Source organism: Cornus florida, unplaced genomic scaffold, assembly GCF_030987335.1.
Source record: "Cornus florida cultivar Cherokee Brave unplaced genomic scaffold, ASM3098733v1 CherokeeBrave_3.0.0_Hap2_Chr04, whole genome shotgun sequence".
NCBI classification, from domain to species: domain Eukaryota; kingdom Viridiplantae; phylum Streptophyta; class Magnoliopsida; order Cornales; family Cornaceae; genus Cornus; species Cornus florida.
In genome coordinates this window covers 99,249,765-99,374,862 of record NW_026775574.1, presented here as the reverse complement: position 1 = coordinate 99,374,862, position 125,098 = coordinate 99,249,765, and the positions used below count along the sequence as shown (strand labels likewise).

The following is a 125,098-nucleotide window of genomic DNA, read 5'->3' as shown; positions in this document are numbered from 1 at the left end:
GGGCACAAACCACTGTGACAAAGAAATTACATCTTTCAAAACCATATTCCCCCAGAGTTTCTTTTAAAAATCCATTTAACTTTGTGGCTTTATTAATGGGGGTAGTGCTCTATGTGCTTTATTCTCCTATACATACATATATATGTATATATATATATATATCTCAACTCAGACACCACATTTCTTGGTGAATATCTATCTTTCTAGACCATTTTCCTTGAGACAAGGCTGTCAATGCTTTCAATTTCTATATATATATATATATATATATATATATATATATATCTCTTTCTCTCTCTCTCTCTCAACTCAGACACCACATTCTTGGTGAATATCTATCTTTCTAGATCATTTTCCTTGAGACAAGGCTGTCAATGCTTTCAATTTCTATGGCTGTACACATCTCAGATTTTTGGTCTTACATATCTTATTTCAACATCAACTTTTCAGGGTGACTTTTTTATCACTATCAAAATCATTATCATAGCCAGTGCCCTCAACCTCTTGAACCTAGTCATGATTTTTTTGTAGCTGAGTTATATTCATTATAAACTAACATATTGACCAACTAATTTTTTTTTTCAAAAAAAAAAAAAAAAACTATATATGTGTGTGTGTGTCGTAGACAATGGTGGTGTCGGAAGATTTCTTAGAAAACCCCCATAATTCATGACCGAGTACATGCAGTCTCTCAATCCCACAAGCGGGAATTCAAAAAATTGGGGATGTGAGGTTGCTGGCCATTAGGCTATTCTCTCAGGGTTAATCCATAAACTATGTAAAATAATGGAATAGAGTGAAGATAATTATTGTGGAAGATGTTGTAGTTGAAAGTAAATCCCAATTTCAATTTACTTCTACCATGAAATAACCTGGAAAATTGGGAATCTTTCTCTTGGTTTATCCCAAAAAAAGAAAAAAAGAAAAAAAAAAAAGAATGACTGAAAAGATGAACTTTAGCTTTTGGGACAAGATACCTCTGCAATCTTCAAGACTCAGAGTTTCTTCAATTATTTAAAATCCTCCATGATAATATTAACTCCAAGAAAACAATTCTTGCTCTACTAAAGAGGAAGCAAATTCAAATGCATGAATTGACCAATTTCTAGGACTCTTGATTTTTCACATGCTTTCCATAATCTGCAGCCTTTCTTGATTGAGATTTGAGATCAATATTGATTAGTTTAAGCAAAACCACACAAACACTAACCATTATTATGTTGGTGATAAAGACTAGATTAACACTAATAAACAATATAATCACATGGCAATAGTGATATATATCCAAGCCCACTTAATGGATCAATATATATGTGTGTGCGTGTGTGATATGACTAGCTATTAATTAATAAAACTATGCTTAAGAAGCAAGCATAATCTTTTGTACAGATTGGTAACTAATAATTTTTGGCTTTTTGAAAAAGTCCTTCCATGTGTATGTGCAGTGAAGGAATCATGGATTCTCAGTGATTTTACACTAATCAAGATAGGTGAATAGATGCCATTCCAATGGCAGTGGTTAATGGATCAATATATATATATATATATATATATATATATATATATATATATATATTGCTATCATCAAGTTTTCAAAGGGTGGTCATGGTTGTTAGTCAAGTACTATGTGATCACATGTTTTCACACACCAATTCAATTTCAAGATCCAAATGAGCAGCATGGTTGGTTTAGTTCACACCTCATTTAAGCTCTCAATGAGAGAAATCAATGAAGAACATATCTCTTTTTTTTTTCAAACTACAATGAAAAATTGTGATGATATATATGTCAGTTGGTCAACAAATTTATTGAATTTTTCTTTGATATACTTGTCACCATGTAATTTACAAGTTATTGTATGAGCTGCTGAAATTGGTTAGTTGGTTGATTCCTTCCTTGATTAAGCCATTGATTTAGGGTTTTGCTTGTAAGTACCTCAAGTCAAATGATCAATTGAGATTTTTTTGAAGAAACCCAAAGTTTATTATTTTTTTAAATTTAATATAGTGATACTCATACCGAACACTTATAGTGAATTGCCTAATCGAATAATTTTTAATTGGTTATTTATACTAAATACAATTAAATGGAGGACTCCACTTCCTTATTTATTACATAATTGACCAATTAAAGAAGTAAGTCTAACAATTCACTACAACTATTTGGAATCATTTTCCTAATTTTATTAGTGTAATTTTGGCATACTTGAGTTGTAACAATCCTAATGTCTTAGCTTGGTGTCTATACTCCATGATTATTATGAAGTAAATACCATGAACTGTAAATCTTATATAAAGGAAAAAGGAATTGAAGGAGACTTGTATGTAAATTGCATAAAACCCCCCTCTACTTTTGACACGAAACCCCCAAAAATAAATAAATAAATAACATAAAACTCCCCAAACCATTCAATCTATTGCAAAGTGATTTTATAATGACAGAAATGCCTCTTAATAAAAAAAAATTAAAAATATTTTCATTTTAGGTTATTTTTTCCTTTTTATTAATTTTTTAAAAAATAGAACTCTAAGAAGATTTTGAAAATTACATACCATAAATGATGTTATAAGGACAAACATGCCCTTAAATATATATTTAAGAAAAGTTAGATTTTCTTTAAAATGATTTTCATTTTAGGTTTTCTTTTGCTTTTAATTTTTTTAAAATAGAAATTTAAGAAAAAAATGAAAATTGTTCCAAGATATTTTTAATGGTGCCCCTCATTGAATTTTTTTTTGGAAAATTTATAACAACTCTTTGTTGAATGAGGGGCACTAGTTTCTTAAATTTATATTTACAACAAATTGGAAAGTTAAGGGGGTTTTATATCAAAAAAATTCTTTTGCAAGGGGGGTTTCGTGCCAAAAATGGAAAGTAGAGGGAGTTTTATGCAATTTGCCCTAATATCTATATAATTGTGCCACACAGTGAGTTAGACTTCATATGACCAACTGTGGAACCAAACTCAACTTGTTTAGTCTTGATGGCTAATTAAGCAAACTTCTAAATCTGGTTCTATTATATAATAATGCCAAAGAAATGAAAATTTTGGGTTAGTTAAGCAACCTGAGGACAATAATATTCAGTATTAGTACATCACATGGTCCCATCACCCATGGTGGGGCTAAAAACTCTCAACAGCTTCATTAAAATGTTCTAATTAAGAGTGTTTTATAATTAATATTTCAAAAAACACTATCTGATTAATGCTTCACCGACAAGGCGAAAATAAGATTAATCTTGTGTGATTAGGTCAAGAAAAGCAGGTAAAAACTTGTGCACTACGTGTTACGTTTTTATTAGAGATTTTTGAGGGATAATCCAAACATTAGATTCTATAATCTAATTAAGATTTTTGTAAAAGGTTAACCTACTGATCAAAGTAGTGCATGGGTTTAAACTATTGGGCATATAGATAATAATAATAATTTTGGTTGATGTAGTAGTCCATTATCTTCATATCAAACATTCTAAAATGGGTACTGAATGATATATTTATTTTAATTATAATAGAAACAAACGGTACATAGTACTGGTAGAGATATACACGTGAACAACTTTTGCATGGAGTTCAAAGTTCAAGTTGTGGATCTGCTTGACGAACTTGGTTTGTCTGCATATGAAAAAATATATTTTATTAGGTAAACAGCAGAGAAAATTTGAAATCTCATGTTTTTTATATAGTAAAATCTTTTGCTAATGATGTAAATTTTACGTTGAACTATGTAATTCGTATGGCATGTGTTTACTTTTCTAATTCGTTCAGAAATGCTATAATGTGTTATTGATTTATTTAGAGCAATAATGGGTATTTACAGAATTTTATTGTAAATTCAATTGACCTTATCACACCATATAAATTTTATAGATTGAAAGAATTAATGGTCCTGTCAAGTTTGATTTGATATATGATAAGCTAAAGTCTGGTAGAGGTATTAAATTTTTTTTGTAGTATACGTGCATCATGAAAAATGGAAATTGCTTTTGAAATCCTAAGGAAGTTCAAACATGGCAAGTTGGCAACGCATTCATTTAATCAACCTATAGTTAATACGGTTTGAAATGAACAATGAGTTCAACCTATGAATATTCATAGAGAGTTTTTGCATTCGACTCTCTGTGAAGCAGTAAAATCGGACTTAACAAATAAGTGTGGCTTGCGGATGATTATAAATACTGAAAAGTTTACTTGAACAGTTACAAGTCTAAAAAATTGGTGATTGAGAAGGTTCCACGTGGGGCGGGTTTGAATTTGAAAAGGGGAAATGTGCCAAGGAATTAAGTGTGAGATGAGAAGAGCATGAATTGAATTATAGGCACGATGAAAGAGAGGGTCAAGATGGAAGACTGAAGGAGGCAACAAAGGGAACGTGGAGGCAAAGGAAAGGAAACATTACAATCAACAACACCCATTTGCTTGATTTTAGGGTGTGGGGTGGGGTAGGGTGGGGTGGGGTGGGTTATACTATGGGAAGACTTCAATTGGTAGCCCATTTATCTCCTCAATAATAATGTTGGTTGAGGAGATATGTGAATGTTGAAGAAGGTGCTGAATTGACCAAACCCACCCATGCCTTAAATCACCTCATCTGCACCAATCTTCCAAGGCCCAAAAAGAATGAGGCAATAAGAAATATATATATATATATATATATATATATATATATATATATATTAGATTTACATGGACACTTTAATTTTAAGGCAAAATATGGAAAACTTCTCTCAACTATCATGTTTATTTAGAAAATCCCCTTGAACTATTGTTTAAGCAGAAAATCCCCTTCATCTTTACTGAAACCTTGCAAATCACCACCCACCATTAATAAACGCTAAAAACAAGAACGGAAAACCGATTTTTTTTGTTTTGATAAAGCATTAATTTATCCTTTTATGTTGATCAAAATACCTTTGGAGCATTTCTGGACCCATTTTAACAGGTATAAAATCATATTATTAATTTCAAGGTCGAACGTCTGTAAATTCTGCAAGGAATTTTCGAATTAGAGGTTGACTCTTATACATAAATATTTTTAATCTTACAAGGGTATAAATGTCATTGTATATGGCCATTAGATAACTTTTTAATAGTTTAAGGAGTTAAATTACTTCAACTGGGGATTTAATTGTAAATTTTAGATAGTTGAGCGGTTTTTTTTCTGCATTTTGCCTTAGTTAATTCATGCCTCAATGAATCATCTATTTTGAGTTTTACTACTCTCTAGTGTAAGATAAAAAGTCATTTTTTCCCAAAAAAAAAAAAGAAAAAAAAAACAAAGAAGAAGATAAAAAGTCAAAAAATGTGGGTAAATTACACTTATCTCCCCTTTAGTTACTGTTTATTACAATTACTTCCCCATATTTTGGATAATTACTATTACTTTTCTTCTAGTTACACATGTAATAAATCAACTATGCCGTCGGTTTCAATGCGGCCAGAGTTCGTCAACGTTGATATGGCAAGTTTTTTTAACTTTATAACCAATAAGTCCTTCAAATTATTGTGAAAACACCTTTGTCCAATACTATTGTGCAAAAAGACAAATATGCCCTTAACTAAAGAAAATTATATTGCCGAAAATGCAGTGAATTGGGGTAAAATTGTTTTTTTGCACAAAAGTATTGAGCAAAAGTGTCTTCACATCAATTTGAAGGGTTTATTTGTCATATAAAGTTAAAAAAACTTGTCACATCAGCATAACCATCTCTAATTGTTAATGAAAATAACCGTAAGCGTGACCATCTCTAATTGTTAATGAAAATAACCGTAAAAGTTAAATAATTACACACATATAATTAGAAAGGAACGGTAACTCTGATATCCAAAATATACAAGGGATAAGTGTCATAAATCCTAATTAGAGGAGAGGTAAATTACCCTAAAATTTAATCTACCATGTCATGTAAAAAAAAAAAAGGTGTTCGTATTTGATTCCCCTTCTCTCTCTCAAACATCTTCAATCCATATATTGAGAATAAGGTTTGCTATCTTAATCATATATTCTTTCTTTTACTTGAAGGTTCTGCACTCTTAAGAGTGTAATTAGAGAGAAGTAGAGGCATCTTTCTTTTCCATGAAAACTACATCTATTAATACCCTTGTTAGCTAGCTGGCTAGAATCTCCTTCTGTATATAATTTACATAGATAAGTCTCTCTCTCTCTCTCTCTCTCTCTAGATCTTTTGGTTGGTCTTTAGCACTAGCTCACCTTTTTCATCTTCACATGCAGATTAATTATCTAAAAGAAAATTTCTCTGACCTGTGACCTTCAAACTTTTTTTATGGGTAGGATTAGACTTCTCTTTCCTGCTGACACTTTCAATAAAATTTTGAGTCTTGCCCGCCGGCCCATTCCTATAATTTTTGTTGACCATGATCGATTAGTCAATATATATACATTGGTGATCGATCACCATGAAAAAGAAATGGTTGATGATGATGATGAGCACTATATATATATATATATATATAAAGCTTAATTTCAAATCCTTTTCTCAAACAATTATATGGTGACTGGGTCAATCTTCTTTTCACTTGAATGACACATGGAGTGGAAGAAGAAATAATGAAAATATTAGGGTTTTGAACATAAAGGGAGGTTCCACATGACACATGAGTTTTCTCTATTTTTAGGTATTCGAGGTGGGGGGGATATATATATATATATATATATATATGTTTAATTATAATTAATCTCATCACATCTAACTTGAAAACAAGACAAAAAACAAGATTGGTTTTCCTAGAAAATGACTTGAACCAAACATGATCACAATCCTAGCCCATATGGAGTAGTGATCTAATTATATAAGCATTATCCTTAATATAATATATATTCCCTTCTTATAATCTAGCCAAAATTAAACTCACAAGGAAAAAAGACATGCATATAAAAAAGCACCTCATTTAAACAAGAATCAATCAAGATAAAAACAAAAGTGAAGGAAATGAGGATATGGTCGGTCTCATGCATCCACCCCAACAACTCAAGAAAGTTAATTGTGTGTGTGTGTGTGTGAGAGAGAGAGAGAGAGTCAGAGAGAGAGTTGTTTGTTGTTTTCTCTTCTTTTTTATCTACTTTCTCATCACATGTATGCCTTCCAATGGAAAAAGGTGATATGCCTTAGATTTTCTTTTTACCAAGTTTGTTAGTGATTATTGTTTGTATCTAAAAGCTTTTGTTGGATTCTAAACGATGAAAGCTACGAGAAACATCACTTGTGAAAAGAGGTTCTCTCTGCGCTCTTTGTTTGCATGTGTATGTCTGACGCTTACATGATACTAGTATGTCTCGATGGACTCCCTACAAAACTATTTTAATTTTGAGCCAAAAAAACTCATTCATCCTTCCAAAATCAACTTATATATATATATATATATATATATATATATATATTTACAAGGCAAGAACTAATGATAAAAGTTAAATTAATAGATGCATAGAGTCAAAATCTGACACTTCAAAGTTTATCGAATACACTAACCCACTTGACTATCAGGGCATCTTATATATATTGAAAATTCAAAAAAAGTACATACAAATACTCGTAAATCTATAAAATGGTCCCTAGTAGTGATTAAACACTCATCCGCCTCTTTTTTTTTTTTTTTTTTTTTTTTTTTTTTTTTTTTTTAAGGAGGAAAGAGTATATCATCTAGCCTAATGTCCATTGATATTTTTAAAAAATAAATCATATAAGAGTTTTCTTAAATTTGCATGTAAATTACTAATTTGACATTTATTTTAATTTTATTAGGTGTTTTATCAGGAACATTATAATAATTTCATGTTAATTACATTAACAAGGATCGTATTTTGCACAACACTACTGTCATTATGGGTTTGGAGATGACCTTTAGATTGGAATAGAGCAATCTTACCGTTACGCCAAGTTTAGCTCTCTCGTCCATGTGTATGTATGTGTGTGTGTGTATATATATATAATAATTAATGAATGAAAAATTATTATTAAATGTGAACAAGGCTCTCTTTTAAAAGGGTGGTGCCTAGTGCAGGCACTCTCCGGTGGTCAGAACATAAAGGTTGTTACAGGCATGAGCTCATGTATGGTTGGCTATCAGAGTCATTATAGCTCATCACCTCATCGATTATGTTAGCTAAAGACCAAAAACCTTTGTTTATAGGTGTCTCTGCAATTCTTTTTTCACAAGTATGAATATGTATACATATATGTATGTATCTAATGTGGAAGAGCATTACAATTATTTATTTCAATTACATATTAGCATATACTAATTAATTTGAGGAAAAGGACATGCTGTGAGCCTGTGGACCGACGATCAATCTGAAATAGTTCATGATAATTGCCGGTGTTCTGTTAAGAGTAAATTAATTCATTTGTACCAAAAATTAATTAAGATCTTTGTAGTCTCTATCAATATTATATATGAGATTGAAATACACATAACTAATATATGTATTTAAATATAAGTTTAAGTGAGAAAAACACTACTAATATTTATATTTGCAAATAATACTTCTATTCTTTATGTTGTGTATGTAGATTCGTTAAATTTGAAAAAATGAGTAAAGAATAGCTTATGTTATGTATATAAGTCCGTTAAGTTTGCAAAATGAGAAAAAAAAAAGGGCTTGAACTCACTATGATATAAAATTTCAAAAACACTCTTATCTCTTCCATTAATGCTGTTATACACACACACACACACACACACTGAACCGACGTTGATAAATCACTATGCTCGCTGGTAAGAACATCGTCGCTGAACATATCAAGTCATCGCCGTTGTTCCATTGTTGGTAGTTTAGATCTGTGACAGTGATGATGAAGAAGAAACCCAAAAAGAGAAAAGAACATATGGACAGTTTAGTTATTTAACATTTAATTAAATTTTTACCTATTTTTTAATTCCATTATGGAGAGACATTTTAGTCTTTTTAGCATTCAGATCTTTATTTGCTACAAAATTAAATGTTAGAGACTTTTTAAAATGTATAGGGATACACGCTATATGCATACCATAAAGGTATTTTTCACTAGCCACCCTTATATGTATGATTCAAAGAGTATAAAGAGACCTTCCAAGCCTAACATGGAAAGGGTTAAAAGCAATGGAGACTTGGGTCTCCTTGCAAAAATTTATTTGATTAATTCTGAAAATTGTTTTTTGAATACTTAAGTGAAAAAAAGATTTGTTTTAAACAAAGTGTCTTTTATAGTTTTATTTTTTGAGTTTTGAGAGTTATTTTCATAAAATTGAACTAAGTAAAATTTTTCACTTTTGTGTTTTACTTAATTTTAACAAAACTACATACAATTTTAATTTTTTTTTAATTGACAGATATTAGCCATATACCATCCATTTCAATAAAATAAAAAAAAAATAAAAAGTATTGCTACACTTGCCGTTCGATTTTTTTCGCAATCCAATCATTTATATTCAATAAAAACTCTTAATTAATGATAGATAAGGATATAATTTTCAAAGTATTAATAAATAAATGACACATCAGTCAAACGTATCATATTTCAAAACAAAATTAACCCCCAAAATGATGTTGCACTTGGATTCTTAATGGCGTTACTGCCAAAAATGAAAAGAAAAAGAAGGTAGGTGATATTTTGATGTTTTAATTCGCAGTACTAAATTTGTAGCTCAAAAGGGCCAATCACAATCATTCTGGGGACTAGTACAGGTCAGACCTTCCCTCAATTTGGCCTCAGAATGCACCCCAAAACAAACAGAACTGACCCACTTAACACACAACAGAGGGAGGGCCTCCATTGCATGTGTAGTTCAGTCACCAATGTGTATCAGTGTATTTAGTATTTAGAAATTGGTGACATTTATTATATATATATATGCAAAGTTCATAACTAGATATTTTTATGTGCCGATCATGTGATGGGTGTTACATTATGATCAATTTATTACTACTGTGATACTTGTGCCATAATTTGTTTTGATTAGGGACCACTGATTTTCAATGCTTTTGGTTTTTTTATTAACCACAGTGGCTTCTCATTTATTTGTGACAAGTCTTTCAATTAATACCATGTACTATTTTTGGCTGTTATTGAACGGATTAGATCACAATTCACAACCATATTGTACCCTATATTTAGAATTGGCATGGTTGGCACTATTTGAAAACATAATTGTTAAATTTATATTATGTTTTATTATATATATATATATTTATTTATTTATAAAGTGTTAGTTGTTATACCAAAAAAATGGGCACTTCAACTATTACCCTTTACAATTAAATATGTTTCACAACACAATGTTATTCAGATCTAAAAATGAATCACAGAGCACCCCAGAAACTCACAGCTTTAAGTAGACTAGTGTGAATGTGTGATGCACTCGACATCAAAATAACTTGCTAAATGACCTAAATACCCTCGGTATACTCACTTTACCCTAGTCCATCTTAGAGCGGGGGTTACATTAAAAGGTCACATTTCCATTGATCATGTATGTATAGAACTTTTTCTCTCTCTCTCTCTCTCTCTCTTTCTCTCTCTCTCTCTCTCTCTATATATATATATATATATAAACACAGAGCTAGTTGGTCTGGCTTTTGGGTAAAGAAAATTATATATAGATTCACATTGTAGGATGATTAACAATTATAAAAGCAGAAGCATAGATGGGCCCAATGGATGGGTGAAGAGGTGTGACCACAAAGAATTTAAGGGTGAGCCTGGAGATTGCAGCAAAATACAAAGACCCACCCCCACCAAGACCATCCATCACCCACACTCTGATGTTGCTTCTCTGTGTTAGCTGCCTCTTGTGACTGCCATTATCATGGTCAGAATAGGTGCCAAAGTACTTGCATATATATATATATATGGCTCGATCTTAATTATTAACCCCACCCACTTTCCTCTTTTAATACTATTCTCTTCAGATATATATATATGTGTGTGTGTGTCTGTAATCAAGACGAAGCCAGGATATAAGGTAAGGAGTGCAAAAATAAGTTTTGGGGGCCAAAAGTAATATTTTATGGGTATATTACTGAAAATGAATAAATTATAAGGGTCTATAAATAAAAATAAATAAATTCAGGGGACCAATTGCCCTCACTGGCTTGTATGTAGTTCCACCCCTGTATGTAATGGACATTAGTCGAGATTGTATCATCTTTCATCTCCAACAAAAAAGTTCAGTGTTTGTGACCGTCTGAAATAATATTGTATGTGTGCCTGTTTGCTTGAATTTATGCCTCTTAATAATTTACACCACCCACCTTCCTCCTCAGCATTGATATTACACTAGTTTTCTTTTCATGTCATATATATATCTATATATATATATATATATTTAATGGACATTAGTTCAGATGATATGACCTCTCGTTTTCAAAGAAAAAGATGAAGTTTTTTAGACTTGTTAAGATAATATTGTACATCTGCACGTTGCTTTAATATTTGAAAGGAAAAATCTAATATATATATATATATAATAATTAAAAAAAAAAAATTGAATACAGTTTTCATTTGTTTCGAGATAGTTTACATAAAAAGATTTTCAAAGGGAACATGATGAATAATGTGACCAGGAAAAAAAAAAAGGTAAGAAAACTTAAAGTGAAGTGTAGAGTGTGATGTGCCGCAAATGACTGCACTAATTTAATTACAATATTTGCTATCTATGGTGGTGAGAGTGAGATTCACAAAACCACATAATTTGAGTGTAAAAATTAATCTACACTCAAATTTCGAACCCTTGGTTGGATTCTCACTCTATTAATTTCTAAGTCTCATAATCTCCAAGATTCTAACCTTTTTTGGTTTTTCATCCAAAATTATGATATTTATTTTGTACTTTTTTTGTGATTTTAATTATTATTATTATTATTATTATTGTAGGGTTATTTATTTTATTTTTGTTGAGTGGTTTTACGACAAATTAAACCGTCTTAGTGGTTATAGAAATATCTACGTTATATATTATTGAACACATTAATTTCAATGTTAGATATACAACTTGTTTATAGAAACTTCAAAAGATTCTTAAAAACCAAAAAATAAAATAAAATAAAATAAAGAGAAAATGGAAAAGGTGGTGGAAATTAATGATAAATATTTATTTAAAAAGTATCAGTGGTGATAATGGCAAAAGAATCCCACCATTCTAGTTCTAAAATCTAAAATTTACCACTAAATATTAATTTTTTAATCCGTATCTTTTATTGAAAAGTGTAATCATAATGTATTTTGATCACTCAATTCACAACACACACCTCCTCCATATCTTTCAAAATAATAATATTAAATAAATAGTAATAAAAAATGGATAGATGTGATTATCCAACTGCTACATGGCACACCTATAAAGCAAAAGCCTAAATAGCCGGGGTGTTTTAGGTTATTGTTCGCAGAGCTGTTCATTTAACAAATGTAGCCCCAACATTCGTACTCCATTATCTCTCTCATTTGTTAGCTCAACTTATTGCCATGAGAGCGACGATATGATTGTATTATATATTATATATATAGATATTCTGCCGTGATCATAATAATTGCGATAAGATAAAGGGTAGTTGTACAATTTGCCACTATGGTTTTTTGTTTTTGTTTTTGTTTTGTTTTTATGTAGTCTTTTTAATATAATAACAAAATTGATAAAATAAATGTAAAATCAACTCAAATGAATCGATTAAGAATTGTTGGCAATTTGTATTAAAAAATATCTAATTATGACAAAGCCTAAGTTATGAAAAGAAACATTGAACAATTTTGAATTCACTTTGTTGGGTTGTTCTCCGTTGTTTTTAGGAACTTGGCTTCGAACTTTGGCACCTTTTAATTGAACATTCTTATGTTGACAAAAAAAAAAAAATAAATAAACCTTTGAATTCACAAAGTTTAAAAAAGAAAAAAATTATCTATAATTTGTAAATAATTTGAGTTTGTTTTTTCCTCTTGAAAAACTTTTTTAAAAAATAAAATATACACTGAAAACTAACCGAAAAGAAAACATAATCAGTGAGTATTGATTATTGGACCGATTCTAATAGGAGATGAGTCTTCGCAACTCGAAACGAATTTTGTTGAAACTGCATAAAAAAATTGTGCTAGATCTGGCATTTAGACGGTCCAAATTAGAGACGGATTCAGAAAATTGTGAGCCATAAAAATTAGTTAAAAATAACCCATAAAAAGGCAAAAATTCAAGTGCTTATTGTTTGTGATTAGGGTTGTTGAAAGTGTTTTTGGTGTGAGGGGAGGCACAGGTAGTGGATAGACTTTAGAAGGATGGTAGAGAAGGAACGATAATGGTGCCATGTTAGTGAAACAAAACGAAGTCCAAGAGAATTGACTACTAGGAAAAGAAAATTGATGAGAAGGAAAGTGAAGGAAAATCCAAGAAAATGAAAAAGGAGTTTTGGGAGTGTGTGAGTCAAGAAAATGGGTGGGGGACGGTTTGGATTAGGATTAAAGAAAGGATAAGTTTGAGATGCTCCTCATTTCATGAAATGTCTTGGAACGGATGGCTCGTTTTAGGTATCAGTTCAATCCCATAAAAAGCTAGTGAAAAGAAAATAAGAAAGCATCTCTTTAACTAATTTACTAGATTGAGGCCAGCTTGATGATAACGAAGATAACCTAAAATTACTTTATTTCTCAAAAATCGAACACTCTAGTTCTCATCTTAAATCTCGAGCACTCTACTTCATATGTTTGATCCCGTAAAATTAAAACTATTTTGATCTTGTCTAACTTATATTCCCTCTTTGGCTGGTTAATTTTTTTTTCGCTTACAAATTTTCAAATCAGAGGCTGGACGTTGACGTATACTCTGTTCGATAGGAGAGAGAATAATTTAAATGGAAGGGAGAAAAGAACAGATGGATATATGAGACATCTTTGTGAAAGAGATTTTATATTTTCTTCTTTTTGTTGGGTCAGATAGAAGAGAATAAGCTCATAATTTACTATGTTAGTAAGGAGAGAAAAGAAAAAGTTTTAATTATTTTTACCGTTATATTCAATAATATTATAATATTGTAATTTATAAAAGATAATATTGTAATTTAAAACTTATATAATTTATGATAATATTTAATTTAAAACTTCTATAACAGTTAACTTGTCTTTCTTCCTTTCTTTAGTATATTTTTGGACAGATAAAAGTGTGTAAAGGAGGAAGGATGGGTTATCCTTCCTATTCTCGTTTCTCTAGTTGTATCAACTCTACCGAATAAATGATTACTTCATTCTTATTTTTTCTCCACACCTTTTCATTCCTTTATACCAAATATAGCATTAACTATATAGTTGATCCAGTTCACCTGTAGGTGAGTTTGAAATCGAAAATGACTTTAATTTTCAAACGAAGGTAATATTGTATATATATTTAATCATCACGATCGACAATCACAAATTCTTCAATCAAACAAAAATATAACTTAATATTATTGAATTTTGATTTTTTTTTTTTGACATAAGTTAACCAAATTTCATATCTTAATTAGCTCCATGCCTACCCAAAGCCCTAAGCACAACTTTACTAGCTTCTAGGAGACAAAGGCTAAAGAGTATTCCAAGGGCACAATGTTTTTTATTTTTATTTTTTTGGGTAATTATAGTACTTCAATGTTCTAAAACTTGTTAGACACAAAAAGTTGACTTGGCCAGTTGTGCATGAACTCCATATGTACATCATTGTTTGCATCAATCTTTTACAGATTCGATGGTCCATTAATAATGAAATGAATCTTTCTGTTTCTGAAGTGCTTCAAGAAACAATATTGTCCCATTACTTCAAATATTGATCAAGCATGGAAAAAATCAAAACACCTCTCATAATCACATGAATAGACATATGCACATGCATCATGTGTATATATGAAGTTTTAGGTCATATCATCATTTGGGTTATTTGGAGTAATTCAGATTTTTACCTATATAGGTCAATATTTTTGTGACATTGTGTACAAAAAATCAACAATTTTAATATCTAACCATGGGTTTATAGTCGCGGTATTGATCGTTGTAACAGATTCGGTAGAATATCGGTGTAAATTGATCGGTTCATAAAGATGTGTAACGGTATCGGACCGTTGAAAAATGATCACGAACCAGCCGATACGAGGAACCACGTATACAATTCAATTAATTCATTTTGGTATTAGCAAACCACTTTTAAAGTTTTTTTCTTTTTTATTAACGAAGCTAGAATCAACCCAATTGTTATGAATTGGCCAATCGTGGTATTGATTGCGATATTAGATGCGGTCGCAGTGTAACAAATTCGGAAGAATATCAGTGTAAATTGGCCGGTTCATAGAGATATATAACAGTATCAGACCGTTGAAAAAAGGGTCACAGTTGATATGACAATTCATGTATCCAACTCAACTAATTCATTTTAGTATTAGCAAACCACTTTTAAGGGTTGGTTTTTTTTTATTTTTTTTATTTTTTATTTTATTTTATTTTTTATTTTATTTTATTTTTTTAACAAAGCTAGAATCAACCCAATTATTAACTCTGGATATGCGTAAATACCCGTAAATTATAAACATCTTTTAAGTCATGTATTTTTTATTCTTATGAGAATCGGATTCAATACGTCCAAGTGTAAAAAGAAGACTACAACTTTTAAGATTTTGGTACCGGAAGTTTTTGCATATAATAATACAAAGTAGTTGAGAGAAGGTCATTCATGCATGTAGAAACCAAGTAAAACCGGACATGTTGATTCTCTTAATATTAGCCATCTAACCACAAACATTATAATAAAATTAAGCATAACAAAAACCAAAACAATGAAAGAAACGAGTGAAAAGGAAGGCTGTTTTGACTTTTGAGAGGGAGAAGAAAACAATGAGTTAGGGAGTTGGATGGGAGAATAGGTACGTTTTTTGACATATATGTACGTATATATAAATATATATAGAGAGAGAAAGAGAGACATGTTGCCGTGCACAATTGAATTAGGAAGAACTACAAAGAAGAGAAGAGAGAGATGATTAATAGGAGGTAAGAGCCGACCCTCGTGGGTCCTAAGCAAAAGACAGAATGCGTGATGCCATTCCAAGCACTCTCTTTCACATTTCCTACTCCTTTTTTTTCTCTTTTTTGGTGGCTTCTCTCTTTCTTTGTCACCTCCACTAATTTAAAGCAAGTAACTATCCTTCTTGGTTTTGCAGTAGATTATCAATTCCAGCTCAACTTTTCCTGATTTTACTTCATTTTATTTTCTACTCTTCTATGTACACCCATGACCTACACTGATTAGTTGAGCCGAATGAATCAAAATTCTCTCCGTCACGATTTTTGCAGTTGGTGAATTTCACCACGGTTAGTAACGAATTCAGCGAAGAAAGTCACCGGCTGCAAGAAAGAACGAAAAATCATCACTTGAGAGGATTCGAATTGATAACAACCACTCCATGCAATGAGTTGGGAGTCGGACATGTAGTCAGCCACAAGCCTATTTGGGAGTTCTTAGGGGCAAAACCCTAAATTACATAAAAATCCTAATATTGCTCTTACAACAAATTTTTATCTTCTTCTTGTCATAGGCCAACCTCCTCACATAATTTTTCAGGTCCCTTCCTGATCGTTGGATGTCACGGGAGGCACCTATGCACTCACACATACACGCCTTTTCAACACTTCATTTGATAAAGGGAGGGATAAAGGCTTGCCATAAGTTTTTTTCTTTGATTGATTTGAGGAAAATGTTGTGTGAACGAAATTCCACTAGCTATGTCATCAAGACATCAACCTAATAACTTTATGTATTATAATGTGAAGTTTACTTGAAAAGAGGGTTTGACTAGTTCAATATTGGAGCCGTGGAGGGTAGTTTTAAATCTTGACCCCATTACTTTATTGTAAATTTCTAGTTAATTTCATTTTATAGGTATGGTCCAAAGCATGATTGAAAAAGGCAATTTGAATTAAGATGGCATGTTTTACGAATGAAAAAGCTTGCTAAATGGACGTTTGTGTTGAAACAAAGCACACATAATTGTCAAGATGGAGATTAATATAGGACATTTTTTTTACATTGTTCACACTTCATTATTCTTTCTTAATCAATCATCATCATGGAATTATGGATTAATTCACTCTAATAGGACAAAAAATAGAAAATAAAATAAAATGAAAGGAACAATAATTATTGGAAAAAATGTACAAAAATGAAATTAAAACATTGAGTACGATTTCGTCCTTGTCATCAACCATTTCTATATTTTGTACAAAAATGCGCAATGCATGGAGTGATTATGGGTTCAATTTGCTACATGACTTTCAAAGAAAGGTTCATATATGAATTTGAAACCCCCCTTGATTTAATGTGTTTGGTGTGATAGAGTGCCGCTCTCAAAATTCACATATGTAAGGTAAATATATTTTTTATAATGTAAAACTCATTAATCAATATATGTCAGTAAAATTAAAAATTAAGTATTGAAAATTTTACGAGGTGATTTTTTTTAAAAAACGAACAACATTCATTGATTAGAAGAAGTGTCCTTATCACTCAAAATGATTATTTTTTATTTATTTTTTTATTTTTTTACTAATATAAATTCTATGACTAAGGGCATTTAAGTCATTCAAAGAAATACGGTTGCAACTAAAACGCTTCAAATTTTGAAAATTTCATGTTGCCTAAATAATGGGTAAAGGGGTTACATCAATCATTTGACATGGTCATAGAAATTTTTTTCATCAGAAACACTGACTTTGTGAGAAGGAAAAGAACCAACGACCATGTAATTAGGTCGAATGTATTCTTAGTCTCTTGTTTATTTTCTAAGATAAGAAATGAGAACTCATGAAAGCATGGCTATTCAAGAGTTTGAATCCCCAAAATCAAGTAAAAGATCAATATTTTTTTCAAAAGTGTTATTTTTATTTATTAATCATATTAAGAAATTCAAACGTTCAATTGTGATTATAGACTTAAATTCTTGACCCTTTTTTTTTTTTCTGTCCCAAAATAAGTGTCATATTCTTATTTTTTGTATGTCTCAAAATAATAGTTCACTTTCTTTTTTCAAAAAATATATTTCACATCCTTCTATATATGTCCTTTGAGTTTAAAATTTCAAACTTCAATATTTAAAACTTAAAAGGACTAAGTTACTAACTCTTCAGGGAGACAATGTATGTCCCATATGTCCTTTTAAAAATTACTACTATCTATAAGAGCTACACTTAAATTGGGAAAGAGGGAATATAACTTTTGATGATTAATATTAGTTTGAAAAGCGTTGGATCACCAACAGGCCAATAATCTAACAATATCAAGTTCTTATTTTTTAGAAAGAGGTCAAGGGTTTGAGTTCACTAAAGGTGTGTGTGTGAGTTAGTACTAACTAGGAAAAAAAATAAAAAACTAAAAAAAAGTGAGAGATAAAAATTATGTGACTTAACCTCCAATTTTGCATAACTTAGCTTGAGTGGGCATCTTCAATAGGTCCTCTCTTTGTTGACGCAAGTAGGGCAGCATTGTCTTTTAAATTATGGAAAGTGCTCTATTTATAAAATTTGTATAGTGCCCCAAAAAAAAAAAAAAAAAAAATTTGTAGAGAGAGAGAGAGAGAGAGAGAGAGAGAGAGAGGCAGGCAAATCTGGCTAAAGACGCATGGGCCATATACAACCGTCCGAGCCGCAGAGACCTTTTGCACGCCAAACAAACCACCCAACCCCAACCCCTCTTCTACCTTATTGATTCTCTCTCTCTATATATATATATAATTTATTTAAATATATAAGTATATAACCATTAACCACTAAAATATATAGTAGTAATTAAATGGCTTATATTCAGCCGAAGTTAGTTCCAAAAGAAAACTACTAGAAAAGGCATTTCCATTCCCTCGCGAGGAGTAAGAGAGAGAGAGAAGAGAATAAGGTGTCTCTTGGATTGTCTCTCTCTTCAGTATAGCATCGTCTCTTTGCTTTCTCTTTCCAAACGTACGCATAAGCTTAGGCTGGCAAACAAAAGAAAAGTAGTAGTAGTAGGTGGAATTGAGCAAAGTGAGAAGACAAAGATGGTGGTGTAAGTCGATCGTGGTGGCCTCTCTCTCATCAAATATATTTCTTTCTTTTGCTTTCCATTCTCTCAGAACTCCACCCCCCCCCCCCCCCCCCCTCTCTCTCTAGAATTAACTCTCTCTCTCTAACCGTCTCATTTTTTTCCCCCTCATTGAAGAGTCCGCCTTGGGACATGTTCTCTTTCATGCATTTTATGTGTTGAGCATTAATTTTCTTTATCCTCATCAGCTCATTTTCAACTCCCATTTCTTTCTTTTTATAACCCCATTCATCTCTCTCCTCTCTCTCTTTATATATATATATATATATATATATATATATATATATAATCATATCATCTACACAACAACAATATGGCCGTTCAAGCTCAATACCCATCAAATGTTCTTTATTCAATTGGAAACGACTATTCATTACAACCACAACCAGGTGGAGGAGGAGGAGGAGGAGGAGGATTTAATGATCAATCCACAATTTTATTCAACAATGGAGGTGAGTTTATATATATATATATATCATATTTTTGCGATTACACTCATATTCATGAATATTAATTCTTGAATTGGGTCGTCTTCTTTATCATGAGTAGGGACTAATTATCGGAAGAGAGGAAGAGAAATTGTGGCTATGAATCCATTCTCTATGCAATTACCAGAGTCGTCTACACAACAGCTCATAGAACTCAATCAGCTTCACACGAACCAACCCAATGTAGTCTCTACTGGTCTCAACCTCCGATTAGCTTTCGGAGATCAACATCAACAACAACAACAATTGCAGCATCAACACCGTCAACAAACTCTCTCTCCTCAATCATCATCAGTCGTATCATCACTCCTCTCACAAGATATGGAAACCCAAATCAGAAATCAGCGGAACGAAATCGAACATTTCATTCAAACCCAGGTACTGATTTTTCTCTCTGGTAAATGGGTTCCTTGAATTTTTCATTTTCAATGTGTGTGTATGAATCTATATGTGTGTGTGTTTATTGTATCAGGGAGAGCAGATGAGGCGCACTTTAGCGGAGAAGAGGCAGAGGCACTACGGTGCGCTGCTGAGCGCGGCGGAGGAATCGTTGGCTCGGAGGCTGAGGGAGAAGGAGGCGGAGGTGGGGAGAGCGGCGCGGCGGAACGCGGAGCTGGAGGCGCGGGTGGCGCAGCTGAGCGCGGACGCGAGGGTGTGGGAGGCGAAGGCGAGGGCGGAGGCGGCGGCTGCGGCGGCACTGGAGGCCCAGCTGCAGCAGGCGATGATAATGAGCGGCGGCGGCTGCGGGGGGCAGGAGGGGATAGGTTGCTCCGGGGGCGTAGAGGGGCAGGGGGCGGAGGATGCCGAGTCGGGGTACGTTGACCCGGACCGAGTGGTAGAGTGGGCTGGGCCGAGTTGCAAGGCGTGTCGGAAGCGAGTCGCCTCGGTGGTGGTTTTGCCGTGTCGGCATCTTTGCCTCTGTACGGAATGTGACGCCGTGATTCAAACTTGCCCACGTTGTCTCTCCTTTAGAAACTCTAGTGTTCAAGTCTTTCTTTCCTAATGGACCCGGGCCCATGTTCTCAGTCCAGTTTCTGCCAAAACCATGAGGTGTTGGCCCACTGGCCCATGTAGAGCATAACAAAGTTTGAAAGAAAAAAAAAAAAAACAAATTGTGAAAACAAAATAAGTATAGAAGAAAATTAAACAAATTTGAATATAATAAAATCATGTCACATTTTTTTTTTCCCCCTCCTCCTTTAAGGTTTCTTTCTAAGACTTAAATTTTGTGTCCTAATGGTATTTTTTCTTTTTTCATCCCATTTTTATGAGGTATTGTACATGGGTAATTGCATTGATTTTTGTTTTTGTTTTGCTATTTAAAAAAAAAAATTTCATTTCATGTATAAATTCTTTTATTTTATCAGTAATTACTTTACCTTTCTATATTTTTATTCTGTTTAGTATGCTAATATTATAATAATTAATGGTTGTAAGGTCTACACGGATTTCATTAATTTATGTGACTGCAGTTCAGTCAAATGAGTTGTCATTTCAGGCTAAGAAAAGAACCAAAAAAAACCCAATTCTATTTTTACTTTATTTGATTTTTGAGAACCATCACATTGATAGGTTGTCAGTTTTAAATATATATACACACACCTATATACAGTATATTTTTTACATTTTTTGACCTAGACCTGTTAGACTACACAAACAAACAGAGTCAAGCCAAGACAAGAGTTGCTCCACCAAGAATAGATTGAATGAGAAGCATGTGTGGATACATTGTATTATACAAGCATCAAACTGCTTTACCTTGCAGATAAGCTGGAATCTACCGGTGATCACATGCTCATAACACCACACTGTCCAAAGAAGCCACAACATCATGCCTTGTTTGTTTGGCCAATGGAGAAACCAAATCATACACATCTAGGGTTTAATTATACATCCCAAAATTCAATTATACGTCCCAAAATCCAATAACTTTTTCCATAATTGTTTTCAATTTTAATTTTAAATATTTAAAAAAAATAAAAAAAAAAAACCTATAGTGTCTTTACAATACAACACTGCACTGTACTATATTAAACAGTTTACAACACACGGGTATGATTCCGCAGTCACATATATATTGTAAACAGTCTGATGCAGTACACAACTCATGTTGTACAACACCGCGAGTATTTAGGGGGGGCATGTAAGTAGTTGTACAATAGAACCATGTGGCCCATGGAACTGAAGTGAAGTAAAAGCAGAAAGAACTGTCAAGAAGACTAAGATCATTGCATTTTAGGCAGGATCATAATTGGTTGAGGCCTCTCTGTCATCCAAACAGCCCCTTAATTTTCTTCTTAAATAATGCCTAATGATTCCTTCTCTGTTTTGGATTTAAATCATATATATAATCATTTTCATACAGATCTGTAAGATTACTACATGAATGAATGGCACAAATATAACCAATTAAATACTTGCTAAGTTGCAGAAAAAAGAGAAAAAATATATACATTTTTAATACTTGCTTAGTTTGACCAAATCAATGAAACAAACAGTAACATAAATATACATTTTATACATATAACAACCAGTTTACTAGTAATCCAAGTTTTAAATTCTAGCTCACATGGTCTGCACAATTGTTATACAAATGAGCATCTAGTAATATTCTGATACATGACCTTTGAGGTACTGTCACTGTTTTTTTCCTTTCTTCTTTCCCATTAAATCTTGGCAACCAAACACTGCTAAGACGTAATAAAACCAATAATGGCATTAACTTTATGAGAGGGGCATTTGATATGATGTGCAGTAGATGGCAATTTGACAAAACAGAGTCATGAAATGTCAATCTCAAAATGTATTTCTATAACTGATTATTGCCAACAATTTTTTTTTTCTGGCTAGTCTAGTCATTGACACATTGTTTACATGCATGTTCTTTGGTACATATTTTTGGCCTTTTTCTCGTCATGCCTATCAAATTTGTTAGGTAAGAAGCAAATTTTTAATTATTATTATTCTTGTCAGCCAAAATTATATTTATGAGTGTGAATATATATTACGTACGTGTATAAGAATGTGAAAAAGAGGAGCTATATGTTCCAAAAGGTGGATGCACAATCCTCCTTCTGAGTTGTAACATGTGTGATATGTGCATGAATCTAAACCATGAACATAATCTTTTGGGAAATGGATTTATCAAACTCCTGTGACAAAGGTGGATACACAATCCTCCTCCTGAGTTGTAACATGTGTGATATGTGCATGAATCTAAATCATGAACATGATCTTTTGGGAAATGAAATTATCAAACTCCCCTAAAAAAGATTTTACGAATTACTTCATCCGTCTCATAATAGATGCCCATCTTTAGAAATTGAAGTTTTTAAGGGAACATGCAATTAATGCATTGTCTCTTTTTAAAATCATCAAATTGTCCTTTTCAATTTTATATGTATAGTTACAAAGTTTGAAATTTTTTAAAAAGATAAAATACAATGATAAAAATATAAAGAAAAGATACTTTGACTTTTCAAAGAGGACAACTAATTTGGGACATTTAAAAAGGAAAAATGGACTACTATTATGGGACGGAGGGAGTAATACTTGTCCCATCTATAAGTCATCACATTTGACAAGAAAGAGAAAAAGAAAAAGTAAATTATATATATATATATATAGAGAGAGAGAGAGAGAGAGAGAGAGAGAGAGTCACAAGCATTTAATAATTAATACTACCTCCGGCCCATTTTAAATGTTGACTTCGGGTTGTGAGTAGTACGCATATAGCTCTTATAACTTCGTATAGGTTATGATGACCCCTAACGTTTAATTTAGGGGTGAATAAGGACCTCCTCATTCGACCAATAATGAAGTATAAAAATACTAAAATGTCTTTTCTACAATTTAAAAAAAAATAGTAAAAAATTTAGTTAATGTAAAATGACTATTATGGCCTTTATTAAACAAATTGAGTTAAAGAAGGGCATTTTTGGTATTTAAATAGTCAAAAATAGTAAACAAAATTAAGTTAATGTAAAATTTTAGTTAAAAAATAGCAAAAAATTCAGTCAAGGAAGGGTATTTTTGGTATTTAATATAATTAATTAGTCATGTGCGAGACACAAGATTTAGGAATAGTATTGCATGATGCATTAGTGCAGCGGTTGTGTGGTTATGTTTTATGAGTTCTGAAGAACTGTTTTTTAAATTTTATCTTTTTGTTGCGTTTGAGGATACAAATTGGTATCTCGAAATTGAAATTAAAATTTAAAAAAAAAATTAATTTAAACTTTAAACTAAATTTCTTGAGAACAAATTTCAATGCAATCTTTTGAAAAAAAAAAAACAAATTTCAATGCAACAATCAGTACATCCAAACATAATTTTATCATTAATAATAATTATTTGTACTTTTGGCATCTTCATCCCAATAGGTCAAGGCATTTTGTGATACTTTTGAGAGGAGGTGCTAGTGCGAATAAAAATAAAATTTAACCATGAATGTTCTGTGGCTTTATCTTTATCTTGGGCTTCACTCAATGCAGTGTAGTTAGGGCAATTTGGGAGTGAGTTGCAAATCTACACATTCTTTTAGTCCAAGGGTGTCTCCCCCTTCTGGTGGACATGGTCCCTTCTGCCACATGCCAAAGCCCAAAAAATGCCAACCACTTTCCATTACAATAATTCTTTGAGCTCTCTTTGGTTAAACAGAAATAGCAGAAAATTTTTATTTTTATTTTTTTAATTATCATTTATTTTTTTTAGTTAGTAATCACACACACATGCCTTCATGAAAGTTTGAAGCCTTGAACCCTTGATCTCCATTTGAAAAGTAAGAGCCTAATACCGTTAGACCACTGACCTGTTAGTAATTATCATTTAAATAGTTCAAATAGAAGAAAAATGAGTATTTTGAGAAAAATTTACTTTCCACAACCACTTAAAATTTTCATAATTTTTTTTATCTTCAAATATATATATATATTTACTTTCTTTACAAAATTAAGTGAACTTACAATTACACCAATTTAATTTTTCTAGAATAAAATGTGTTTATTCACAATTTTTTTTTATAAGAATGGTATGATGGTCCATATATTTCGTGTTATGTGCCACAAAATTATGTATCTATGGCTTTTATTTTTTGCAAAAGACAATAATTATTCGATACAAATTTATGTAGACCTGATTATCATGTTTAATAAAAATAATGACAAGTTAGGTAATTCACAATATTTTCTTACAACTTTCATGCTATTCCAAGTTTCCAACTACTAAATGGCTCTCTCCCTCATTTTTAAAATTTTTTATTATAACTAATGCTGGCTAGAAAATTGACTTTTATTTTATTCACGTCACTTTCTTTCATTTTCACTTTCTACTTTCTACGTTAGTTTCTTTTAGTCTCTAGTAAGAAATACATGACATGTTCTTCTCAAGTTTGATATTTGACTAACCTATTCTATCTCCTTAAAATTACAAATCTACAAACGTCTATCATGGAGAAATTATTAGATGGTTCTTCTGCTACTTGGTGATCAAGTCCAATCAAAATTAACGTTCATATTTCTTTGTAATATAATACACTCTACTTTTTTAAAATTAGACAATTTGAATTGAATTGGACCATCAAATGTTAGTGGTCTTGGACCATCTAACAAATTCTTTGAAAGAATGGAAACTAAAATAGCCTAGTTTTGGATGGGCCATTAACAGAGAATATAGGACACCATCTTAACTTTTAACAAGCAATGGCCTGATTATAATTTGCACCATAAATCTTTTTGGTTGCTAGAATAGATAATGTGTGATTATTTTAGCAGGCCCAATTCTGAAGAGTAAATCTTGTATTTTGAAACAACCAGGCCCATCTTAATATCAAGGCCTAAGGCCCTTTATAACAGCCCAGAATCTTCAATGGGAATAAGGGCTATTCACGGGTGCATAGGATCGGATTGGACCTATTTTGGAGTAAGTTGGAACCAAATTGTTCTTAATAGTTTTATAAAAATTAAAACTAAATCGAATTGTAGGTCTAATGAAACCGAACCAAACCGAACTATTTGGAGATATTTTGAAACCAAATCATTCTTAACAGCTAATTTCTCAGAATTACTCTCTGATCTCAGTGACAGTACTGCCAGAAAAGAGTGGGATGGGAAATTTAAAAACCAATCTCATTAAATTCTTCAATATAGCCCATTAATAGACTAAACCAGCTGGATGGTAGGACAACAGAGTTATGGGTTTCTCTGTTTCTTTCATGGGACAAACATCTTCAACACTCTCTATTATTGTCATCACCGACCATTTGTGAATGCCTTCAACTTCAAGCAAAGCATTGAATTCAAAATGAGAAATGAAATTCAAGAAGAAATGTGACACTGGGTTGATTTTTGGGTAAATTTTGAAAAGTGGCATTGATATATAGGCCATTTTTCTAAGTCAGACCAACCTAATGTAGGTTGTTTTGGGCTCATTTAGCCGGGTAAAAGATTTCAAATTATGTCTAAGAAGTACTGTATGGGTACAGGATATGAATATAATATAATACTGATACGGCAATAACGACAAATCGACAAATCGACAAATCTCAAAAAAAAATAGAATAAGTATGAATATGAAGCGACAACAATATATATATATTAAAATTTTAATTGTTGGCCATTTTTTAAAAATATTATATTAACGGGTGCCCTAGCGGTATCAGACCCTTACTTTCTAAAGGAATGTCAAGGGTTCAAGCCTCCATGAAAATATGCGTGTGAGTATCAATTATGAATATATATATATATATATATTATGAATCTAAATATAATTACTAATATAAGATAGGAGTTCGTTTTACAAAACATAAAACAAGTATCCCTAAATAAGATAGTCATTACTTGATATATTTTGAATTTTTTTTTTTAATTATGTTATTATATTATTGTTGGAGAAGTTACATTTTAAGGTTTAAAGAATCAAAACTTGTTTAAAATATGTTTTGAAGTATCTAAAAAGTATCATATACGTAATTAAAGTATCTAAAAAGTATTAGATATATGTTAGAAATTAAAAAATAAAATTTAAAGTGATACATACATTTAAAAAGTATATGGAACACATATTCAGAAGTATTCAAAGTATGACCCACTGATTGCACTGAAGTATGGAACTATTTACTCTTTTTTAGTTAAAATTGAAATCGACTCAAACCATTACTTAAAAAATCATTCTCCATTTGAAAGTAATAATGAGATTTTTGTAAAGTTTTACATTGCTAATGACATCTTTGACAATTTGGGAGTGACAAGTTTGTCAACAAAAATGTATCTTAGGGGATTAATTTGATTATAATGTCAAAAAGGTTTTAGCAAAATTTCTTGTTAACTACTAACTAATACTAGTATTAAATAATTACTACCTACAAAATAGCTTTGGTAAATTGAGTGACATTTACCGAAGATAAAAATAAATAAGTGGACGGTAAAAACCAACCAAAAAAATAGCCCAAAGAACTTCCATAGTGGGTGTGGGACCCATTTTTACTTTCTAGAATGTGCATATAATGCCATGCTTAGGTTTTCCAAAAACAAAACAAATGTCCACAAGATTCTTAGATTTCATCAAATGCTAATTTATTTTAGTTTAATCCGTCATCGAATGCTAATTGGCACACGTGACACTATGTTTTATTAGGTAAAACTGAATATAGACACGTGTGCCATTCTGGTCCACACGCGTGTCAGCCTGCTGACGATCAGAATCTAGAAACTTCAAGACAGAATCAAATAATTAAAGTAAGTTAATAATTTAATATAATTAATTGATGCTTTTAGCAGATTAGTGAAGACAAAAGCAAGTTGCTCTAGATACCACCTAAAATGGCTACAAGGCTGCAAAGAAAGAAAAGAATCTTATTTAATAAATAAAAGTAAAGCTGAAGCGAGAAAAAGCATGGGAATGAAGGAGGAGGTTTCAAGTTCCAAAACATGCTGAGTGATTGGGGAACACACTTGTGCCGATGACATTGTTGAAGTACTTGTATGATATATATATATATATATATATGCATTGGTATTATAGAAATGGAATGCCAATTGCCAAAGGTTCTTTTTATTTTTTAAAATAATCTAATGTCTTAGCCCTTTAACTTTTAATTGTTTTTTTTTTTTTCAATTTTTTTTTTTTTTTTATACAATTGTTAAACAACAACATTATTTTTATTTTAACTAATAACAAGGTTTAAACTTTTGTCATAACAATCAATGTATAAATTAGTGGAGAAGAATTTCACTCTTTTAAGTTAGATTGTAATTAAAAGTAATATGTTATCACAAGTTAAGTTGTTATAAAATTGATATGTGGCTTTGTTTTTTTTTTTTTTTTTCCAAGATTTGTGACTTACACTTCACAACTTGTGCTCTCAATTGATTATTATAATTTTTTTTATTAATTAATATATCAATGACATAAGCATCTAATATCTATTCAATAAACACATATAAAATTCACTTGATCATGATACAAATACTACTTTAGCATTTAATTATGCAAATTAAAATTCTCATCTATTATTACTTAGAAGATGATGATCCAAATATTACTTTGGCAGGTAAGCGGTGTAAAATAATATTTTATATTTCGAATTTACTTTTTCTCTTTTGAGATATTAAATTCCACCATCTTTTGATAGTGAATGTAATGATGAAATTAATCACTCTTTTTAAAAAGAAATAGTGGATGCAATTATGTAATGAAATTAACCTCTCTTTTTAAAGGTTAAAACTGTTGATTAAATATAGTTTATTTGATTTTTTATATATATAAAAAAAATACTAAAAAAACAAATACTAAATAAATAAGTGATGAAAAGAGTGGCATTATGTACCATCGTGGCAAAGTGTGTATGGAGAGGATTTTTAAATAGTTGGTTGCTCTGCGTGACGTTATTGAAGGCGTCCCCATTAGGTGTCACGTGGCATCAAACCCATAGAACTAGGTGTTGCGGTGGACGAAGGAAAAGTTTACACGTGTACGGTAGCACAGAGATAGTCTGGTAGCGGGGCCTGCATGGGCAGACAGGGATCCACGGTCAGAGGTAGTGGGTGGGGAAACAAAAACCTCGGAACGCGAGCGCATATAAAATGACAAAAGCACCCCCACATATATATATATATAATATATATATATTTCTGTAGATGTAAATATCACGGTTTGAATGAAGATGAAGGGGCATGAAGTACGTAGGGTCCACTTTTCGTTTTTTTTGGGGGTGGACCTGGCCGGTCTACATAAAGTCGAAGTTTTTTTTTGTGTAGTGGCGAAGTAAACGACACAAGTATCCCGCTGAGAGGTGGGCCCCGACCCGAGTGACGTTAGCGGATTGTTTCTGAGAGTGGGGGAGGCGTTAGTTAGCGGGGACGAGAAACGGTGGGTCGTTGGGGTTACCGGTGGTTTCCTTCTTAGGTGCATTTAGTGCCGTGAAATTAACGCGCGAGAAATAAAATGACTGCTGGTCTACCGGATGGTCCCATGGGTGGTCCTTGCAATTGGAAATCCCTCTACCGCGACATGGACAGACTAGACGCATTAGTTAAAATTTGATGGGACCAAATTGATCAATTTTTGTTTGATTTTTTCTCTACTTTGATTCTATTTTTGTTTTTAAAATAGAGTAATGCTACAAAAAAAAAAAATTCGATTTTTGTATTTATTCGTAATAAATAGAGCTCAATTAAGATTTTTATTAGTTTTTAAAAGTAATAAAATTTTATTTTTAAGTATTTATTTCTATCACTAATTTTTTTATTAGCTCGGTTATATAGTCAATAATATAGAGTAGATAAGTATATCATTTTCTATAAAAATATGATAAAGTTATTTATAATCTTTTTGATTATCATTTAGTTACCAATATAACTATTATTTAAATATATACTCCCTTTGTTGCATAATAGATATTATTTTTTGAGATATAACTTTTTAAATAGACATATTATTAATGCATTATTTTAATTTAAAATTATAATATATAAAATCAAGTTTGAATTTTTTTTAAACTTCAAGGTATGTACAGAATGATATGAAATATTTTATTTGAATTTTATAAGTGACCAAGTATTTCAAGACATTTCAAAAAATAAAAATAGGCAACTAAATTGGGAGAAAGGGAAGAAAGTTATATTATATAAAATATAAGTTAATAGTTTGCTCCAACCCTTTCAAATTAAGAATGAGACTTTCAAATTAATATATATTATGCATAAATATTATTCAGTGACTTAATTGATAAAACACTTAACTCATCAAGTAAATGTGTTCATGTTCGAATTAGTATTTTATTTTATTATTATTTTTCACTCGAGTTAGTATATATTGTATAGGTTCATTGGGCTTAATTATTGAACATAAGTTAGTTATTCAAGTAAGTCAAGACCTCTCACGGTTTGACCTAATTCAATTTCATTTCTCATTGAGATTTTGTTTGCCCTTTGACACATTTGCAATAGGCAAGCGCAGAATTGTAAATACTAATAATCCAAAATGCTAATAGGCATGGATAATTCAAAATAATTTTATTATATATATATTTTTTTCGTTTCAAAATAATTGGCTACAAATTTTAAATTAAAGTCTCACCCTCTTGTTCTATCCTTTTCAAATCCATCAATCTATTCAAGCGTTATAAAAGATCTGCTTGATATTTATGCAGCTTAAATTGCTTAATTGATGCAAAATATGAGCATTAAGTAAATCAAATAATTGAATAATTATTAAAAAATATATTTTTCAAACCAACACTCATTGGAGTTGAAAAAGATCACCAATAATAGTGAACTATAGACTAGACCAAAGCGTAGTAGAGTGGTCCCTATGACGGTGACATTGTCACATATACGCGCTTTCAAGGAGCGTGTGGAATTTATAGTTTCTTCCGGTACAATGTTTACGTTACCATCCCACGAATTCCTTCGATTTGGTTAATTACCAAAACACCCCATACTCACATCACAAATAAACATAGTGGCCCTATCCTTGATTGGTATTATCGTAAAAAAATCAAACATCAGTGGTAACTACATTAAAATTTGTATCTACACTGGTACTACAACTAAAGAGAGCACCGCCTGTGGTTTCTCTCTACCAAACCCTCTTTATAACCCACCACTTACCTCCTTCCTTCCTTCACACCAATCTCAGACTTTGTCTCTCTATAATCTCTCTCTCTAAGGAACCCACATCAGTGAGCAAGCACTCATGGACAATACAGTCGCAAGAAGGCCTTGTTTCATTGAAGAAGACGGTGGTTTGGCCTCTCTTACAGATTCAGAAGCTGGTTTCTCGGGAAACAATCACCACCACCATTTCTTCTCTAGGCCTCTGTTTTACAGTGCTTCACAGTTGCAGCGAAGTGGTAGTATTAGGAGTCTCTCTGGTTTTTCATCTGTCTCTTCTCCGAGACCTGGGAGGCTATGTGATGGCAGATTATATGAAGAACACCAACCCCATTTCTTAGAAGCCTGTTCTCTCTGCAACAAACCTCTTGGTGGTAACAGAGACATCTTCATGTACAGGTTAGTTTTTGTTTTTGTTTTTGATTTTTCTCATGTTCTTCATCGTCTTATAACTGAACTAAAAAACCCATTTTTTTTTTTTTTCCAACGAGCGCAATTTTGATTTGCTTTGCTTTGTTTGATATTGATGGGAATGACGAATATTCCGGGAAAGTACTGTTATTTTCTGGGAACTTTGTCTGATTTGAGGAAGCGGAATTCCTATTTCCTTCTTTATTTATGTAGCTTTGCTAAAAAGGGCATGGACTATTTTTCAATATCTAATAAAATAGAGTAACTGGCCGAAAGTACATAAGATTTGCATTTCAGTTTTGATTTTTACTCTGTTTGGTTGACGAGATTGCTGAGGAAAAGAAAATGATCAAATTTGGAAGTTTAAAGAGAGAAGACTCATCAAAGTTCCTTCTTTTTTGGGCTGGTCATTTAAATTAAAATGTTATTATCGAGAAAGAGTTGTCATTTGAGGATCTAAATCATGAAAATAATAAAAGATCCTAAATATTTTCCCAACTTTTCCGAGCAACCAAACGTTCATTTTTTCTTTCTTTCGGCCAATGATATTGAAACTTATTGTTCTATGGTCATTGAAACAAAACTATTTTGTAGATATTGTGATATGCGATTTGGGTATTGATTTATATGGTTTATGATTTTGCAGAGGAGACACTCCATTCTGTAGTGAAGAGTGCAGACAAGAGCAGATAGAGATAGATGAAGCCAAAGAGAAGAATTGGAACCTATCTGCTTCCAAGAAATTATTGAGAAAAGACCAGAAAAAATCCAATCCTCCCCAAACAACTACAGAGTACCCCTTCCATACAGGCACAGTGGTAGCTGGTTAATCAGATCAACCCTCCAAAGAAAAAGAAATATATATTTTCTAACCAAAAAAAAAAAAAAGGGAGGTAAATCTGTGATATTGTCCAAGGAGGAGGAGGAGAAGGTGAAAATCCAATTTAGGTTTATATATATACATATAAGGTTTGAGTTTGTTGGGTGTGCTTTACAATTACTCCGTTTTGGTGGTTGGTGGTGAAGATCTTCCTTCCCTTTTATTGTTTTCTGTTGGTGTTTTTACATCATACTGATGACTAATGAGAAAGCTCCTAAAGAGTAATACAACTTCTGTGAATCTAGGGCTTGTTTCTCTTCAATTTTTTTAATCTTCTGTTTTGATTGGTTGTGGTGGTCATTTTGGTCTTCAATTGGTGTATGTTTCTCCTTTTGCAGAAAGGTAGAAACTGAGAGGAATATAGAGTTTCCTTCCAAGTTGTGGAAATCCAATTTCTACTAGAGAGGGAAAACATGAAAGGCATATTTCCACCACAATTCCCCTGAAAAATATAGAGGAAAAGAAATCTATAAAGCTTGTCCATGAATTACATATTTACGGTTTCAATGGCCACTTCCAAGACATCAATGGGTCAATACCCCAGGAGGGGGGACCTGGCTCGGCAAAGAGGGCGGAAGATAACTCCTTTTAAGGATTTTATTGTTTTTTTAGTAAATATGTAAAGATTTCATATGGGTTGAAGGGTTTTTAATTACTGTTGTTAGACCTAATTATGTAAAATCTTAAAACGAATGGATTTGAGAGAGTTAATATACTTCTGTTCAAATAATAAAGTGTATGGATGTATTGAGATATTTGAAATTCACGTTTGTTAAGAATTTTTTTTTTTTGGGGTCATGGGTGTGGTGTGCCTTGGCGTAACGGAAATCCTATTCTTTGGTGATATGGAAGTTCAAAATAAAAAATAGGGGTTTTTTTTTTTTTTTTTTTTTTTTTTTTTTTTTTTTTTAAGCGTATTTAAATGCTCTGATACTTTTTAAGTTGGCCTTTATTGCCTAAACCTAGTTATAGTTGACCGTCAATCATGTTAAAAGTTAATTATTTTGAAAATTATTGTCTTCAATCAGAAAAAATTAAATCAAGCATGCTTCAGTGACTTCTGCTAATTAAAATTAGTTTCTTATACACATAATATATATTGACTACTCTATAATCTGTATCATGGTTTGTCATATCCATTAATACGAGACCTGTTTTTTAAGTTTGATATGTGATTGATTTTGTTTGAATCTATTATAATGCGATTGTAACCACAATTACGAACCATGCTTTGTATTAAGTATACTTCTTTATCAAACTGTGTATATCTAGATCACCATCCGTCCACAACCAACATCGCAACTTCCATTCCTTCACCACCCTGGACACTGCACAGTGCATGTAACCAGGTTTTCCAGTCCACCCCAGTCCACCACGTTCCTTCACCTCTAAATCTAGAAACACATTTAACTTTAGGCCTTCCTCTCTCGTAGCAACCAAGGTGGTCGCCTAGGGCCTCTAATTTGGAAGAGTCTCAAATTTAAGTACCATAATGTAATATATGGTACTACCTCTAATTCAAAAAGGATGTTACGGTTCTCAAACGCGACATCTTTTTTTGGGATAGATGGAGTAATATATGTATGAATATCACTACTTCTCGTAATTGAACGTAACTAGCCTTTTAATTAATTAAAAGACATCCATTTTAGGTCATAATTTTCATAATTAAAAGATAATACACAATCATCTATAATGTAAATTTATGGCAATAAATAACTTTCAATAAATTTTTTTTGACAATAAACATGTACTTATAATATTAATTTATATATATAATACAATAATTTCTATGGTAAAAATAATTTGTTTTTATCCCTTTCCTTCAAAAGAAAAAATGACTTTTTTATATTTAAATAAGAAATTAATTTGTTTTGTTATTATATTAGTTTTGTGCCCACGTGCATGCATGATAGTTGAGCCCAGTTCAAATAACCAAAATTTTAACTTATGAATGCAATCTTCTGTCATATTTTTAACTCAGTCCAGTTCATATAACAAAATTATGATAGTGATTAGGGTACTTAATTTATAATTTTGTATCTCAAAATGTAAGACGATTACATTTACTTTGATATGAAGTTAAATTTGATTTTTGTGACTAAGTTGTGTTGAATATATTAAATTTTTGTAATGTAAATTGAATTGTGCTCTTTATAATGCACAAAAACCGATTTTTGCTTTGTGTTTTTTCAACCTTAATATATTTTATGTGCTTATCGTCTTATTTTAATGTAAATTTTGCACTCATATAAATTTTTTACTCATGTGAAAATGAAATCTTATGTATAAAGGGTCTCGCATTTGAAAATTTGTCTAAGACCTCTCGAAATTCTATTTTCTTTCTTTGACTGTGAATACACATGGTCCACCATTAACATTGCATTTTTTTGGTCATTTAAAGGCTCAAAGGCCTAAAGCTAAAATGACAATACACAGACATAAAGCCAAGCCAGAAAAATCATACAAATCTTGAAGTAAAGTAAATAAATGAAGAACAATGGCAGTACAGAGGTATAAAGCCAAGCTAGAAAAGACATACAAATCTTAAAGCAAAGCAAATAAATGACGAAAAGGCTCCAGATTTGTGGAGGAAACTGAGCCCAACACTCTGCAAACGGAACCACCATGGAAAAAAGCAGCAAACTGGAGAGACCGAAAGGTCTGACCATCAGCACGGCTAGGGGTGAGCAAATAATCCATCAATCCAGTCCGAACCAATCCGATCCGTGTGGTTCGGTTCGGTTTTTAGATCTCATGGTTCGGTGATGGTTTAGAAAATTTGTAATCTAGTATTCATGGTTTGGTTAACGGATTGGACCTTGAAAAAACCGATCCGAACCGTTAACCAATCCGTTATCAATCCAAACCGTTAATCAATCCGAACCGAACCGTTAAATAAATAATATATATATATATATATATATATATATATACACAACATTGAATATGCCGTATTTTTTTTTATTCATTATTCTTGTAACCTAACCCTAGCTCCCAAATACATCTCTCATCTCTTATCTCATTTCAGTCGTGCCTCCCCACTCCCTCAGCCCTCTTCTCTTCAGTCTTCACCCCCTTCTCTAGTTCTCTTGGCCTCTGTCTTCCTCCTCTCGCCTTCCAATCTCTCGCCTCACAATAGCCTCTCAATCCAACATCTCTCAATCCATTGTTCACCAAATTTGAAACAACGGCGACCTCTGTTTCTACCTCTTTTCCGGTGATGGAGTAAAAAACACCAACAATTGAGTTTGTGAAGGTAAACTATCTTATCAGATGCGTCTTTTTCGTCCAATTTTCTGCTTTCTATTTTCTTTTCAATTGCTCAATTTTGATACAAAGATTAACACTTAAATAATTTCAATTTCTTAAAAAAAAAAACTAAAAAAACGGCCCAGCCTCTTTTAGTTGTTTGTTAATCTCAGAGTTAATTTTTGACTAATTCGAATCCATTTCTCTGATTCCAACAATCTATTCACGTGATTGAATCTACAGGCCTTCGTCATAGCAGTGTATATATATACGCACACAAACGCGATCTGATTTGGTAGGCTGAATCAACGGTTTTGATGGCGTCAACAATGATGATCTCGCATGCTGTAGTGCGAGTTTATGAAGAAGAAAAAAAAATGGAAGAAGAGCCAAACCACCAGAGATCAAGCTCAAAACCCTAACAACAATCCGTAGAAACCGATCCGATCCGATCCGTTACTTCACGGATTGGTTTAGTTCGGATTGAAGGCCTCCACGAATCGGTTCGGTTTCAGTTTACACCAATCCGTAGAGACCGGTTTGGCTTGATCTTTAGCCCCAAACCGAACCGATCCGAACCGTGATTAGGCCTAAGCACGGCAACCGCTCCAAAGCTACAACCACAAGGCGCTCCGATACACAAAACCCTGCACAAGATCCAATCAAGGAGAAAATGATCAAATCTAAGCAGCAAAAAACCCAAAACCGGCCTAGATCAGAGATCTAACCCGAAAAAAATAACAAATTTGCCCAAATGAGCCGAAAACAAAACAAATAAGAGCAGATTTAGCCGAATAAAAACAAAAACGGCATAAAAAAAACCCACGGAGCGCAGTTATTCGAACACGCCGAGTTTATTGCAATCGTAAGAGGCAGCTAGCAGCTCCCCACTCCCACCTCTCTCTAACTTTTTCTCTCTACACCAGCCGGCCTCTTCTTCCTTCTGCGCTCCCTACTCCCTTCCATTGATGCATTTGATGGTTTTCACTTTTCAAGCAATCCTCCATTGATGCAACCCCAATGGATTCTTGAATGGATAGACTCTTAATTCTTGGATCGTGGAACTCAAAAAAGGGGCAAATAAAATTTTATTTTAAAAGTTATTAAATAATTTTGTTTCAGTATAAAATGTCAGTTTTTCATTGGGTCAAGTCAGTTTTTATGTATACCATCAACTATGTTTTAGGAATGGGTTAAATAAAGAAAGGGTATAATAGTAAAAGTATATTTTCTGTTAACTTTGACAGGGAGTGTAAGCGCCATTTTTGCAAAAGTTTAATCTACTCGCAGTACAAGAAAATCAGAGGGGATTGCACAGCATTTCACCCCTGTTTTTGAAAGCTTGTATATTTCCTATTCTATTGTGATATGGAGGTATTTATTTATTTATTTTTTACCACATGATATGGAGGTTACAAGTTTCAAAATAAAAAAGTCTTTGTTTGTTTGTTTTTTTTTTTTTTTTTTCACGAGTTCGAAATCAAAAATAATATTTTTATACGTAAGGATGACCACGTACAACAGATACTCCTTAGATGGAATCCTTGTGCACTATGTTAGTTTTTATAATGTCACTATAAATTTTAAACTCAAAAACTCAAATTTTAAAAGAATGTCACTAAGATTTTACCTTAGTGTTATTTCATTTACCTCCTAAAAGAAAAGGTATTGAGATATCAGATCTATTCATTAATTTAAATGTGCCTTGGAGATTTGAATTTGATGAATATGCTAGCTAAAGAACAGCTCCTTTTGGTGGTGTGTTGTACCTTTTCTTCTCTTGTTCCCCTTGTTGTGTCACCATTATATTGAATAATGAGAAAGTTCCTAGAAGAGAAGAAAATTCCTTTCCATGATTCTAGAACTTCTTTTTCTTCAATTCTTTTATGATTGTTTGGTAGTGTCCATTGCTCTTTGCTTTGAAATTCAATTGGTATCTGTGCTTCCTTTTACTGAATGGGGAAGGAAGTTCAGAAGACAGAGGGAAGGGAATTTCCTCACAAGATGGAGGCAAAGTGGCCAACTAGTAGGGAAATTATCAAGTTAGTAAAGTACCCTACTTTCTAGGAGAAAGTTTGCTCTCTCCTTCCTCTGAAAGTTCATGGACTTGATTTGATATTTGATGGGTGTGAAATGCATTATGGTCAATGAAACCAAATTATTGTGGACCTTTTGATTGTGACTCTAACAAATCAGAATGGTTGATGTATCTTTCATTGCCCATCCACCCATCTAAAGATGTTATTTGACTCTTTTGGACAATGGTGCAAGGGATGCCTTTATTTTTTCTTTGTTTGGAAGGTCATGGAATTCATTTTCTTGGCATGTCACTGTATATGTGTGTCATGGTCATGAGCTGTACTATTCTCAGCGAACTCATTTTCTTGGCATGTCACTGTAATAGTGCCATAATCACGACTCCTAGTGTTAGAGGGATGGTGTAATTTTCCAGATAAATGGTTGGCCAAATCGAGAGCCGAACTGGTATTCGAATGCACCAACACCATTGGATGCATTCAGTTGGGATTCATTTGGAAGCATCAACTCTCTCGGAGGTTAACTCAAATTTTCTAGCTCTAGTTATATTCCATAATAATTTCATCTAAAAAATCGTCTAATAAAATTGAACAAAAGAAAATATCTAGTGATCTTAAATTGATTTTCTTTTTATGCGCATGGAAGGTTTGCAACATAAAAAAATCATTTCTTAAACAGTTTATTTTAAAGAGAGAGAGGAAAAAAAAAAAAATGAAAAGAAAAAAAAAGGAGAAGGGTAAGTTTTCCCGCAAAACTTTCTTTTACTATTATCCAAACTCTTAAACTGTTTAAAAAAAAAAAAAAATTATTTATTTTCCTTTTATGCTATTACCACTAACCAAATCAAGTCATAGGTTATTATAAATGTCAGTTAATTTGGGTCAATGAGTAAAATTTGAGCAAAATTAAGGATGTTCTCACCGAGTCTGAGTGGGTGGGTGGGTTAGGCTGAAGGCAACAAGGATTTGCATTCACTAACAAGAGGACCATTCCATTAATATAGTACCACCAAGGCTTACTGTCTATCCTCTCCTTTAGGTCTAAAAGGTCAAAGACTTTGCATTGTGATTTATACAGGTTATAAAGGTTTGGTTGATTATTTATATATTATTATTATTATTATTATTATTATTATTTTTGGCTTCGTTGTTTATTTATTTTTATATAATATAAATTTAGCAATCAACTTCCTAAATGAACAGCTGGCATTGTAACTACTTATTACATGGTTTCGGGATTAGTGGTGTCGGTCATTAGTTTGGAATCTTTCTAGTTCAACTTTACGCACGAGTATAAGCTTTGTTTGTTTGGACGTGAAATATTTTTCTAAACAAAATATATATATATATATATATATTTTTTTATGTAAAATGTTCTTATTATTTTTTATTTTTTGTTGTTTGACAATGATAAGTAAAATATTTTTTTGATCAACTTTTATGCATAATTAACTCTCTTTCTTTAGTATTTGTCACTAACAAGAATAATACGCATAATTAACTCTCTTTTTTTCTTTAGTGTTCCTCACCAACAGAAAATAATACCTCCTAAACCATCACAATCTCTCTCTCTCTCTCTCTCTACTTTTTTTTTTTCTCTCTCTACGCTAAATCATCTGTCTCTTTCTCGTTACTTTTTCTCTCCACTCTGTCTGTGCCACAATGCTCTCGACCTAAATCCATTACTCGATCAACCCAAATTTATGTCCCTCTTTCTCTCTCCTTTCTTCCTCGATTCTATCACTCTCTCTATATATGAGAGAGAAAAGATTGAAAATTAAAATTTTAGATTGGAAGGACTGAAAAAAATTAGTTATTAGAGTGACATAGGGTTCAATAAGAATAAGAATGGTTAGATGACCCAAGTGGCATGTGGAAAATGACTTACGAAAACTTTTTTGATAAGTCATTTTCAATCATTTAGGGTAAAATGATTTACATGAAAAATAATTTTTTATTGCAAATACCGAAAAATAAAAAAATAAAATTAGAAAAACATTTTACGGTGAAACAATCATAAATATTTTTTATTATCTATGTTATTCCGATTATAAATATGCTCACTTCCTAGGTTATATGGGATTTAATGTTTGCATGGATTTTACAGTTTGACGCAAGCTCCAACAAGACTCCATTCTCGATGATAAGCTGAAAAATGTGCATTTAAATGGAAGCAAAGTGGTGAAGAAAGCCTTCTCTGATCGATCGAGCCAAGCTAGATCGATCACACTGTGATCGTTCCAACCCTGCCATGATGGATGAACCCTTTGTTCTTATCCTCAAGAAAATTTCCTATTCGATCGATCGACCCTTTTTGATCTTATCCCCATCTATCACTTTTTTCCTTTTTCCAAAAATATCTCAGCTTTGTCCTTATCCAAAAAGTGCGCCACCATGGTTCGATCGATCCGAGCAACCATGTGATCAATCGAACTGCCTCAAATTGCATGAAAAGTTGATTTCAAGCCCAATTAAATGTGTGCTTGTGGTGCAATCATTTGGAGGTCCTTGGCACGAGGTCTAACCATTGGATGTGACATTTGAACTACCTATATAAGGATTTTAGCTATTTTTAGAGAAAAGAAATGGGAGTTAGAGAGAGAGACTTGGCTAGAGATTAGAGAGAAAACATACAATTTGGGCAAGTTCTTCCATTTATCTAGGGTTTTACTAAGAACACAAGCAGAAGATGATGAATTCTACCATGGAGAGAGCCCTTGAGGGTTGGATGATAACATCAATGAGTGGCTAAACCATTCTCTTGGGGCTAGAGATAGTGTCTCATAGACTTTGATATTTTGTAAATAATGGTGATTTGTATTGTAATTCTTGTCTTGACATCTTATATATATATAAATTTTGTTTCTACATGATTTGTATAGTTTAATACTTCCAATTTATCATTTAATTCTATCCATATATCTATATATGCTAGAATGGATGTTCATGTGTTTATCTCTAGATTTTATGACATTGATGCATGTCTATGTGTGTTGATATTATGAATCTAGTGGTGGTCAAGGCATGGGGCTTGAATGGATTACTCCTGTGGTTTATTTGATGGTTCATACTTATTTCTTGATGGATTGTGCCACCTCTTTAGTTTAATTTGTTTAACTTTCATGTCACTAGCTTAGTTGCAGTGTAATTGTCTTACTTTCTTAGATAGGTAGACAATTCATTCTTTTTGTTTGATATTCCATGTTTATGGATGTAAGTGGTATATTTCTCTAATTTGTTGAGTGTGGATTAATTGTGGACTTATGGAAGGATTAATGGCTTGATATGTTATGTTATTTACTAGATTGATTAGACAATGTATGCTTACTTGGCCATCCATGTTAATATTTCAATTAATGGCACACATTTTCATTTATAACACACAATTTCCCTAATCCATCAAATATTGAATGTCTAGGAAGGTAATGCTTAGTGGTGAACTCTATGACCTAAGACTCCTCTCTCATATTTTCTATACCTTATTTGTTTTAGTTGTTTTACATTACATTTATTTTGTTTAAATTGTAATATAATTCAACCAACAAACTCTCTTTTGATCATTCGACCTACTAATCCAACAATTGATTCCAAAACACGATTCTTTTCCCTTAGGACGATCCTTACTCTAACTATATTAATAGTTAATAGTGATAGTAACATTCTATAAATTCAAACTTGGCCACACTGCACACTTTTGTACAACTCGGTACTCGAACACACCACTCGAAATCTTTTTTGAATCTCATCCAAATTGTCATTATGAAGATCTTTTAATATTTTTTTAATCTATTCTGTAACCGCCTAAGTCTTGCAAAATAATGGGCAATGGTATTTACCTTAACCTAACTCACTCTTAGAGGGTGGAGCTCACTAATGACATTCTCACCTATTTATAAGCATTCTCCTCCTTAATGGAGGACTTGGATGTTTCACCCATGGTTAAGATAGTCTTTAAAATTCTCCACTCAAATTTCCACCAATCTACAAAACTCTCTAAGCTCCTAAAATGTTAAATGACTTACAAGCTCTCCACTATTCCATATCAACGCTCTGTAATCTCGAACACACATGTAAATATCTAAGCATCTACAAAACTCTCCACTTTTCTAAAATCTTTTACAATTTACAAAATTCTCTACTCTTCTCAAAATACAACCTACAAATCTTCAAAGCATATATACATATGGGAATATATCTCCAACACATATGTGAATATATCTACACATCTACAAAACTACACATCTACAAAACTATCTACTCTTCTGAAATCTTTTACACCCTACAAATCTCTATAAGCTCTATGAGATTTTAGATCAAACATTACACAATCTACAACATGATGTGAAAGACTCTAAAACTCAACTTTATTCATACTATGCAGAGCTCTAGTCAATGCTTGCGTACATTAAATTTTATAAGGAAAATTAGATTTTGGTGATCAAAGTTAAAAAAATACTTTACAATGACCTTAAACTAAAAAATAGATAAATAGTAACCAAATTGAAAAAATTATTGCCATCATTTTTAGAGTTTAATGTCTTAAATACTTTTTTTTTTTTTTTCTTTGTAAATATTGTTTTAGATTTTAGGCAATAGGGGGTTCGTGGATCAGCGTGTTGGATACTCTTTAGACTCGACCGTTCAAAGTTGAAGTGCAAATACCTCTCAGGCTCTCACCGTTAATCTCGTTGAGAACATCATGTAGACAAGGTATATATTTTTCGGAAGGTAAACTCAATGGCCCAAACCAGCCGAACAATTATAATATGCTTTGCCTTTAGCCTAGCCCAGCCACTCTAATGTATATACTTTCTAATTTATAAGAAGAAGAAATTATATCACACCAAAACAAACATCAAACAATATAACAAAATAGAACCGGGTCATGACCATGATTCGTCATATCATTCGATACACGGTATATTGGTCGATACGCGATTCGTATCGGCCAATTTATGCTGACTTTATCTGAATCTTTTATACCATATACCGTAATTGCGACTAATATTGCGACCAATACTGTAAACAATACTCCAAATTATGGTTATGACCCAAATAGAATTATAGAAGCAAGTGTTAAACAAAACCAAAAAGTAACCATACACAAAAAAATGAGGGAGAGAAGCCCAAATAAAAAAACTGACTTCAAATAGTGGCAGCAACAAGCAAATTCAAACTTTTACACAACTCTAATCTAAATTGATTTTATTAATTTTTTTATTTATTTATTTTTTTACTGAAAGCAACAAGAAAAATAAAAATTGTGCGAGCAATAGTGGAGTGTTTAAAATTTTACAATCATGTAGTATAACAAAAAAATAATAATAACAATAATGCCGGTTATTCCATATTAGGTCAGTGCCCAACAACATGGCTCCATTGGATGGGCCTTCTCAACTAAAAAACCTGATTAACCTCGTAGGGTTTGTTTACTGATGAGAACTCGGGCCCTAATACTTCATGAAATATCAAATTTCAGGTTTGAGCATTTAGGTAAATAATTTTCGTGAAGATATACAGGTTAGATTGTAATTAGACCGAACCCTTAAACTTACCAGCTGTAAGGTGTGGGGATATCTTTTCCATGAAAAAAAAAAAATTTCTTGAGAGTTTGAATCTCTTTGCATTTATTGTTGGAAATGAAGTATATAATAAAAATTTTGGATGAAAAATTAGAGAAGGTATGTTAAAAAAGTTTTATAAAACTTTTCTCTTCACAAATAGATGAACGTAATACCATATATTTACTTTTTTAAATTTATTTTCGAGCTGAATGAGAAATTAGGATAATTTGATTAGTTTATAAAAAAAAGTAGTGATCCGATCATACCAATCAAACCCCAATAATAATAATGATTGTATTATCAATTTAAATACCAGACACGAGTCCGTAGGGACCCACAGATCCTTATCCTTAGCTACAACCACTTTGATCGTATATTTGGATTCAGAAAAAAAAAAAACCAATAGTTATATACTGTCGTGCTATAACAAAAGGTGACCACCCACTCGTCGACAGATGTCTCATCCTAACATGTCGGCAAAAGCATGAAAACCCACACCAACTAACATTTACACACTGCCGTTACCCGCCATCAACAATAACTTTATTCAACGGATATCATAATTGTCATATAGTCAGCGATTTGGATTGGATCACCCCACATCTCTCTCTCTTTCAACAATCGGATACTATCACTGCAATGGATGGTCTGATCAAGGGCTTGCTCAATGTAGCGCTGGGTCACGACGACAGAGACGCAGAGACCGACTCTCAGTCCCGTGATGAACGGTCCAGATCCACTTGGGCGGAGGTTAGCATCCCATTTTGGGATACCCCTTACTTGATCTCATTTTTTTGGACTCAGTAGTGATGGATGATATAATGCGCAGGTCGTGTCCGGAGAACAGGACGACGAATCGAGCAATGACCGTACACATGGATATAAACACAATCAGTGGAATAGAGAGGTTGGTATTAGGTGTTGGTAGTGAAAATGGAATTGAAATTCTAGTGGAATTATGTGATGAAATGTGGATGTGATTGTGCAGGAACAGAACTATGGCAGGAAGGAGGAGTCGGAAACAGGTGGATCATGGACTCAAATGCGACCCCAGAAGGTTAATCTTTTTCTTTCTCTGATTTCTTCAATTTTGTGGCTTATAGTAGTTGGGTTTGTGACCAATTTGGTTTTGTGTTAGATTAAATATATTTGAATCCCCATCAGTAAAAGTGTGGGTAAATGTGGGGATTAGATCACTGAATTTTGTGGCTTATAGTAGTTGGGTTTGTGACTAATCTGGGCTTGTGTTGATTAAATGAGGATAATTTAGTTTTATGTTAAATTAAATAGGGGATATATAGCTTTACTTTTTGAAGTGTTGTTTCAAATTGAAAAACCTCATTTGTAAAAATCTGGGGATTTGATCACTTCATGGCTTGTAATAGTCGGATTAGTGACTAATCTGGGCTTGTGTTGATTAAATGAGGGATAATTTAGGCTTGTGTTGATTAAATAGGGAATGCATATCTTTTCTTTATGAAGTGTTGTTTCAAATTGGAAATCCCCATTTGTTAAATTGTGGGGATTTGATCACTTCATTTTGTGGCTTATAGTAGTCAGGTTTGTGACTACTCTGGGCTTGTGCTTCTTAAATGAGGGATAAAGGGAATTACTGTATGAATTATTGTCTAGTATTTGAATCTCCATTTGTTAGAATGTATGTAGGTTTTTGAAAGTATTATTAGTAAAGCAATTGGTAATTTTAATAGTTGGAAGAGGAAGAGTGTAAACCGAGTAAGTTGTTTCCGACTGTGATGGAAAGAATTGAGGATGACATGAAATATCAACAGATAAACATATTGGTGGGTTTTTGTGATGAGCTTATGTTGGTTGTGACGTTGGCAACCTATCATAAAAGGCTTGTTTAGTTTAGGTCCCTTATTGCTTCAAAACTAAAAATTTGAACTAGAAGGAAAGTCTTGAAGAATTGCCAAAACGTGGAAAGATACCCAGTTCTATGACACTCAGGTAAAGAAGACAGGTGTGAGTTTTTCTTGATAAAGCTGTGACTTGTGTGTGTGCATTTTGAATTACATGCTAGGTGGGTGATTCAGTATGTGCTAAACTCAAAACTAAGAAATAAACGGCAATACCTTTAATTGCTAAAACTCAAAAATGAATATTTACTATTTTTTCACAGCTAGTGTATACCGATCTTCCATGCCAGGGTTTTTGTGTGAGTTAGCGAATCAATAATTTGAAGTACATCTTTTGTCTTTATGTTTTACAATTACAGCAAAGTTAAAACATTGCAATTCCACTATTTTATGAGATATTTGGCACCAGCGTGAACAGGTGTTACTTGTAGCAGACCAGTATTTTTAATAATATTACTTTGCTAATTTCATTTATTATTATCATTAATATTATTACGATTAGTATTATTTAGGTTGCACATTGCACTTGTATGTCACTGGTATGCGTAACTAGTTCACGATTAAACACTAAGACAATGTTCTTGTAATTGCCTTGAAATTTGGAAAAATGAATCATGTTAAGAAAGGAGTATTCACCATTTGAAGTTTGATGGTGAAAAACATTAGAGGGTTATAAAGGTGGTCATTATATGATCATTCACAAAAAGGACTGAAGGATTTCATATAGGTTTACACAAAAGGTCATGATCCTTATGTGATCATGTTTGTTTTTTACTCATGAAGAAGCGGTAGTGAAAGAATTATTCCTCTTTGTTATTGAAAAGATTACAACCATTCGCATAATACAAATATATTATGTATTGTTCGGAATAGTTTATTCGGTGATATGGTTATCATTCTATAATCGGCTTTATTAACCTTGTACTTTTTAGATACATTTCTAAATCTGTTAATGGTGCAAGTTAAGCAATATATTATGTATTGTTCCGAATAATTTATTCGGTGATATGGTTATCATTGTATAATTGGCTATATTAACCTTGTGCTATTTGGATACATTTTTGAAATCTGTTAATGGTGCAAGTTCTAAGCAATGTATCAAATGCAGGCTGTGCATGAGGGGTATGGAAGGGGTGAAGATGGTGGGACACAAAATTATAACCAAAGCCATTGGAACCAAAAGGTTGATTTTGTTTTGATTCTCTAATTTCTCATGTTAAAGTACGAAGGGGGCCAGCCACGTGAATTTTTTTTTTTTCCATTCGATTTTATTAAAATTCGTGTCTCCTTTTATATTTTATTTCTAAAAAAATCATTATTAATTACTTCATCCCAAGTTAGTAAGTTAGTTCTGGTCGGCCTTGTTGTCTTTTACCTTCTTTGTAAACTAATCTTCTTTTTTTCACAGGTGCATCTAGGGTCTACGTTGCATGTGTTCATACCACCTAAGCCCACTTTTGCATATTTTATTACCAATAAACACTACTAGTCTCTCTCTCACACTTTGATTTTTAATTCTATATCTTCTAGTCATTTATATCTTTCATCTACATGAGTGCGTTTTTCTTATTACCTTTCTAATTCTCAACACTCTGCCTTATATAAGATAGTTGGCCTTACCACCATCATATAAATTTTTTCTTTTTAATTTACGTGGGTTATTTTTATTTTTTATTTTTCCCCCACATAGAATATCAGTATCAGGTCTTCATTTTGTCCATCCTCATCTTACCCTACAATTGACATCATCTTCTATCTCCCCATCACGTGTATTATTAATCCCAAATATCAAAAATTATTATTTTGTGTAATCCTTTGGTCTTTAATTGTTATTGTTATATTATTAGTTTCCAATATTTTATTAAATTTACATTCAATACCATTTTAGTTTTATTAGTTCTTAGTCCATTCGCTTCTATTGTATTCCTCCATATCTCTAATATTGTTCCGAAAACTTCTTTAGAAGTATCCAATAACACTATGTCATCAGCAAACAATATGCACCTTGGAATGCCTTTTGTGTCTTTCGTTATATCATTTAAGACTGTTGTATATGAATACGGACTATCCTTGGTGTAATCCATGTGTTACAAAACTTTGTGTTATTATACATATCCTAGGTATTTTTATAAGATTTAAAGGATTTTATTATTATTATTTTTTTAGCCTGTCAAATCACATCTCTTGGTGAAACATTTTAGTTCGTGTCATTTGTAAAATTTGATTTGGTGGAATATGTACAGGAGGGACAGGAGAATAATGATGGTTGGGAGACTGTCGGCAAAAAGCCTCAACAGCGACCACAAAAGGTATATTCTAATTGAACTCATGGAAGGCACACTAAAATTCATTTGGTTGCTTGATTCGTTTTGTGACATGGATGACAACATTGTTTTTGTAGCCATTTGATTGAGGTTCCAGGATGTGGAATTCCACTGGTTTGTTAAGTTGCACAGACAAAGTTGTGAATGTTTGACTGTTAGAGAGAGAGAGACTATAGAAAAAGATAAAAAGATGTTCTGAAAAAAAAGAAGAAGAAACGAAGAAGATTTTGTTATGAGAATTCAATGTTTTTTAGCTCCAGCTATTGGTGGTGCCTTGATTGATGCTTAGCCAGATAATTGGTCAAATTAGACTAGTGAGACTTCTTAATGCTTATAGGGCGTACTTAATGTGGATCTAAGCACTTTGTAAGTTAGAAAGTACAGTTATTTAACATTTTTTGCCCGACTACTGAATGTAGCGTGTGATTATTTCTTTCTTTATTTTTAAGCACTTCCTTTAACAATATAATTTACCAAGATTTGCAGTTTCTATTACAGTATTTTGTCAAAGAAGGTTATAATATTGCAGGCTTGCAGTAGTTTTATGATTTATTATTTGTATTGTGAGATGGAACAATTTGGTGGGCAGAGAATTTTGGAATTTAAATATAGTTATTGGAGCTTTCTGGTCATGCAAAAGTTAGATGAAGTCATGAAGTATTGATAGCACTACCTTTTGTTAATGATGGGTTAAAAAATTATGGCATAGATGTCTAAAGAAGATATTCAAGTTACACTGAAGATTTGAGCCCAAATTTGTTGAAAATCTCCAGTTGGCTTTAACCGATGATGATAAACGTCTAATCTTATAGTTCATAAAACTTTTTACTGGCTTAAGATTACTATCCTGTTATAACCCCTTGGGGTTAGCTTAACTTTATAATTTGTAGTTGTGTGTGTGTGTAACTGATGGGAGGCTTGGATAAGGCAGTGGCCAACCACTTGACTGAGTAAACACTTGAGCTAAAGGCAGAATTATTATAAAAATTTCAAGTCTATGATTATTCTCCAAGAAATGTAATTGTGTAGTGTTAATTAACCTGTGTAACTTCTTCTTTTTTTGGTAAGATGTGCACCCACTATTGCCCCTTATGAGAACTTAAACCTTCAACCTTCCATTTGGAAAGGGGAGGAGATATCACTAGAAACTAAGCTGTTGGAAAGTTGACACTGCTTGTCTGAAATCCATGTTTCTAGCAGATGTCTACACCTCCTCAGCATTTGCCTGACAGCTGATGGTTGAATGCACAGTAATGATATTTTAAACTATGAATTTCCCTTATTAAATTCTTTGACCATAAAATTCAAGAATTCGAAGAAATTTGTCAACAGTAGCAGTTTAATTCTCATGCTATACTTTGGCAACACACATTTACAGGTACAGATGGATAATTGGAACAATTACAAACGCCCCGCTAGTGAGCAAGAATATACTAGTGAGGTTGAATATGGTGTTGACATAGAACCCTCAGAAAATGAGCTTGCGGACCTGTCAAAAGCTTGTAGCAAGCTCTGGGAACTTGACTTAAACCGTTTAATACCTGGCAGAGACTATGAGATTGATTGTGGAGAAGGGAAGAAGGTTTACCAAAAGGAAGATATGGCACAAGGAAGCCTATTTTCCTGGTTGAGCAAAGACATATTCAGGAGGGCTACTTATTCTCGTTTCTGTTCTCTTCTAGATAATTACAACCCACATGAAGGGCATAAAGAAGTTGTCACCTCTCAGGAGAGGCAAGAGCAAGCCGCATTCATAGAAGAGATCAGCAGAACTGCACCAATAAAATATCTCCACAAGTATCTTTCTTCCAAGGGCATTGTATCTGGTGATTCTCAAGATTTTAAAAGATTTATGACAGGTCTTTGGTTTGATCTGTATGGTCGAGGTGGTACATATGGTTGTTCTTCTGCTTTTGAACATGTTTTTGTTGGAGAAATCAAGCAACGTGGGGAGCAAGAAGTGTCAGGCTTCCATAACTGGCTTCAGGTGTGTATCATGTTACATTTATTTCTTTTTATATTAATAGTATCCAGTTGTGTTAGAAGGAGTAGATATTGGGTGCGGTGGGCATATCACGCCATTGGTATGCCCACCCTATGAAATGCAGCACCCAATGAAATTTGTCCCACATACTTGTAAAAAATGCTGACAACAAACTGATATGGTGCATTTTCATTGGGTGTGCTCAATGATGTGGTATACCCGGTGCACCCAATATCTTCTCTGTTAAAAGAACCTCATGTTAGTTATTGATCATAATCAATTGGAATTCAAAAACTTTTATGACTGCAATTGCTTACGTTTTCTTTATTTAGTGGATTCAAATTGCACAGTGGATTAGGTTAGTGTCGAAACAGTACATGTATATGGATAGATCAATTTTACTACATGATGAGAAAAAAGAAGGTAGTGTTAGGTGATGTGCCTGGAGGTGATGAGAGAGAGAGAGAACACACAATCAGTGGATTGTATTTAGATACGTTACTATTTGAATGTTCAAATTTATGATAATTGTGACAGTTCCCTCTTGCTATGTATGTGCTTGTTTAGTTTATATATATATTTTATTTAATTAGTCTTTTTGTAGTAATTTATTTTTCCCATCAACAACTAATTTTAATATATTATGCATCTTTTCTTTTGCAGTTCTACTTGGAAGAAGCCAAAGGGAGAGTTGACTATCAAGGTTATATTTTCCCTAGAAGACGTGGGGAGACGGTAAGTAATTTCATACTTGCTTATGCTCAATTTGGTTTCTGAGAAGGTTAAGGTAATTAAGAGTGAATTTGGAATCTTACAAGTTACAACCACCATTCTGACCCCAATTCGTAAAATTTTAAAATTTTCTTTTATTTTCCTTGTAGTCTCTACAGCCAAATGGGCTTTTTATAGTATATCTCTACACAATTCACTTAGTTTCTTTTGAAGTGATTGAAACATGATTGCCCTATCACAATGGGAATTCACTTCATTCTTGGGCTGCATGAGCTCGCCTTTTGTCATTTTACTTTGGTTCCATAGGATTAAGTGTTTTTCATGCAATTATGTATTCACACATACTAGATATAACAGCTATGAAAATCTTATAATTATTTTGCTATTAGTATAAAAAGGAAAAGATCTAAGGGCGCTCCTTACTTAAGTAGAACTCTCACGACCAGGGCAACAAATGAAAACTGAAGAGATCAATAATAGCAGTGTAGCATAAGAGTTGGACCAGTGTCATATTTGTGCTGTTATGCTTTATTTTTGCCACAAAAAGCGTAGCATTTAACAAATTTTGTGGCTTGATTGTGTGAAAGGGATCCCAGCCAGTTGGGTTTAATTTGCTACCCCAAGTGTAGTCATTGCAAAAGAGCTATTTTGAATTGGATCAAGAAGTAAATACATGAAGAACATCTAAGCGTGTAGATTATCTTAGTATGAAAAGTGCTAATAATTCATTTTTTTTTTTTTTTTGTGAAGAATTTGCAACATTAATAGGTTACTGCTGTTTAAAATATTAAAAATGAGATCATAAGCATTCAATGAAAAAGTTGCCTGTATTTGGGACTTGGGAGTTACTTAAATTTTGTCCTTAGTCAAAGTTTACTAATTTATTGCAGATTATTTGCAAAATATTTTTTGAGGTCAATAGTTTGAATTGGTGGGGACTACCAAGACTTTTATGTAGAACTTTCATCTCCTTATAGTATGTTAATAATTTTTATAAACAAATGGTTCAAATGAATTTAAGGCTCCATTTGTTTCAATGGATGAACAGGAAAGGTGTATCTAAATGCTGATAAATTAGTCCTGGACTTGGGTTATGTGCAATTGTTATTGAAAGGATGCATAACATGAGATGAGATGAATGTAGCTTACAAGTTGACCTATTTCAGTTTGATATTTTCAGAGAAAATTAAAGGAAGCAATTCCCTCCATGTGGGAGATCAATAGAATTTTCTTGGGATGTATTTCCCGTTTAGTGCTCCTCTATCTCTGGGATTAATTATACCCACAATATTAGTCGTGTCACTCAGAAAAAGTGCGTTGCTATTCCTCCACCTAGGAGATATTCGGGTCTCGCATTGGCAACCCCACTCCCGAACACACACACACAAAAACATATATCTTGGAGAGGGTCCTTGAAGTGGTGCTGATCTCTAGTCCCATCCAAAAAAAAAAACTCTAAATATGTCTGATGTTCTAGAAGAATACCCACTTGTCACTTAGGTAGGAGCATTCCATTGGGGTACATTTTTTAATTAGAATCAGCAGAATTTAAGGAACCTACATGGTTTTTACTATTGAACTGGGATTAGGTGTTGATTTCTCTTATATATCTCATGTAGATCTCAGGATTGTTTATCGTATACTAAAATTGTAATCTGTCCTTGCTGTAATTTTTTCTTTTTTCGCTTGTGTCAATTTGCAGCCTGACTCAGAGACTCAGTTGCTTACAATTCAGTTCGAATGGAATGGTGTTCTGAAATCTGTCTCGAGTACTTTGGTTGGTGTTAGCCCAGAGTTTGAAGTAGCTTTGTATACGCTTTGTTTCTTCATGGGTGGGGAGGACAACCACGTTCAGCTTGGTCCGTACCTTGTTAATATCAAGTGCTACCGCCTTGGAGACAATATTGGATCTGCATTTCCGATGTCAGAGTGTTGAAGCTTGAAATTCAAGGAACTAAATCGAACCATATTATTTCCTTGTAACTGCAGTTTTTATATATGATATAAATCATATCCGGAAGCTGTAGAAACAGTAGTAGCACATATTATGTTTGGACTATGACATGTTTCTGGTGCAAGTCACTAGTTTTAGCGATGTTCATAGCTCGCAAAAACTTATTCTGATGTACAATGATTTGTCATTCTATGCAACTCAATTCAAGAAAGTCTTTTCCAATTATTTGGGATCGGATACATGGATCATGTTTTGCCGTTTTGATCTGTCTAGGGCGTTCTTTTGTCGCTTCTATATCATGTTTTGATTGTATCTCGTTACTTCCACCAAATATCAACTTCATGAATTTGAACACTGAATATTTAGTGAGGATCTATCCTGACATGCCTTAGCTTCCATATCTTACATGTTCATTAAAGGGCGTTTGGGTTGATATTATGAGAAAGCAGCACTTTGGGTTACATTTCCCGTCCTTCTTGGTAAAAGATTTTCTGAGTTAGTCCTTAAAATAATATATATATATATATATATATATATATATTAAAGGGCGTTTGGGTTGATATTATGAGAAAGCAGCACTTTGGGTTACATTTCCCGTCCTTCCTGGTAAAAGATTTTCTGAGTTAGTCCTTAAAATAATATATATATATATATATATATATATATATTAAAGGGCGTTTGGGTTGATATTATGAGAAAGCAGCACTTTGGGTTACATTTCCCGTCCTTCTTGGTAAAAGATTTTCTGAGTTAGTCCTTAAAATAATATATATATATATATATATATATATATATATCGAGTTAGCCAGCAGCCTTTTGTAAACCATAAAAAGCAGGGACTTTTGTGCTTCACACATATGGTTCTTGAAATTTATATATATTTTCTCATTAAATTTCCCGTCAATATCTTCAAAATATCATTGAAAGAATATCCATTCAAATGAAATATCTAGGGAAAGCTTAAAAGATACTTTCGACATACAAAGTGATTTTGGAAAATATCTAGTGAAACTTGGGATGATATTTTCCACAGAGAATATTTTTGGCAAAGTAAATGATTGTGTACTGCCACGGACCCCCTGGATTTTAAATATTTTTATTTTATGCCCTAATTTTTTAAAAATTTATAAAAATGCCCCATTAGATTCTTTTTTTTTTTTTTGAAATTTTGTACTTCAAATTTTGATAATTTATCAAGATTTCCCCACTAGAATTATAATTTGCCTCACTGATTTATTTTTTTTTTTTTCATTTTATACGTTAAATTTTTTAAAATTTATGAAATTTTTTTTTTTATTAAAATTACAAAAATGAACCCATTATATAATTTTATATCTATAAATTAAAACGCCCCCTCACAAAATTTTCTGAGTCCATCAATCACAAAATTTTCTAGTCCATCAACGATTGTGTATTGATGATATTTGTTTTTTTGTTTTTGTTTTTGGTTCAACACGCTTCGCTTTCATTTTGAGCAATAATGATTGCTTTGAATTTAACATTATGGATTTTTTAAGTTAGCTCCTCCTGTGCAGAGATTATTGACCAGCTGTACCTTTCCATTAACATTTTTGGAAAGTGTATATATACGTGCACAAAACAAATACGTATATGTGTATATTATTAAAAACTTCCACAATATCTTATCACTGAGTGCTTTGTTGTTTATCTTTTAATAAATTGTGTTTTAGTAGATCATTTATATGGTGATATTTTATATAAATACAACATCCTTTTTGGCTTTTATAGCATACAATATGGGGTCTTTTACATTTGAATTTTAGGCAAATACCTTGATAGTTCAGTGAATTAGTACCTTCGATGGACTTTGAAGTGTCAGACTTCGAATCTCTGCATATACTAATATAACTTCTAACCTTTCTTATCTTGTAAAAAAAAAAAAAAAATTTCTCCCTTTTCATATAGAGAGACCATGATTCTTACATATTTGAATTCACTCTCTAGATTTTTGTACTTATGTTAGAGTTACACATTTAAACCTCGACTTTTTACTTTAAAAGACGAGAAAGTACTACTACTAGACTAACATTTTAAATGATTTAATATGACATTAATTTCAGTATTGAGAGTTACATAGGGCAAACTCAGTAGTCAGTGCACTTGAGTCTAGGAAGGATTAGATGGACGTACTCAGTGACGGACCCAGAAAATTTGGTGAGGGGAGGCGAATTTTTAATTTGTGGTACAAAATTATATGATGGGTTCATTTTTGTAATTTTAATAGGGTTTTTTCATAAATTTTAAAAAAAAATTTAAGTATAAAATGAAAAAAAAAAAAATCAGTGGGGCAAATTATAATTATAGTGGGGGCATCTTCATAAATTATCAAAATTTGAAGTATAAAATGCTAAAAAAAAGAATCCAGTGGGGGCAAATTGTAATTTTAGGGGGGACATTTTCATAAATTTTAAAAACATTAGGGTATAAAATAAAAATATTAAAAATTCAGGGGGGGCATCTGCCCCCCCTAGTCCCCTGCTGGGTCCGTCCCTGGACGTACTCTTATCTCTCCGTGTAGAGACCTTTTATTTATTTATTATTATTATATTTGAACAGATGACTTTAAAGTCACAATAAAACATTTTTATCGTTCTATCAAGACTCATCTCTTTATATTCATTCAGAGTTGGAGGACATAGGAGACCATTTAAATTTATTGATATATATATATATATATATAATATTTCATTTTGTTAAAAAAAAAAAAAAATTCTAAACATATAAATATAAATGTTAGGCTGGAGGGCATAATGAACTTTTCATTGTTTTCAGTGTTTAACAGTGAAATTTCTCTTATAACTATAATTAATTTTTATATAAAAAAATAATTAAATTTGAATAAAATCTCAGATTATAAATATTTCATAACCAATTTACTGAAAATAAATTCTTCCACCCATATAGTTCTTATCCTCTCCACACAATCATTCTAGTCAATTTTATTAAAAGATTATATCAGAGGGGTTATATCAAAATATGTTTGGTTCAGAGTTTTCAGTCTTTTAGCTGGATAAAGTATACATATGTATATATATATATATACATAAATGTGTATTTCCAAGTCTCTCACATCGTCATACTAACACTATGCTTAGATTGCTTGGATGCTAAGGAGAGGTAGGGTCAGTGGCAGCCTGGGAGGTATGTGGCTATTGAATTGATTACGTTTCTGCTTGGAGAGCCACGATTTGAGAAAGAGAGGGTTTTACTGGGGGACCATTAACCATGGATAAGTTAGAAATGACAGCCTGTAGTTGCAAGTGTGAACATGGTAATTTAGATTGGGACTTCCTCAAGCTTGTCCCTAATTCATTCTTTGCCGTTGAAAAACACATCAAAAAGTCGTCTAGTTGCTTTCCTAATGGTGCAACCAGATTCGCATCATGGTTCACACGCAGATGCAATTATCAAACACGCACACAACGCGGTGTAACTAATTCAAGTTTGTATCAATCAATATGGATACAAGTGTAACGAAATCAAATCAGTATTCACGTAAACTTTGCAAGGTCTTAGAAAGGTTAGGACTGGTTTGACATACGCTTTGTTTCAGTCATTTTGTTTTTGGTTAAAACAAAAACAATATTTTTATTATAAGAGTGTTTTAGAAAAAAATCGAAAGCACATTTGGGAACGAAATTTTACTGTGAAAATGTCGGAAATAGAAACATGTAAAATATAGTTTTAATTTTTTAGTGTTTTAGTTTTGGACAACTGTTCACGATAGCACGTTGTAAAATAAAATAAGGTCGCACCAAATATGTTTTTATTGTCAAAATCGACACTGTATAAACAAAAACAACAAAAAATAAACGCATATTAAACGGAACCTTGAACTATTGTTTTTATTTGTTTTGAACCGGTAAACTTTCGGCTTATAAAAGGACAACAAGATAAGCCGGATTTAACCGCTCTCCAAGGAGAAGGCAACAAACACCATCTACTTTAGGGTAGGGTAAGCACCGAGAAGCTGTGATTCAAAAACACCCAGCAAGTGCCAAACCACTGGGTTCCATAACAAGGTGGTCCTCGATGATTGCATTTCCTTCGCAGACAAACACCATGTGGGCCCCGCAAATATTGAGCCCGACATACCATTTTGTTAAGCGTCTCATAATTCACTTTGTTGAAGAAATTGCACACAAACTAATGATAAACACACACACACACACAATACTAGGCCAACAGCTGTGCTCAATAGAAAACTCTATCTTGAATAAAAACCGAACTAGCATCGACAAGAGACTTGAGTGCTATGCTTTGAGCAAATGATGACTGCCGACTGCGATATGCTGTCTCTGTCAATGTCATTTACGTAGTAATTAGTATCACAATTCCTTTAATCCCACTAAATATATGATGCATAAAAATAGTAAGAAAAGTGAAGGTGCGTGTTCAACCATCGTGCTTGGACATTGTCAATCAATGACATTTAACAGAAGACATCATTCAACCATGAAATTAGCCAAATATTAACATAGGTACTCTACTATTCTACTTCCTTATTGAATAAACTGAAAGTAAAGTACATCCTAAGTACAAAGTAGAATAACAAAAGGTTACTTAGGTCAGCTTAGTTTGCAATTTTGACAATAATTTTTTATTTTTAAAAAACTGCAAATAGAAAATTATATAAATTTTTTTTTGCTTAGTTCAATTTTTTGAAAATTGCTTTATGAAAACTCAATTATAAAAATGTCTATTTTCAGAGAACTGTCTTTTATTATTATCAAAAAACAGTTTTCTGTTCTCTGAATTTTTAAAAATTATTTTCAGAATTACAAACCAAACAAGCCCTTAGTATCCTAAATATCTCATTTTATTTAGAGATGAATATAACAGGTATATATATATACCAAATCTTAAAGCGCATATACATATTCAAAGAATGGAATAAGCAAACTTTCATACTTGTAAAACATTTTGGTACTAGAGTCATTTTGGACCAGCCAATTGCATCTGTTGATATTGAATACACACAAATAATGACCCTTTTTTTGTCCTCCATCTATTCACAAATATACATGGCAAATATAATTACTACTAAGAAAAGAAACAGAGAAGAAAGTCATCACAAATGTAAAAACATAATTTATTCTATTGTAAAAGGGTCAATCCACCACTACAATACAATGTCATCCCCTAAACCTTACGCAATCTTTCTATGCCATACATTACATTAATCTTGATTGACGGGCGACGATCTATTTGTGAAAGGGAGAGATGAAGCCAAAATTAGCAGCCTTTCATGAACAAAAATGCAACTGATAATAAAATAATCTAGGATGGAAATCAATAGGGCTGTGGCCTAGTAGGCTCCTACTTTTCAAAAAAAGGTTAGAAGCTCGAATCTCAGTAGAAACATGTGCGTATAAGTACCAACTGAGAAAAAAAAATCTATAATAAGAAGAGAAAGCTCAAAACACTGCAATAGTGCCAGCTTCCCCGACTTTTCTAAAGGTTCTCACCATGTGAATTATATTCGTGAGATTTTCGTACTCAACTCATATAAAATTCATTTAGCAGTTCTATTCCGTATTCACCTAGCTGCTTCACTTCTAAGAATGTGTACAAACTGATTTTTTGCCAATTTCTCCAACACACCAACGCTCAATTAAATGCCTTTATCTACAAAATACAACACTCATGATTCTTTTTATTTATTTTTTTATTTTTTTATTTGTCATTCAAAGGCTTAAAGGCCTAAAGTCCTGATAGCAATACAGAGGCATAAAGTCAAGTCAGAAAAGACATACAAATCTTGAAGCAAAGCAAATAAATGAAGAATAGTCTCTAGATTTGTGAAGGAAACAGAGTCCAACACTCAGCAAACTGGAGAGACTGAAAGATCTAGCCATCAGCACGACAATCGTTCTAAAGCTACAACCACGAGACGCTCCGACACACAAAACCCCGCACAAGATCCAATTAAGGAGAAAATGATCAAATCTAAGCGGGAAAAAACCCAAAACCAACCTAGATCAGAGATCTAGCCGGAGAAAAACAACAGATCTGTCCAGGTAAGCCGAAAACAAAACAAACAAGAGCAGATAACAGTTCAAAAGGCTTAGGACCACATCAAAAAATTTCGATCCTTGGTTCAGCACTAGCAGAGTTATATTCCAAAACTATAAATATCTCAATTAAAAGAACACAATTTTATTGAATGTGAAAGTGTATAAAAAGCATGGAATATGTGTTGGGAGATGCTTAGACAGAGACATCCATGATCCACCACTTGTACAGGTCAAATTACTTCAAGGCTAAGCCTTGAGGCCTTCTCATCAACATGGATTACACTGTATGTTTGTTGAGTGGAGTAGTTAAAGTTATGGATATGTTTACAGAAAAAAAATATCCAACAAACAAAAAAATATAGAATTTGTTACCACCACACACTTTTCCTTGGAAAAACCCTCCAATCATCTTATCCTAAACCAACCAAAATTCAAACAACACTGAGAATTTAAAATGTTTTTCATCCACATATATGTCGACCAAAGGGAACTTAGCTAAGTTTGTGTGGTTTGCAGGTTGTGGCGAAAGCTAAACTGTCCATTGTTATATTACACCAAGAGATATGGCCGATTATTTGGAGGAAACTGACCACCGAATTTCCTTTCTCCTGTAGCTAGATGTGCAAATTCCCACTTTATTTTTTAAATCAAAATTGAAGGAACAAAAGTTATTGAGGTATGAGAAATTGTTTATGAGGCATGTGTGTGTACGAGAGTACCAACTAAGAAAAAATAATAATTACCAAAGTCATTGTAAGGTCAGTGTAGCACGTTAATAGAAGTGTTACCATAGTATTTTGAAGAAGTGGAGGTGGAGCTAGACGTTCAAATAGAAGTATAAAAGATACTATTTATGGTAAACAAAATGATCTCAAACAAATTGGCAAACTTAAATTTGAGTAAGAATATTTTGAAAATAAAGGGAATAGGAAAAAACAGGAAAAAAATAACACCTTTGGTCGGCACATTAATACAATCCAGAACATCTATATCTTTTATCTAATCTGAGGCATGCAGATAAACCTATAATGGCACATTAATACAATCTAGAATATCTACGTCTTTTATCTAATCTGAGGCAAGCAGATAAACCAATAATGGCACATTAATACAATCTAAAATATCTACATCTTTTATCTAATCTGAGGCACGCAGATAAACCTATATAATGGCCAATTGACCAACTTAAACTAAATGACCATAAAGCACTGCAAATTTAATCTAAACTAGGACAGGTGTAGCTAATATAACAAGAAGCCCAAAATATCTTCAAGGGGCTGTATCATCTCAAGATATTATAGACAAGTCGGTAATTAAATAATCAATGTGCAAGTCCTAGAGCTAATACTTTACAATCTCATGAGATTAAAGAAACCTTTACTGTCCTAAAAGTCATATGTGGGGTACAAGAACTACTTTGTGCAAATTAAAAACTCTATGATTACTAATTAACTCTTCATAGAATATACCACATCAGAGACATATAGCTGATAGTGACCACTGAAACTTAAAACCCATAAAAAATCATCCCTTTTCAGTCCCTGCATTTAACTTGCACATGAAGAAGTATGATTTTGAAATGGTAATTGCACATTAAGAAATATGACTCTGAAAAGGTGAGCAGACAATGATTTTTGCACTTTTTCCCCTTTAAACTAGAGCCCACCAACATTGTCTCCTCCAAAACTAAATATACTTTTTCTTCTATAAATATACCCTCAATGCCTTCATCAATTCTTACATATCCCTCCCTTATCTCTTCAAAACACCAAGAAAAAAGAGAATGGCTTTGACATGTCCTTCATCTTCTTTCATCAATTTAAAAGATACCAAAACTTTCAAAACTCCCGATGACTTCTCCGGCATGGTTTGTTTTGAACAAACCAAGCCATCATGCCGTCTTCGAGCAAAGATTTCGATCCAAGCAGCTCAATCGACATGTGAAAGAACCTCGCCTTTGGAAGGGAGGACAAACGAGCAGACGGAGAATCTTCACCGCCTATCAGGTGCTCCTAGTAAAAATGAATCGAGGGTGCCGGTGTTCGTGATGCTGCCTCTCGACACCATATCCCTCGGGGGAAGCTTAAACAGACCGCGAGCAATGAACGCCAGCTTGATGGCCTTGAAAAGTGCGGGAGTTGAAGGAGTAATGGTAGATGCTTGGTGGGGGTTGGTAGAGAAAAATGGGCCCTTGAAATATAATTGGGAAGGGTATGCTGATCTTGTGAAGATGGTGCAAAAGCACGGCTTGAAGCTCCAGGCTGTTATGTCTTTTCATCAGTGTGGAGGGAATGTTGGAGACTCTTGCAGGTATGTAAGAGTGTTATTACAATTTCTTTTCAATATATTTTCACAATTTTGTCTTTTCCATATTTTTTCACCTTGTTGAGGGGAAGAGATGATTTATAAGTCATTTACTTCATCACCAAGTACATAAGCTCAGATGTATGTTCTAAAATAAGTGTTACTTTCTCATTGTTTTGTGTTATTTTTGCAGAAAGCATATTTTACATGTAGAACACTTGTTTTTTCTTTTTGTTGCATGATGATTTTGAACTACTTAAACCTTACCAATCTACAATTTAGCAATAGAGAGAGACCTAGTTGCAAAATGTCCAACAATGACATATTTTCTCTTGAATTACACTAGAGATAGTAGCCTTTTTATAACTTGAAATTACATTTTTGCTCTCTTTTGTTTCCTTATACTGGTGAAGGTGGTGTTGAATTTTCACTAAAATGTTACCATATCCCCCACTTGCGGGGAGAGAACTTAGTTGAGAAGAACTACTTTACTCAGAATTCTTCTCTCTTTAAGTTTTAGCATTCTTCTAGCTTTAGAAAGAGTCCAAGTTGAAAGTGGTAGTAAACTTCTAGGTATTAAGTTATACTGTCTGGTATGTCTATTTCACCTTTATTTTTTTTCTCCCAAAGTTTTTAGCATTTTTCATCTCCAGAGTGTGACCTAAAAATCATTGAATTTTCAGCATTCCTCTACCCCCATGGGCGCTCGAAGAAATCAGCAAGAATCCTGATCTTGTCTATACAGACAAATCGGGCCGCAGGAATCCCGAGTACATCTCCTTGGGTTGTGATTCATTACCAGTGCTCGGAGGAAGAACACCCATTCAGGTTTACTCAGATTACATGAGGAGCTTCCGTGAAAGATTCAAGGATTATTTGGGAGAGGTTATTGTGGTAAGGATCTAACTTCTGTAACAAATTTCTTAACTTCAATTCATAAGTAACCTCTTTTAAGCTTTAAATACTCAAATTCTATTCCTAATGCAGGAAATTCAAGTGGGGATGGGCCCTTGTGGAGAGCTGAGATATCCATCCTATCCAGAAAGCGATGGAACTTGGAAGTTTCCTGGAATAGGAGAATTCCAATGCTATGACAAGGTAATTTTTGGAACTAGAAGTATAATCTTTCAATTATGACAACCCAAAAAATTCTAAGGTGGATCGATTGATGCATCAAACAGAACATGCTAATCAATGAATCATGCGCCACGCATTCATTATAGATAACACACTGTAGAAACATCAAACAACATATGTCACCAAATGATATCCTTGCGTATATTCCCTATCTTTTATTTTTCTTCCTCTAAACAATTTTCTATGTCAAAACAGTACATGAGAGCTTCCCTGGAAGCAACAGCTGAGGCAATCGGAAAGAAAGATTGGGGAATAAGTGGGCCTCATGATTCAGGCCACTACAAACAATTCCCTGAAGAGACTGGATTCTTCCAAAGAGACGGGACGTGGAACAACGAGTACGGACAGTTCTTCCTAGGATGGTACTCCGGAATGCTACTAGATCATGGCGACAGGATCCTAGCAGCTGCAGAAGGAATCTTCGAAGGGACTGGAGCTAAACTGTCTGGAAAAGTAGCTGGCATTCATTGGCACTATGGAACAAGATCCCATGCAGCCGAATCAACCGCTGGATACTACAATACCAGGCATAGAGATGGTTACCTACCAATAGCTCGAATGTTGGCTAAACATGGAGTCATACTCAATTTCACGTGCATGGAAATGAGAGACAGGGAACAGCCAGAGAATGCAAAATGCTCACCTGAAGGGTTAGTTCGGCAAATAAAGAAGGCAACTAAAACTGCTGGAACAGAACTCGCTGGGGAGAATGCATTGGAGCGGTATGATGCAGGTGCATTTGCTCAAGTTATGGCAACAAGCAGATCAGATTCTGGAAATGGGTTGAGTGCGTTTACATATCTACGGATGAATAAGCGGCTATTTGAAGGGTCGAATTGGGGGCACTTTGTCGAATTTGTAAACAGCATGTCAGAAGGTGGACGGAAGACAAGACTCCCAGAGTGTGACTCAAGCAAGACAGATCTTTACGTTGGATTTATCACAAAGAATAATGTGAAGAAGATTGAAGAGGCTGTGCTCGTGTAAAAATAATGTGTATATTCATGTATAATAATGTTTAATGGTTCGGTCCATACTAGGGTAGTGAAGAAGAGAAAAATGGAGCAAAAAAAGAATAAAAAATTATACACCATACATTTCGCACAACCGCACAATTCACTGAGCTCTGAAGGTTGTTAAAAACAAGAAAATAATAAAGATCGTATATCTACCTCCACATCATGAATGGAGAAAAAATATTCACCATTGCTCTTAGAATCCTGCTTTTTGGTAGTCCTGGAAAACCTGTAGAGATTGGATCAATACATTGTGCTTTATTTAAGATTAAAATGAGTATATTGTACCTTTTGTAGCATGTAATATATACGTTTTTTCTGTTCTTCGTGTTTGTTCAAAATCAAATAAAGATTATTTTGAAATTCCTATTTCTATTTAATTTTTGACAATGTGAAAGTCTCCACATTACATTGCCAACTTGGATGGCCAAATGCTATGCAAAACATAATTATGTAACTGTTCCATAAAAAATTATAATAAAAAATACAGCCACGCTATAACAGCATCTACCGGACCCAACCATCCCAACTTCCAACACATGAATTTTGTAAAGATGTTGCCTTAGGCAAGTCATCTAAACTCTGAAGTACTGGAAGATACCTATTTTCATATTTAACCACCATCTGTGAAAATCCTATCCACCGTATCTATAATTCGAATTCAGCAGTCTTGTGTCATCTATTTCAGCAGTCTTAAAGTATCATTTCAAATTCGTTAAAAATATAAATAATGACAACTTTGTACTACGCCTGAGTGACACCAGGTAAAACCATTTGGGAGCTCCAAACAAACCAAACCCTTTTCCCCTGTAGGTTTGTATGGACATGAATCAAATTGGTTGCCCCAATAATTTCCTCCAAAGAATGGGTCATACAACCAGCACGATAAAAGGCTGGCAAAGAAATTTAGAGTATCTAACAACATAGGTGAAAAGAAATGTAAATCTTAGAGATAAACACCAAAAAACAGTATAAATTAATGCATTTGTAGCACAATTATATTTTCGTTCTGGAACACATTCACCTTCAAACTACTTTTCTTCTCAAGAAAGCACATTTAGGAATCTGTATAGTTGAGTACCTAGAGTCAATATGCCAAGATTTAAAAATGATCATCTGCTAATAGCATGTCTATCTCTTCATTGTCCAAGTACCTTCAGCGATAAGATCCCATGGCCTGACTCAGTTCCAAGAAAAAAGTTGAGAATCCATTTTTCACAGCAAACTTTATGCTGGAATCCTTAATCCAAGAACCTGCATATGCAACAATCCAGATTAATAGGTCGTACTATAACTTTAAACATGCATGAGTGATGAATCAAGATTAAAGGATGAGTGAGATAAAATTACATATGTTCTCACCACGAATAAATCAATCCACATACTTCTGCACATATACTAAATTGATAGGCATGGAAAATGGTGAAAATGATATCATTGAAAAAAAAGGTGAAAGAACAACAAAGAGGATGAAAATTAAATAACTTATACAAGTTAACCAGTTAGAAAGCATTGTAAATAAGTAGTTTATCCATTTGAATCATTTAATATCCCATATATAAAACAAGAGAACAATAATTAATTTGTCAATGATTAGAACAATGGCAATTATTGATATAGAATTAATACATTCAAATCTGTCCCCTAACACGAGGAGACAAGATTTTTTCACTCCGCCTGTAACTTAATGGAGTTTCTTGCTGAGTGTACTTATTCTCATCGACTATAATTAGGGCTAAATAACTTGGATACGGGTGCTTCCAGTTTCAATTGGAGCAAGGCATAAAGGATTTTCTTGCAGACAGAAAATAATAATAATAATAAAAATCAGGAATTACGGATTTCATAGGTTATTTGACAGACAGAAGGAAATGACAACTAATCTAAAGAACATCTCATATATTTTTTCCCAAAAATAATCCAACAACCAACAAGATCCGAAATAATGGAGATCAATATTTATTTTCCCACCTCTGATATGTTCCAACTCAACAAAAGGTAACTGGCATCCCACACAATCAAGAGAGTCCGATTGTAGTAGCACCTAACGATCATCACAACCTAGGACTCTAATGAAATTCTTCAGGAGTTGCCATACTACGTCTCCGTTGTTGCTCGGGCTGCAACTCAATCAAGTATATTACAACCCTAATACTGAAAGGCATAATTTACTTCTTAATTAGTGCATATTAGTAGATAAAGGTGGACTTATGAGCAGAACGTTTTACTTTCAAAGCTGAGCTCAATTACACCTTTACCAGAACCCAACTCACCCAACTAGCTGCATAATTCTCACCACCATCCTACAAACCCAAATTGACCACATGATAAACCCAAGTGACAAGATCTCACCACAGACTTTGCAGTAATGGTACACTAATAAAGAGATCCAAAGAGTCTTACGTACCCCTTGTGTAAAGCTATATTTTTCTGTGCTTCTCTTGCACCGGGTACCTTCATAACATATATAAACTTAATCATAAAAGCAACCTATAAGAAAATAGGTACATAAGCATAACTATTTCTACAAATTATAGCATTTAGAGTCCCAACCTAAATGATAGGTAAAGCATCAAATCCATAAACATGGGAAAGCCAGGCACGTGCAATATCTCTTTATGTTTTCCTTCATTTCAAATGATGCCCCGTCATATATTAGAGCATTATATCTCTATGTATTACAACTTCTGAAACAAATCAAGACAAATTAATTAAGCTGATTATGGTATTTCATCTCAACTTCGTCAATGATTCTATATTTCTTTTTTGAATTCTTGTTATAAATTATTTTCTCTCCCCTTAAGCTAATCATGTTAATTTTAAGGAGATTTTCTTATTCACAAAACTTTGTTTTTCCTCCCTCCCTTGTCCCTATGATTCAAGTAACTGCCAAATCTAATCTCTCTAGTTCAAAGTGTACATTTTTAATAAAATTATCAGGCTATCCAGTCCTACATAGTCAATCTCAATACTCATAGAGACCTGATTGCATCAGAAATAGTACTTCAAAGAGAGTGTGAAATAACTTAAATAACAGCTATTTTTCCACAATTTGACCTTCACAGTAGTATCAACTTTCATTTCTTGAAAGCCAAAATTGGTTTATTGGGTTTGCTCTCAAAAGCAAGAAACTTATTCTCCTAAATGCTAAGCAAAAATGAACAAGTAACAATGCAACATTGATGTCAACATTAATGCAATCAATCACCATAATTTCCAGCATGGTACATGATATGCATATGCGCATACATATACCAATATACGTGTATATATATAGAGAAAGAAAGAGAGAGTTACCCAATTACGAATGTGGAGAACCAGAGTCGGAATTGCCACGGCGGAGATTTTCAATCAAATCGCCTAGCTCCTTGCGAGCAGATTATCTGCCGAACATGAAGCCGTACCTGGGAAGAACAAGTAATTGTCCGATTTCAATCGAATACCCAGAATATAAGAACAATTGATCGTCCGATTTCAATGCAATACTCAGAAATTTGACAGAAGAGTGTGATCTGAAGTAGTAAATAAGCAAACCCAATTCTTCGAAGGAAAATGATTGTGAAAAAAAGAGAATGAATTACCAGAAGGAAACAGCAGAAAAGACGCCTCCAGTGGCAATTATTTGAATTAGAGTGAACGATTTTTCCATTTATATATATATATATATATATTGCAGAGAGAGAGAGAAAGAGTGTTGCAGGCTTCGAGGTTTAAGGTGGACTGGGGGCTTGGAAATGTTTTAGTTTGATAAATTTTATATATTCAAGGCAAAAGAATGAAGAAAAAAAAATTAGTTTCATAAAATTTCTTTTAATAATTACTGTATTTTTTTTCATAAATAAAAAAAATTATTGAATGTGATTCAAATATTTTTTTACTCCCTTCTCTCTCTGAAGGAAACACCTTGCATACCTTTCCTAACAAATGGAATATCTATAAATGTATTCTTCAATTTCAATTCCCATGAAAAAATCTCAAAAAAAGGGTAGAAAAAATAAAAATTTGGTGTGCAAGTTAGCCACAGAAAGCAAGAGAATTCACCTTGCAATTCACTTCAAGAACAAAGTTTCAATTCTATGATTTACAGTCATGGTAAAAAAGCTCTCTCTTTAGGGCATGGAGGGTTTCAACCATTCAATGCATCAGTTCGTGTTTATTACTCCTCTTTCTGCCCTCTTCCATATATAAAATTAGACTTGTTAAAGGAAACAAAAACTAAAATAATCATCAAACACGTCTGGTTCAGAGCAAATGTATTTCCTTGGAATGCATGGATGTGAGAGGCAAACCTCAAAATTCATATAAAGCCCACACTATATATTAGTGTGATATTCAAGCATTTAGACCTGTCAAGGATCACAAGGAAATTTTATTAGATATAAAATAGGTCATCTTTAAAATTCTTCTTCTAACAATAATCCCAATGGAACTATCTCCTCTCTTTTGGCTGAGCTAAGTTGGCCACCCTTCTTGCAGAATCAGAAACTCTCGTCTGATGCAAATGCTGATTTGAGGCATTCAGACTAATTCCGGATGACTCCGGATTCATTTTCTTGGAACTTCCCTGATCCGATTCCTCTATTGCTTGCTTCAGGCTCTCCACCACCTGGCTTATTGTTGGCCGATCTTTTGCATTCTTGTTTAGGCATCTATCTGCCAACTTGGCAATCTTCCGAGCTGCATTCTGAGAATATTGGTTTCTGAGTCGTGGGTCAATTATCACGGTAAACCTCTTGCTGTCAGCCGGGTAGAGTTTCACCCATTCCAGAAGCTTCTGCTCTGTTGTTGGACTGCTTCTTTCCACTGTCCGCCTGCCTGTGAGGATCTCATAAAGCACCACACCGAAACTCCAAATGTCACTCCTGATGGAGAGATGGCCGGTGTCAACATATTCGGGAGCAGCATATCCATATGTCCCAACCACCTGCCAACAAAAACAGAAATGACTAAAAAACAAAACAAAAAAATGAATTCTCATAAAATCACTTGCAATGTATAAATCATGTTCTGAAAAGTTATTAAACACTCCCACACATTCCACTAATGAACTTTGAAGAAACCATCTGATTAAGCCTTTGGAAGGGGTTTCACTTGGTCCCCGAAAACATAAGTTTGTTCCAAACATATTTAGAGAGATTTTTTAGTTTCTGGACAGTCCTTCACGAAAATTGTGATGGTCACTGAAATTCTGATCCAAGAGGCTTTTACTGAATGGCGGAAGAAAAGAGTGGATAGTTTTCCCTAATAGTTGATAGGGGAACAGTGATTCCTTCTGGACTTTTAGTTGGTTATTTATCTGTTTCTCTGCTATATTGGACCTAGTTATACAAGCGTTAGGTATTGAGTATAGAAACCGGACTAGAGTTTGTGGGATTGGGCGCATTATATAATTACTTCATATTTCTCCAGTCTTTGACTGTAGATATAGGCTTTAAACCAATCAATGCAAGTCATTGTGAGCACTTTCTCTTACAGTTGATTTCACATATTTAATCTGCGTACTTCAGACATCAATTTTAGATCCACAGAAACAAAAGTCATTGCCTTGATTTAATCATGGCTTATACAAGGTAAAATAGACTACAAAGCACAAAAACAGATGGCCAAGCCTCCATTACAGGGATGCATTACCAAAGAGTTTGTATATAAGATGTGTTATGGAGTTATATAGTTAGCAACTTATGCAGATAACAAAAATGCTATGCAGCTGTACTAGAAATTATCCACTTACTGCTGTAGATACATGAGAATGATCACCCGTTGGCCCTTCCCTGGCAAGTCCAAAGTCTGAAAGTTTTGGCTTAAAGTTCTTATCCAAGAGCACATTTGAAGATTTGAAGTCCCGATATATCACCTTCACAATTAACACAAGAACTAGTTCAACAATCTATTCATTGTTTTTAACTAAAACATTAAAGCACCCCAATAAGGAGAGATTCAGGCATAGGAATGATAATTTCTGAAAGGAATATGCTGTCAACAGGTCCCTCTCATGACAAGAGCTCTCTTTATTAATTAGCCGTCGGATTGAGAAATTTGTAACAAGATTGCTTTGACTTTTTTATTTCTATTTTTTATTCATTGATCTCAAAACATTTTTCAATCCAATTGTCAATAAAGAGAAGTAATGACTATTGTCAGGAAAGAGACCTCTTGATAGCCATACTCTTTCCCAAAAACGACGACTTGATTGGAATTTTCTTCAGTGGGATAATTTTCTTTCAGTGTCTGTTTGTCGGAATGCTACAGTTATCCAAGCCAGATTAGAGCATTTGAAATAAAATTTTCAGTGCCAAGATTATTTAGTTAGCACAAGGTTCCAAAACATTTTATATATATTTAAAATTGAAACTTAAAAATGCTGTTATAAGCTTACTCTTTTTGGTCAACTACTTTCAACTGAAATGAGTATTTTGTACCTGGACTTCCAATCCCTCGTGCAAATAAGTTAATCCTTGAGCAGCTCCGAGAATAATTTGTAATCTTGTTTTCCAAGGAAGAGTAGGCAAAGCCCTGTTGAAAAGATGATCTTCTAAGCTCTTATTTGGCATGTACTCATATACCAACAACCGATGAATCCCTCTTTTTCCATCTACAGAACAGTATCCTAAAAGTTTTACAAGGTTGGGGTGCTCAAGAACGCCAAGAAACTGAACTTCTGCAAGCCATTGTTTATGACCCTATATGAGAAAAGAAAAGAATTATAAAAAAACATTATCAAATAACAAAATTGGCAACCAAAAAGAAGATGATATAATTAAGACGACAACAGGAAGGTGTGGCAACATAGGTTTCTCAGTGGTTATTTAACTGGTTTGGGAACATGTAAAACTGACTAGCCAACTAAAAATAAATTGAAAATTAATGGAAAGAGTTTTAAGCAGTGATTACAAATTTCAATCCATGAAAAAGATAAAATAAAGGCAGGCTCGGGAAGAAAAAAATAGCACTAATGATATGTCTGTATGGCCCTTGCAAATGACATAATCCTTTGCTCATGACAAAATACTCATTTCAAATGCTACGAACAAAAGAATTAACTTGTTTCGAAAACTATGTAAATCTGTGGTGAGTACTCACTTTCCTAGAACAACTCCACTCTAATGGCTGGCTTTCTGGCTTCAAATGCCATGTCAACAAAATAAATAATCCGAACACCGTCAGTCATTCAAAGTCTAAAGCATACATCAGAAGTATTCCCTTTCTTTTCTTGACAGACTACTTTAGCATCAGCTTCCTTGTGTTATGGTAGCAACTATAGTACTCAATGAAATACTGTAATACTCTCAACTAATGACACATATGCTGAAAAAGAAATAATCTGGAAATGAAACATATAAAATTGTCTTTCTTAGTGGAAATCATTTTCCAACACCAAAGTAGAGTTTCAATTGTCCACGTGGCGAACATTTTTGGTACTTAAATGGAAAAAACACCATTCTTTCGGTTACTACTGTTACTCCTGGCCAAAACATTATATCGGTAGGGAAAGGAAAAATATATTTACCCTTGGTTTAACGAAATAGATATCCTTTATTTGTGTGCGCAAAAATATATCTTTTTTCAAACTTTTAGAGCTCACAATAAGATCCTTTGAAAAAAAAAGTTGAATTCTAAAACACTACTTGAAAAATAAAAAATTATCTTGGTACGAATAAGTCAACTCGATACACTTCAAATACCAATGACAAAATAAACCTTTGCTTGAAAATGAACAAGGTTCACTCTTCAATAAACTCCCATTATGTGGAAATCAAGTTATTTAGGACCAAAAAAAAAAAAAAAATCAAGTTCTAGGATTCCATCTAGTTCGTCATTCCCATGGCCAGGTTTGGGCACTACAGGAAACTGAAAGTGGATCAGTTCCTTGCAGTTTACTTAGCATATGAAGTAAAACTGAAATATATCCTTTGAATTAAGCATAAAAATAGAAAACAAATGGAGTCATCACCAAACAAGTGACAGTCAATAAAGACCGTATAATTATCAATTTATGACTACACTAAAAATATCTAAGCTGAATAATCATAGTGTTGTCAAATGCAATGAAATAGACACAATCTAATTTAATAATATCAATATTAAACTCTACTTAACATTTCTCCCCTCTTATTTTGATTTATTTATTTTATGTTGGTAGGTTATACTCAACTCAATAAATAATTTTTCCAATAATAATAATAATATTGTTATTATTACTATTAATAACATGATGCTTTATATTGTTTGCTTTCATTCACTATCTCAACTTAATATCACATTGATCATCAAAGAGAGAGTATTTCCACAAGAAAGCACATGCCCCTTTTTTTGTTCATGATTATATCTAGGTAGCAATTCTTCATTCTCTTTAACTGAAGATCTCTTCCTTAATATCATTCTAATAATCTTTCCAATATTGTTGCCGAATTGTGACATTTTATCTAAATTTCTGTGTTACTATATATTTGCCATGCCAATTAGATCCCAAATCAAAATATACAATGTTTTAGCACAAGTTCATCCAAAATACAGCAGGGAACATTTCTCACTCAAGTAAAGAACAAAGTGCATGTTGATACGTAAAACATCATGCAACATTTCATCACAAATTTCAAATCATCAGTCAACGAAGGTCCTATCGCCAAAAAAAAAATAATAATAAATCAGAGAAGTACATCAAATAAAGTCAGCCTTTTACCTAAACATGCACTAATCAGTCCAAAAGGCAACTTTCTGACTTTTTATGACATGCTATCTGAGGTTCTGAGTTTCAATATAATCCAAAATCACAAAATTTTAGTATAAGATCATCAAAGATATAGCAAGCCAACATTGTTTCACTTGAGTAAAGAAGAAAGGCCACATTTGATATATCTAACACTATTTCACATTTCATCACAAATTAAATTCAAATCATCATGTCAACAAAAGGTTCTATTGTTCAATTTTTCAAAAAAACTATATAAAAAAAAAAAAAAAAAAAAAAAAAAGAGTGCATCAAATAAACAATGAATCTTTACCTAACCATGCACTAACCAATCCAAAAGCCAATATTTGAAGCAAAATTCTCTAGAAATGATAGAACCAAATGAAACCAAGACCAAGTACCTGCAAGCCATTCTTGTTAAGCCTTTTAATGGCAACCACAATAGAATCACCCTGATCATCTGCAGGCCTAATTGTGCCTTTATATACCCTCCCGAAACCGCCTTCGCCAATCTTCAGCAATTTATTGAAATCATTAGTTGCATTTCTTAGCTCCGAAAGAGAGAACACCCTCAACTTGTGCTCATTCTCCTTGTACATCTCCGTTATGCTCCGCGGCGTAGATGGCAGTGAACCTGCTGACTCTGGAGCCTTGACAGACGGCGAATTATTCGATTCACTTCGGTCTTTCAATTCAGGTGCTGGTTTTGGCTTCTTAGGGTCGGACTTATCCTTGAAGATGCAGAAACAATTCATTTTTGAAGCTATTAATACACTCCAGAGAGTCTAGGACTCAATAGAACTTTAAAACTTCAATCAAAACAATTGTGCCTATATTTCTGTCAATTCATCAATTCGTGGAAAAGAAACCCAGGTGCCAATAATTTCCCAGGAAAAAGCAAAAAACCAGATGACAAACAAGGGATCAAGAAGAAAACATAACAGAATATGAGAAAATAATGAATTCCAGAAGCCTAAAAACAGCCAAACAGAACAGAAAAAGTAAACCCAGATAGAAATGAAAGAAATTTGGTGGGTTGTATATAACAAACAGCAAATTTGAAGAAAATGCTAAGAGAAGGTATTATATAAATATATATATATGAGTTGAACTAAAAAGAAAAACAGAATATGGTGTGAAGGAAAAGAAAATTCAATAGCAATCTAGATAAGCTTAAACAAGAAAAACCCAGACTAGAAATAGAAGTAAAATGGACCAAATGTTGGAAAATTCACAGAATTTAGAGAGAGAAAGTAGAGAGAAACAAACAGTCAACAAGACCCAGAATGAAAACAAGACCCTTTTCACACGCAGGTTCATTTCATAGTAGTCTCCGCGTTCCGGCTGTCGATTTGAGGTGAGACCAGAGGCTTTGGACCCGTGTTGGACACTTTCGAAGACCACTCGGTTTGGAAGGCGACAGTGAACGCTAACAATCATATAATTCTATTTATTTGTTTGTTTGTTTTCAGAGAATTTTACCATTTCATTAAATAATGAAGTGAGATTTGAGGATAAAAGGAAAGGATATGGTTAAAAATAATAATAATAAAAAATTAAAATTAAAATTTGAATTTGGAATGTTGGGGTGGTTTTAAAATATAATTGGATTTGATATATTAAAATCTGTATTGAAATACTTTCTAAAGAGGTTGGATTTGACAGGAGTCTAATTAGAGTCAAAGAAGATTTTATACTTTATAATAATAATTACCATTATTTTTTTTACCATTTTATATTTTATAATTCACTAAAGTTGGGCTCAGTGGTATTCAACATTAGCATTATTATATCGTTTCATTCCTACTACTTTTAAAAAATATTTTCATTCCTACCATTAGTACTTTTATTGTAACTTTTTTAAAGTTGTTACAAAATTATTTAAAAAGTAGTGGGAATGAAATAATAATGCTAATGTTCACGAAGGTGATGGTCCTCTGTTCTCATTCAATTAGAATTCAATTTAATTTTTTTAGCTTGAATTCTGTCTTCTAATTTTTTATTTTTGATACAATTCAATCTCATAAGAAGTAACGGACGTATACTAAATCACATAGAGCAAAAGTAGGAGGATATCGAATTTAAGAATAATAGTTTAAAAGCATTAAAATTTAAATTACATATAACAGAAACACAAGTGAAAATGCACGTTCGAGAGAAGATGTGTTTAACGTATGAAAGTAAAAAAAATGCCATGACTTATACAATATTTTGCTCAAACCTTCTAAAATCATACCATCTAAAAGCTAATTTGCATCGACGACATGTAAATCATGAAAAACGGAAAGAAAAAAAAAAATTAAAGGAGGTCGGTTTCTTGATTTCCTAACACAAAATCAAACGAAAACAACCCACCCACCCAAAACAAAAGTGATCGAGAATCTAATGATTATACACTATACTGGACCTTATCACAAGTTGGTTTGATTTGAAAACCTTTCTCATTAAAAGCAACTCAAGAGATTGGATAAGAGATAGTACATCCAATGGACCCCACCTCCATTTAAAGTCACGGATGACTCTCCTAAATGTTTATGAGATAGTACATCCAATTTTTATTTTTATTTTATTTTATTTTATTTTTTTATGAATAATACTTAAGTCACAGAATTTGATCACTTATAAGTGTCAAATAAGTGAATTGAGTTAATAATTATTTTATGTGATAATATAGGTTCTACCCCCAAAAAAAAATGCTAAGAAGATCTGATCTGTAAATGTTTTAAAATCTTGAATTTTACATAAATCTTTTTTTTATTTGAAAAGGGTAATTCGCTTGTCGAAAGAAATGTGAACAAATTGAAAAATAAGTTTCTACAGCTTAATGAAAAACATTTTGGATGTGTAACATAGTTTTTCAAAACAAACATCAAAGCATGTTTTGACCCAACAGAGCATCTCAGCTACATTCCAATTTTCCTAGGTTAAGTCCAGCTCAAGGTGTCTGTAAAGTGGTTTGGATTGTTACCTCATCACACGGTTACAAGGACCTACTTGACCATGATACTATATATATATATATATATATATTTTATAGGCTCATCTTTCTTAGGATGAGCAAATACAATATTAAACTCTTAAATATGTCATATGTGTATGTGTTACATACTATATGTTAACTGTCAACTAAAGGCATCATTACATGATCAAATTTGAACTTATTTGTTGAAATTTCTGGAAAAAAAGAAAAGAAAAGGAATTGTTACAACACCCACCCACCCACACCAACAATTAAACAAAGGACTGAATAAGCTGCAAAAAAATAATAATAAAAATAAAAAATAAAAAAAAATTCTTTACAGCAATATAATATATTATAGTTCTCAGTGTAAACTCAGTTTAATGCCTATTCAAGTGTCCCATGCGACTTTTATAACTGGAAAAATAACAAAACCATGAGACATGAGGCTAGAAAAACATGGCAATAGATTTGGGAGGTTCTATATTATGCCTAGTTTGTCAAAGGTTTGACCATACGGTGTAGAAGGATATTTTTTTTTATATTGGGGGTACCATGTTATTAGTGTTAGCAAATAATTAATGTATGATATTATGTCATAATGGCTATACATGTTCACGAGGGACTATTCAACTTGAAACGGCACACTTTATTCTTTTGAACAATTCAATTACTACTTTTCCATTCTTTTTATGATTGAATGAATTGAACGTGTGCAAGGAGGTCAAATTTTCATGTGTTTCTGTTTTTTCAACTATTCAATTGCTTACTTCATGTTTTTGTCATTCTATTTCAGTTTAGAATTTTTAATTAGGAATTTAGAAAGTCAATTTTATCGGACCGTGGATCTTAGAAGCACGGTTTGTCATATCGGCCGATTCGTAATTATTTTTAGAGTCTGATACCGTTACACACTTCAATGAGTAACCCGCTTCTTACTCGTGCCCATTGTTAGTCTATTCTGACGAGTACAAATTAGTTAGTCATTTTTATTCATAATTTGTTATTCAGTAAAAAAATAAAAATTAAAAAGAATATTATATAGGAGAAACGGAGGACTAACCTACCTAACTAAATCAATTACTCAATACCAGATAAATGTTGGGCGGGTTTGGATGGTTTAGTGGTTTTGGGTATATTTTGTCAGCCTTATTAGGAGTGTACAAAGAACCGATGGAACCGAAGAATCGATTAAAATAGTGTTTCACTTCCGGTTCCAGTTCCAATGTTTTGGAACCATCAATTTTCGATTTAGTTCCTATTCCAACCACATATTATATATATTATTTCTTAAAATATATAATTACTAATATACAGAAAGGTGGTGTGGAAGGTGACGGTAAATTAAGCCAAACTGAGCTAAACTAACTTGGGCTGGCCTCCTAAAACCCAATTTAGCCAAGCCAATTGCATCAACTTGGGCAGGCCTACTAAAACCCAATTTATCCAAACCAATTACATCAACTTGGGCTGGCCTCCCAAAACCCAATTTAGCCAAACCAATTACATCAACTTGGGCTGGACTCTTAATGTAAAACCCAATTTAACTAAACTGATTATATCAACATGGGCTGGCCTCGTAAAACCCAATTTTATATCACGGCTAGCTGTTGGATCAATTTAGCCAAACCAATTTTATACAGTGTCAACTTAGGATGGCCTAGTGAGAGCTCGAGGAGTTGCCAAGGTTGGGCGAGTTTGAGATATAACTTTATTCCAATCTATCATATAAAATGCTAAACTCAAGTCCAACCCTAACCCTACCTTTAACCCTAAACTAGTCAACTCGAGCCCAAACCATCCTTCTATTTGTAAATTTAATATGATCTTGAATTAATTTTAAATTGAATTACTCTTAAAAAAACAAAAAAAAAGTTTAAAAGAGTAAAAGACTTTTTGCAATTTTTTAATAAATTACAAACAAATTCTCAGAAAACTAATTCTCCTAAATGTTAACAAACAAAAAAAGTTAAAAAGAAAAAAGGTAATCATAGTTTAAATATTATACATAATGTATTCAAAATTATATATATATATAAAATATTATTTTTCAGATACTTTTTTTGGTGTTTGGCAAGAGTTTAAATCGAAATCGAGGTTGAGTTTATCGGATGGGGAGTGTAAAATAACTTATCAAAATTCGATGAGTAAATTATTTTTGTTATTTAATATATTTTTTTCTTCATAAATATTTTACAACAACCAAACACTAAATATATATATATATATATATATATTTTACATCCAAAATTCCAAACAAATGAAGCCTAATAATTGTCGGCCTGGCACAACCCCATGCAATGCTCTTATTAGATTGTTTTGTGAGAAGGGTGAAATGAATTTAGCACATATGAAGCCCAGATTACTCATAAAAGCCATAGTTGATATATTAGACACTGGCTCTGTTTGAAGATTTTGATGAACGTACAACACTTGACGGCCAATTAATATTTAGGCCAAAATTCACATACAAATACATTTACATTTACAAGCATACACCGAGAAGAAAACCCTCAACTATCTCAAGCACTTTACCTCTATCCTTCACTTGTAGACCTCCAACTAACCCTATTTACAAATTATTAAAGCCAAAAAAATGGAGAATACCTATCCTGCTCCTCAATCAGTCGCATTCGCTTCAACTGATTGCGGTTCCAAGCTAGTACCTCACAGCTGCATCATCTGTTTACAGACGGCAAAATCTAAGAGACAACATGGAACATTTAAGAGAACGGGATATGAATGAAAATCGAAAAGCCTTTTCTTGGATCAAACGGTTGGATTTGATGCATCATCACTGTTGTTTCTGTGATGCATTTGGTTTTGGACAGCCTTCACAGCTGCAACTCTAGCTGCATTGGCTGCTTTGTTGGCCGCTGCTACAGCTTTGCTTACCCTCTCATCAACCCTTTCCACATTGTAAGCTTTCTGAGCAGCTCGCTGTGCTTCCTGATAGTAAGGCAATAAACAATAACAGAACTCTCACGAGTAACTCGTTCAAAAATCAAGATTATGTGGTATTACAACTGATACAAAAGCACCTCGTTGACTTGAGCACAAGTTAAAAATCCTTTAGGATTCTTTTGGACAAATGAATGGATTTGAATTCGAGAGATTTGACTGTGTGATCCTAGATTAGAGGTACATGAGAAATATTTTGTCACACATAATTATCTCAAATCCATTCATTTGAAATCCTCTCAAATCCATCAAGTAATCTATTCTACATAATTAAACATAAATCCAATCATATGAATCCTTCAATCCAAATGAAACCTTCATGTTGGTGATGCAAAATCACTCCAGCATCAAGCCGGAAAAACGTCCACAACTTAAAATTTGATATTTGCTCATGGTTCGTAACTCGACAAAAAGTTGAACTCAATCTCCCCAATAAACTTTAATAAGTTGTTGGGAAATGGTGTTAGAAGTCATACACCAAGCTATACAAGCCAACTGCAAATAAAACTTCGCGATCTGTGTCTGTTCTATGCAAGCCACAAGAGGATACTGCTTGCAGCTCACCATAACCTAATTTTTCTGGTCTCTGTTTCTTGCCAAATTCCAGCACATGCTTAGAATTTCAATTGACCGGTGGTTGAATATGCAACTAGCCCAAAATTAGAAAAAAGAAAAGAAAAAAGTTAGCCCAGAAAGGGACTCCAACTACTGAAATCCTATTCTAACAAATGGAACTATATCCAACAGCACGATGGTAGACCAAGGTTGATGACATGACTCAAAATTACCATGGTGGTTCCAGGTGGATGACTTGATTTTGGCAAGAGGGAAAAAAGGCATAAGAAAATCCTTTTGTCATAAAGGAAAGAAACATCAGTTACCTGAACTGCATTGAGAACTTTGGAATGGTTGATCGTGAAGGGAGACCCAGGATGGGTGCTTTGAGTGCTTAAAACATTGATAACCCCATTTTGCCAGTGACCGGACTGAATATCCCCATTTCGGAAAGTGTACATACCAAGCCCCTGCCTTCTTCCCTCGTGCCAGGCTCCTTCATATTGATGTCCATTCCCAAACCGATACACTCCAAAACCATGCATCTTGTCTGCAAAATATTCTCCAGCATATGTGTCCCCATTTCTGCATGATTGTGTGAAGCAGAAATTCTCACTCAAAAAAGAAATACTTACATACGTACACATATATAAATATATATGCACATGTGCCCATGTATTATGATGGTATGCTAGTTACGAACATCTAAAGTTTTAAACTGCTTTTGTTCAGTAATTCTAAACCAACGAAAGTGTTAATACCTCAAATAAGGCACACCCGTCAAATTTAGAACATCCATTTTGGCAAGTTGAGAAAGTACTAATTTCAAATTTTTAAGTTTTTTGCCTTCATTGTTAACTCTACACACAAGATTTCTGACACAACTAACAACCATAAATCACACTATTGTGAAGATGCCTACAAGCAAACTCTAAATTGGATATATTGCGGAATTCATTCTCGCAATAACACAATATGGTTGAGAACGCATAAATCCTTGCAAACAGGATTTCTACACAAGATAAGGTTAAAGTTTGCAGTGATAGAGGCATAAGCTAATGGATTCAGCCCAATACTACATTTATCAACCACAATCAGCATGAACAAGAAAAATCAGGAAGTTGGTCACTGTATAGAGAAATTTTAAAATATGAACATTCAGAATGAATTAATCAAACACACGAATCAAAAAGTCCCAGGACATGCAAATAATTCACTTCAGCTCAAACTATGCAACCTGAACTTGTCAGAAAAGAAAGAAAAGAAGACCTGAATTATGTATAATCTAACAGCTCAATACTTATTTAGTAGTTGGTACATTCACAACCTAACCAATTAAAAGTTAAAATGGAGGCAGGTATCTGCATTTTTCCCGGAAGACGTGGAGCCCCCACTGATTGGCACTTGAAGATGACACACAATGTAAACTCGAAGTGATTTCCCTCCTCCTGTATTACATGTTAAGGTAGATACTCCTTTTTGTTAAACCACAAATACCTTCAGACCAAGAAGCCACATCCTGACACTGGAATCTACCTGGCTCGGAAGCAGGAACCAGGAAGCTTCCAAGAGAGCTTCGTCCAAGTTGGACCATACTAGTTCAATTGCCACTGGTGGGATGGTTTGAGAGTCTGTCTTGGTAGGCTCACCAAGCATCCGCCCCATGTGAACAAAGATGCTGCTATTGCATTTGCCTTACTGCATATTACGGAGGGATCTAGGTATCCGCTATTTCTAAGAAAATAGTTGGTTGACAAGCAACTGATGCCATAACCCTGAAAATGACTGGACTTGGCCTTGCAAGCCTGGCTATTGGGTTTTACTACTGACAAGGCTGGAAAACCTCACGATCAGCCCTGGGCATATTTTACAGACAGCCACGAATGAAACCCCTCACTGCTAATAGCTGTTGCTGTCCTCAAAAGTTAAACATGTGTGGAGCGTATGAATAGACATAAGAACTTCATTTACACACATGGGCTGCATTTACCATGAAACATAATAGTTTAAGCTTGGGTTTACCATCAACCAGATCCAAGCAACTGGAGCTGTATCCTTCACAGAATAGGTTTTATAACCAGATCAATCCTTTGATTCCTTTCTATAAGATTTCTCTCTTTAGATGTGTAGGTGAAGGCGTGAAGCTGAAGATCTGGTAATTCATACTTTCAGTTCAGAGTCCCATGAGTGCATATATTCTAAATTTCAAATAATTCCTAAGTAAACCCTTAAGCTTAAACTTCTTGATGAGATGCTTCCTTGGTCCTCACAACATGAGAAAATGATTGAGCAACAATCCAATCGTAATCAAATAGAACTTTAAAACACAAAAAATTGACTAAATTTGAATTTTCCTTGTGAAAAGACCAGTCTTTAATTTCTAAGAGTTGTATATTGTTGAAAAACTCAACTATCAGATCCCCAGCATTCAAAAACTGATCGGCCATCGACGTGTGGATAAGCAGATAAAGAATTGCTTAAAGACTTCAAATCACCAGTTCAATCCTCAAGCCATTACTGGATTCAATTTTGAGAAGATATCGTAATCTGGTAAAACAGGCTACAAAAGAACCCCCCAGGAACTTTATGAACTCCAGACACATTGGTATGATAATGGAATTCATACTAGAAGTGAAGTAAATAACACAACTAAAACAAACAAATATGAATCTAAGAATTTGCAACAAAAAAATAAATAAATAAAAATAAAAGGTATTCATGAACCTGGTGCAGGCACTTTAATGAACCCAAAAATGCAAAATTGAAAATCCACATTGATTAATCATATGGGTCAAAGCCAAATTGGATACTAGGATACCACAATATCCAACACTAAATCACAACAATCTATTGTAAAAAAACAAATTCACAACCTTGATGCAACAGCTCCAACTTCCCAAACAAAATTACAGAAATGAAAGCATATATAAACAATAGACTATCAACAAAAGGGAACTGTTTGATATAGATAATCACTAATGTATGGTGAAGTGAGGTTAAAACAAACATATAATTAAGGTGTTTAAACTAATGTATGGTGAAGTCAGGTTAAAGCATCAACATATAATTAAGGTGCATAGATATTTATCAATGGATTCACCAAACTTAGATGAGAAAATTTACCTGAAATGGTAATGACCAAGCCCGTGTTTGACGCCCCACTTGAACTCCCCAACATAGCAGCTCCCATCCCTACAAGTATGCACCCCACGCCCATGACACTGCCCATTACACCACTCTCCGGCATAAACATCACCAAAGTAAAACCTATACACCCCAGCTCCATGTCTCAACCCTTGCCGGTACTGCCCACGATACCGGCTCCCTTTTGCCCATGTCTCCACACCATACCCATCATACCTCTCATCAACCCAGTCCCCCTCATACCTCCCACTCATGTGGTAGTAATAAACCCCACTTCCAGAGCAATTCCCTTTATGGAATTCACCCTCATAAACATCCCCATTTCTATAAACCTGTACCCAAGACCCCGAATTCACCCTTTTCTCTGATTTTGCCTTTGACCCAATTAACCAAACAACTGGAAGGTGCGATTTTGAGGCTGTAGTTGTTGATGAAAGCTTAGTTGGGAAGGTACGAGCAAGAAATAGGCGAATTGAAGGAAGGCGAGGGAGAGCTAGATTAAGCGAAATTACAAGAGCAGCTGAGAAAGCAAAAACAGGTAGGAAATCAAGAAGGAAAATGCTATGATGGGTTGAGGTCAAGAAGTACAGAGATGGCAATGAAAGAATAATGAACACACGCAAATGTACTCGAAGCCATCGGACACTATAAAAGTGGCGAAAAAGTCTCAGAGCGATTGTTCTACATGCCAAAGCTACTCCAAATGAGGAAGAACAAAGAGTTGAAATGGTTCGGGACATTAGAGGCCTTTTGTGGGATGTTGAAGGAAGGGTTTCGTTTGTTGATGTGGTGTTGCAAATTGGTTCATTCTGAAACTGGGTCTGTTTGGGATTTTGATGGGTTGTTGTTGATGGGTCTGATTGTTTGGAAGATGGGAATCGAAGGGAAGAAAGAGATGGGATTTGGATTCTGAGATGGTTTTTGGATTGACTGGTGGACCGGTTTAGGGTTTGAATCTGAAGGTGTTTTTGGTCGATTGAAGGAGGGAAAATTGACGGGTTTCGGTTAAAATCGGAAGAGAGACCACTCCTATCTTCTCCGATCAGGTCGAAAATTTTCTGATGCATTTACGTAAATACAGAGGAAATGGTTTTTCCGTTGTTCCTCGCCACTTCCTTCTTTCACTTTCTCTCTATAAGATGTGTTGTTCTTCTTCGACACATCAATTTGAACTATGTGTCGTGTGGGTTTAAATTACACTTTCTGGTTGTGGTTTTGGATTTGGAATTTATGTAGAGACAAGACGAAGTGGGGGTTGGAGAACTCGTTCAGGGGACTCCTGATGATATAATGAGAGAAGTGGGGCCATGTGGAAAATAACCATTTTTTAAATAAATTTTCTGATTTACTTGTGTGCCATTACTTTTTATCTATCGAATTATTTTTATAAATAATTAAGTTAAAATTAGTAAATTATTTTTTCGAAATAGTACTTAATTAAAAAATGACTATTAGACTATTTTATTTTTATTTATTTTGCATTTACTATTTAGAATGATAAAGTATTGCTATAAAATTATCATAATAATTATCATTTTTGTTTTAATCATGAGCTCCAGAAATAAAAAATGTGTAATTAGCTGACAACCAAATATGCTCGTAACTCTTTAATCATGAATATAAATAAGGTCAAACATATAAATTTTATTTTTTCATTCTTTTCAGTTATATATCTTACTCAAGTATGATTCGTTAATCTTTTTGGAAATTTATTTTTATAAAATTCTATTTTGTGTGTCTATAACAATGTGTGTGCGCCACATTGGTGGTTATGCTGGTGTTGGTTGGGTGTTTTGAGGGAATGGGGTTCTCATTTGCTACCATATTGATTTTCATGTGCTTTCAAGTTTCTATAACCCACCCACTAGAAATCATCACACCCGAAGAATGCAACTAATTAAAAGAATAACAAGAGAAAAATAAAGTTGCCAAGACCAAAAAAAATTCAAATGTCTAATAAATGTTATGTAATTTAAAATTGTTAAAAAAAATAAAAATAAAATATTTACGAATTTGGTCAACATTAATTTGGAATTACCTTAATATTATAATCGTAAAATTATTGAAATTCTTTTTCAATAATTTATATAAAATAATTTTAACGTGAGAACGATCTCATCGTAAATTGCACCCCTCATAATCAATCAATCTAAGTAATGGTTATGTGAGAGCATGTACAAACATTTTCTTATTTATTAATAAGATTTAATAGTGTCCAGTGATATTTCATTATCAAGGTGCCTCATAGTCTATCAATCTAGTTAATGATAAATTGATAATGTGATGGCACATACATCTTTTTATTATTATTTATTAACAAAAAAATTTAGTGTTTAATATATTTTATTGTCACGTTGTTCTTTTTAAAGTGAAAAGAAGAGGATTTGAATTTTGGCATTAAAAAAAAAAAAATGGTTTACACTTTGCTTATTTAAACAAAAAAAAAAAAAAAAAATGCTTAATTTATTTTGTACATGAATTGTGCATAAGAAAAGGCATCTAGGTAAATTTGACAAAGTTGAAGGGGTCCACCACAATTTGGCAGCCACCTGTGGTCGCTTCGCCTCATATCACTCACTTCACTTGCGCCAAAATGACAAAAGGCTCGTTCAAAAACGGTAGCTCTGGTTAACGGTTAACCATCAATCTATCCACGTGTCACTTTATGACGATGACACGTTGCACACAACAAATATATATATATACCTATATATTGGCATTGCATAATGGATATCTCTTCCAGCTCATTTTTTAATTTGAAGAGATAAGGGCAGACTTTGTTAGCCCCATTTACGGAAAATCCACGTAGGATTGAAGTGTTTATGACGATGTTCCTCTTCCCTTGAATTGCACAAATTAAGAGAGAAAAATTAAAATGAATCCCATTTATGTTGGTTTTTCTATAATAATTAGAATTAGATATAGATAGATTATGTTCTTAAATTTAGTTTTGAATAAAGATTTTAATTAGATTCAAGTTTACATGGACAACAATGATAAATTTTATCACATCATCGTGGTAATTCCGTAACTAATTAAATGTAAAAGATTAAATAAAATTAAATATAAACTTAAATTTGAATTCAAATTTTCATGCTTATGACTTAATATTTTTTTTACAATTTTACTAAAATTATATGGAACTATGAACAAATTATATGAGTATCATAACAAATCCAGCAACTTTACAAAAGAATGAACCAGAGACTTTTTTGGGTCCCATGACCAGTAGGATCATTACAACATTGGTGCCCACCTCTTTTAACATGTAACAATAAAGTACCAAACTTCTCATAGATGGTAGGTGCGTTTGTTTTTCATAATGTTTCAAATGAAGATGATTGTGGTTCAATTATGCCACTTGCAAACAAGTGGAATTACACATTTTTAATGATTAGGATCAATGGTCTCTATACTGAATTGCTTGCTTTTGTAATGGAAGAAACAAATAGACATACCCTAAGATCTTAAGCTCTTTCAAATTTGGTCCCAAAAAATGTTTGTAAAGTGTACTGAAATTCTAAGCTAAACAGTATTGATCCGTATGACATAATAAATGAGCTAAATGAGGATCCATTTCACCATATATTGTGAACGAAGCATGATATAATAAATGAGGCTCGTGTTAAGTCCCACTTCATTATATTTTATGAATGAATATTACTCGGTCATGATATGATGTTGTCTACTTTGAATCTAAGTCGGCACGTATCCCAAAAGATCTCATATCATTTAGAGATGACACTCCTATATATATATATAACACTTCCCTTTTCACATCCAGGCGATGTTAAATTGTATATGTATAACTCGTTCAGTGTGATAATCTGCCAGTGTCTGATACCTTTTTACAAAATCAACTAGATCATCGCAACTCATAACTAATATCATAATAGAGTCCTATCGCTCAAACCCTAGAATATATGTAAGCTATTTGCTATATATAATTCTCACATAATTCATCTGATTTAATCAAGTATTTCATGTTAGGTAATGTTTGTCAATTCAAGTTAATTGATTCCCCTCTCTCTCTATACACACACTATAATGCTTTATTAAATAAAAAATAATAATAATTCAATAATTTAAGGATGAAGCTTCCACATCTATAATTAAGCAATTGGGTGGCCTTACTTTGATTCTTATCCCATTTTTTGCATCTCCTTTTCATGGCCTTCCATGACTCAACGCTCTTGTTTGTCCTCACCGTTCCTCTCCCCTTCCGATGTCCCCTAATCCCATGAAAAAGGACATCTTAGCATCATTTTTCAAAATGCATGCACTGTTTGTTTTCTTCCCAAGAGAAAGGAAAATGACAGCAGACACATAACTCCTATCTGTGTGACTCATTTTTATATTATTATGAGAACAAAGAAAGGAAAGGTAAAGAAAAGAAATAAAGTTGGAATGGGATGGAATTGGAACCATTCAACTCCCCCTTTCAGTTCAATTTAATTTTCAAAGATTGGGAAAGTTCATCACATCAGTCAAAATTATGTATCCAAACACTAGCTAGTGTAAACTGTCTTTTAGTCGATTCTCATATTCACGGATGCAGATTTTTAATTGAATGTCACATTAGGTGCAACTTGTTCAAACTCTTATCTCTTTTGAATCTTTTTTTTTCTTCAAGCAAGCTGAAGATTTTTATCATAGTTTAATCATATTATATTATATTAAGATTAGATGGCCACTTATCATGTGCATGAATCATATGGAATTTGAAAGAAGAAAGTGATGTGTTTGACAATTAGGTAAAGCCTCAAATCCAAATATCTTCCTGCAAAGTGCAATGGTTTCACTTTATCTTCACTTTTGTTCCTTGTGATTCCATGCTTTTCATTTTTGCCCTACCTTCATAATTTTATTATTTATTATTTTTTTTATTTTTTTCATTAAGAGAGGGGCATTTGAACATTAGCACGCTCATTCAAGAAGTTAGGTACTCTACCAATTAGGCCACTGCCGCTACTGGTTTGGTGATAAAGTTACACGCGACTGGCCAACACGACACGAGTTAAACATGTTTGGGTCGTAAAATGGTTGATACAATTAACCTATTTAGTTAATCATATTGTATTTGGGTTGAGGCAGTTCAACCCGTATAACCCTTTTATACATATTTAACTATACATGTCATAAATAAATTTTTATTTAAGTTCCAAAATAACTATTTAAACTTTTGTTTTATAATTTACTCATTTGTAAATTAGAGACTATTTAGTAATTTGGTTGGAATGTTGAATTGAAAGTTATATTTTTATTGTATTTATTATTTGATTGAGTATTATTAATAATTTAAATAATATAGATTTTTTGTTTTAATAAATAGGTCATTAAACGGGTTACACGTGTAATCCGTAATAAACAGGTCGGGTTAGTGTTGAGGGTTCCTGACACAAATATTAAACGGATCGTATTTGGATTGAACTATTTAGTGGAATATCTTTATATGAATACGACACAATTATAACCTGCAAACACGAATTGCCACCCTACTACTAGGTAATGCCCTGCCTTACCTTACTTACTAGGGCGCCACTATTTGACTCCATATTAGCCAATCCATGCCAACATGAAAGACAGAGGGGAAAGAGTATCTAAATTCACATAGTATGGAATGACATCATATAGATAACAATCCATTGGGGTCATTTATCTATTTACCCTCCTTATATCGAAAAAAAAAAAAAAAAAAAAAAAAAAAAATAAATAAATAAATCATAACAAAGATCTTTTACTATACGTCCTTGGTATTTAATGTAATTGGTCATATACAAAAATAATATATGATGTTCTCAGTGGTATAGCAGCGTTAGCAGGGACCTGAGGATCTAGGAGATAAGTCGTTGAGGTTTCACTTTCATTCTTAACTTAAATGGTGCGTGTGTTATAAAACCAATACAAATGCTCTAAAAAACAAGTGTAATATATGATTGTTGGAAACTTGGAACAATTAGCAATTATAGTAACCATGAGAGTTTCATGTATAAGTGATATAGGAAATGGGAAAAATGAAACCAGTAATAAAAAATTAAGATTATGGGCTATGAGGAAAGAGCAATTGATGAGGTAACAAGCTTGTTACAAAATTGGCCCCCAGGGGCGTAATAGTGATGGTAGGAGCTCGACACTTGCACTCCATATGTCAGTGTTTGAACCTCCCAAGCCTCTTATATTCTCGACTCATCCGGTGTGTGGTTATGGGGCTGTGCTACATTATCCCCAGTTTGGCGCCATGGGATAGGGTCCTTAAGGGGCCTTGTTTCAGTGAGTTCTGAATCATCAAAAAAAAAAAAAAAAACTTGTTACAAAACTTTGTAAAGTCAATTAACATTTATGAAATTTGAGCACCTTCTCATAACACATAAAAATCATACACGGTGCTAAAATGATATTAGTTGTTCTTTAATCTACACGGTTGGTCTAGTGAATAAATGAACTCCTTAGACGACCATAGATTTGAATGTTTTGAGTTCAACTTGACCTGTCATGATTACTCATTTTTTTTTATGAAAACTTGAATTTTTTTGCTTTGAAGTAGCAAAAAAATATGCAGCTAAAATGACCATGTTGTAATGACCTTCAGAAAATTTTACAAGACTAAAATGATGCCCGTATGTTCATAAATTTCAGACATACACGTACTCAATTCAACGGTACGAGAACCTATAGTTGTGTTTGATTAAGTCATTTCTTTGGAATTCTAAGGCTCGTTTGTTTGACCTAAAATATTCTTTTTGGAAAATATTTTTTTTTAGGTAAAATGTTTTTTTATTTTTACTTTATCGGTGTTTGGGAAAGATCTACGTCGAGGTTGAGATCGAGTCCATCTGGCGGGACATGTAAAATAACTTGCCAAAAATTTACAAATAAATTATTTTTGTTAAATTTTAATATTTTTTTTCTTCGTAAATATTTTACCACAACCAAACACCAGAAAATAAAAAAATATTTTCTGAGAAATATTTTTTCGAATTCATTAATGTTGTGTTTAGTAACATCAAATTGATGCTTTAGATTTGAGATTATAAGAACTTTAGTACAAAATTTGAATTAAATTTCTTTTGATCTCAAATTTAAAATATTGATTCGATACTCTCAAACATATATATATATATATATATATATATATATATATATATATATATATTTTCCCCCCTAATTCAATACAGGATTTGGAGAGTCACTTCAAGAAAATCTTGGTTTTCTATATAGCTATCATTTTTGTTTAAAGATGACAAGTGTTTGGATTGTCCAAAAATTCAGAATTTCAGAAACAAAGGGCAAAGAGCAGCAAGTAGTAACACAAATTTTACAAAAAAACTATGCTTCAAAAAAAAAAAAAAATCAAAATCATTTATGAAAAGGAAAAAAGAAAAAGAAGAAGAAAAAATTCAAAACCATAATCAACCTAAAAAATTGCGAAATACCATCAAGGGTAATCACCAAAATCTATTTGTTAATTTGATTATAGATCAATCAAATAATCAAATTTCAGTACACCCATCAAGTGGAAAAAAATTACCAGGCAGTAGAAAAGGGTGTAAGTCTCAGGAATTAATAATGTTTTATGCAGTTTTGTTCTGAGTTGGATAAAAGGCGGACTCGGTAATAATTGTTTTGGATTTGGTGAGTGGACTCAGGGTTAAACACAGTGAAGCCAGTAATAATCAGGTGTTACAAAGGAGGATACGAAGCCAATGCACCTTATATAATAATGGGGCCTACCACCGTTGAAGACCAGATTGATGTGGCCAAAAAAAGAATTTTGAAGGCTTGTCGGACAACCGTTCAAAGAAGGCTCAGAACGATCCTCCACCGCTAGATGTATCCTACGAAAGTTAAGTTCCTGTCTTAGAAATCTAGGATGCAGAGGTACGATCCTATGGCAATATCCTGCGCAAAGGAGGGCTTGTTTGGTTCTTAATAAACCTCGTTTTTGTTTCCTCCTGTTTCGATGTGGGAACTTAGAAGTAGCAGCCTCCAGCTAGTTTCAATAAACCAACTTTGCCTATGTAAAGGACGATAATACCCTTCAAAAAAGCTATTGTTATGCTCGCATTAGCCCTTTTAAGTTGGTTATTATTGGCTTTTCAGTACCTGGGATCGTTTGATTAGATCCAAGGACATGTTTAGATTTGGGCATTACAAATTTGGATAGCTTCATTAGATAATTGGCAGTATTTTTCAGGTTTCTTTACTACATTTTTGGCAATTTCATACAGTAACTAACATATTTTCATAGGAAATTGTGATTGAATTGTTTTTTGAGCTGCTATTATTATTGCCCTGAGTATCTTATGGTGAAAAGATGTTCTATTGGGCAATGCCAATAACAATAAAAGCATCTTATTTTCGATATGAAAAATTAATTTTGTACCCAATTCCACAAGCCTATATAAGCCAATGGTGGAATAAATTGCCTTATCTTTTGACTAATGAAATCGGTACATGTAGTCGTGCTCTTTTTGAATTTTCATAAATACAAAATTGTTAGCTAATTAAATTACTTTTGCATAAATGTAGTCAAAAATACGTTTGTGATAAGGATGTTCTTGTAGTTTTTTCATGACAAAATTCAGTATATATAGAATGTTGTGAAGCAAATTCGAAGTGAAGTGTAGCAAGGAGAGATGAAATATCATGATGGTTAGGCATAAGAATCATGAGTAGCAATGACCAGGACATCGAGAGAAAGCTTGATGCAAATGAAGAGGAAGAAGAGTAGAATAAGAGGGTGAAAGTTTACAATATCCCGGAAGTTGCCAACTGTTAGATGGGGTAGCAGTTACAAAATACCCGTGCCAATGAAAACTCTACAATGAATGAGTGCAATCCTTGTGGTATACTTTACTACAGAAAATTTTCGATTCAATCTCCTTGATCTAGATTTAGGGGTTGTTATCTTGAATAAGAGTGGAACTTTGTAAGGTGCTTATTGTTGAAATCTTCTTTCCTCCACCAAAGAATAAAATAATGAGCTGGAAGATTTAAGTTAACCCATGAAAGTGGGCCTAGGCCAATTGAATGATTTATGTTAGGGCATGGAAGTGGATTTGGGCTAACTAAATAATTTAAATTAACTCATAACCCATATTGTGTGGCAGGTCCAATTTAACATGTATAGAGGGCCCGACTGGGTTTGAATTTTGATGATATAGCAAAGAAGCTAGATCGAGCATTGGTTAATCAATGTTGGACAATTTCATTTCCATTGTCTGAGTGCAGTTTTTTAACACTTGGCATTTCAGACCACAGCCCCATTTTGGTATCCATGAATTTCCACCTTTCTAGTAGATGTATTCCCTTCAGATACTTCAATGCATGGAGTTCCCACCCCCAATTCCTTCCCTCAGTCCAGGAAGTGTGGAGTACTTACATCAAAAGCACATCAATGTATCAAGTTGTATAGAAACTCAAACTTTTGAAGAAGGTCCTTAAGGAAAAATGCAAAAAGGAGTTCTCTGGGATTTAGTCCAAACTCCATGCAGTTAAATTTGAGCTTGATGCATGCCAAATGGACCTTGACAACAATCCAAGTGACAGTTAGAAAATTCTCTTACTAAAGAATATCTCTATCTTGCTAACTGCCAAGAAGATATGTTGAGGCAGAAATCAAGGATGACCTGGCTTACATTAGGAGACAGTAACTCTTCTTACTTCCATAAATCTCTCTCTTCAAGGAACAATAAAAAGAAAATTATCTCTCTCACCACAGACACTGGGCAAGTGATTACAGATATGGATGAAATCAAGGCTGAAGTGGTGGCTCATTTCCAAAATCTACTTGGATGTTCCCCTCCCATAACTCACTGCATTAATGATCTCCAGCAACATATCACCAAAAGGATCCCTGATCATCTCCACTCTATCTTGGATGAGATTCCATCACATATGGAGATTCAAGCTTGTATGTTTAAGCTTAACAAAGAGAAAGCCCCTGGACCTGATGGATACAATGCTTCCTTCTTTCACAAAACTTGGGGAATTGTGGGCAGATCTGTCACTAAGGCAATCCATGAGTTTTTCAGGAATGGGAAAATGTTAACTGAAGCCAACAACACTTATATAGCACTGGTTCCAAAATGCCCCAACCCATCCTCTATGCATAATTATCAACCTATCTCCTGTTGTAACACTGTTTACAAGTGTATTGCCAAGCTACTTGCTACCAAATTACAATCCACACTTCAACATTTCATTGACAGATCACAAGCAGCCTTCATACATGAAAAAAGGATTACAGACCCTATCCTACTTGCTCATGAGCTGTTTAGAGGATATCACAAGGAATCTTCCCCTGCAAGATGTGCCATCAAGGTTGACTTAAGGAAAGCCTTTGATTCAGTGAAGTGGGACTTCATTTTAAGCTGTCTCTCTCTTCTCAACTTTCCACCCAAATTCATCACTCTAATACAGGCATGCATATCCACACCATCATTCACCATTGCACTAAATGGGGAATTCCAAGGTTACTTTAAAGGTAAAAGGGGGTTGAGACAAGGGGACCCTATTTCCTCTTTTCTCTTTGTGATTGTAATGGATGCTTTGTCTTGCATTATAAATGACTATGTGGGAAGAGTCCATACATTCAAATACCACTGGAGATGTGGAGCTTTGAAGATCACCCACCTTTCCTATGCTGATGACCTCCTCCTCCTATGCCATGCAGATATTACTTCTGCCTCCATTTTGAAATCCGCATTAGATCATTTTTGCAGTATGTCTGGTCTTGATATCAATTTTTCCAAGAGTAATGTCTTCTTCTCGGGAACTCAGCCTCACATTGAAGAACAAATCTCATCATTGCTTGGCATTGCATCTGGCTCACTCCCAATCAAGTACCTGGGAGTTCCACTTATCTCTACAAATCTTAAGGCACAGCACTGCAGTAGAGAAGATCACCAATAGAATCACACATTGGTCAGCTAGGACTCTATCCTATGCAGGAAGACTTCAGCTCATTAAAGCAGTCTTGGTGTCAACACAAATCTACTGGTCAAGCTTATTCATCCTCCCAAAGGCAGTCATCAATGAGCTCAACAAAATATTTCGATCATTCCTTTGGTTTGGACCAGAGATGAAGTCAAGAAGAACTAAAGTAACTTGGGGGAAGGTATGTAAACCTAAGAAGGAAGGTGGCCTGGGCATTCCAAACTTAGAGCTCACCAATAAAACAACCATCCTTAAGTATATTTGGGATTTACAAACAGATGATAACAACAGGCTATGGATCACTTGGTGTAACACACATCTCATTAAGTCAAGGAATTTTTGGACCCTCAAGATCCCTCAACCTTGCTCTTGGAGCTGGAGGAAGATTCTACGGCTCAGACATCCTGCAAAGCTTCTCATCCAACACAAAATTGGGAATGGACTAGTGTGATACCCCTCGATTCTAGAGCCACGGGTGATCAAGTCCGAGCACAGATCCGAAGGATATCAAACAATTAATATTTAATCGAACACATAATACAAAATGAATTTAAGAAATAATAATAAGCTGAAGGAATACTAAATTAAAAATCCTCAAATATAAATATTTAAACTCTGACAATCCAAACTTCATAAGTTTACAACTCGGGAATCCATCTCCAGTGGACCCCTAATAAAAATCCAAACCGAGCGAAAATAATTAACTGAAGATAAAAGCCCAAATCGAATATCAGGAAAGAAGTCCTACATCGTCGGTAGGATGAAAGATTGTCTCTGCTCAGCTCGAACAAGCTCTAAGACCTCAACCATCCAACACCTGAAAAATAATAAGTGGGTCAGGCCCACTAGCAAGTTCTATACTACTACTACCCAAGCAGAGACCCGATACGCATGTACATCCTAACCAATTCAACAATAGCTAATAGTCCGTAGATAAATATATATATATATATAAAATCACACTACAGGACTCTCACTGGACTACAGGCCTGTCTCAACCTGACTAGTAGGCACCATGCGAAAACGCACCCAAAGGTGGGCATGACTACCTAGCCCTAGCAGAGTACACATCCAACCATCATAGCCAGTTATGCATCCCAATGCATATACGCTCCCTAACCAACGACTCTGAGTCTCAGGCTCATATCGTGGCATCATAAAAATATATTTAAATTCCATTCCAAACCAAAGTGTCACTCAATTATTTATTGATTTGACACAGAAGATAGGTAGGACTTAACTTTTGTAGTTAATCCATCCCTTAATCCAGAGTAGGTAGGACTTAGCATTTTTTTTTTGAGCTAATCCCCCTAGTATGACACCGTCCCATACCGGTGCATACAAACCATCCATCCAGTATTGATAATATATATATAATGGCATAGCATATCAATATCAACATATCCAATCACAAGCTTAACAAGAATGTGTAACTAGCATGTTTGTTCAATACATCTAGTACCTGATTCTCTAACAAGTTTTAAATGCAGAGAATAAATATAATCACCCTGTAACTCACAACAAGCATAATAATAATAACAGAATTAACATGCTTATTGATACCAATTCCACAACACCTAATAAGTTGATATAAAGAACTCTTTGTAAACATCAACTAACTTCTGATTATATGATAACAGAATTTATATAAACTGACCTGTTTAAACTTATACCATTGTTACATGATTTAACCATAAACCCCTAATTCAATTGCTAACTTAGAATTTAACAACTTGAATCGTCTGCAAAATCTTAACCATGTAAACTTCCTTAAAGTGACTTACTGACACTTATTCCGATTATAATCATTCTGTAATCTAATATGCTTAATTTAAATCACAGAAACATGATTAAACAATATTCTCATTCCCAGACAAAATTGCAACTCATAGGGTTATGCACTTAAAATCCTCTGCCTCCAAACAGTTCACAAGTTCACTTGAAAATACAACGGTTTAAAACTACCGACCTCTTTGTAATTTATTATGTATTAACACACCCTCAAAATTTTAATAGGACTTAGATGCTACTGGAACATCCCTGCATAGTTCCTAATAGCATCTGAAAACACCAAATTCTGAAACCCGTAGCCAAAACCACCACTGAAAAGGCCAAAAACTGAAAATCGTTGAAGGAGCCAGCTCCACACAAAGTGGAGCCGCCTCCACTACCAAGTAGAGCCGCCTCCACTACCAAGTAGAGCCGCCTCCACTACCAAGTAGAGCCTGCTCCACTTTTTAATTGAGCCTGCTCTACTTGAAATAGAGCAGGCTCCTTCCCTTGTGCGTCGTTTTTCCCATCCCGGCGGTGTCCGGCTGTGTTGATCCTTCAAACCAAATTTCTTGCTGATTAAAATTAAGTCCTTGGGTGTTCAAAATTTAATTAACTTCCTTGACTAATAATCACATTTAGTGGAAACAAGAATTAAACAGAATAATTTAAAAACGCTTAACATGTACGTAAAAGAAAACATACTGTTCAACTTCTTCTCCAACTCCGGCAACTTTGTTCCTCCAACCCACGTTTCCTATGGATTAAAACTAAGTCCCAAAGGGCTCTAAAGTTGTTTAAGTTCATTACTTATTACTCAAAACCATATGAAACAAGAATTTCGCAAAACCGTTTCTAAGTGGATTAAAACCCCTACAAGAACACATACTGTTCAAATTTGTTTAATCTTTCAAACCCACTTTCTTTCCAGTTTAAAACTAAAACCCAAGATGCTCCCGAGTAATTTCAATTCATTATTCATTAATTAAATTCAATTTGAAATAAGAATTAAACACAAACAGTTTAAAAACAAACAAAACACACCTACAGGAAAACATACTGTTATGAAACAATTTACGTGTAAAGCAATTTAATTTAATCTTTATTTCATCCTGAGACTGTATTAGGGATGCAAAGAACACATGTCAAAGAGATAGAGTTAGTTATAGAACTTGCCTTACACCGACGGTTCTTCACAAGTTCTCCGGTAACCTCTCTGTTTGCTCTTTCTTTCTCTGTCCCTCTATGCCTCCTTACGTTTTTGTTTAATTGTTTCTCTAAACCCTAAACCACCGTAATGAGCCTATTTATAAACTTAAACTTTAAACCCTAATCCATGTATAATACAGCCCATAAGCAAACCTAGGTTATACACTGTCGGCTGTCAATGCAAACTATAAACCCCGTGAAACTATATTCACGTGAAAACCAATTTAAATTTAATTTAACTTAAAACAATTTAATTACACCACATTAATTCCTCATTTATATTAAATTTCATAAATTCAAAGTAACATAAACAAAGAAGTAAATTAAGTCAAATCATCATAAGCAAAGAAGTAAATTAAAACCATTAGAGAAAATAGAACAATTAACTTAAAGTAAATCCCTAATTAAATAAAGTAAATCAATTAAACTTAAAAATGCAATTAAATAAATTTCAAAACTATCATTCTAAAAATTAGGGGTATTACAACTAGCTACCGCCTTTTGGTGGGACAATTGGATCTCTAGAGGGCCTCTCAGCACAAGATATCCACTTCGAACTCTCATTGATACGGGATTCAACGATACAGTCACAGTAAATACCTTCATCTTGAATTCATCTTGGTCCTTTCTTATTAGCCTCACAAATGCCATTCCAGAGTTACTATCACTTCCCCCTCCATGTCCCTTAACAAATGATAAAAAAACTCTGGATTACTTTACCAAATGGCACCTATAGCCTCAAACACATTGCAAGTCATCTAGCAGAGCATTCTCCTGAAGTCCATTGGTACAATTTGGTATGGAGATCTCCATCAATACCCAGGATGCAATTCAACTTATGGCTTGCAGTCCAATCCAGACTCCCTACTCTTGACTGCAAGTCAATGTCCCGGCTTGAAAATATATGTGCTCTCTGCGAAAGCCACCAAGAATCACACCAGCACTTATTCTTCAATTGCAGTTTCATCTCCCCAATATGGCATTTCATCAAATCCAAATGCAGATTCAGCACTACAATTAGAAATTGGGAGGACTTGATCCTCTCCATAAGCACCCTTTGGAAAAAGGATTCTCCCAAGAATCTGCTGAGGAAAGTGTGTCTCTCCTCCATGATCTACCATACTTGGGAAGAACGAAATGAAAGGATATTCAAAAGGAAAAAATCATCACAGAGAGTGGTTCTTGCAAAGATTACCTTCACAGTCACAGCTCTGCTCAAATTGGGGTTTTTGGAAGACAATCAATCCTCGAGGCAAATTCTCAGGGATTGGAATCTGTCGCCTGCACATTGCCGTCCTCCTCCAAGGCCGCCGGATAGTTTTTTTGGATGATGAGGATCACTCATCGTCCTCAGCTAGGGTTCACCGGATTGTTTTTAATAACCTCACTAAACGGCTAATCAACCGTTAATTGCGGTTATTAGTTGGTTCTTGGCTGGGCTTTCCTTGTTGGACTGTTTGTTGGGCTTTCCTTGTTGGGCTATTTGCTCTTTTTTTGGGCTGGTTTGTTTCCCTCCTGGGTTTATTTTGTATTGGCATAATGGCCCTCCTATGTAACTATTTTAAATTTATACAATTTGCTTCAATTTCCCAAAAAAAAAAAACAAGTAGTTACAAAATTTTGTGTCTCCAGGAGGTTGGTTTTATTTATTTATTTATTTTCCTTAACAGTCCATTTTAATATATATATATATAGAAGATAAGAAGAGAGAACGCTAATAATGTATGTAGTATTAGTTAATTTAATTAGTTCACAATCATTTAATGGAATTTAATAATGTATTAATTAATTATCATTAAATATATAAATTAATGTTCAATAAATTAAAATTTTATTTATTGGGCTATGGTTAAAAAATAAATAGTATTGGACAATTTAGAAAAAATCCCAATCCGTGGATCCGATCTGTCATTCCACAGATCCAATCCGATTCGATACGTTATCCCACAAATCGATGATAGATTAAAATTTTTTCAATCCATTGATAGCGGATCGGATTAGAATTGATGCCTAATCTGATCTGTGGGCCAACCCTAGTAAAATGTAAGACATTCCACCTTGGAGATGCCACCGTGATAGTAAAATTACCTTCGACCATGGTCTAAAACCTGGTAGAAACCATACTTTCAACCGCCGATAGAAAACCACTCATTTTTTCTTGTAGTCACTGAAATTAATTGGATAAGAAAATTTCTAGTTATGGAGAAACAGAGGTACAACAAAAATAAACACCCATGTGAGCAACCAATTTTTAATAAGGATTTTGCTGCATCCAACAAAACAATTCCTTAAGCAAACTCTTCAATGAAGCAATCATAAAAAGACATTTTAACTGAATAAAGCATAAATATTTGATATGGCACATTATACACACACATACATACATATCTAAGAAAACACACACACACACACACACACACACACACACACATATATTGTAACTTTTATGGGTTCATCAGTGCCCATAGACGTCCGTCAATCACAACTATAGTCGCTTCCAAAGCTTGGTTACTCCTGCATGTGGTACCCTTCAATATCAAATAACTCGATTTCAACTGGAGGAGCTCCTTGTTCTTGGGTGAAGACGATGGCGTTGACAGTAGGAAAGGATTGTAAAACCTGATAAAACCAGTACAAGAAGCGATTAAACTGATTGAAAAGTGAAGCATACCAAGGAGAGATGGCTGTGATGATTGATAGGATACGAAATCCAAAAATGTGATGGCCGCAAAAAGATTGAGCACAGCTACCCAATTGCCACAGCTGCCGAGAAGTCTCCAGCTCGTAAACGAATGGCATCGGTAGCAACTGTAATAGTGAGTGGTAGTTTGATGGAGGTGAGGAGGAAAATCAATACGAGGATGGCAATAACGAGTAATGAGAAAGCAATGAGATGGTTTTGATGAGTACTACTCAATGGACCGTCATTTCCGACGTACCAAATAGGGTTGACATAGGAGGAATGGAAGAGCAAGAAGAGGAGGTTTATCAATGGCGGGACAAGATATCTAAGCTCAATGTAGCACTGCATCTTTCTCTATCTTTAGTTTATTACTAATTTACTTCACCGCATATGGACAAGTACTTTGGATTGCAATATATAGAAAACGTCTGTAGAAAGAAAAGTGGCAAATTTTGAGACACAGCGAGAAATTAAAAAACATTTGGACTTTAGGCAAATGTATGGCATCTGCAAATTAAGCGTGTTTTGGATGCTAGACATCCGTATGAGCAAAAAAGTGTCAAATTTTGACGGACGAGGCAAACGTATGGCATCTGCAAATTAACCCAAATGACGGCAAATTTTGGAAACTATACATTCGTACGAACCAAAAAGTGGCCTCCACGTGGCCATTGAGACCGTGACATGGATGAAAGTGACCACGAATTCTTTATGCGGTTAGAGAAATAAGAATTAAAGTGATTTGCATCAGTCTCTCTAAATTTTTGATTTCTAAAAAGGTCATTTCAATTTTTTCAAGAACGTTAACAACTTTCGCTTTCTAAAAACATGTACTCTATCAAACTCTAAACAAAAAATATATAAATTAAATTAATTAAATTTTAAGATTAAAAATAATGAATTGGAATAAGAAAATAAAGATTATAAAATCCTATGGAAATAAGAAAATAAAAATTTAATTTTAATTGTTTTTTTTTAAAAAAAAGTTTTACAAAATTAAATTTTTTAAATTTAAAAAAAAAATAAAATTATAGCCGTTAAAATACTATTTGTGTTAGTCAAACAGTGCTTTCACGACCAAATGCATTGTTTACGGCAGCAATTTAAAATTTAAAGCAAAATTTTTTTTACTCCACCGCATATGGACAAGTTTGGATTGCAATATATAGAAAACGTCTGTAGAAAGAAAAGTGACAAATTTTGAGACATAGGGACAAATTTAAAAAAAATTGACTTTAGGAAAATGTATGGCATCTGCTAATTAAGCGTGTTTTGGTCCTTTTGGATTGGTAGACATCCGTAAGAGCAAAAAAATGGCAAATCATTTACTTTCCGGAAAAAAAAAAAATATATGGCAAATTTTGACGGACGAGGCAAATGTATGGCATTTGCAAATTAAAGTGCTTGTTGGAAACTAGTCTTTCGTATGAACCAAAAAGTGGCCTCGACATGGATGAGACAGTGGCATTCAAAAAAAAAAAAGTGACCACGAATTCTTTATGCCGTGTCAAAGGCGGTAAGAGAAACAGGAATTACAGAATCTATATGTAGTATTATTGAATGACAACAGTGTCAGAAACAGAAGTTAAGGATCTAGCTATAGAATGACAACAATTCAACAATCACACAGATAATGATTGTTGGATGCATAATTGAAATTTGCGGTCAATTTTGGTTTTCTTTAAAATTATTTTTTTTTTAGGGTATTTTTTTTTTCTTTTTTAATTTTCAAAACATTCAAATTTAAGAAATTTCGCACAATTAAAGTATATTATAATGATAAAAATGAAACTTAATAACTTTAAAATATATATATAAGTTTTCTGTAAAACAATTTTTATTTTAGGTTTTCTCACCATTAGAATGAAACAGAGTGTTATAATAATGCAAATGCCTTAATATAAATTACAAAAATTAATGTATTCTTTAAAATGATATTTATTTTAGAATTTCTTTTTATTTCAAAACCGTCGCAAGGTATTTTCATTTTCTTATAAACGTATCTTTATTATATATATACACATACAAACATAATTCATTTAATTATTTATTTTCTTTTTTTTTTTTGGAAATAATTTTTAACAACTATAATGAATGAGTTATTTGTATTAAAAATAATTATAAAAAATGACATAGTTTAGTAAATTACTATTTTATACATTTTTTTTTTTTGGTGCAAATTTCATTAAACCCCATTATTTCAAGGGTAATTTGTACTCACACCTTCTCAGGTTTGGATTAAAAATAGGTAGATACAACTTAGGGAAAACTGTGGTTCAATCGCCCCCATGTTTGTTAAAATGAACAAAGATATCCAATCATGATAAAAGTACATAATTACCCTTAGATTTCTGAATTGATCCACGTGAATCATTAAATAACGTCTATACGATTGACCAAAATGACCTTCCAAAATGATAAAACAAATAAAAGCCAAACAATCACAACCACCTACCCACAGTGCCGCCACCACCTCTTATCACCACCAACTCTTCTTTCGTCTTTCATTCTCTTATATATATATATATATATATATATATATTGTGAGATATGTTTTGTAATTGGCTAATTTCATTGTCAAAACAAGTTCGATTGAGTTTTAAAGTTTTAATTCAGAATTTCAAGATTGAAGACCGGAAATGGATTCGAATAAGTTCAAGTGTTTATACATTAATACACTCTAGAATAATGAGAACAATATTTTAGAAAGGAATGTGAGTGTGTGAGAACACTTAGGAAGTTTGAAACACAAGTTTTTAGGAAGTGTTTACATTCTGTCCAACTTGAACTAGTTCAAGAATTTTGGAGTAAGTTCAGCTTTTGAGTCTTTTGGATGGTTTTCAAGTCTGGCCAACTTGATCTAGTTCAACCACCTTGAACGATTCAAGTGTCAAAGTAGATTTGTCACGAAAACTATGCACACAAACATCCAAAATTATGCACATTTTGCACTTAGCTCAATTACTTCCAAGGAATTAGAAACGATTGCATACACATTATCATCAAGTGAGCTATTAGCTCAATTACTTCCATAGATTACTATGCACACAAACATCCAAAATTATGCATACTTTGCACTTAACTCAATTACTTCCATGGAATCAGAAACGATTACATACACATCATCATCAAGTTAGCTATTATGTCACGTATAAGAAAGATTAATATTCTCAAGCAATCACAAACCTCTAATTACATGCAATAATACTATGGTCCCCACATAAAGTTCAATTCAACATATTTCCAATAACAATAAATCCCTAGTTTCCTTTTGAAGTGAATTAGCATCCAATTATGTGTTTTACCCTTTTGCCCTTATATTACACATCACAATAGCTTCAACTCATTAATATTCCCTTCCAAGTTAAAGTAACCAAGGCATAAATTCATGACTTTACTTATGCATGCGAATTTTTCATCTTTCTTTCTTCCATCATTTTTTTTTTTTTTTCTAAAGATGGCAAGTTGTGCAATGTTTAAGTCCCTTAAGCTTTCTAGATGACCCATGTAACGAGCTTTAGGCTAATGACTCCCAACCAGACGATTTTAGGGCATTAGGTGTAAAGACACCCCAAAGAGCTTAATAACTCAAGTCAACTAGACTTCGAACCTAAACCAACACTTTCATTTTTTCCTAACCCTCCGCTTTTTTACGCGAACACTCACTACTTATTGAGGCAAGAGGCCCGGTTACTTCGTGAAATGTATTAACTAATCATGCATATTTTTCTATCATCATGCCAAGGACATCTACTTTTCAAGGTCTACTAACTCGTATCTAACACATGCAATATATCACATAAGGTTAGGCCTATACCCCACAAAAAGATACTAGTGTGCATTTATGAGAAGTGAAGTACTCTAGAGACTAATTATCATCAACAATAGTCAAACTAGACAATGATGTGGACCACATATACCAAAACATGAATTAAATATTCAAAACTGCCCTAATATACCAATTCCTAATCATACATGAACAATAATTCATCCAAATTTGACATGACATGCAATTCAATTTATAATTTCCATAGAAGCAAGAACATTGCCCCACCCCGAAACAAAAGACAACACTGTCCCTAGTGTTGGCACCAAAGAATATGGAAACTAAATGGATAAGTATAGGTGGTGATATATAGAGAAACATTGGAACATATTACCTCACTTGTTTCGATGGAGAGTAAAATTTCTGCAAAAGAGGTTATGGAAAACAATCGAAAACCATATCAGACAAATATAACACTCCCAAACAAAATATAACCATATTCAAATACTAAACAGTTACGGAGCTAACGAATAGTAGCGAGAAATAACTGGTTAAGACTCGAAAATCAATTCAAGGTAACTGAATAAACACAACCAACTGGGTTGGCTCCCATGAGCGCTAAGTTTAACGTCTTCAGCCAGATGCAATGGGGGAAGTTCCCCCAAAAGAGATTAGTCCGAATAGACCGGATCGACGAAGGGAAATTCCTCAATGACATGAGTCTCAAACTCAAGGAAAGGTTTTAAATGATGAGCATTGACTTTAAACAGCTTTCCAGTTTTGGGATCTTATACCTCAATGGCACCTGACTAGCAACATGGTGTACATAATATGGAACAGACCATCGTGACCTCAACTTCCCAGGAAACAATGCAACACGGGAGTTATACAAAAGAACCTTTTGGCCTTGGAAAAACTCCTTTCTTAAAATTTGTTTGTCATGTTCCAATTTAGTTTTAGCTTTATAAATTCTCAAACTATCATAGGCATTATTTCTGATTTCTTCCAACTCATTAAGTTGAAGTGTCCTACGTTCACTGGCTTGATCATAAGCAAAGTTCATGGCCTTGATGGCCCAATAAGCACGATGTTCCAGTTCGACAGGTAAGTGACAGGCTTTGCCATAGACCAATCGGTATGGAGATATTCTTATAGGAGTCTTATAAGCAGTACGATAGGCCCATAAAGCATCAAGAAGGCGGAGACTCTAGTCCTTTCTTGTAGGTTTAACTGTTTTCTCTAAAATATGTTTGATCTCCCTATTAGATACCTCAGCCTGACCATTAGTTTGTGGGTGGTAAGATAGGGCTACCTTATGGGTGATCCTATATTTGGACATCAGGCTAGCAAAGACTTTGTTGCAGAAATGTGAACCATTATCATTAATTATGGCTCGAGGTGTACCAAAGCGAGACAAAATCATGTCTTTCAAGAATTTCACCACAACCCTATGGTCATCTGTCTTGGTGGCTAAGGCTTCTAACCATTTGGACACATAATCAACAGCCAGAAGAATATAGGTATACCTATATGAAGAGATAAAGGGTCCCATGAAGTCAATACCCCAGACATTAAAGATTTCAACCACAAGTATGGATTGTTAGGGCCATTCATTCCTTTCGGTAATTTTACCTAAAAGTTGGCATCGAGGACATGCTAGACAGTAGGTATGGGTGTTCTTAAAAAAGGTGGGCCAATAAAAGCCTGATTGTAAGATTTTCGTAGCGGTTTGTTTAGAGCTAAAATGGCCACCATAGGCTTGGTCATGACAAAATGAAATGATGGACTCTTGGTCTACCTCAAGGATACACCGACGGATGATTTGATCTTGACAATACATAAACAGGTATGGGTCATCCAAAAAATATTCCTTAACCTTAGCTAGGAATTTATCTCGCTCTTACTTGGACCAAGTAGAAGGGGTTTGACTTGTGACAACGTAATTGATAATATCGGCATACCATGGTGCAGGAGATACCGCAAAAAGTTGCTCATCAGGGAAATAATCAAAGATGGGAAGAGAATTGCTAATCGAATCAACAACTAGACGAGATAAATGATCAGCGACTACACTCGTAGAGCCTTTCTTATCACGGATTTCAAGGTCAAATTCCTGAAGGTGTAAGATCCATCGTATCAACCTAGGTTTGGTATCTTTCTTGGAGAGAAGATGTCTCAACGCAGCATGATCGGTATAAATGATGACCTTAGATCCTATCAAATAAGAGCGAAATTTGTCAAATGAGAACACTACCGCCAACAATTCCTTCTCAGTGGTTGAGTAGTTGAGTTGGGCATCATTCAGGGTCTTACTAGCATAGTAGATGACATAGGGTGATCTATCAACTCTATCCCTAAAACAGCCCCGATTGCATAATCTGTGTAATACCACTAATTTTAAAAGGATAGTCCTGGTATTTTAATTAATTATTTAATTGCATTTTTAAGATTTCTATTGTTTTATTTGTTTGTTACTTGAATTAATTGGGGTTTTAATTATATTTGTTTGTTAATTATCTGTTTTAGTGTTAATTATTTGTTTTAAATTGAATTAAGTTAGCAGAATTAATTAATTAATTAGAGTTAAGGTTTCTTTCTGCTTGTAATTAAATCGTGTCTAGGATTTGAGCTGACACATATAGTTGGTTTAGGATTTAATTTAGGGTTTCCAATAAAGCCTATAAATACCTAAGTATACGTCTGCCAACGGTTTGTTAACCATATTCACGTAACAGAGAGAAAGCACAGTGAACAACAAAGAAAGAATTGGAGAGAAATAGATAGTGAACCTTGAGAGGTTTACAGAGAGGTTGAAGGAGGAAGGGGTGGAGTGCTTTTGGGTTGAACCAAGAGCACTGGAGGTGTTTAACGGCAGCCTAGGATTTTGACAAAAACTCAAAGACGGAGGTTTAAGATTTCTAGACTGAAATCTAAGGCAAGTCTTTGTTCTATTCTTTCCCTTTAATCTATGTTCTGTGCATGCCTAGCTAGACTCCAGGGGTTTAACTAAAATTGAGAGTTTTTTGGTTATATATACCTGTGCGTGATTTCATTATCTTCTTAGATCTTTATGTATGATTTGTGGTTTAACTTGAATCTTTGCCTACTAAAACACTTAAAATAATTTAGTATGGACGTATGAGACTTAGGTTGAAACTTAGGGGCCTTAACAATGAAGTTTTAGGGTTTACAGAGGCTGAACGGACGAAGAAGAAGACCTTAGCACTAACTGAGGCGCCTAAGTTAGCAACTGAGGCGCCTAAGTTAGCAATTCAGCCCCCTAAGTTAGCAACTGAGGCGCCTAAGTTAGCATTTCAGCCCCTTAAGTTAGCAACTGAGGCTGCTCAGTTGTAACTTAGCTTGCTCAGTTGGGATTTTTGGTTTTAAACGCCCAGTTTGGGTTTTGTGCACTGTTTGGACTACACAGAGTGTTAGCACTTCGTTTAAATTGTCTTAAATGATGTATATTATTGTTTTAGACCTGTAAAAATATAGGTAAACAATAATTCATAAATGGATTAAGGTATGGACAGTGTACAGTTAGGGGAAGATCCTACATGTTGAACTTTGAATGTTAATCAGCTTACACTTTGAAACTTGGAGGATTGTTTATATGTGATTTAATTTTAATTAATCATATTTGGATAGGATTGTAAGTAACATGGATTACTTGAACTTAACCATGCTTGTATTGGATCAAATTAATATTCACTTTGTTATTCAACTGCATCAGTGTATGGATATTTTAGAGGATGTGAAAGCTAATACTTGTTTTAGCTGTATACATTATTGGAATTGGATTTTAGGCTCTATAATGACTGCCGAATATTGTTGGATATGTGTTAATTTATATTGATGCATGTTATGAAAGATGATTGTTGGATATATATAGTGTCGTTTTATTAACTATGTTATCTGGAGGATTGTATACACGGGTATGGGACGGTGGCATACTAGGAATGGATTAGTTAAAAATACTAAGTCCTACCTATTTGGAAGTACGTTGGATTAACAATAAAAGTTAAGTCCTACTTATGTATGTGTATATGCACCGGTATGGGATGGGGGCATATTAGGGACGGCTTAGTTCAAAACACTAAGACCTACCTATTCTAGAGACGGATTAGTTCAAACATTAAGTCCTACCTAATCTGGATTGAGGTATGGATTAACCATAAAGGTTAAGTCCATCTCATACTTGTGTCATGTCAATAAAATAATTGAATGACTTACATTGGTTTCTGAATGGATTGAAAAATATTGAATCCTAACTGTAACTAAGTCAAATCAACTGTGACTAAGTTGAATGACTTTCTGGATTAATTGGTTGTAGTTAAGTCATATTAACTGAATAAGTTGAGTGACTAACTAGTTTGTATATTGTATGTCAACTCAGTAAATTATGGAATGACATACTCCGGATGGACGGATTTTAGATATATGGTTATGATACCACGAGATGAGTTTGAGTCTCAGACTCGTTGGTTAGGGTGCGTATATGCAGTGGATGCGTAGCTGGTTATAGTAGGTTGAGGTGTACCCTGTTAGGCCTAAGTACTCATGCCCACCCTTGGATGCGTTTTCACATGTTGCCTTCTATTCAGGTTGAGGCCGCTACTGTAGTCTAGTGAATGTCCCTTAGTGTGAATATATATGTATGGATTACTCTAGATATTGTTGAGCTATCTAGGATGCGTATCGGATTACTGTTTAGATTATAGTAGAATAGGACTTGCATGTGGGCCTGACCCACTCTTTTATTTTTCCAAGTGTTCGTCAGTTCCGGGGTTAGAGCTTGGACGTGCAAAGCAGATACAGACACTCATTCCTCTGACTACGTAGGACTACTCTATATGTTTAGCTTTAGTTTTCATTTCTGTTGTTTCAATTTCAGTTTGGGATTTTATTAGGGGTCTACAGGATGGATTCCCGAGTTATATGGATTGGAGGTTTTGGAAAGTTTGGCTTTAATTGAGGATTTTTATTATTTAGTATTCGTTCAGCGTTATTATTTATTTCTTTAATTCATTATTTTGTATTCCGTGTTCGTTTTAACATATTAATTGTTCGATATCCTTCGGGTTTGGGCCTGGGCCTGATCAACCCGTGTCTCGGATTCGAGGGGTGTAATACCCCTAATTTTAAAAGGATAGTCCTGGCATTTATTTAATTATTTAATCATTTATTTAATTGTTTAATTGCGTGTTATTTTATTTAATTGGTTATTTTAATTGTGTGTTTCTTCCATGGTTATATAAATTTGACTTTATTTTAATTAATTGATTAAAGTGTTTTATTTTTTTTATTAAATTGTTTTAAATTAAATTTCTTTTATGATGTTTTATTTGACTTATTTGTTAATTGGTTTTATTTAATTAAATTGGTTTAAATTAGGATTGTGTTTTCGTTGTATTCACGTATTAGCCGACATAGGTTATAACTTAGGGGAGATTGCGTTGCAGCCGGCTGTAACATATTTGGAGCCACTATGTCGTATTGTCCACCGTCGGGATCAAATTCTTCGTAATAAGGTTATTCCTTTGGTGCGTGTTCAGTTGAGTCATCACAATGAGGCTGAGTCCACTTGGGAGCGGGAGGATGTCATTCGCTCGCAGTTTCCTGAATTATGGGAAGAAGGTAAGAGCGAATTCCGAGGTTAGAATTCCTTTTATTAGAGGGGAAGAATGTAATACCCCTAATTTTAAAAGGATGGTCCTGGTATTTTAATTAATTATTTAATTGCATTTTTAAGATTTCTATTGTTTTATTTGTTTGTTACTTGAATTAATTAGAGTTTTAATTATATTTGTTTGTTAATTATTTGTTTTATTGTTAATTATTTGTTTTAAATTGAATTAAGTTAGGAGAATTAATTAATTAATTAGAGTTAGGATTTCTTTCTGCTTGTAATTAAATCGTGTCTAGGATTTGAGCCGACACATATAGTTGGTTTAGGATTTAATTTAGTATTTCCAATAAAGCCTATAAATACCTAAGTATACGTCTGCCAAGGGTTTGTTAACCCTATTCACGTAACAGAGAGAAAACATAGTGAGCAATAGAGAAATAATTGGAGAGAAATAGATAGTGAACCTTGAGAGGTTTACAGAGAGGTTCAAGGGGGAAGGGGTGGAGTGCTTCTGGGTTGAACCAAGAACACTGGAGATGTTTAACAGCAGCCTATGACTTTAACGAAAACTCATAGACGGAGGTTTAAGATTTCTGGAATGAAATCTAAGGCAAGTCTTTGTTCTATTCTTTCCCTTTAATCTGTGTTATGTGCATGCATATCTAGACTCCAGGGGTTTAACTAATGATAAAACGAAGCAATCATGCATGCTTAACAGACTAAAACTGAGAGTTTTATGGTTAAATATACTTGTGCGTGATTTCATTATTTTTTTAGATCTTTATGTATGATTTGTGATTTAACTTGAATCTTTGCCTACTAAAACACTTAAAATAATTTAGTATGGACGTATGGGACTTAGGTTGAAGCTTAGGGGCCTTAACAATGAAGTTTTAGGGTTTACAAAGGTTGAACGGACGAAGAAAAAGACCTTAGCATTAACTGAGGCGCCTAAGTTAGCAACAAAGGTGCCTAAGTTAGCAATTCAGCCCCCTAAGTTAGCAACTGAGGCGCCTAAGTTAGCAATTCAGCCCCCTAAGTTAGCAACTGAGGCTGCTCAGTTGTAACTTAGCTTTCTCACTTGGGATTTTTAGTTTTAAACGCCCAATTTGGATTTTGTGCACTGTTTGGACTACATAGAGTGTTAGCACTTCATTTAAATTGTCTTAAATGATGTATATTATTGTTTTAAACTTGTAAGAATATAGGTAAACAATGATTCATAAATAGATTAAGGTATGGACAGTGTACAGTTAGGGGAAAATCCTACATGTTGAACTTTGAATGTTAATCAGCTTACACTTTGGAACTTGGAGGATTGTTTATATGTGATTTAATTTTAATTAATCATATTTGGATAGGATTGTAGGTAACATGGATTACTTGAACTTAACCATGCTTGTGTTGGATCAAATTAATATTCACTTTGTTATTCAACTGCATCAGTGTATGGATATTTTAGAGGATGTGAACGCTTATACTTGTTTTAGTTGTATACATTATTGGAATTGGATTTTAGGCTCTATAATGACTGCCTAATATTGTTGGATATGTGTTAATTTATATTGATGCATGTTATGAAGGATGGTTGTTGGATATATATAGTGTCGTTTTATTAACTATGTTATCTGGAGGATTGTATGCACGGGTATGGGACGGTGGCATACTAGGGACGGATTAGTTAAAAATACTAAGTCCTACCTATTTGGAAATAAGTTGGATTAACAATAAAAGTTAAGTCCTACTTATGTATGTGTATATGCACCGGTATGGGACGGGGGCATATTAGGGACGGCTTAGTTCAAAACACTAAGACCTACCTATTCTAGAGACGGATTAGTTCAAACACTAAGTCCTACCTAATCTGGATTGAGGTATGGTTTAACCATAAAGGTTAAGTCCATCTCATACTTATGTCATGTCAATAAAATAATTGAATGACCTACGTTGGTTTCTGAATGGATTGAAAAATATTGAATCCTAACTGTGACTAAGTCAAATCAATTGTGACTAAGTTGAATGACTTTCTGGATTAATTAGTTATAGTTAAGTCATATCAACTGAATAAGTTGAGTGACTAACTAGTTTGTATATTGTATGTCAGCTTAGTAAATTATGGAATGACATACTCCGGATGGATGGATTTTAGATATATGGTTATGATACTACGAGATGAGCTTGAGTCTCAGACTCGTTGGTTAGGGTGCGTATATACAGTGGATGCGTAGCTGGTTATAGTAGGTTGAGGTGTACCCTGTTAGGTCTAGTATTATTTAGTATTCGTTCAGCGTTATTATTTATTTCTTTAATTCATTATTTTGTATTCCGTGTTCGTTTTAACATATTAATTGTTCGATATCCCTCAGGTTTGGGCCTGGGCCTGATCAACCCGTGTTTCAGATTCGAGGGGTATCACAATCTGACGCATCACACATAATCTCAAAAGGTAGGTTACAATCAGGTGACCAGATTATGGGTGCAGTAGTGAGTGCGGATTTTAATTGCTCAAAAACAGAGTGACAAGCATCGGTAAACTCAAATGGGGCATCCTTAGTTAGAAGATGGGTCAAAGGTCATGCTATCTTACTGAAGTTTTTGATGAAGCACTTATAGAAACTAGCATGACCTAGGAAAGCTCGAACGTCGTGGACAGTTTTGGGAATGGGTATTCCCACCTGTGACGAGGGTGACCCAGGTTTGATCCCCGGCAACGACGCCATTTGACGAGTGTAAAATTATGAATTATGTCGTTGTTTTTCTATACTTTGTGCAAAAGTAAGAAAAACCTGCAAAAACTAAATTAAAGATGGTATAGAATAAGCAAGGTCGAACCATACAAGATTTAAACCCGTGAATCAAAATTAAAACCAAAATTTAAGGAAGAATAACTTTTAAAACAATTTAATGATTTTTTTTCTTCTAATGAACTAAAAATAAAATAACTAAATAAGACAAATAAATTATGATCAAATAATAAGAAAAATCTCAACGAAAGAATCCACCACCACAGCTTACCATAAATAAATTTATATATTTTCTCTTAATGTAAATTTTCTTATTGTAAGCAAATTACTCCACCAATCCAATTACAACTTGAAAAGATGAAGGAAAATAATAATAATTGCTTGAGAACATATTTTACTTAATCGGATATATCTTTAGAAAATAGAAATAGGCATTATCCGAATTACCATTAATTGGCAAATACGAATAATCGTCTTTCTAATTTTTTTTTTATCAAAATATAAACACAGAATAGAAGAGTAAAATAATGCTATAAAGAGAAAATTTCATAAAAGAATTAAACTAAATTTATTTATATTTCAGCCATGCTGGCTTTATCACTCCTTGAGAAGGGGTGTTTAAGCTAGCATAATAAGAAAATAAAATAAAGAAATAAAAACAATCTTCATAACAAAAATTATAAGAAATAAATTGAAGACAAAAATTCTCTCTAACTTTTATTATTTTATCTCACTAACAATGTACATCAATCTCCTCTACATATGTCCCTATTTATAGAGTTTGAATAGAACGATTGGGAGGAGAAAATTCTAATTACAGAAGTGAAATAAAATCTTCCTAAAATCTTGCTACTTTCCAATTTTGTCCGATATTTGACTTGATGTGATGGAAAGTCAAATTTGAATTTGATCGTATAATCTTATAAACTTACTTTCTTTTTTTTTTTTTTCCTCTTTCTTCTTGTTCTGAAATCAGTCCTTACAAAACATGAAAAACAAGAATAAGGACATTTATCTAATAAAAAAGATTAATTAATCATTAGTATTAAGTATAAAATAACAAGTTTTGTGCACTTATCATAGTGACCTTCAGAAAATTTTACAAGACTAAAATGATGCCTGTACGTTCATAAATTTCAGACATACACGTACTTAATTCAACGGTACGAGAAGCTATAGTTGTGTTTGATTAAGTCATTTTCTTAGAATTCTTAGGCTCTGTTTGTTTGACCAAAAATATTCTTTTTGAAAAATATATATTTTTTTTAGGTAAACTATTTTTTAATTTTTATTTTGTCAGTGTTTGGGAAAGGTCTACGTCGAGGTTGAATTTGAAACCATCAGGCGGGACATGTAAAATAGCTTGTCAAAAATTTATAAATAAATTATTTTTGTTAAATTTTAATATTTTTTTTTCTTCGTAAATATTTTACGACAACTAAATACCAGAAAATATTTTACGTCAAAACAAACGGGGTCTAAATATTTTTTGAATTCTTTAATGTTGTGTTTAGTAGTATCAAATTAATGCTTTAGATTTGAGATTAGAGGAATTTTAGTACAAAGTTTGAATTAAATTTTTTTCGATCTCAAATTTAAAATATCGATTCGGTGCTCTCAAACATAACATAGACAATTTTTTTTTCTTTCCCTAATTTAATATAGGATTTGGAGAGTCACTTCAAGAAAATCTTGGTTTTCTATATAGCTATCATTTTTGTTTAAAGATGACAAGTGTTTGGATTGTCCAAAAATTCAGAATTTCAGAAACAAAGGGCAAAGAGCAGCAAGTAGTAACACAAATTTTACAAAAAAACTATGCTTCAAAAAAAATCAAAATCATTTATGAAAAGGAAAAAAGAAAAAGAAAAAGAAAAAATTCAAAACCATAATCAACCTGAAAATTGCGAAATACCATCAAGGGTAATCACCAAATTCTATTTGTTAATTTTATTATAGATCAATCAAATAATCAAATTTCAGTACACCCATCAAGAGGAAAAAAATTACGAGGCAGTAGATAAGGGTGTAAGTCTCAGGAATTAATAATGTTTTATGCAGTTTTGTTCTGAGTTGGATAAAAGGCGGACTCGGTAACAATTGTTTTGGATTTGGTGAGTGGAATCAGGGTTAAACACAGTGAAGCCAGTAACAATCAGGTGTTACAAAGGAGGATACGAAGCCAATGCACCTTATATAATAATGGGGCCTACCACCGTTGAAGACCAGATTGATGTGCCCAAAAAAAAAAAAAAAATTTGAAGGCTTGTCAGACAACCGTGCGACCATCACAGCCGTTCAAAGAAGACTGAGAACGATCCTCTACCACTGGATGTATCCTACGAATAGGATCATCGAAGCTGTCAACAATCACGCTCTGATCGCACGGTCACGATTCATCCACCAAGCTTAAGTTCCTGTCTCCTTAGAAATCAAGGATGCAGAGGTACGATCCTATAGGAAAGATCCTGTTCAAGTAAGGTCGTGCAATGAAGGGCTTGTTTGGTTCTTAATAAACCTCGTTTTTGTTTCCTCCTGTTTCGACGTGGGAACTTAGAAGTAGCAGCCTCTGGCTAGTTTCAATAAACCAACTCTGCCTATGTAAAGGACGATAATACCCTTCAAAACAGCTATTGTTATGCTCGCATTTGCCCTTTTAAGTTGGTTATTATTGGCTTTTCAGTACCTGGGTCGTTTGATTAGATCCAAGGACATGTTTAGATTTGGGCATTACAAATTTGGATAGCTTCATTAGATTATTGGTAGTATTTTTCGGGTTTCTTTACTACATTTTTTGCTATTTCATACAGTAATCAACATATTTTCATAGGAAATTGTGATTGAATTGTTTTTTGAGTTGCTATTATTATTGCCTTGAGTATCTTATGGTGAAAAGATGTTCCATTGGGCAATGCTCATAACAATAAAAAAACATCTTATTTTCGATATGAAAAATTAATTTTGAACCCAATTCCACAACCCTAAAATATGAGCCAATGGTGGAATAAATTGCCTTATCTTTTGACTAATGAAATCTATATATGTAGCTGTGCTCTTTTCGAATTTTCATAAATACAAAATTGTTAGCTAATTAAATTACTTCTGCATAAATATATTCAAAAATACTTTTGTGATAAGGATGTTCTCGTAGTTTTTTCTTGACAAAATTCAGTATACATAGAAAGTGGTGAAGCAAATTCGAAGTGAAGTGTTGCAAGAAGAGATGAATATCATGATGGTGTAGCAGGCATAAGAATCAAGAGTAGCAATGACCAGGATATCGAGAGGAAGCTTGATGCAAATGAAGAGGAAGAAGAGTAGAATGAGAGGGTGAAAGTTTACAATACCCCGGAAGTTCCCAACTGTTAGATGGGGGTAGCGGTTACAAAATACCCGTGCCAATGAAAACTCTACAATGAAATGAGTGCAATCCTTATGGTATGCTTTACTACAGAAATTGTTCGATTCAATCTCCTTGATCTAGATTTAGGGGTTGTTATCTTGAATAAGAGTGGAACTCAGTAAGGTGCTAAATTGTTCAAATCTTCAATCTTTCCTCCACCAAAGAATAAAATAATGAGCTGGAAGATTTAAGTTAACCCATGAAAGTGGGCCTAGGCCTATTGAATGATTTATGTTAGGGCATGGGAGTGGGTTTGGGCCAACTAAATAATTTAGGCCTATTGACTGAGTTTGAATTTTGATGATATATAAAAGAAAAATCTTGAATCTTGACCGATATAATGATGAACAAGTTTACAAAATTGAGATTGGTTTTTTTTTTTTTTTCCTTAACAGTTCATTTTAATATATATATATATATATAGACACACACACACACACACATATATATAAGATAAGAAGAGAGAACGTTCCTTCATTGAATATATGAAATATATATATATATATATATTCAAATAATTTATTAGTTAATTTAATTAGTTAATGATCATTTAATAGAATCTAAGAATATATTAGTTAATTATCATTAAATATATGAATTAATGTTAGATAAATTAAAATTTTATCTATTGGGCTATGGTTAAAAAATAAATAGTATTGGACAATTTAGAAATAACCCCAATCCATGGATCTGATCCGTTATTTCATGGATTCAATACGTTATCCCATGGATCGATGACAGATTAAGATTTTAGCAATTCATTGGGACTGAATCGATTAGGATTGATGCCTAATCCGATTTGTGAGCCACCCTTAGTAAAATGTAAGACATTCCACTTCGAAAATGCCACCGTGGTAGTAAAATTACCTTCGACCAGAGTCTAAACCCCTAGTAGAAAACATACTTTCTACAACAGCCATGCCCCCATTTTTATTTTAGTCGTTGAAATGAATTGGATAAGAAAATTTTTAGTTATGGAGAAACAGAGGTACAAGAAAAATAAGACACCCATGTGAGCAACCAATTTTTAATAAGGACTTTGCTGCATCCAACAAAACAATTCCTTAAGCAAACTGTTCAATGAAGCAATCATTTATACGGTGACATTTTAACTGGATAAAGCATAAATATTTGATATGGCACATTATACACACACATACATACATATCTAAGAACACGCGCGCGCACACACATATATATTGTAACTTTTATGGGTTCATCATTGCCTATTACCTATAGACGTCCGTCAATCACAACTATAGTCGCTTCCAAAGCTTGGCTGCTCCTGCATGTGGTACCCTTCAATATCAAATAATTCGATTTCAACTGGAGGAGCTCCTTGTTCTTGGGTGAAGACGATGGCGTTGACAGTAGGAAAGGATTGTAAAACCTGATAAAACCAGTACAAGAAGCGATTAAACTGATTGAAAAGTGAAGCATACCAAGGAGAGATGGCTGTGATGATAGGATACGAAATCCAAAAATGTGATGGCGGCAAAAAGATTGAGCACAGCAACCCAATTGCCACAGCTGCCGAGAAGTCTCCAGCTCGTAAACGAATGGCATCCGTAGCAACTGTAATGGTGAGTGGTAGTTTGATGGAGGTGAGGAGGAAAATCAATACAAGGATGGCAATAACAAGTAATGAGAAAGCAATGAGATGATTTTGATGAGTATTACTCAATGGACGGTCATTTCTGACGTACCAAATAGGGTTGACATAGGAGGAATGTAAGAGCAAGAAGAGGAGGTTTATCAATGGCGGGACAAGATATCTAAGCTCTATGTAGCACTGCATCTTTCTCTATCTTTAGTTTATTACTAATTTACTACACCGCATATAGACTAGTTTGGATTGCAATATATAGAAAACGTCTGTACAAAGAAAAGTGGCAAAATTTGAGACATGGCGACAAATTTTAAAAATTGACTTTAGGCAAATGTATTGCATCTGCAAATTAAGCGTGTTTTGGATGGTAGACACTAGACCCCCCGACACATCCGTTTGAGCAAAACAGTGGCAAATTTTGACGGACGAGGCAAAAGGTATGGCGTCTGCAAATTAAAGTGCTCGTTGGAAACTAGTCATTCGTATGAACCAATAAGTGGCCTCGACGTGGACATTGAGACACCACGTCACATTTTTTTTTCTTTCTCCGAAGTGGCCTCCACATGGACATTGAGACAGTGACATTAAAAAAAGTGACCACGAATTCCTTATGCCGTGTCAAAGGCGGTAAGAGAAACAGGAATTACAGAATCTATCTATGGTATTATCGAATGACAACAGTATGAGAAACAGCAGTTAAGGATCTAGCTATAGAATGACAAAAAATTCAACAATCACACAGATAATGATTGTTGGATGCATAATTGAAATTTGGCGTCAATTTAGGTTTTCTATAAAATTATTATTATTATTATTTTTTTTTTTTCAAAACATACAAATTTAAGAAATTTCGCAACATTAAAGTAATATTATAATGATAGAAATGAAACTTAATAACTTTAAAAAATATATATATATATATATAGCTTTTCTGTAAAACAATTTTCATTTTAGGTTTTCCCACCATTAGAATGAAACAGAGTATTATAATAATGAAAATGCCTTAATTTAAATTACAAAAATTAATGTTTTCTTTAAAATTATATTTATTTTAAAATGTCTTTTTATTTCAAAATCTTCGTAAGGTATTTTCATTTTCTTATAAACGTATCTTTATTATATATATATAGACATACAAACATAATCCATTTATTATTATTATTATATTTTTTTTTTGGAAATAATTTTTAACAACTATATTGAATGAGTTATTTGTATTAAAAATAAGAGTTAATGACAATGACACCCCCTGAAATTTATTTTATTGACAGTCATATACAAGTTAGCCCACTTTTGAACAATGACACCCCCTCAGCTTTGCTGCCTTTGACAAAGACATCCTTTGAGGGTCTGACACGTGGTAAAATGACATAAGTGCCTTTTGACTTATGAAATGACACTTTTGAATAACGAAATTACTAAATTACCCATTCTAATAAATTTGAAATGTCCAAAATAACCTCTCTCGCATCTCTCTATATACAAATATGATCAATATATACATAACTTGATATATATATATAATCACTTTGCGCGATTTGTGTCTCTGCCAATGTGGAGATATAGTATATATATATAAGTTACAGACCATATATATATATATATATCGACTCACATATATTGATCTGTCAAGCGAGATTTTAGATCGCACAAAGGAATCAAATGAATCTGATTCAATTAATTCCGGTGACACCACCACCTCCGTCGTAACCTCCGACCACGGTCTCATGATCGATGCAAATGGATCAGGATTGATCTGTGGGTTGCTCCTCTATTTGTTTTTGCACAGATTAAACATAGTGGTGGTGATAAAAGATGTGATATTGTGCAATCACCGATGACTGGAGAGAGATGGTGGCGGTGGTTGTGGTTGAGGAAAAGTGATAGCGGCGGCGGCTGTGATTAAGGAGAAGTGGTGATAGTATAAGGAGGGAGATGATGACGACGATTGTGGTTAAGGAGATGGTGGTGGCAGGATGTGGCTGAGGATAAGTGGTGGTGGCTGTGGCTAAGGTCGTCGAGGAGATAAAGGGTTAGAAGAGATTGGTAGAAGGGCAAAAGTGTCATTTTAAAATTCTAATATTTTACAATTAAAATTAGTTAAATATTGATTGGTAATTTTGTCTTTTCAAACCTTTTAAGGGTTTGTTTGGTTCCAAATTTTGTCAGGAAGTGTCATTGTCCAAAAAAACGTCTAACTTGTATATGAGTGTCATTATGGCAAACCTAATGGGGTGTCATTGTAATTAACCCTAAAAATAATTATAAAAAATGACATAGTTTTGTAAATTACTATTCTATACAAAAAAGAAAAAAAAAAGCAAATTCCATAAAACCCCATTATTTCAAGGGTAATTTACACTCACACCCCCTCAGGTTTAGGTTAAAGACAAGTAGATACAACTTAGGGCAAAGTGTGGTTCAATCGCTCCCATGTTTAGTAATTGAATAAAGAGACCCAATCATGATAAAAGTACATAATTGCCCTTAGATTTTTAAATTGATCCATGCGAATCATTAAATTACGTTAATAACCTTTATAAGATTGACCAAAATGACCCTCCAGAATGATAAAACAAATAAAAGCCAAACAATCACAACCACCTACCCACAGTGCCGCCGCCACTACTTTTCAAGATTGAAGATCAGAAACGGATTTGAAGAAGTTCAAGTGTTCATAGTTTAATACATTCCGGGATGATGAGAACAATGTTTTAAAAAGGTATGTGAGTGTGTGAGAACATTTAGGAAGTTTGAAACACAAGTTTTTAGGAAGTGTTTACATTCTGACCAACTTGACCTGGTTCAAGAATTTTGGAATAAGTTCAGCTTTTGAGGCTTTTGGATGGTTTTTAAGTCTAGCCAACTTGATCTAGTTCAACTACCCTGAACCGGTTCAAGTGTCAGAGTTGATTTGTGTGATACCCCTCGATTTTAGAGTCACGGGTGATCAAGTTGAGCACAGATTTGAGGGATACCAAACAATTAAGTATATAAACAAGCATTGAGTACAAAAGAAATAAAGAATAGAGAATAAATTAGCTAAAAAATATCTAAATAATAAATCTCGAAATTTTAAATAAATAATCCAATATTTCCAAAACCTCCAATATTATTATAACTCGGGGATCCATCTAGTGAACCCCTAATAATATCCCAACTGGAAATAATTAACTGAACTGAAAGAAAATCCAAAACTAAAACATGAACAGGGTCCTACGTAATCGGAAGAGTGAGTGATTGTCTCTGCTCGGCACGAACAAGCTCTACGCCTGGAACTATCGAACACCTGAAAAATAATAGTGGGTCAGGCCCACGAATAAGTTCTACCCTACTACAATCCAAACAGAAACCCGATACGCAGATACATCCTAGACAACTCAACAATAGCTAAATAGTCCATAAATATATATAGACACACTATAGGACGCTCACTGGACTATAGGTCTGTCTTAACCTGAATAGAAGATAACATGCAAATCGCACATAAAGTGGGCATGTGTACCTATGTGATACCCCTAATTTCGGAACACGGGTTGATCAAATCCGCGCACAAAATTAAGAGATATCAAAATAATTAAAGTATTTCAAACAAGCACAGAGTACAAAATGAAATAAAAAGAATAAACAATACGCTGAAGAAAACTAAGGAATAAAAATTTCCATTAATAACTTGTCAATGGTTACAGCTCGGGAATCCGTAACTCAAGGACCCCTTAACGAAAATCCACTATCCATAAATCCATAAATAATACTGAAGTAATAATATCCTATTTTGAAATAAAATAGAAAGAATAGATAAGTCCTCCAGCTGCGAATCCTCAACCTTGAGACTTGAACTTCTAATAACCTGAAAAAATAAATCGTGGGTTAAACCCTACGAGCAAGTTCACTCTACCAGGCCTCTGAAAACCAATAAACAGATCATCTCTGATTAAAACCAAACCTAATAAAGTTTTAACTTTAATTAAGCACGATATATATGTCTATATATAATTATATATACCATACTAATCACATCCATTATTAGGTTTATTAAATTTCCATACCTATTAACCAATTATTAAAATAATAATCATTCCCAGACCAATCTACCATTTATTTTAAAAAGAAACTCCTTTAACCCTAATTCCATCCTAGTTAGTTGTTTAATCATTTAAACAATAAATTATAATAAAAAGAATATTATATTTAATTCCAAACCCGATAATGATTTTAATTATTTAAATCACATGTCCAAAATCTAAGTTTTGACAAATCATCCATGTCTCCACTAGTATTATTTTATTAATATGTATAAAAATAATACACTAACCTGTCAGTACTAGACTATTCTAATTTAAGAATATCTAACCCTAATCCAACTTATACATACACTAACCATAAATGATATATTTTAATCATCTAACATATAGCAATATTATTACCATTTGGCAAATTAACCATGCCATTAAAAATATATTTATTTATATATTGACAATTCAACCATGCCTTCACATGTATATTTAGTTATACATTGCCAATTTGTATATTTAGTTATACATTGACAATTCAACCATGCCCCTACAAGTATATATATTTATACTAATAACTAGCAACTCATTCATACTTCCTATATATGTATTCTATTCATACAAATACTCAGGCAATATATATTTACGCATATGGCAACTCATTCATGTACAAATTGTAGGCTCAACGATAACTAATTTATACATGGATATCTTAGATTATAAGCAAATCCCTAGTTTAATAACCAGTCTATCCAGATACATTAAATAAATAACACTAATAACCTTAATTAACATACATATATATACACACATACAATATATCTTTCCCAAATAATCCTTGATTATTTAATCCTATATATATATATCATTCCTTCCATGCGAATCATAATTTAATCAAATCTATGTATACACACACACACACACACACACACACATATGTAATTTTATATATACATATATACGCCACATTCCTTAACAATATAATAAGTTATTATATTTACGCAAAGTAAATATTACTAATCACTATAGCAACACTCTAGGGCTTTCAGGACACCAAGAACACCTCATCTAGTAGTTGTTTTCAATCCTAATAGGCTTAAAACCAATTCCAAAAATTCACCGGACCTCACAGCACCTTAACGGAACCTTAAATAGTGTTTCACGCAACCCTACGCGCCACCACGAGCTCCTACACCCCCTGCACGCGCTCCCACGCGCCTCCATAAGTTGCCATATGTCAACACGCGCCACCACGCGCGCTTCACGTGCTACCACGCGCCTGATCCCCCTTCTGGCTGATATGGCATGCTGCCATTCGCTGGATGCATGGTCTCCTTATGTGCGCGTCACACCAGATCAGTTCACTGCGTCTCCATGCTCCTGTGACGTACCAAATCAATCCCTTTTTGGCCCATCTTCATCTAGGGCTCAAATCCCAGGTGCACTGATTTCTTAAGAAGCTGCACTACACCATATCAACCCACTTAACTAAACTAATCCAATGGTCCAGATTCGCTTATACACGTTATTAGACTACACCGCGGCGCACTGGATTACTAACCTAATCTTCTTACATGCCGCCGCCGCTACAGGACCTCTCATATATATATATATAAACAATATATAATTTTTTTTTTTCCAGAATAAATATAAATAATTCTAAATAATTTCAGAAAAATATAAAACAACTCTAGAAAATTTTAGAAAATTACAGAAAATTCTCAAAAATTCTATAAACCTTAAATAATCCTCTTGGGTCATAGATCAAGCATTACAATTAATTTTAAATATATACAGCCTATATATATAATTAAAACCCTACAATTCCAAAAACAAAAATAATAATAAACCATGCTTTTAATTCTCCAATTTAATCCTGATTTAATCAAATAAAATTAACTTAATATTTTTTATTAACTCTGTTCTAACCATGATTTAAATTAACAATTTAATTAAAGCCTTGATACTCAAGGTGAAATCCTTATGGATTTCAAGAGGAAAGGTAGAGAAAACTCGTCTGAAGGTTTTGAAACAAAACCGCCAATTCAATAGTCTTCCATCCCAACATCCTTTTTCTCAGATTCGGTCTCTTCCTTGTCGACCTCCTCTTCTTTTCTTTCTCTTTACTTCTCTTATTTTTCTAACGTGTAAAATTTTTATTCCTAAACCTTATGTGTATATTTATACACATAAAAACTTAAATCATATTCCTAATAGGATTACCAAATAAAATAATAAAATTATACTCTTTAAATAATATAATATATATAAACATATATTATATTACATATACATATATATATCTCCCATAATTAACCATTGGTTAATTAAATCATATATCATATCTATTTATATATATATATATCCATCCATAAATATATATATATATATCTTTCCGTAACACTTATTAATTAATTATATTTATATATAATTATATATATATATATATTTATAATTATACCAAAAATAATCAAATAATCATGGACGTTTATTAATTAACCCAATAAGGCTTCATCCAAGCCTAAGACCATATCATTTGGTTCAACCTTCCTTACGTCCAAACCCATTAACTTAAATAAATAAAATAATCTAATTAAGTCTAATAATTATAATTAGTTCGCAATAAAATCACACTAGCATAAAAATCACACGTAATCAAATAAGCAACTTAAAACAACCCAATCATGACATTCTCACAAAGCAACCAAAACACTAATTCAGCAAATATAATCACGAAACATAATTTAATAAAAATAAGACTATTAACCATAACACTTAATTAAATCAAACAAATTATTTAAAAATTAAATAAAAGTAATTAATCCAACAAATCATTTAAAAATAAAATAAAAATAATTAATTCCAACTAAATCAAACAAATCATTTAAAAATCAAATAAAAAAAAATTAATCCCACTTAATAAATCTTTTATAAAATATCGGGGTATTACAACGTAGACCTACCAGGGCACCCAGATATCTGCTATATCCAGTTATCCATCCTAGGCAATAAACGCACTATAACCATAATCATGAGACTCAAGCTCATATCATGGTAACATAATCATATATATATAAATCCATCCAAAACCAAGGTATGTCATTCAACTGTTCATTGACCTGATACAAATATAAGTAAGATTTAACTTTTATAGTTAATCCATTCCCTCATTCCAAAATAGGTAGGACTTAACGTTTTGAGCTAATCCGTCCCTAATATGCCACCGTCCCATACCGGTGCATACAATCCACAAATCCAATAATTGATGATTTAATAATAAATTTAAACTTTAATTAATCCATAATAAGTATAATAAAAATATATAAATTAATATGATTATATTATGCCGCTGATACATGATTAAAAACTATATAATCATATATAGAATATTGCTAGTGTAGAGGTAAGCAATTTAAATAATCCATATCAAATAACAATATGCAAATTTATTTAAAACTTCATATTGTTCAAGTTCTTAGCACCATAGCATTAATTATATACATTAATATGCACTATAGGGTTTTAATATGCCTTTAGAAATCATTTAAATTCCCCACAAACGTTCCTAAACCAATCTGTAACCCCAAAAACCAAGCCCAGTAACCAAAAATCCATCAAAACGCACAAATTAGGAAAGGAGCCGCCTCCCCCCCTAGTAAAAAAAAAAAAATTGTAATATATGATTGTTGGAAACTTGGAACAATTAACAATTATAGTAACCATGAAAGTTCCATGTATAAGTGATATGGGAAATGGGAAAAATGAAACCAGTAATAAAAAATAAGATTATGGGCTATGAGGAAAGAGCAATTGATGAGGTAACAAGCTTGTTACAAAACTTTGTAAAGTCAATTAACATTTATGAAATTTGAGCCCCTTCTCATAACAGATAAAAAGCATTCAAGGTGCTAAAATGATATTACTTGTTCTTTAATCTGCACCGGTGGTCTAGTGAATAAATGACCTCCTTCAACGACCATAGACTCGAATGTTTTGAGTCCAACTTGACCTGTCATGATTACTCATTTTTTATTTATTTATTTTATGAAATCTTGAATTTTTTTGCTTTGAAGTAGCAAAAAAATATGCAGCTAAAATGGCCATGTTGTAGTGACCTTCAGAAAATTTTACAAGACTAAAATGATGCCCATATGTTCATAAATTTCAGACATACACGTGCTCAATTCAACGGTACGAGAACCTATAGTTGTGTTTGATTAAGTCATTTTCTTAGAATTTTAAGGCTATGTTTGTTTGACCTAAAATATTCTTTTTTAAAAAATATTTTTTTTTAGATAAAATGTTTTTTTTTTTACTTTGTCGGTGTTTGTAAAAGGTTTATGTTAAGGTTGAGATCGAGTCCATCTGGCGGGACATGTAAAATAACTTGTTAAAAATTTATAAATAAATTATTTTTATTAAATTTTAATTTTTTTTTTTCCTAAATATTTTACGACAACCGAATACCAGAAAATAAAAAAATATTTTTTGAAAAATATTTTACGTCCAAACAAACGGAGTCTAAATGTTTTTTCGAATTTGTTAATGTTGTGTTAGTCGCTCAAATTGATGCTTTAGATTTGAGATTTGAAGAATTTTAGTACAAAGTTTGAATTAAATTTCTTTCCATCTCAAATTTAAAATATCGATTCGTGCTCTCAAACATAACATAAACATTTTTTTACTCCCTAATTCAATACAGGATTTGGAGAGTCATTTCAAGAAAATCTTGGTTTTCTATATAGCTATCATTTTTGTTTAAAGATGAAGAAGTGTTTGGATTGTCCAAAAATTCAGATTTTCAGAAACAAAGGGCAAAGAGCAGCAAGTAGTAACACAAATTTTACAAAAAAACTATGCTTAAAAAAAAAATCAAAATCATTTATGAAAAAGAAAAAGAAAAAGAAAAAATTCAAAACCATAATCAACCTAAAAAATTGCGAAATACCATCAAGGGTAATCAACAAAATCTATTTGTTAATTTGATTATAGATGAATCAAATAATCAAATTTCAGTACACCCATCAAGAGGAAAAAATTACCAGGCAGTCTCAGGAATTAATAATGTTTTATGCAGTTTTGTTCTGAGTTGGATAAAAGGCGGACTCGGTAATGACTGTTTTGGATTTGGTGAGTGGACTCAGGGTTAAACACAGTGAAGCCAGTAATAATCAGGTGTTACAAAGGAGTATACGAAGCCAATGCACCTTATATAATAATGGGGCCTACCACCGTTGACGACCATTAGATTGATGTGCCCAAAAAAATAAAAAAGAAAATTTTGTTGTAGGCTTGTCAGACAACTGTGCGACCATCACAGCCGTCCTAATAAGGCTGAGAACGATCCTCTACCGCTTGATGTATCCTACGAATAGGATTATCGAAGCTGTCAATCACGCTCTGATCGCACGGTCACGATTCATCCACCAAGCTTAAGTTCCTGTCTCCTTAGAAATCAAGGATGCAGAGGTACGATCCTATAGGAAAGATCCTGTTCAAGTAAGGTCGTGCAATGAAGGGTTTGTTTGGTTCTTAATAAACCTCGTTTTTGTTTCCTCCTGTTTCGACGTGGGAACTTAGAAGTAGCAGCCAAGTTTCAATAAACCAACTTTGCCGATGTAAAGGATGATAATACCCTTCAAAAAAAGCTATTGTTATGCGCGCATTGGCCCTTTTAAGTTGGTTATTATTGGCTTTTCAGTACCTGGGATCGTTTGATTAGATCCAAGGACATGTTTAGATTTGGGCATTACAAATTTGGATAGCTTCATTAGATTATTGGTAATATTTTTCAGGTTTCTTTACTACATTTTTTGCAATTTCATACAGTAATTAACATATTTTCATAGGAAATTGTGATTGAATTGGTGTTTTGAGCTGGTATTATTATTGCCCAGAGTATCTTATGGTGAAAAGATGTTCCATTGGGCAATGCTCATAACAAAAAAAGCATCTTATTTTCAATATGAAAAATTAATTTTGTACCCAATTCCACAACCCTAAAATATGAGCCAATGGTGGAATAAATTGCCTTATCTTTTGACTAATGAAAACGGTATATGTAGCCGTGCTCTTTTCGAATTTTCATAAATACAAAATTGTTAGCTAATTAAATTACTTCTGCATAAATATAGTCAAAAATACGTTTGTGATAAGGATGTTCTCGTGGTTTTTTCATGACAAAATTCAGTATATATAGAAAATGGTGAAGCAAATTCGAAGTGAAGTGTAGCAAGGAGAGATGGAATATCGTGATGGTGTAGGCATAAGAATCAAAGAGTAGCAATGACCAGGACATCGAAAGGAAGCTTGATGCAAATGAAGGGGAAGAAGAGTAGGATGAGAGGGTAAAAATTTACCCCGAAAGTTCCCAACTGTTGGGGGTAGCGGTTACAAAATACCCGTGCCAATGAAAACTCTACAATGAATGAGTGGAATCCTTGTGGTATACTTTACTATAGAAATTGTTCGATTCAATCTCCTTGATCTAGATTTAGGGCTTGTTATCTTGAATAAGAGTGGAACTTTGTCAAAGTGCTTATTGTTCAAATCTTCTATCTTTCCTCCACCAAAGATTAAAATAATGAGCTGGAAGATTTAAGTTAACCCATGAAAGTGGGCCTAGGCCGATTGAATGATTTATGTTAGGGCATGGAAGTGGGTTTGGGCCAACTAAATAATTTAGGTTAACTCATAACCCATATTGTGTGGCGGGTCCAATTTGACATGTATAGAGGCCCGACTGTGTTTGAATTTTGATGATATATAAAAGATAAATCTTGATTCTTGACCGGTATAATGATGAACAAGTAGTTACAAAATTTTGTGTCTCGAGGAGGTTGGTTTTATTTATTT

At 33.3% G+C, this 125,098-nt stretch overlaps 6 protein-coding genes, 1 long non-coding RNA gene and 2 other non-coding genes across 11 annotated transcripts; 5 read left to right on the top strand and 4 right to left on the bottom strand.

Annotated features, from left to right (window-relative positions):
- The first annotated feature begins 18,782 nt into the window (after window positions 1-18,782).
- LOC132304150 (BOI-related E3 ubiquitin-protein ligase 1-like) lies at window positions 18,783-20,742 on the top strand. Its single transcript, XM_059801711.1, has 3 exons — window positions 18,783-19,515; window positions 19,613-19,929; window positions 20,024-20,742. Exons 1-3 carry the CDS (start codon window positions 19,377-19,379, stop codon window positions 20,552-20,554), a joined length of 987 nt encoding a protein of 328 aa, XP_059657694.1. The 5' UTR covers window positions 18,783-19,376; the 3' UTR covers window positions 20,555-20,742.
- Window positions 20,743-30,617: 9,875 nt separating this feature from the next.
- Window positions 30,618-32,741, top strand: LOC132304149 (FCS-Like Zinc finger 2-like). Its single transcript, XM_059801710.1, has 2 exons — window positions 30,618-31,061; window positions 31,720-32,741. Exons 1-2 carry the CDS (start codon window positions 30,745-30,747, stop codon window positions 31,901-31,903), a joined length of 501 nt encoding a protein of 166 aa, XP_059657693.1. The 5' UTR covers window positions 30,618-30,744; the 3' UTR covers window positions 31,904-32,741.
- Window positions 32,742-34,911: 2,170 nt separating this feature from the next.
- Window positions 34,912-36,601, top strand: LOC132304148 (uncharacterized). Its single transcript, XR_009481511.1, has 2 exons — window positions 34,912-35,212; window positions 35,449-36,601. It is a non-coding gene; the product is annotated as an uncharacterized LOC132304148 (long non-coding RNA).
- Window positions 36,602-43,243: 6,642 nt separating this feature from the next.
- On the top strand, window positions 43,244-51,938 carry LOC132304147 (uncharacterized). 2 transcript variants are annotated; one of them, XM_059801709.1, is made up of 8 exons: window positions 43,244-43,555; window positions 43,635-43,712; window positions 43,794-43,862; window positions 45,791-45,865; window positions 46,926-46,991; window positions 48,385-48,993; window positions 49,654-49,725; window positions 51,425-51,938. In XM_059801709.1, exons 1-8 carry the CDS (start codon window positions 43,445-43,447, stop codon window positions 51,656-51,658), a joined length of 1,314 nt encoding a protein of 437 aa, XP_059657692.1. In that variant the 5' UTR covers window positions 43,244-43,444; the 3' UTR covers window positions 51,659-51,938. The 2 variants fall into 2 exon arrangements, with proteins under 2 accessions (XP_059657692.1, XP_059657691.1); XM_059801708.1 differs by lacking the exon at window positions 45,791-45,865 and having other exon boundaries at window positions 43,246-43,555.
- A 7,506-nt stretch (window positions 51,939-59,444) lies between these two features.
- LOC132304145 (beta-amylase 3, chloroplastic-like) lies at window positions 59,445-62,495 on the top strand. The gene is made up of 4 exons (XM_059801705.1): window positions 59,445-60,024; window positions 60,702-60,912; window positions 61,006-61,116; window positions 61,351-62,495. Exons 1-4 carry the CDS (start codon window positions 59,498-59,500, stop codon window positions 62,140-62,142), a joined length of 1,641 nt encoding a protein of 546 aa, XP_059657688.1. The 5' UTR covers window positions 59,445-59,497; the 3' UTR covers window positions 62,143-62,495.
- On the bottom strand, window positions 62,221-72,273 carry LOC132304146 (probable serine/threonine-protein kinase PBL19). 2 transcript variants are annotated; one of them, XM_059801706.1, is made up of 6 exons: window positions 71,262-72,273; window positions 68,591-68,851; window positions 67,903-68,025; window positions 65,753-67,095; window positions 65,469-65,575; window positions 62,221-63,425 (listed from the first exon to the last, which is right to left on the bottom strand). In XM_059801706.1, the coding sequence occupies exons 1-4, from the start codon at window positions 71,613-71,615 to the stop codon at window positions 66,601-66,603; spliced, it is 1,233 nt and encodes a 410-aa protein (XP_059657689.1). In that variant the 5' UTR covers window positions 71,616-72,273; the 3' UTR covers window positions 62,221-63,425; window positions 65,469-65,575; window positions 65,753-66,600. The 2 variants fall into 2 exon arrangements, with proteins under 2 accessions (XP_059657689.1, XP_059657690.1); XM_059801707.1 differs by having other exon boundaries at window positions 66,461-67,095.
- A 3,908-nt stretch (window positions 72,274-76,181) lies between these two features.
- On the bottom strand, window positions 76,182-81,727 carry LOC132304144 (uncharacterized). The gene is made up of 3 exons (XM_059801704.1): window positions 80,459-81,727; window positions 77,662-77,920; window positions 76,182-76,768 (listed from the first exon to the last, which is right to left on the bottom strand). Exons 1-3 carry the CDS (start codon window positions 81,544-81,546, stop codon window positions 76,589-76,591), a joined length of 1,527 nt encoding a protein of 508 aa, XP_059657687.1. The 5' UTR covers window positions 81,547-81,727; the 3' UTR covers window positions 76,182-76,588.
- A 29,754-nt stretch (window positions 81,728-111,481) lies between these two features.
- Window positions 111,482-111,704, bottom strand: LOC132305997 (small nucleolar RNA U3). The gene has a single exon (XR_009481794.1). It is a non-coding gene; the product is annotated as a small nucleolar RNA U3 (small nucleolar RNA).
- Window positions 111,705-123,532: 11,828 nt separating this feature from the next.
- Window positions 123,533-123,752, bottom strand: LOC132305996 (small nucleolar RNA U3). The gene has a single exon (XR_009481793.1). It is a non-coding gene; the product is annotated as a small nucleolar RNA U3 (small nucleolar RNA).
- Window positions 123,753-125,098: the final 1,346 nt, after the last annotated feature.

What these genes read in the sequence shown, in the direction of transcription:
- LOC132304150 (XM_059801711.1), top strand. Translation starts at nt 19,377, where the DNA reads ATGGCCGTTCAAGCTCAATACCCATCAAATGTTCTTTATTCAATTGGA. An exon ending in AATTTTATTCAACAATGGAG is followed by an intron (nt 19,516 to 19,612) that starts GTGAGTTTATAT and finishes TATCATGAGTAG; the next exon opens with GGACTAATTATCGGAAGAGA. An exon ending in AACATTTCATTCAAACCCAG is followed by an intron (nt 19,930 to 20,023) that starts GTACTGATTTTT and finishes TTATTGTATCAG; the next exon opens with GGAGAGCAGATGAGGCGCAC.
- LOC132304149 (XM_059801710.1), top strand. Translation starts at nt 30,745, where the DNA reads ATGGACAATACAGTCGCAAGAAGGCCTTGTTTCATTGAAGAAGACGGT. An exon ending in AGAGACATCTTCATGTACAG is followed by an intron (nt 31,062 to 31,719) that starts GTTAGTTTTTGT and finishes ATGATTTTGCAG; the next exon opens with AGGAGACACTCCATTCTGTA.
- LOC132304147 (XM_059801709.1), top strand. Translation starts at nt 43,445, where the DNA reads ATGGATGGTCTGATCAAGGGCTTGCTCAATGTAGCGCTGGGTCACGAC. An exon ending in ACAATCAGTGGAATAGAGAG is followed by an intron (nt 43,713 to 43,793) that starts GTTGGTATTAGG and finishes GTGATTGTGCAG; the next exon opens with GAACAGAACTATGGCAGGAA. An exon ending in AAAGCCATTGGAACCAAAAG is followed by an intron (nt 45,866 to 46,925) that starts GTTGATTTTGTT and finishes GAATATGTACAG; the next exon opens with GAGGGACAGGAGAATAATGA.
- LOC132304145 (XM_059801705.1), top strand. Translation starts at nt 59,498, where the DNA reads ATGGCTTTGACATGTCCTTCATCTTCTTTCATCAATTTAAAAGATACC. An exon ending in AATGTTGGAGACTCTTGCAG is followed by an intron (nt 60,025 to 60,701) that starts GTATGTAAGAGT and finishes TTGAATTTTCAG; the next exon opens with CATTCCTCTACCCCCATGGG. An exon ending in ATTTGGGAGAGGTTATTGTG is followed by an intron (nt 60,913 to 61,005) that starts GTAAGGATCTAA and finishes TTCCTAATGCAG; the next exon opens with GAAATTCAAGTGGGGATGGG.
- LOC132304146 (XM_059801706.1), bottom strand. Translation starts at nt 71,615, where the DNA reads ATGAATTGTTTCTGCATCTTCAAGGATAAGTCCGACCCTAAGAAGCCA. An exon ending in TTAACAAGAATGGCTTGCAG is followed by an intron (nt 68,852 to 71,261) that starts GTACTTGGTCTT and finishes TTTCTCATATAG; the next exon opens with GGTCATAAACAATGGCTTGC. An exon ending in ATTCTCATGTATCTACAGCA is followed by an intron (nt 67,096 to 67,902) that starts GTAAGTGGATAA and finishes TTTTGTTGGCAG; the next exon opens with GTGGTTGGGACATATGGATA.
- LOC132304144 (XM_059801704.1), bottom strand. Translation starts at nt 81,546, where the DNA reads ATGCATCAGAAAATTTTCGACCTGATCGGAGAAGATAGGAGTGGTCTC. An exon ending in CTTGGTCATTACCATTTCAG is followed by an intron (nt 77,921 to 80,458) that starts GTAAATTTTCTC and finishes ACAATCATGCAG; the next exon opens with AAATGGGGACACATATGCTG. An exon ending in AAGTTCTCAATGCAGTTCAG is followed by an intron (nt 76,769 to 77,661) that starts GTAACTGATGTT and finishes CCTTACTATCAG; the next exon opens with GAAGCACAGCGAGCTGCTCA.